Raw genomic sequence first — 108,778 nt, forward strand, 5'->3', positions numbered from 1 at the left:
GATTGTTTGAATATCGTTTATCGCTGTTACTTTTCATTATTCAGGATTAGATGGTGTCTTATCATAGCCTGATAACCAGTGCGGCACTGAAACCTCAAAAGCAATTATTTGAGGTATGTTTTTCTAGATATTTTTAACAAGTAAATAAATAAATGATATGATTCTCCCGATAGCCATAAGATCTATTTACACTCATTGCACAGCATCCGTTTTTTGTGGACCCTACCATATTACTACTTAGTATTTCAAAGTTTACTTTGTAAACTCGTGAAAAATTTCCAAACAATCACCCAGTTAACTTATCCGTACGTAAAATATCCTCTCGTCTTATGCATACCTCGTCTTATGCGTCTTATACAAATTATGATGTGTAAAAGTGTAAGTAAAGAATGTTATTGTGAGGTGTTGTCGATTTTGGTTAACTTGTTTAGCTGCAGTGTTCGTGGTGATAAATACTAAGAAATTTGGTTGGCAGAGACAATTGTCTCTGCCAACCAAATTTCTTAGTATTTATCACCACGAACACTGCAGCTAAACAAGTTAACCAAAATCGACAACACCTCACAATAACATTCTTTACTTACACTTTTACACATCATAATTTGTACATGTTCGTTACTGCTAAACTTAAACTGGACTGACAGAGTATATAGCTTTGACAAATGGGTAAACATAACAATTTTTATCAAAACATAAATTCTTTTGTTTGCCGAACAATTTTTTTGACAAACTATTTGATTTTTTTATAAAACCATGCCAACAAAAATGTCTGTCTGTCATGTTAGCCGAGTATTTGTTCAGTGTGGCCTGCGCCTTCATAGCAGACTCGGCAACACGACGTCGGAAGATCGTAGCTATTTGCAGTTAGGGAGATTACTGGCGCTATAGAAACTGCCGTTCTTTACGTTTAACTGTTTTCTTATGTTGTCCTATTACATCTCAACTACCACATTTTATAAAAGGGATATTTTATAAATGTCTATATCTCTTCCGGGTACAATAAGTTATTGTTTATAAACAAACAAGATGGCTTTAAGAATTAAGTAATTAAAATGAAATTAGTCGTGACTTTTAGACAAGCGGTTTAGCAGAAAATTCAATTTACAAGCAATATGAATTTGTTTTTTGGCTACCATTGACCTAAGGCTTTCTGCCACTAATTACTGGTTTATCAATATTTTTCTATCCCACAAGTCACTTTGATGATTTGTTAAACATATTTTAGAGAATAGTTTCTCCTCGGAGCTACTCCCCAACAATTTGATTTCCTGTAGATTCTGACTGGTTGTTGTTCTGTACTGTGTTTACAGTAGGTCGTTTTTCGTACATATTATGATGTCATTAATGTCTCTGTGCCTTTTAACAAGCCTGAACACGTATTATCGAAGCGCATGGTAAGCAGACATAGGCAGAATGGGTTTATCTCCTTCTGTGTGTAATTTTGTTGTTTTATAACGATCGTTTCTAACTTGATTCTATCTAATATTTGTGGGAACATGCTGTCTCATCTACAATTAAATATAATGTCTTCCCTAATATTCTTATTTTTCCTACATGCGAATCTAAATTAATAACAGAAATTTAAATCGTTTCAAGGGATGAACGGATTGACGATTACAACTACCGAAAATAGTCAGTTTAGTAAACATTTCTGAATTATTGATAATGCCTTGGATAGGGTAAAAAACTTCGAAATTGCACAAAACGGTTCTTCCAACACGAGATGGACCTTAGAGATATATTTCAATAATTGTCACTGTACATAAATGATTACTGTTACTTGAATAATTTTAGATATGCTGTAATCCATTAAATAAACGACAATTCTTACCTTCTCAGTGCACCCTTGGAAAAACACATTTTCTTTTTTTTAATGTAGGAAATACCGCTCTGGTTCTGAAAATGATAGTTTTTTCGCGCAAAACGTAGGAAAACTCCGGAAAACGGAAAACAGCATTTTTTCGGAAATAGGTCATGTGGGTTCTCCAATAAACCGGTAGAGCGAACAAGAATATGCAAATATGCAAAAATTTTCAAGATCCGATACATATTATCGGAGAAAAACGTCGGAAAACGGAAAAATAACTAAGCTACGACCGAAAAAGCGTTGGTTAGGTTAGGTTAGGTTGGGTTAGATTAGGTTGGATTAGGCTAGGTTATCAATAACATTGGTATTTCTAATAACCTAACCCAACGTAACCTAACGAGTGCTTTTCTGGCCGTATCTTCTTCTTTTCTTCGTATCCATCGGATCTTAAAAATTCTTCCATTTTCTTGTTCTGTACCCACATGACCAATTTCGCGTAAAACCCATTTTCCGTTTATCCGCTTTTCATGGTTTTCCGACCTCAGCGCTCGGTCGTAGCTTAGTTATTTTTCCGTTTTCCAACGCTTTTCTGGCCGTATCTCCATTAATATGTTTCGGATCTTGAAACTTCTTGCATATTTGCATATTCATGTTCGCTCTACCGGTTAATTTGAGAACCCACATGACCTATTTCCACAAAAATGCAGTTTTTCCGCTTTCCGGGGTTTTCCGACGTTTTGCGCGAAAAAAGACTATTATGTTCAAAATCAGGGCGTTATTACCTACGTTTTAAAAAGAGAGAATGTGATTTTCTTAGGGTGCACTGAGAAGGTAGGAATTACCAAATAAACATATACAGGGTGTCCATAAAAAACGTTTCAGGACTTTGGGAAATGAATCCTCATACTAAAAGGAAGAAAAAAGTTAATATGAAGGTATGTCCGAAAATGCATATTTACCCATTTATTCGCCATTTTGTTGTTATACAAAAATATTTTTATCTGTGAAGTTTTTCATTCGATGAATATGAAATTTGGCAACCAAGTTAACATACACAAGAACTGTTATAAAAAAAATAATAAAGTTGTTCCGATTGTAAATTTTAAAATGGCATGCGTTTGAATTTTTATAACTGAAATAACTCAAAAACGGCTGATTCTATGAAAGAATGTCAAGTATACTTTTTTTAGAATCCATAATTTCCTATCAAATGGTACCAGGATCAAAAAGATCGGACAAAAAATAACTGAAATATAACGTTTTTTGTGTAAAGATAAGGCAAAATTTAGGGTTCCCCGACTAACTTTGCCTAATTTTTACCCAAAAGCCTTATATTTCAGTTATATTTTGTCCGATCTTTTTGGTCTTGGTATCGTTTGATAGGGACATGTATCGTTTGTGTGTGTTAACATGGTTGCCAAATTTCATAATCATTGAATGAAAAACTTCACAGATAAAAATATGTTTGTATAAAAACAAAATGGCGGATAACTGGGTAAATATGCATTTTCGGACATACCTTCACATAAACATTTTTCTTCCTTTTAGTATGAGGATTCATTTCCCAAAGTCCTGAAACGTTTTTATGGACAACCTGTATATCAAATCTCCACAAAGCAGCCTGAAATTGTGCTTAGCTTACGGGTGTACAGAGGGACGTAAGCTAAGCACAATTTCAGGTGATTTTAGTTTTTATTTATTTCAAAATGAATACTTGCTGTAAATCTTTGCTGCTACAAAGGGCACAGAGAAACACGTTCATATTTCAAGCAATGCCATTTGTCTCAAGGTATTAAGATATATCATTAAATCAGTTACTTCAATCAATTTACCTTTATTTATGTATTCATACAAATTTGAATAAAAATTGTTTTAGGCCACTGTAAAAATTAAAACAAAACACCTAATTTCGTGCCTACGCTAGGAGGCCACTAGTTGATTTATCGAGTTACTACCCAAACAAGTGCTCATCATAGTCATTTGACCATTAGATCCATGCAAAAACACATTGAATGATTTAGGACTTAGGTTTCCTGCTACAAGTGACGCCAACAATATTGTTAATAGGATTCCCTTCAGGGCTAAAACTAACAGGAAAAATATGCAAATAATATGAAAGAGTTAAAAAGTTAATTCATTGGAAAAGATTATTCTTCGGTATTTAAGGCCGTCTATAAAACAAAAGCAAAAACACCGATCCGAAATTTATTTGGCTATTTTTTACATTACATTTATGATTTTATTGAATGTTTAAGGAATAGTCTACCAATTTAACACAAACTACATATTTGTTTGTAAATGTATAATAATTGGGGTTTAAACACTAATTGAGTCATCTCAAGGAACCAATTTAATCTAGATTATAAATTATGTCGAACTTCAGCTTCATTTAATTAAATCAACTTTTCATTCAAAGAGCTTTTTGTCTCTGTAATAGAAGTGTAATTAAACTTTAAACCTCCTTGTTTTAGCGACATTTAGAGGAAGTTTTGTAACAGATAATTAATACGTATTGCAATATATTTTAGTGATAGCTGAATATTGTTTTAGTTGACCGTTCTTAGTGTAAACTAAAATGTTAAGTACCAGTTTTCCTCTATTTGTATAAGTATGCAATAGATATGTAAAAGAACTATGATGTTATTTTTACGTGTTAACTACGTGTAGTGATACTATCAGCGTTACCCAGCGTCTCCTGGGTCAGATTGTAAACCACAATAATAGTTATAAAAACTATATTGAAATCAACAATTGCATGGAGGTGTCTGGCATCGTTCAGTTCATACAAGCTAATTTGACAAGCCCTATATTAGCCATATTAGTCAAACAAGCTCTATATCCACTAGGAAAAATACAGTTTTTAAAATAGTTCTCCATAGGAAGATATTGAGGACGAATACTGTCTTTAGCGGGGTAGCGGATTTCTCCCCCCGGATATTTACCCCCATGAAAAAATGCATACGTCATTTTGACGTCACGAGGGGCGGGGCCTATACACGGTCGAGAAACAGCCTGCGACTGGAAATCTACCCCCGGACATCTACCCCCGGACATCTACCCCCAGACATCTACCCCCGGATATCTACCCCCAGACATCTACCCCCGGACATCTACCCCCGGAAATCTACCCCCGGACATCTACCCCCGTGGTCAGCTCTGTCACGTATCGGCCAAGATGCATTGTTGTAATCGATTTTATTGACTGTTAGGAATGGCTGCAACAGCCCTTTTTCACCCGAACTACTTCACCGATTTTTATGATCGGGGTGTAATTTTAAATCTTAAGATCTAGCGCAACACAAAATGGTAATTAAAACGATATAAATAAATAAATAAAAACGTCTTTATTAAGTGTTTCTCTGGTACACCAGCTTTTCAGAACAACTTTCGTCACTACGCTAAATATCTTATTCAACAATCAATTAATTATATTATATTGAATATAATATTTTGATAAAGGCCTTCAAAAGTTTGACCCTTAAGCATTTGATTTATTTCTAGACAGTGATTTAAATGTTTGGCCAACTTTCACATACAGTAACAGCTAACGGCGCATGCACGAGCACAGATCGTGAAATTTAATACATATCATTGAAAGAGGCTATTTTCTGATTACTAGAGGTAAGAATACAGTGCAATCAAATGTTGATAAAAAGCCTGCCACTGGTTGATCAATAAATTAATTAATTATTTCATTATTAATTCCCCTCTAGTAATAGGAAGTAGCCTAATCGGTGAAGTAGTTCGGGTAAAAAAGCGCTGTTACAGCCTATTTCATTAGGAAGATAGATAATGTTAAACAAGACAATGACATATCACATTACTAACCGAAGAGCCGTTGATTTACATAAAACAGTCAATAAAATCAATTACAACAGTGAATATTGGCCGATACATGACAGAGCTGACCACGGGGGGCAGATGTCCGGGGGTAGATTTCCGGGGGTAGATGTCCGGGGGTAGATTTCCGGGGGTAGATGTCCGGGGGTAGATTTCCGGGGGTAGATGTCCGGGGGTAGATTTCCGGGGGTAGATGTCCGGGGGTAGATTTCCAGTCGCGGGCTGTTTCTTGACCGTGTATAGGCCCCGCCCCTCGTGACGTCAAAATGACGTAGGCATTTTTTCATGGGGGTAAATATCCGGCGGTAGAAATCCGCTACCCCTGTGAGAATAGCTACATTAAAAACTTATCTGTGTCAGAATTTTGTAACTTCTTCTTAAAGTGTTACTTTGAACAACAGCTTTATGTGTTGCCATCTTAAATTGTTGAGATTTCTATATTTTCCATTTTAAACACTGGATTGTGTAATATCCTTTAAACTGAAGTCACAAACTGACTAGAAATTTAATTTTTACATTTTAGTTATGCTTGCTGACATATTATTGACTATATGCCACATAATACAGTCATTTATTGCATAGAATAAGGTTCGTATTAAAAATATATTATGGTGGTTTCATTATCTAAATAGCATTTAATAATTACACATTAACACATATTAAAGATATATTCTTTGTGAAAAAAGGTGGCTTTCATATTGCGTTCTCAAATGGTTTTAATCATATCCTTGGAGGAATGTTGATTTGGCTAAACATACTTTTAAAACAATGTTAGCAATAAATGTATATTTTACAAGCCTATATCTTTACGATCTTTTGTAGTATATTAAACTTCTAAGGGTATTTTAATTCATAAATATTATTTTAGATTATAGTTTTAAGATTTGGGTTGGCATTTATTATGATGTTAGCGTTTCTCTTCATTTCTATTTCCATTTGCACCTCGTTTAAACGTACAGATAAGAGTAGCTTGTTTAAACAACAACAGACCTCATTAAATGATATCGTGAAATATTTTGCTGCGTCAATCAATATGAAACGTTTATTGACGGATCAGGAATTATTGACTTTAAAGTATTTTTTCTTACTAATAAACAATTAATTTTTGTTCTATGCTGGTTTCCCCAAATTCAAGGTTATTTTTAGAGAGTGATAGGATAAAATTCCATCTGAAATTTCAATTTATAATTAGCGGCAAATGTTTATACGGCGATATTAACTGTAAGGAGGATTGTTACATGTATTAAGTTACTAATTACTAAAATAACAAATATGATTCTACACTAGCGAATCCATCAGAAGTATACTCTGTAATGTACATTTCTCCAGTATGTTTCTGTAGTGATTTCTGCTTGCCGTGACAATGGCAGTGAATGGCACCTGTAGAGTGAGGGCTGCGGGGAAGCCAGGGATAGTACTGTAGTGGAGGAGTACAGCGGCAGTCGGCACTCGCCACTCGCCAATAAAAAGAGGTCTAAAAAGCAAAATAGGAATTCCAGGAGGGTTTATAGGAAGTCCGCTAGGCGGCACTGGCGTCGCGCCCAGGTGAGAGCGGTGCACCAGAATCGTCTGTGAGCACGATAATTGTACGCTCCACGCACGATTATTTCATCTCCATCGGTGAAAGAACTGACGAAAGATCTAAAAATGTTTCTCGGTATACGCAGACTGACGAAGACAATGTGTGCCGGTAAAACAATTGCGATAGTGGTTAAAAACGTTATCGGTGGTTAGTTAACTAATTCTCGTTGGACAGTTTTCTTTTTATCTTACTTCGTGATAAGGTAATCTTATTATAACCAGTTATATTTGCAGTACAAGCTTAGTCTTATTCCTTTTCCAGGCTGGAAAGACTTAAAATAAAGATTATCTTAAAGAAAATTCCCTTGAACCTAAGAAGTTAGCAGTAAGAACTTTTTTACTTTTCTACCAAAAAGATTATAGTTATCTTGAATGTTTATGTGAGTAATACATCGTTGTTGAATTTGAAAAATCAAGTTTTTTTTTTAATTAATATTATAATAATGATCATACTATTATTGTTAGCTGCAGCTCCATACCGTAGCAGTCTTACGACAATCCCACTGAGTGCACGATATTCCCCTGCGCCTGCACGATAATCCCAGCCGCGCGGTGAGCGGTGAGCGGCGAGGTGGTACTGAGGTAGAGGTAGTGAGTCGGCAATAGGTGTCCGAGGAGAGTGTCAGACGTCCGTGTACTGTGTAGTGTGCGTGAGTGTACTGGTGTACTAGTGTCCTGTGAGTGTCCTGCCATGATCCTGCTGGTGCTGGTGTCAGTGTCCTGTGTCCTGGCCCAGGAGACCACCACTGTACTAACATCCACATCTACCGCCTCCACAGCTACAGGTAAGAACTACATCAGTACCACCGTTCAAGTCTCCGGTCTACAGTCTACAACAACATCCGCGCTATGGTTCAAACGTATCTTAATATGAAACCAATGTGTTTTGAAGTTGCCAGTGTCTGACTCTACCAAAAGATTGCAAAATAGTTCAAAAACTTAAGTTGCGATTTTCTAGGATAGGTATTAAAATACATGGTCTGTATTGCGTTGTAATAGATTATCTTAGACAATGAATAAAATTACTCATAGTCAATTGCCCAGGCCCACTTGAGAAAATTTGTCATACACATCATTGTAAAGTTTAATGAACTAATTGTTTTGAATCAGCTTTTACAGCGAACCATGATTTCTTCTTAACTTGTAAGACGGCTGGCATACATAGGAGTGAGTTGGTAAAGTGTAAAAGGTTAAATTCTCTTGATGAACAGTGGATCCAACAGCAATACAATATTTAGCTCTTGAATGTAACTTGTAATGTTTGTTATGATATTTAACATTTTAACAATAATCTCACTACATTTCCACATCCTATATATTAATAGGCAATCATGTTTCTTTAAAACCTTTTTTCTCAGCTCGTGTGCATCGCAGGGAAAATACTGTTATAAAGATATTTTCCTGTAGATGTGCAGAATTCCTTCATAAATTAAAATAGGCTCAAAAATAGGCACACAAAATGAATTTAAAATGTCAAAAAAATTAACATGGGTCTTATGGATTGCCATGCTGGTGACAAAAAAAACAACAAAATATACACAGAAAATCAAAACAAATGGAAGAAATTCCAATCACATGTTTTATTTACAGCGAGGGGTGAAAATTAAGAATTCTTTACATTAGATATTTTTCGTCGAGTTTTCGACCACTGAATGACCTCTAGTTTATATTAAATAACTTATTAATGCTGGCATGCAGCTAATACATGGTATTTATGATGTTACTACTTGCTGGCAATAACCATACAACCAACTATTCCTCTGAAACTAGCCTAGTTGCACAAACTCACTTACCTGCATGCGCCCAGCGTAGGTAATGGAATTAACTGCGAGTATTGTGTACTTCAGCCAGCCACATAATATCATAGTTTAATTGATTGAGAATAGCAACGTGGTGTGAAAACAAGCATACTGTATTAGTGAAATTGTAATCAAACTTCACATTAGATGCTAATATTAAGTAAAAACTGCTAATAGAAAGTGACCTTAAACTATCTAGCTACAACTGTTGACCAAAAATGTTATCATACGACAGTTATCATTAACGGCCAATGGAAAGTTCGCTGCCTCATTAAGTTAAACAGGGTTATCGACATACTGCAAACATAGCCTTGGGATAGTTAGCAGTTAAATATTTATTGTGGCCAATTTTAAGACTTTTGGTGGTCAGCTGAAACAGTTCGGTTGTTTTGACAGTATGTAGAGCTCCACCTCCTCACTGGCTGGACCGCGGCTGATGAGCGGTCAACCTTGGAACTGGCGACACGATACTCCACCGCGCTGCTGACTCCTCAACAGGCTGTCTGTTGGCTTATGTTATATATATATTGAAAAATATTTAAATGTTTAAATTGTGTAAATTGTGTATTTAAATTCACAAGTGACAAGACATGTTATTATGATTATAGAAAGCGTTGCGCGTGTTACAGCTTTTACTTCTCCACGAATCATTAAATAAATTCCAAATACCTTTAGAACTGGCTGCTGAATAAAATGGTTATAGATCAGTGATTATTCATTTTACAGCTGAACAAATTATGAAACTTAATTAGACCAAGTTCCAAGGTTTGCCCGTGCTTCGCAACGGGACAAGAATACTTTAGAGAATCGTGTGGGTGTCTAAATATACTACAAAAACAATTACACACACTTACCATGAAATATACAGACAAATTTCAATTTTACTTATTTCTTATTTTAATGAAAATCTCTTGTGTGGTATTAGAATTAAACTGTAAGGCAGACTCAAAACTAATAACTTTATGTAAACATATAAAGTGAGAATCAAAATATTAAATCGGAAAAAAGTAAACAAACAAACTACAAATAAAAACAAAATTAAATATAACAGCTGATGGATCTTCAATATCTTTAATGAGATTGAACACAACCCTTTAATTTAGGCATATGCCCTTAGGAGAGGATTTATCGAACAAATTATCAAAAGTTCGTGATCCTTTAGCTTTAAATGCTAATTAATTTACCCGTGCTTCTGTTGCGAAGCAAGAATACTTAAGAGAATATATGGGTCTCTAATTCTACTGTAAAAAACAGTTACACGCACTTAGAATACACATTATGCAGGCAAATCTCAATCGTACGTATGTACATATTGCTTATTTTAATCAAAATCTCTTATGCATTTTGCAGTGTGTGGCAGAATCACAGCTAATAACTTTATCGTAACGTAAACATATTAAGGTGAGAATCAAAAGCGATAAAGTAAACAAACAAACTATAATTAAAAACACATCTAACAGCTGATGCATCAGTATTTTAAGGTGATAAATTAAGGCATGTAAAATAGGAGAAGATTTATAGAAAAAATAATATTTTTTCGAGGAAGTTGAACACATCAAATTTAATTTAAGATTAATACCAAATTTTACTCCTCAGAGTATTGTTAACCCAAATACATAATTATGAAATTACAGTAATTTAAAATATAACTTAAGCTTAACAAAATTACTACATTGAAAATTGAAAATCACTATGACTTCAAAAAGTTATGAAAATGACTTCAGGCCCTCCTTTATAATTGTTATTCATCAGTTTATATTTTTTTGTAGGATACCATAATGGGTAGTTGTATTTTGTTACTTTCAGTTTACATCCATATTTTGTTTCGTGTTTTTCTACGCCATTATCATTTTTGGGGATTTTTGTAAGGGAACAGTCCAAACCATAGTCATGTTACTTTCTAGCGTAGACCTTTTTTTAGATTGTATCATTAATTTATTGATAGTCCAATGACAAATGGCAACTGAGTCCAAAAACAATCTCGCTTGTACTCGAACCAGCGAACTTCAGATTTGATGGCAAGTACTTTGACCATTCACCTACTATTTATTTAATTTGATGAGTAAATATAGAAAGTAATGGACCGGTGGAAAACGTTTCGTAATATCAAACCGTACAGTATTTGCAAATAAGGATATTAAAAGATCTTAACCGTCATTGCCAATGGTCTACCGGTAAAACTCCAGTTTATATTAACAGTGTACAAGCTTGTTTTCAACCTGCCAATTTAGAATCCTAAAAAGGGGGATGAAAACTTGTTGAAAGTTTTAAAAATTAATTTAAGTGCCCTTGGTGAACAACTAACTGGTCAACTTTCTTCTGTCAACCAAACATTTTTCAACATAGTTTCCTCGAATATTAAGGTAATCTTCCTCCAAACACCTTGTGTAGATTGTGAGGAACTACTATTTTTTAAGTCAGTCAAAAGTTAACTAGGCAAATTTACTCAAAAAAATATTTCAAGTCTTAGCAGAAAACCGCATATTGTATTTAGTTTAGCTTTTTCAACAGTTGAATTATCAAACCTTAGTAATGTTTTCATAGAGCATTTGTTAATTTGACGTGTTTCAATCTGTCAATGTGTATAAGACACATTGAATTCTTCCATTTATTTATTTTATTTACGTCACAGTTTAGCTACAACTCCAAAGAATGATGACATCCGCGATGTATGTCACCGCAACCCACGGACATTGCCAAAGTCTTGATAGACTCGTCGGATTTTCCATCTGACTACACATGCTATGAGTAATGTGGAGGTATAACAGAGTGTGAATCATATACAGGTTTTCATTCATTCAATAACTGGCTTTCGTTCAAATAGAAAAGCTATGTATTTAGGAGCATATAGCATGGGACTGGTGAGTTATATTTTTTATTAAAATTCCATTTTTAGTCAGTATAAATAATTAAAAAATTTTTCATTATACAAATTTGCAAATCACAACCGGCGAGCGACTTCAGTAGTCGGCTAAGGACGGTGTATGAAAATTAGTAGTCTGTGTGATGGCTGTTGTGCAAAGTGTTATTGGATGTTTTACTATTCCACCCAGGGAGTGATTCCTTTAGTCAATTAGTTTTACTTGTCGATGTGGCACATCCCTGTAGTGTTGCCTGTAGAAGAGGTTCTCTCCACACCCAGGGAGTGATTCCTTTAGTCAATTAATTTCACTTGTCGATGTGGCACATCTCTGTATTGTAGTCTGTAGAGGAGGCCCTCTCTACACCCAGGGAGTGATTCCTTTAGTCGATTAATTTCACTTGTCGATGTGGCACATCCCTGTAGTGTAGTCTCTAGAGGAGGTCCTCTCTACACCCAGGGAGTGATTCCTTCAGTCGACTAGATTCACTTGTCGATATGGCACATCCCTGTAGTGTTGCCTGTAAGAGGTTCTCTCTACACCCAGGGAGTGTTTCCTTAAGTCGATTGGTTTCACTTGTCGATGTGGCACATACCTGTAGTGTTGCCTGTAGAAGAGGTTCTCTCTACACCCAGGGAGTGTTTCCTTAAGTCGATTGGTTTCACTTGTCGATGTGGCACATCCCTGTAGTCTGTAGCGGAGATACTCGCTCGTGATGTTGCCTCACCTCAACGCGCCGTGACTTGGCTAACCTTTGCACATCTTCCCACAACCAAGCACCATTCCCACTAACTGCTGCGCTGATACGTTCACACTCATTCTTCTTTCAGCGTAGTGTGTTGGTCTTCTTTTAAGTGTTTTGTGTGTTGAATATAGATAAAAGTAAAAGTAACTGCAAACAAAAAAATATACAGTCTAGTCTAATCAACTATTAAATATTAACATTAGTATTGAATCCGGTTATATTGGTTTACAAGATAAGGACAAAACGGTTGTACAAATGGTATTACAAATAGCGATAAAAACACTATTGTTTAGATACTCTCACACTAAAGTGTATTGTTCTTATTTCCAAATTGACCGACCATTTTGTTCAATTTATATTTTCAAACATATCTATATAACATATCTTTGACTAGTACAAATTACTGATGTCGTAACAATAATTGTTGTGAGTATCTTAAGCCAATTTGTACGTTGGCCCGGACTCCTCACAAACAAATGATTTTATGAATATTATTAACGAAGTAGTCATTTATACCTTACTTTATTGGTGAAAAAGACCGGTGTAAAAAAATATTAATCGGATACTTAAATACTTGGATACTTTAAAATATATTTTTATATAAAACGTATAAAACAGAACTTATATTTCATTGAATGTATCATTGCCATTAGGTAAACAAGAAGCCATCTACAATGTATGATAATGCTATTTCACATGAGCTGGCGTCGCAGTTTTCTCATCATTGTTTTACATTAAAACTCGACTTCCCCATGACACACTGCTGCTGCTTTCCTAACGGGAGGCCTACATTTGTGAAACTGGTAGGCTTAACCTCCACTTTCTATTTCATCAGTAAATCCTCCTTGGAATCGAAAGTAAAGTTTCTAATGACTTATTTGGCGTAGTTATATTTATGTAGTCTATGAGTTGCTTTGCTATTAGTGTTTTGACATTTTCAAGGTTGCCTTCAGTTTAAATATAAACTGTTTGGCAACACGTAAGTTTGCTGATATCAGTTTTAGACGGAATAAAATCTATTTGATCTTTTGTGGGAGAGCCTACGTGGAGTAAAAATTAGGACATGTCGTGAGCTTGGTAATAAATCTTATACCACGTGTTTGCTACTTTTTAAAAATGTTAACAGTATTGTTCTCGTATCTAAAGATCGTACGTTGTACGGGATGATGAACCAATTAGCAGCCCTTCGAATCAAGATTTCCTTTAAATAGATGGAATATGTTTTACGTTTTGCGAAAACTGTACTCTGGCCTATCGTCTATCTAATTAACACTTCTATCTTAATTCCCGTATATCACTTCATATTATGTCCCTGTTTCGTTTTTTATGCTTGCTGTGAGCAGTGGCAACTTTGCTGTTACAAAAATTCACTTTGGAGAAGAAGGATCATGGCTACGTTTATAGTAAACCTAGTACTGTATATACCATGACACCGACCATTACAACTATCGTTTGTGTATGTGTCGTTAAAAAGTGTCAATCAAATTCCACAAAACTAGTCCAAGTAGTTTTCATTCCAAATTGCAGCAAAGCAGCGCAACGACCCAATGCTCAGGAGGTCACACTGGCACCGACTGTTGCTAATTGGTCAGGTTAATTGTCGGATTCCACTTTCCCCAGAACCGCCATTGAGGCAGGGGTGGCCCATTAGACCCAGCAGCCTGCTCGGGCTGTTGTCTTTGTACACCGGAGTTCAACCTTGACTCAACTCCACTTTCTAAAGATTGGTCTATGGCCTGCCACTCCCACCTTTTTTCTAGGTCTTTTCTTAGAGGTTCATTCTTCTAAAAGTACGAACTTTCCGTAAATTTACTTGAAAAGGGCGGACAGTTTTACGGGTTTCGACATTATAACTTTATAGTAAACATGTACGAGTGTTAAGAGGTTTAGCTGGTCTAGCTGTCTGAGGTTCTGATTCAATTCCCACAAGTCATCAATGGATACGTTGTTGTTGTTGGATGCGTTGTTACCTATGCAATAACACTCCAAAGCTGTAGGTTCACTTACCTATATAAGAGAAAAAGGATGCTGTAGACCTTTTTAGACGGAGAAAACGCCATTTGTAGTTAATTATATAGGTTAAGAGTCTTCATCAGTGGATCTTATTATTGGATTTTAGTCCCATAATAGCAATTTGAACTTTGTAACAGAATTTCTAAAAACCTGTTGTGGTAAAATAATAGTTGTGGTTTTAAAATTAAGGTTCAGTGGTCCTCTAGGGAGTTATAATTTTAGTTTTGCCATTTTCCCTCCACTTAAAAGTTATGAAATGAAATGTAAACATCATTTATTTATACAGGCAAAGTTAGGGCCACATGGCCCTTTCTTACACTTAACCTATAATGAAAAGTTAATGATCTTTAACTAAATAATTTACTAAGAAAAGACAAAAACAAATATTTGAAATAGGATTTCTTGATTCCCTAGTACTCTGTTATAAACCTAATTATAATTGTCAAAACTATATCTTTATAAAAAAACACTGGCACCCTGCTCAAATGATGGCATGTTTTGTCAAATTAAACATTGCTCTTATGGGACTAAAATGCAATATGGCTACCACTGATGAAGACTCTTAAATATACATTGCATTCTATAACTTTTGACAAACCTTACTTTTAAGTCATGTGTTCTAAAAATTGTAATAATGTATACTCTACAAACATAAAAGTGTCAACCAATTGTTTAGGTTCAACCTATTGTCGACCTATTATTGTCTCAATTGTTAAGCTTTTAGCGAATTTCCCTATAGGGAAGTAGCTATTATTCCTTTATTTTGGGATTTGTCTCTGAGGTCTTTGGCAAACATCATAACGCCTTGTTGTAGTCTAGGTTTTATTAATAAAAACACTAGCTACAGTAAAATGGATTTAATAAGTGTAAGTAAGTACAGCTCAACATGGTCGATTCTTCAAATCAGGATGTCTCTATTTAGTCTCTACAGTTACCAGTGTTACCAACATGACACAATAGATTTACTTATATAAAATGCTATAGTCAGAACATACTACATTATATAAAACACGCCTTAAAACAGCAAATGCTATGTATTCTAAAAATACCAAGCAAAATAAACAACTAATTTAAGAAAATACCTGTTTCAAATTTGCTGTAATATAGGTAAATTTAAAAATAAGTACTTTCACAACCAATGGTCATTAAACGTCATCAACACTATAGATTATTATATATAATTCAATAAAATTATTTATCCTCAGGTCTGTAGGTAATATTTTACGTTATACCGCAGCTGCATGTTTGAAATGTTATGTTTGTTTGTGTTTTTTTGAATATTTTATTCAAAACTTTTTTTAGAATGGAATGAAACTCTTCGTATTTCATTTTTATGTATTAAAATAAAACATTTATACCATTGAGAGTAATCTCTAAGTGTTGTGGCTATCCTATATGCAGTAACGGTCGGTCGCCCACTCACCTACTCAGTAGCAACCGGAGATTCTCGGAGGAAACCTTCCACAGTAGTTAAAAGTTTAATTAGCCGACCACATGCAATCTCATTTGGGGCTTCTCGCCTTAATAAAATAAACTACTCCAACTTGGAGCAACATTTCCATTCATGTTACTTCGTTTCTTCAGGTAATTATTTTACCAACTCGGAAGCAGTATAAATGTTAAATGAGACTTTTCAAGGATATATTTCTTGATTTCTTTGAAAAATAAACGTACTGCAACAGAACTGTTTTATTTTTACTATCTGACTTCTGTTGAATTGGAAATCGGGGAATGTTTATAAATATAATAAACACCCACCCACTTCCCCTTGTATTATACACTAAAATAATAACGACTATGTTTATAATGTTTCAACATAAACTTTTCACGATCCTAGACTTGTATTATTTTTACTTAGCAAAATTTACCTGTTGACATGATACGGTTATAACCATTTTGCTTCCAAGCCAAAGTATGAGAAAGGTTTTGTTAAAAACACTGAGTATATATATATTTTTTTTTCTTTTTGCCAGGAAGATCAGAAAATATTTTAAATGTGTATGTAAAAAATAGCGGTCAATATTACCATTATTACATAGTTCATACTACAACTACTGTACTGATCTTCAATAGAATACATATTGTCACAATTGAGGTAAATATTGTTCTAATCTGTCCCCGTCCGTGGACCTAAAAATGTATGTAAAAATCTGCTTTACTTTTCGTAGGGGTTTTTACGATTAAAAGTTTAGTTTTGCTTGCTTTTTGGGATGTTAATAATCATTGTTTTATGGTTGGCATTTATGAAAATTAGAATATAGATAATAGAATTTTCAACATGAACTGTATTTACGAGCTCTATCAACGTAAATCATAAATTATGAATCTTATATTTTTTCTTGTCGGGTGATTTCAAACTAATATAGCCATTCACGCGGAAGTATAGTTTTCTGTTTCGAGTTAAATCTGTTTATCAGTTTAGAATCATACTGAAAATTAGATATTGTATATATTTAATACTTGTAAAGGATGTTTAGAAGTTTATCTGTAAAGAATCTATGGATACAACGCTGGAAAATCATCTCTGACACGATGATTAGCTTGTATAAAAAATTTTGAGTTTAATCTATGGATCTGTCGTAATTTAATCTACGGATAAAGAATCTATGGTTTACATACGCAACGGAAACTGTACAAGCATAAAACATTTATCAGATCGTGTTATTAATTAAAACTATAATTAGGCAGATTATACGCAACGCTGATTACACTAAAAGCATTATTGATAATCGCTAAGATAAAAATGGCTCTACAATGTAGGCTGGTAGAATGCCAGTATATTGATTGAATAGCCTATTTTTGATATATTTATTGACTAGCAGAGTACCCGTCCTTCGTACGGGGTTGGAATATAAGTATAAAATGCTTATTGCAGTTATACTCACGCTTTGCGTTTGCAATAAGGGAGGACACAGTTTGATAAAATTTGCTTTTTTAAATTTACAGTATTCTATAGTATTACACATCTACCATAGCCATAATGTTCTACCACTTCACCTAAACAATAGAGAAAAATAAATTATCAACAATTCGCAAAATATCCCAAATTATTCATGAAATGAAAAACATAAACATAACTGTAAACAATCCTACTTTGACAGTTCTCATTGCGAATCACAGTTTTTTGTTGCTGCTTAGTTCAAATTAGCTGTTTTCATAAATGCAAAAAAATATAGCGCTGCACCCTGTTGGTAAATCTTATAACTTTTTAATGCTTTTCCATATCATAGAACCAACTTTTTTAGTTGAAACAGCTGACTAAATTCTTGAATTCCCTTTAAATATGAATACTCATAAGGTTAACATGGGGAATTACAGAGCCACTAGGGCGGAGCCCGAAAGGATTTTTGAGATAAGAATATGCCTATATGTTAATCGGGAATGTAAGCTATCATCAGGCAAAATTTCAGCCCAATCCGTCCAGTGGTGTATGCGTGATTGAACTTCAAACACACAAACAAACACACAAACTTTCACATTTATAATATTAGTAAGATTACTGGCAAGAGGCGGACTCAACGCTTACACGTCAACCGTTACTTAGCCTCTTGTGCATAATATTACTCGGTAAACACTCACACAGGTACATGTAATACCTGAGGATGCTTCATTAATGACCTTTTGAAAATAATAAGAGTGAGCTACACAATCTAAACTACGCATTCTGATATATTGATTCCATATTTGTGTAAACAATATTTTAGTTGATATACTGTATGTGCCATCCTTCGATCATTAACAATCCTTTTTGCTGGTTTCACACATTTTTTTATTTGTAAATACAGTATAAACTAGTGATTTTATTTCTAAAAGAGACCATTTGTACTGTTTTAAGAGTCAACTTCCCATATCCCTGAAATATTTGTCGATATCCCGGGATCGACTCTGTCCCACAACACTGGTGCAAACCTCCAAGATAGAAACACAAGCGATTCCCCTATTCAGCATTAATAACCAAAGCTTGCAGACCTCGCTCGGGTTGCAGGATGTATTACAGAATTAATCGGGAATGCAATACAGCAATTATAAAGCCGGTGCTAGAGTTACATCCGCAGCATGTATCAGATGGCCAGGCTGCTAAATATAATACGCACTTTAATTCACTTACACATCTCCGTACTGGTGATACAGTACAGTCTTTGAGCAGCCAAGTGGGACGTTGTACCAAAAAGTCACGTGTTATTTTTACCTCATATAGGCTACAACAATGCAGAACATAAATATTATATTTCATCACTAGGGCGTAAAATGGCTCTTTTCGAGCCGCGCTCAAGTGTCACGACTGAGGCGAAGTTCTTGTTGATGTTCTTGCTTGATAATAATTGACTACAGCTGGTCCATATGACATTTTACTCGTGTGATGAACTATAGTTTTCATCATATTTACCATTTATTTAGCAAACTAAGTTAAAAATAAAAATACTTTTCATGTGCCTCTCAAAACAACTTCCAACTTGTTATCAATTTTGCAAATGCAAACCAGCAGCTGTTTAGTAAGCGATTCAGTTATGTTGTCTATTACGATTGTCTTAGTGTACATTATACTTTCGATATGTCGAACTATATTGACAACAATGCAATAATAAGCTACAAACCGATAAAACAACTTGATACATACTTTGTAATAAATAGAAAAATGTATCATTCAAATATACCGTGAAAAGCAATGTAATATTTACTATAGTTTCATAATTGGTATGAACTAGAGAAATGTACTGTTATTTACTTGGCTGTGTTTGATAAACAACTAATTTTGCTCTACTCTTAATTTCTGTCGTCAGAACTAATGTGATTCAAATTCCAATATTTATGAATAAGGCTCCCTAAAAAACCAAAGAGCATAACATGTGAAAAAGGCACACAAACTGTCAAGTTACGTATAAAATCTGGAAATGGGTTTGATAAAAAAATCTATAATGATTATTTTATAATTATTTTTATTTTTTATTTATTTATTTTATTTATTTATTTGACGGTAACAACCATTTACAATATTCAAGAATGACCTCTTTATTCAACTTCTTAAAACATAAAAACCATGAAATAAGTAAATCTAAAGTGTTTATTACATGCAAAAACGTGATGAACCGTTATTAAATATTCCGTTGTTATGTTCGGAGAGACAATTAACAGTGTAACAGCAGGAAGCTGTCATTAGCTGTTCTCTATTGTGATAATGTGATTGTTTCGGCAGAGCACTCCATTAATATGACCGTCTATGACACGCAATTTGGTGGATAAACAGGCCATAAAGTGCAAACAGACAAACACACAGTGTTATTAATCAACTCACAATGTCCCAATGTCGAAATGCAGATGACTTTTGTCATTCATTCGCTACCATTCTAGCAATATACTCAGTTATTACATGCTAGAGTAGTTTACAATTGAAAATAACCTATTGTCACGCCATCGTTTTATTTTGTAACTTAAATAGATTTTCCAGCAACCACAATTTAACAGAATCAGTTTCATAATCGTAATCAGAATTCTTTAGTGCCAAAAAATACTCAGAGGACAAGGGAAAGTCACTAAAACTAAATATATCAAACACGCTAGCTAAAACTACAAAGTTACAAGAATGGTAACTGGTAACACGCGTTTATTATTTAAAAGTGAACGATCCGAAGCCTGGCCGCTTTGATCGATATTTCAACGCGTTGTTAAAAATCATGTTTTACCATATCAGTAAGGAATGTTTAACCTTAACTTGGGGGTTTATCTTGGCCCTGTATATTGCTAGCTACAAGCCAGCATATATTACCAGTTATAGTTGATCTGGTAGGAGTAAAGACTAGACAACCAACACCTCGGTAGTCTAGCTGGAGTCTAGCGGTACGTTGATTGGTCACGGTGCACGGAGATCAGTCTGGAACTGGATGGATCATCTAGTAACAAGTCTGGAGTAACACGAAATACTCCACAAACTTTCACTCACTGCAGCCTTCAATGTCTTCTATGATTACAGATTAATATTGCAAGGTGCCTACATGTTGGCCTAACAATTTTAATGATTTAGATTAACAAATATACTGAACTAATTTCTGACCTCTTTTACCGTCGTAATTATTAACTAACTCACGCTGATTGTGAATTAAAATTAAAAGTAAAATAAAAAGTAAAAGGACATGCACTATATTAAAAGGACTACTTGTGTTTTACGTATCATACATGTTCTGGAGCTGACGTTTTAGACATCTACAGTACTAATGTTATGAATCAGACATCTCCGGTTGTAGCCTCTTCTCTTACCCCTGGTGGTTGTAGCCTCTTACTCCTCATGGTTGTAGCCTCTTGCCCCTCATGGTTGTAGCCTCTTGCCCCTCGTGGTTGGTGTCCCTTACTCTTCGTGGTTGTAGCCTCTTGCCCCTCATGGTTGGTGCCTCTTTCCCTTCATGGCTGGTGCCTCTTGCCCCTCGTGGTTGGTGCCCCTTACTCCTCTTGGTCGTAGCCTCTTGCCCCTCATTGTTGGTGCCTCTTTCCCCTCATGGTTGTAGCTTCTTGCCCCTCATGGTTGGTGCCCCTTACTCCTCTTGGTCGTAGCCTCTTGCCCCTCATGGTTGGTGCCTCTTTCCCCTCATGGGTGGAGCCTCTTTCCCCGTCATGATTAGTGCCTCTTGCCCCTCATGGTTGGAGCCCCGTACCCCTCATGGTTAGAGCATCGTACTTCTATTGCAGCAGATTTTTCGCTTTCATACTGGAGCGGATGCCTGGTCAGAACTTTGGGTCGCGATTTGTGTCATGTCCCGCTTTCATTCAATCCATTCACTTTCGCCGACCTCTCACCCCCCACAGACAGAGAATCCATGCACCAATCATTGCTGGAGAACTCTGAACAGTCTTACGTTTACATGTTTTACTCTCAATTTAAATTCGCAAATGGCAACAGTAGAAAGTTATTCTATTAAGCATGCTAATTTATTTTATAACTAAGAAGTTATAAGATACTTCTTTAATTACGACATTATAACACATTAAGAAATGAGTTAATGATTTAGTTGTACATATCATAATGAAATACCTACTCTGTATTATTTGTGAAATCTACTCACTGGTTTATGCAACGACTAGCCTAGCAACCGCAGACGATGACGCGACGTAACACTACACGGCCTCAACACAGATCATGCCTACATCTGCTTACAATAATGTGGAATCAAAAGTACTGCGTGTTGATGCAATTGGATCATTATAATGTATTCACTGCTCACAGTAAACAACGAAAATGTTATTTTTAATTATAGTATAAAAATTAAGGTGAGACCACTTAAATATTTATTATAATTGAGAGGCTACTGTAGCAAAACTAAAACTATAATTAAATGGTGTACGTTGAATTGGAGAGATTCTTTGTTGAATGCACGTTTGGTTAAAAATGCACATGTCCTTGTGGCTAAAACCCAGTTTCACCCCCTATGTTCGCTTGTTTTCTTTCAAGACAAGGGTATCATAATTGATTTTATACTCAGAAACGTGGTAAAAAATACTTAGTTTTATCTTTGACTATTAATACAACTTCAGAATCCAATAGTCAATGGTTTGATATAAACTTTCTGTACAATGTTTAATTTACTAGAAATGTGTTGGACAGAGTAATCACTTTTTGGAGAGGATAGTTAATGTTAAATCTTTAATAATTACTAACGCAATATACGTGCACTGTGCTACTTACGTTAAGAATTTCCATAAACTATTTATTGTAATATCATAATGTTTTTAACTTCGGAACTGAGAAGCTGGGCCCCCAGGAATCTCCGATACTGTGTCTATGTCGCGATACCGGTTCTTAAACTCACCGATTGTGGAGGCAATTAGAATCGTGACTCGACTTCGTCCTCCATAGTTTATGCATAAATAAATATGTAAACGAACGTTACTGTGTGGTTTTATGGATCTTCAATGCCAAGATTATCCCGAGGATGATGTCACTAGGTATACAGGAGGTCCGTGAAACGTCTACTATCAATAACACTGCAAATAATCTAACGCGATAGTGTTTAGTACATGACGCTTTAAAACATGGATGACAAGGAGCTATGGCATTGAACTAGCAGACTTCTTCGGCAAATTTAGTTGCCTGATTCTATATTTATAACTATGTATAGATTACCTCTGGACTACAAGAACTATTTAGTATTCTTATATATTATATATGTATATTTTATGGATCTCTTGGATATCTTACAAAAAGAAATTACAAAAAAGAGTAGTGAATTCGTTAAATTTCTTTAAAAGTTGTATTCCAAAAGAAAGTCTCGACCTCAGTGGTCCATTTGAATGTGAAGGCAGCCTAATTGGCCGATTGGCCGACACCAGGGAGGCTGTTGACTCTACTTTCCCTGGCCCCAAGGCCGTGACCCAAGCCCGAAGACCGAGGCAGGGCCCGAGGTCCGTCACAGTCACTATCAGCATAATACACTGTCCTCCACCTCTCTCACTTGACTGCATCTCTTAATCACTTTACTGACACAGCGTCCGTATCTTTAGCTGAATATAAATCCGGATGGGAGTAGAACTAGTTAGTTAGTTTCGTGATGTTTTAGTCCAGGGAGCCGAAACCCAACCGGACTGAGGCTGTTCGAGGATCATGTCCCCTTCAACCTCGTGTTTACTCTAGAGAATTTCAAAGGGAGGACAAATTCACGTTTCTCCCACTCATACATGGTAGAATCCTCGTGATTAGACTCAGTTTACAAAATTGCTAATTCGACCCTTAAAATCCACTCTAATGGCAGTGACAGTTCAACTATCCAGTGTCGGGCGCAAATCTAGAGGTGATCCAAACTTCCCCATACCAAGAAGAAGACATCTATAGAATGAGTGCTAAAAAAAATTAAATGCTAGTTTTGCTGCTAACTAAGATTAGCTTCTCCTTATAATCCCATTCATAAGGGATAGCTGGGTATACAGTTTCAAATCATAAAAAAAACACCTAATTAATTTTTCTAAGAATCAAACCAGTGTTCGTCAGATTACAAAAGATCACTACAAACCCACCCTAAAAACTTTACTACCAGCACAAGGGAGATCGTCCGTCGCACTCCTAATAACTATTACACATACAATAGTTTTCAACACTTGTTTATAAAAAAAAAACAGCCAAAACTAAAGAGTTTGTATTTTTTCTTGTCAAAGAATACATCATATTATAATTCAATATTCGTAATTATTGATCTTGTAACTGCATTTTTTAATAGTTTAAAGTGGATATTATGGCAGTTCCTAAAGTTCAAACCACTATGTAGGCCTACAAAAGAGAATCCGGGTGAGGAAACGTAACTTTCGTGTCGGCCAGGTCAACGTATACTGTACGACCTAGATCCCAGCAAAATAGTTTGCTAATAACATGGTAAACAGACATTTTAATATTTCTTTAAATGCAATGGCTTAGCTATCATAGTGTTATGTAGTTAACTATCATAAAAATCATACAATACCTTTAATATGAACAAATGGATAGTATATACCTTTAAATGCAACCGAGTATAAAATGAGACTAATCTCTTACAATGTTAAGGCGTAGGAAGATTTCATGAACTTGTTTGAGATCTTTGTCGCAATAGTAAGTAAAGTAAGACTTGTGCCTACGTTTTGTAAAACTACTCAGTTTATTTATGTTGCAAAGTTGATACTTGACAATAATACTAGGTATATTGCACCATAGTTTTTTGTAGTAAACCGTTGGTCGTATATCGCCACCCCGTGTTGATGTTTATGGTTATTTCTGTTTGCAGGTTAGTCGCAGACAGTCAGTAACGGCACTTCAGCAGTAAGTAGCTCAAGTCCGTAATGTTTAATCACTCAACTTCACTCGCTAGACTTGCTAGTATTCCAGAATAATGTCCCATAAATGGATAATGCAGCAAGTCTTATTACTTTCTGCAGGTATAACAGTCTGAATAGAGTAATATTCCACACTTAAGTTATCTGTTTTATCACCATTGAAATGTTTATTGCTTTTGTTTTACCAAAACATTAGACAACCGAGAAAATGTTCTATTAAGAATGGAGTAAATAACCGAATGAGTGCACAACAATTATAAATGTAAGCCATCCTCCTTCCCTAATCAACACCAACAAAAAAAATTACAATTTTGATTTCATGTGGAACAACTAAATATTTGACACTGATGTTGTGAGATACTGTACAGGGTGTCCATAAAAAACGTTTCAGGACTTTGGGGAAATATCGGACGACAAATTACTGAAATAGAAAGTTTTTTAGTTGTAAGATCAGGCAAAACTAAGTGTTCCCCGACTAACTTTGCCTAATTTTTACACCAAAAACATTGTATTTCGGTTATTTGCTGTCTGATCTTTATGATCTTGGTATTGTTTGATAGGAAACTAAAAATGCTAAAAAACATTATTCTTTACATTCTTTCATAGAATTAGCCGTTTTTGAGTTATTTAAGTTATAACAATTCAAACAGCCGCCATTTTGAAATTTACCATCGGACCAACTTTATTATCTTTTCTATAATATTTATTGTGTATGTTAACATGCTTACCAAATTTCATAATCATCGAATGAAAAACTTCACAGGTAAAAATAGTTTTGTATAAAAAAATTGCGGATATCTGGGTAATAAGCATTTTAGGACATACCATCACATATACTGTTTTCTTCCTTTTAGTGTGAGGATTCATTTCCCAAAGTCCGTAAAAGTCTTTTATAGACACACTGTAAACGGGTATGTAGCCGACATACGGAGTTGACCAATGGTAGAAAGTGCGAGGCAGGATAGTGACCAGGTCAAAGTTCATGTGAAACATCTAACTGACACTGAGGTTGTGAAATACTGTACTGTATATACGTCCTACTGTATGTAGCCTATACATACGGAGTTGACCAATGGTAGAAAGTGCGAGGCAGGATAGTGACCAGGTCAAAGTTCATGTGAAACATCTAACTGACCCCGGGGTTGTGAAATACTGTACTGTATATACTTCCTACTGTATGTAGCCTATACATACGGAGTTGACCAATGGTAGAAAGTGCGAGGCAGGATAGTGACTAGGTCAAAGTTCATGTGAAACTTCTAACTGACACTGAGGTTGTGAAATACTGTACTGTATATACGTCCTACTGTATGTAGCCTATACATACGGAGTTGACCAATGGTAGAAAGTGTGAGGCAGGATAGTGACCAGGTCAAAGTTCATGTGAAACATCTAACTGACACTGAGGTTGTGAAATACTGTACTGTATATACGTCCTACTGTATGTAGCCTATACATACGGAGTTGACCAATGGTAGAAAGTGTGAGGCAGGATAGTGACTAGGTCAAAGTTCATGTGAAACATCTAACTGACACTGAGGTTGTGAAATACTGTACTGTATATACTTCCTACTGTATGTAGCCTATACATACGGAGTTGACCAATGGTAGAAAGTGTGAGGCAGGATAGTGACCAGGTCAAAGTTCATGTGAAACATCTAACTGACACTGAGGTTGTGAAATACTGTACTGTATATACGTCCTACTGTATGTAGCCTATACATACGGAGTTGACCAATGGTAGAAAGTGCGAGGCAGGATAGTGACTAGGTCAAAGTTCATGTGAAACTTCTAACTGACACTGAGGTTGTGAAATACTGTACTGTATATACGTCCTACTGTATGTAGCCTATACATACGGAGTTGACCAATGGTAGAAAGTGTGAGGCAGGATAGTGACCAGGTCAAAGTTCATGTGAAACATCTAACTGACACTGAGGTTGTGAAATACTGTACTGTATATACGTCCTACTGTATGTAGCCTATACATACGGAGTTGACCAATGGTAGAAAGTGTGAGGCAGGATAGTGACCAGGTCAAAGTTCATGTGAAACATCTAACTGACACTGAGGTTGTGAAATACTGTACTGTATATACGTCCTACTGTATGTAGCCTATACATACGGAGTTGACCAATGGTAGAAAGTGCGAGGCAGGATAGTGACCAGGTCAAAGTTCATGTGAAACATCTAACTGACACTGAGGTTGTGAAATACTGTACTGTATATACTTCCTACTGTATGTAGCCTATACATACGGAGTTGACCAATGGTAGAAAGTGTGAGGCAGGATAGTGACTAGGTCAAAGTTCATGTGGAACAACTAACTGACACTGAGGTTGTGATATACTGTATATACGGTAGCAAATGGTTTGTATAGGTTTTACAGCACAATATTAGCCTAATGATAGTCTGGAGTGTGGGAGTGTGGTAGTGTGTGTTGTTGTCGTGGTATTTTTAATATCCCCTTTCCCACTTTGATGGTATACTCGATTAAACCGGCTGAATGGTTCCATTGAAACACATAAATAAATACGAGTCATTCTTCCAACACATGCACAACATAGTGTTAAATGTTATAACAATAGTTGAAATACTTGTATTAGTTAAATACTGAAACAAATAGAACGTTATTATAATAACACAGATAGATAAATAAACTTTTGTGTAAATAAATAAACCTTCATCCTCCCTACGGTTTTGGGGTTTTGCCACAATTATGCAAAGTAACATCATTTCCTATGTGTACGTCAGCATATTACTTGTTAAGATCAACAAACGCTGCTAAATAGAGAGGAAGGAATTCAAGATGATTTGCATTTTTACTGTTTGTTTTTCCTGGTAGCGTTTTTCTGTTTTACAGCTTTGTTTTATTTTCCGCTCACGCTCTTTATTTGTTTGTAAACTGTATAATTTCTAGTTCTCTTAAGATCATATTATTATGTCGATATACATATAGTTTTAGATTTCTGGGTTAGGCTATTTGGTGCTAATTACTTGTTTATTATTGTGCTAAAATACAGCATTGTGCATGATTTAACAATATAATGGAAAACGAATGATAAGAGTAAAGTGAAAGACGTGAAGCTTTGTTTCTTAAAGCAGTTAGTCCAAATGGGTTCAAATGCCAAATCTTCATCAACTCTGTTTAAAGTGGTAAAATATATTACTTCACACTTTATCAGGATAAAACAGGCTACACTTAGATTACTGATCGTAGGGGATCTCTCTAACACCTTGGGTACCAAACATTAAAACATGTCAACACTATACAAGCATAAATATTTTGTATTTAAACAGTAGGTCTGATCAAAACACAGTACAATAGTTTATACTTAATACATCATTATTGAAAGCTATGATTGCGTTATAACATTCAATATTTTATAAGACCGTGGAAAATTTTTTAAACATGATAAATGCATTTGAACTCAGGACACTGGTTTATTTGTTCTTCTTTTTCTTTTGGGTTTCTTGAGATGATCTTGAACTAAAATGATGATAAAATGACAGTTGCCCTCGGCTCTGGGTAGCTCAATGTTCAAGACAAAGCATTGAGAGATAGAAATAGAAGAACTGATTATATAATAAATTACCTGAATAGTGGCGAGGCCAGTTTAGCATCGTTGTTTTATTAGTCTTACTGTATTTAGGGCGCCACTCCACTATACTCATCTCCATTCTATTGGGGAGCGAGCTGGCGTAGTGGTTAGAGCGCGGGACTTCAGTCCCTGAGGTCCCGGGTTCGATCCCCGCCAAGTCCCCAATGGATTTTATCTAAGTGATAATGCCGCAACCCCTAGGTCTAGCCTGAAGTAATGTGAAAAACAATCCCAGGCTCGTGCCTAGCGTCCTCAGGACAAAAAAAAAAAAAATCATACTTGGCTTAAAATACATTGTATGGTCGCCAATTAATAAGAAAGTATTAAAGTTTGACGGAGGAAGACGGGACATACTTTTGATAAGTGTTTGCTTCCAAACACAACGTCATCAGGAAGGACACCTGTTACGTCATGGTGGAGTCATGCCGCTGCTGATCAGTGATCAATCAATGTTCAATATTGTGGATCTTCTGCGGTAGACAATGATGTCCTGAGGGAGCTCCCAAGCTCCCACCAATCAACTCTATTGACCAACAGTCCATTGTCCCGTGTTGCGGATTCTTTAGTTCAGGGAACAATAACACTATACAGACGGTTGTTGTCTTACTGTCGGGAATGCTTCCCTGTTGGCATCAACTGTGCATATATTTGTTCACTCTATCCTTCATTAAATATGATGCAAGGGATATTTCAGACATTTTACTTAACAATAATGATTTTTTTTTACTTTATTATTTGTGGATAGCATTGTACTTATGGCTGCTTTAGCTAGTTGAATACAATCATAATACAAAAAATCTGTATTCACCGCTGTGTTTCTCAGGAAATGTTGCATAGAGTGACGTACAAAGAAAGCGTATATTAATTGCTAAAACTGTAACATATTCTTTACAAATTTGTATCAATATTAGGCAAAATTTGTCATCTTTCACAGAATCTCTAATTTTTTGCCTCGCCATGGTTTTGTAATGGTGCATCAATTTCATTATGAAACGTGACAAGGGTTGTTATACTTGAAATGCGTGGTTAATGAGGACGTTTTAAATAATATTTTATACCTTCTGCGGAACTCTGTAACCTCTACTAGGTAAAACTGATTATGTTATCGTTATCTTAATTTCTTGGCCTTGGTTAGAATTTTAACTATAGAGATAAAGCATTAGTAAAATGGCATGACCAAACAAAACGCACCAATGAGTATAGCCATTTCAAATTGTGTGAACATTTAAAAGTCACTTAATCTTATGCTTCATACATATTTATTTTAATGCCAGTTTTATTTTTCAAACTACTAAATTTTATTTCTCTAAAACTTATGTTATCCTGTGACTGTTTGAGTTGGAAGCCTCAGATTGGCACTGCCAATCACGATTACCTTTGACTGCTATTAATTTGTGGTTTGAGTCTACATGTTCTTCAACACTTATGACCCAACACTCTTTATATTTAACAGTAAGGAATCCGCCAGAACAATCAATCAAAGTCTTGGTACATATCGGGTTGTATTCCCAGGCTCGGCCGTGTGATACTTGAACCCCGGCGATGCCTAGACGCTGATTAGTGAGGTTTATATTGCAACCAATGTCATTGACTTTAGGTACATCTGGCCATTCATCAGAACTGTAGTGTATTACTACAACAAGTGGTACAAGTAGAATACCGTACTTTGAAGATGGAGATTTAATAATAGTTTTAGTAATATGCTTCATATTGCATGCAAAGGTGATCACTAGAACATATTTATACGTTGGAACGATTTTCCGTGTGTTATACAAGTGTTGGGTTACGTCTGAAGTACGTTAATCATTAACATACTCACGCACGCTTACTCGAGTTACGTCAGGACAGGACTACCGAAAGTTTGCCTTACTTCCTCACGACGCGTTGTTTTTAGACGAACGTCCGATGAATAGGTGCTTCAACACGACCTCTTATTAGACCCAGTCATGCTCTCCTGGTCATGTTACTTCATGCCTCGAATGCAGGACAGCGTAACCTCCATCTGAGCTCAAGTAAATGCCCCACTCAGCTCTTCTGTCTGATGACCGATTGTCTTGATTTCTTCCGCTGCGGTGACTGTTGTTGATGGATCCTCACTTAATTTTTGTTTTCTCGAGTATATATGGAAACAATTAATGTACCAATATATTTCTTGATGCCTCGCGTTTATGAGTATCCTCTAAAAGCCTTACGCGTACGTAAAACAAGACAATTGCGTTTACCAACCTCATTACTTTAACAGTATTCTCAAAATATTGCCTCGAGTGGTGACAAACAGTCGTTAAGATCGGTCGTTTGAGTTAGTGAAAATAGCCATTTAACTGCTGAAAACGGTCGAGCATATCACTTAACTTATCAACAACAACTCGGGGCGATGCTAATTTGTGTAATACGGGTTATGGCTTGATTTTGTTAAAGCCTAATTTGCTACTACGAGTATTATTATGTTTGGTCACAGCCACAGCAATAAAAACTTGATCAAGTTGAGACCAAGTCGATAAAAGGAGACGAAGCCATATTTATTTCCTTGTCCATCTTTTACTTTACAGGTGGTTCTCAAATTCTCGAATAGTAGGTCTGTAGCTACTATTTATAGTATAAAAATGTAACTGCGAAAGATATTAGGTACCCTTTAATTGCGAATGTGTATGTAATACCAATGTATCGAGTCATGACTTTAGATACAATCAGAAGTACATTTGGCTGGAACTCATGTAGACTCATTTGTAATGCCGCCTCGGCCTTCGATCACTTTCACTAGACATTCTGGTCCGAATCATTTGGCATCAGGAGTGCCAACACTTTCCCCATGATGCGATCGGCCACTCACTCCTCTCTCCTCTACACTGCACTGCCACAAACGTATACTTTCTGCATACGTGTACTCTTCTGTACTTTCCTTCCATTGTTCTCTCGTCAGGTCTATGTAACAATGTGCTGTTAAACTGCGATATATGCCATCCTTCCTGATACAAAGTATCGCTTACTACTTATGAAACACCTCTGGAAATAGATTTATCGTGTAAAGCCATCTCTATATAAACACAAATTAAGAAGTAATTATAGATTGAATTATGTTATGTTATATACCATTGTGGCGATCTCCATGTTCGAATGATTTTAGAGAGGTTTGTAGTAGTAAGTTATGTAAGTGGCCGTCGCAGTGATAACCAACCGCGTGTTACTTTAAATCAAAAAGTAATATCACTATGATGTTCCGGAACTCCAGGACACCAATAAAAGAAACAGATTTTTAACACCCAGCCTGTTTGTTGCTAAAAGAAATATATTTTAAATACCCACCGAGTTAGTAAATAAAACTTGTCTACAAACAAACAATAGTTTTGCTCGTTCGTTCTTTGTACAATCCTCATATTTTACCGCCCACTCAACCTAACTGTTTTTGTCTCAAGTTTTAATTTATGTAGGCCTTACTTAGAAACATTTTTTTTAGATAAAAGCTTGTATTATATTAAGCTTATCAATGGAGCTATTCTTTTAATCTAAGTTGATTGGGAAGTTAAGTTTATTCACGGATTATCTATTTAGCTTTATAAGCTGGGAGATTATTCTATTAAAGTCTCGAACAACAGTTATTTGTGACATGTTCGTAAACTATTGTTCATATAGCTATAATGCGATTTCATCACAAGAACTCGACATAAATTCTGACAATGTTTCAGAAATATGAAGTACATAACACATGGTACTTAATTAATACTATTAACATGTGAACATTGTAACGGACAATTTAGACGCACCATTAATTAGGTAGGCTAATACATATAGCGCAAATAAATTAACATTACATATTTATCCTTTCCAAATGCTGTTATTTATGTCACTTATGATGGTTGTTTATAGCTGTTTTGTCAAAAATAAGTATTATACCAAAAACTAATTTAAAACGATAGCGTCGGCTGCTAGACTTTAATATAATTAAAGTAAATTTCTAAGTACTGGAAACTAAAATTAAAATCATGGCTTCGACATTCCATTTCTTTCCAAAATGATCCGTCCTCAGAAGAGCCATGAAAGTCCGTCATGTGGTATATTTAGAATCTTTGGAGAGGAAAAAACCTCCACATTTTAATGATAATACATAGGATCCTAGTAACATGTTGTGCAATATAATTGTTTTAACTAGGATGACAAATTATTGTTTGTCATTACTGTACTTTCAAACTCATTTTACAACTTAGAAAGGCTACCTATGTAAGGTGTGGGGTGTATTCTATAACATGTGTCATTTGGTTGGTCTTTGGTTTAAAAAAAGTATATAAATTAACCAATCACTGTGTGTGCTACTGCCAGAATTGTTTTCTCTCAGCATATGGTTCTGTAATAGTGTTAAAACTATACAAGCTCTTGGCCCGTCCTATGTACGGGAATCGAGTAGTCGACTAAACTGAATAATAATTCAGATTAGCTACTTTGCACGCATTAAGACAAATTCTGCCATTTAAATGGGTAAAATCATCTTGTAAACAAATGTCACGTGACCTATTCACTTCATTCGATTACAGGTCAATACGATATGCATGTTCAATCTGATAATTTTACAATAAAACAGCAATTGTGTCGATTTGAAAAGCCTTGAAGTGAGATTGGCGGCCGATTTACACACACACACACACACCCACACACTGGTTTTTAGTACAGTAGCTACATACCACCTTCCAGCGCATACTATCACTTACCGTATCTTATCTTACCTCCGTGGCCACTGAAACCTTAAGGGAATTCTGGCCTTCCATTCGCTTCTATTCCCTGACTCTTCTAATGTAGATCCCAGTCTGAAGATTGTCACCATTATACACAATTTTAAGTAAGTGTATTGTTGTCAATTGCAACAATAAGTAGACTTCTCAGTCTGACTTCGTTGGAAACATTTCTCTATTCGAGATACATTGGCGATTGTCGTCGGCACACTCTGCCCAGTGACTCAACTCACTACAACCATTTTCATTCTAAAACTTACAACAACAGTGAGGGAATGTCTAGTTCAATCCGTAATCAAAGTTCTGTTAATACTCAAGTTGGTTCATCCCATCAGTGTCGAGTGCCACTCTCCAGGTACTGCAGTGGGATTAGTTCCTGTTCCTTGCTCTGTTACATACACTTGTTCACTACGTCGTATCGCTAGCCTACCTATCTAGTAGTGTACCAACTGCTCAGCTGAGAGCTGCAGACGCATTGTAAATAGCTGCGCATCGCACACGTCCACGCGCCGCATCACGCATGTGTGACTCGCAACGTACGACCAACGACCCCGACATACCCGCCGCCGCCGCCGCACCGTTTACCATACTTGTGCCTAAAATGAAACATCACTACTATTCGTTGAAATAAACATTCCACCTAATGGGCAGACTTTATTGGCCTTCGCGTCTATCAATATGTATTATTACTTAAGGGGACTTATTGTAGCTACAGCTTCATTTTCAATGTATTTCCATTTATATTGTATATTTGTGTCGACGGATGGTGTATCATTAAGTTGTTTCCGTCGAAGGGTCAGAAATTCGAAAACGACAAAATTTGTCCACGTTGTAAAAATTGATGAGTTAATATGCTCGTTGTCTTATAACACAAGAATACAGCACAGCATAAAGCCGATGTAATCTATGAGGTTGTCCTGTTGGGCGATTGTTTTAATAGACTTATTTCGTAAGTAACGAGTGCGTAGGAGTAGTGTCTGGCCGGTATATGATTCTAACCATTATAACATGACAAGATGATCATGTAGAAACTCAAGGAAGTTCGTTACGTGTGACCAGGGCGCTCCTACCACGTAACCATACCTCCGTTCAAAAACCCATCTCTGCTTCATTTCAATCATTACCAAAGGTTCACCAGAACCAGTTCAGACACCATTAAATTCGATAACACTCGCCTGAACCTGAAAACGTCATGTACGTACCTCGAAGTCAAACCCAACGTATAAAACTCTCCCTTTTTGCCTCAGCTTCAAACCCCAAGAAGAGAGTCACCATCCATCTTCGTGTACCCCGTCAACCTTTGGCTTCCCTGTTTCACCTCTACCCTTGTCAGACTGTACTTTTCTGTTATCTGTACCTTCCTAAACTACGGACATCCATTCCTCCTCACAACCCTTGACACCTACATCTCTAGCCTAGAAGTTACTTATTGCGTTCCTACCGGTTAGGGCCCCATTTCCCCTCCTGGATCAGGAAAAGGGATGAGTACGCCTACCACTTCATACCAATTTCAGAGAATTCCAAAATCAACCCTCCCCCAGACTAAAGTACCTTGACTGTTCTCGCACCTCAGAGATCCTCCAACAGTTTCCCAACCCTATTTACCATAATCACAATCCCCAACCTCAACGGCCAAACAAATCTTACCAATAACACAACAACCAAACCAACCACACACTCAACCACTACCATAAACCATTAATGTCCACAGCACTAAACCACAAACTATATCCATCTCAACCAACTGTTGTGACAAATATCTACTCGTGGCACCCTAGGTCCGAAGCACACGCAGCGGTCAAATCACCTATGCTATCCAAGGCTGGAGAGAACCAAGTCCTGTAACAGTCATAGATATCATTTACCAAGCGTATTAACTACTGAAACTTCACGATCACGTCACGTTATATCTCCAACATCACATGAGGGTCAGAACTGTTTTAACTATCGACCTCAGTAAAGATGTGATCCTGTGCTGTGATGTAATAAAGTAGTACATGCGTGCTGGCTACTAGCTGCATCTGTGCACCTTTCGTGCTTACAGTAATCAGACTCAATGCTGGTGTAGTCCCAACCAAAGCTGCTGAAACTTTAGTATGAATATGGTAAAACCATTGACTATGGGTAAAACTCGAGCCAGACACCGGTTATGTGTGCCACTGCCACAAGATATCACTTCACTTCCCTTTCCTCGCTCTCTACTTCCTTTCCCCGCTCTCTACTTCCTTTCCCCACCTTGGATCAATTTTAGAGAAATTCTTTTCCCTCTTTTAGCTGCCGGTAGTTGTGATTGTTTCATTCCCATTATCTCTGTAAATTTGATGATACCAAAAAGATGTTTGATATGTTTCAACCACATTGAATGGAAAATAAAACTACTCATGTTCATGCTCCTTGACAACCTTAACATGATTCAATTCCAATGCATTGCAGTTCATGATTTAAAACAGTACTTTTCATTTTATCGATGATGTTTACTATTTGTTAATAATTGTAGTAAATTGCACAATTTTTTCGATCTAAGATTGTATTTTCATTAGTCGTTAGCGTTTAATTGTGAAGTCAGTAAGAATACTGAGGACTTACGGTGAAAGAGTTGGGTAAGCTTTTTTTTAGCAACCAAACAAAAAACGATAAATACGAGTCGAATACGATATTATATCTGAAACCTGTAATTTCTAGGCATAAAAGAAGGTATATTATATATATTTAACTTACAAGTGAAGTTATGTCCATTACTAGGTGTACAATGCAGTTGTCTGCTTGCAATATTGAGCGGAGCCTGCATATTAATTTAATGTCAATGATATATTTGGTTCCCATTTTAAATAGAATGCCTATTTGCAGTAGGTATCCAAAGTCAATCATAAGTCAGGATTAAGTGAATGAATTGTCTACTTGCAGTATCCAATGCTAATGATTTTTTTAGTTCGCACAAATGTTATGCCTATTTACAGATTCTAAAGTCAATGGTACGTCTGGTTCACGTAGACGGATTGTTTACTTGTAGTATCCAAACTCAATGGTACATGTAAATGAATAGTCTACTTGCAGTATCCTAAATCAATAGTCCATTTATTTCGTTCACTTGAATAAAATGCCGAATTGCAGTATCCGAAGTCAATGGTAGGCTTAGGCCTACTTCTGCTTCACTTATATGGGATGTCTATGTGCAGTATTCAAAGTCAATGATACGTCGGGTTCATGTCAACGAATTGTCTAATTGCAGTATCGAGACTATGAGTGTTATATTTGTTTCACCTTAATGAAATTCCTATTTGTAGACTGCAAATAGGAATTGCAGTACATATTCAAAGTCTACATTAATGGCACGTCTTGCTCACATAAAATACTGTAAAAGTTATTTACAGTATCCAAACGCAATATACTGTAATATGCTAATTCTGGCAACCCTTATGGTTATTCATTTTGTAGTAAATTATGCTCAATGCTATTAATCAAAAGCAGGAGTGTAGTATAAGAGAAGTTATAAAGTCAATGATAAGAGCTTCGCTCGCTTCGCTCGCTTCGCTACGCTCTGCTCAATAATTTCTATTTCCTGCAAATGAATCATGGTAAACCTATGCGATACCTGCATTATTAAAAGGCAATAACGATTATTATTTGAGATCCCAGGTTCGAATCTCCTCGGCGGCCTTAAAATTTTACTTCTGATAACTTCACTAATCAGTTTTTTTATCTGAGGCATTTATAGCTTAATTTTGTGATAAAAATGTTTTTTTATAAATATAAACTTCTCCTTCTCCACGCAACATAGGCTTATGCCTAATTAGTTGACTATTCATTGTTGTTAAAAAGAACAGAACGATTATACAATTAAATATAAACGTCATGATTTTAATCACTCAATATATAACTGATTGTTAATCAATTCGTATTACATGCAATTAACTAATATGCTCTTTAGTATTCATCACAATTTTTCTTTTGTACTGTATTTATAATGTGGTAGATTTGTTGACGAACATATGTCGAGGCTCTTGTTTACTTTTTAGTGTTGACTCGCAAATAATGTCATGGCAACCAATTAACCAATAAGGCTAAAACAAATAATTAACCAATTAACCAATAAGGTTAAATTTCTAAAAGTTTGCATTAATGTAGGGAAAATTCCTATGGTCCGATTTGTACCATTTCAGATTTATACCTTCCCATGGTTGGGTACTATGACTGTGTTAAATTTCGTGAAGATCGCTTCAGCCGTTCAGGAGGAGTATTTGTAAAACAAAAGCAGGAGTGTAAGTAGTGGTCTTTGGGGGACTTAAAGAGGGGAGTAAGGGGAGCAACACCACCGCCTCCACCTCCACCACCCGCCTCCTGCGGCCACACCTCCCCCCCCCCCCTGCACCCCCCCCCTTGCACCTCCCCCCCCCCCTTGCACCTCCCCCTCCCCTTGCACATCCCCCCCCCCTTGCACATCCCCCCCCCCCTTGCACCTCCCCCCCCCCTTGCACCTCCCCCCCCTTGCACATCCCCCTCCCCTTGCACATCCCCCTCCCCTTGCACATCCCCCCCCCCCCCTTGCACATCCCCCCCCCCCCCTTGCACCTCCCCCCCCCCCTTGCACCTCCCCCCCCCCCTGCACCACCCCCTCCCCCCTGCACCTCCGACTCCCCCCCCCCCCCCCCGCCAGTGGTCATCCTGCACCTCCGGATGTGTGAGACCTCCCACGGAGAGAGGTGTAGTCAGCTGTCCCTTTGATGTTTCAATACAATGGAAAGCAATTATCAGCGGCGCTCCCTTTGATCCTAGAATACAAAGAAATCCACTTAACGGATGATTGACGGATCCATTATTTGAGTTTCTAAAAGCTTTTACGAGACGCGGTCTCTTTCTTTAAGGTTTATTAGGCTAGGCGTCGGGGCGGCGGCGGCAAAGTCTGGCTCGGATTCTCAGAACTGTCAATTACGGATGATAAATAGTTCCATTAGTTGTTTACTAACAGCTTTTACAAGGCGCAATCTCTTTGTTAGAGCTTTATTAGACTTTATTAGGGGCTTTATTTATGCTCCTTTGTTAGAGCATTATGTGGTGGTGGCAACGTGTTTGTTGACAAAGCAACAGCTTTATTATCGACTTCCTAGAACCATCCAGGTCTCTATGGTGGATGCCTGACAGCACTTATAAGTCTGTTACTAGCCTGCAAACCGTCTACATCAGTATCTACTTCGCGATGGAGATCAGTGCTAGAGATATGATTAATCTATCACTGAATAAAGCTTGTGTTGGCCGTAAACGTAAAGACATGCGACGTTTGCTATTGATTAACAGTGTGTTACAGAAAGCGAGAAAAGTGTTTTTAAATGAGGCATTCTTCGGTGGTCATAGTTCTAATAGCGAAGAAACATCATCCACGTAGCTAGGTGGTAATGTCAGCTTGTAATTACATCATCTTGTGATTACTAACATCAGAGTAGTTGTTGATTTATCCGCAGCAACACGCTACTGGTGGGGTCAATATCACAATACATCCGAAAATTCAGTTAGTTCTGCGAGTGCAGTGAGTACAGTCGTTACGTGAGCGGTTTGTGTTTATTAATATTATGTCTACGAGTATTGCCGATGCAGAAGAAACTATTCGTTTGATTATGGAAGAGATACATGCGATGGAAAATAACACAATTAGTACTTTTCCTATGAATCATGCAGAGGAGGAGCAGCAGCTGCAACAAAATGAGAAAAAGAAAATTATCAAGAAACCTGTGAAGACGACTAGTGATGTGAAATATGTACAAACCGATAGTGGCAGCGAAATTAAAAAAAGAGAACCTGAACAAGACGCACAACATACAGGATGGATAGTTAAATCGACAAATGATTCGCCGGTTATAATGTGGATAGACGAAGATTTTCAATACACCGTACAGAATCCCGCTAATCGAGGTCGAGTTTTATTGAAATTGCAATTATTTGACGAAGGAGTGCAAACACACAGTTCCGGCATATATTTGAATGAAAAGAAAGGAGATAAAATATACAACAGTGTGAATAATTTACTGACACAGTTAGAAAATTTATGGGTTGATCGTTTGACGGGAGTTCCAAAAATACACGGTGTGATACAGTCGATGATGCCACTACCCGCATGGCGTAGACCAATCGATTGCGCAATCGAAAACGGTGGAAGAATTAAACAAAGGAAGAAACGTTCTGTGGCGCCAGTGACTATGATGCAATCGAATGAGACAAAAAATAATGTTAACAATAGCGATGATTCCAAGAAGCCACGTGTTGACGCGCAGCTGCAGCCGAGGGGACGAAACAAAAAGAAACAACTACAAAAAACCGGTCTGTGCTAGAAACTTCTACAGGAGTGGATTCTGAGAAATATTGCGAAACACCTGCATTCTTCTCTCCACCACTGCGCTGTCGCTGCTGCAACAATTCATTCCTCGACCAACCACTGTGTGGATCGAACGTGTGTACAGTTTCGCTTGACTTTAACTTTTTTTAATAACACATTTATTATGTCGAAATGCGAGTCAGTCAGTGTCAATGGTAGTGGAAGTAGCAGCAGTGGTGTGATGAACTTGAAAAATGAACTCAACACCGTGCAAGTAAACACGCCGTACACGAAGATCGTCGATCTCCGTGAAGAGTGTTCTTATCGTATTGTGAAATTCGAACGAGTGACCACGCCGTACGGAGAGACTGTCATGGCCGTGCTGGAGGGACTAGCCGGCGATGAACACTACATGCGTGTCTACCTACCACGACGCTACAACGAGGCGATCACAGATCAACGCATTGACCAGTACAACAGGGGATTCGAAGATAGACTTAACCTCGTCAGAAGAAGCGCTCCACCTGGCAGTAAATATACTCCATTGGAGTTTGTTTGAAACAAATTTAAATTTTAATTTTTACAAAAACTACATTCGTGTACATAAAATATTTTTTATTTTATTAACCTCAAAACTAATGAAAATTGTAATTTTCTTAAAATGATATTGTAACTTTGATAGGTTTTGTAAGTCAATACGTATAGTCACGTTGAGAGCATAATCAATTCGTCTTTTATTTACACTCCTTATTCCCTATTGTTATAAATTAGTTTGTAGTGTTGTCAGTGTAGTCAGTCAATCAGTAGGTGAGATGGACTTGAGGTGGAAGCATCCATTTTCGGCCTTAGTAGCCGGCCCTTCAGGGTCTGGAAAATCACAATTTGTCATGCGTTTTATAGACCATGCTAATGAAATATGTGATACAGATTTTGCTAACATATATTGGCATCATCCTCATTCAAATGATAATGTGCAGCAGAACAGCAGTAACAGTGGCAGAGGCAGTATTGTCCAGTATAAAAACTCTCTGCCAGACATGAACGATTTCGATGGTAGTGTACCTAATTTGATCATAGTGGACGACATGATGCGTGAAACAAACGACAGTGTAGTGGATTTATTTACAAAAGGCTCACACCATAGGAACTTGAGTGTTTTCTTTATAACGCAGAATCTATTTCATCAGGGCCGAGGTCAGAGAGACATCTCATTGAATGCTCATTACATAGTGTGTTTTAAAAACCCCAGAGATCGGGCTCAGATAAAACATTTAGCCCGTCAAATTTATCCGGATAGTACAAAATTTATAGAGGAAGCATATGCGGATGCTACACGTGATCCGCATGCGTATCTATTAATAGACTTGAAACAGTCCACACCGGATGAGATGCGCATTCGTTCGACTATCTTTCCGGACGATCCGATTAATTATGTGTACCTGCCGAAAACAAGCAATGTCAGCGGTCACAATAAATAGAAAACGTCTATAGCGGATCAGTATCAGTCGTCATGTCGCAGTGTGTGAGGAAAGACGCAGCTCTACTGACAGCACTGGTGCACGCTACACCGAAGGAACGTAAAGCGCTGTTAAAAGTGTGTGACCTCAGTCGTATACGATCAGTGTGCGAGTGTGCATACAACCTGTTGCGTGGTAACGTATCGGTGTCCGATAAACGCAAAAGACAATTGAAAAAGTATAAATCAACTCTCAGGCGATTGGTGAAACGAGGTGAGAGTTGGGCCAAGAAACGCAAGTATCTAGTACAAAAAGGAGGTGGATTCCTACTACCAATACTGTTGAGCACCGTACTACAAGCCGTACTTCATAAATCCATTACGTAATAATACGGTAATAACACAATGATGGAGTACGCAAAGAAAATGGTTGTTGTACCGCAAGAGTTAATCGAACGGTTAAAAAACAGCGATATCAATACCACAAACAACAAAAGCAACGTGGATAATAGGAAAGCGTCATCATCGTCACGTCGATTCGGTGGTGACAGCAGTGATAGTATCGATAACGAAATGCATCGTATATTGATGGATAAAACTTTGAGTGATTATGAAAAATGGAAACAGTATCAACAGGTGCTGCAGAGATTTTTACATTTTGCCTCCGTCAATAGACAACCGATCAATATACCGATCATGGAGACAGCATCGTCATCATCATCATCATCATTACTGCAAGCAGCAACAGCGTCGCCACCACCCGGTACAATGGAGGAGATTGTGGACACGTTTTCCAAATCGTACAAGCCGGACGTGCGTAATCTGTTACGATTTATCGTCCGCGAAGGTAGTGTGATAAATTGGGATAAGAACTTTGCGGTGTATGTGCGAAATGAAAAAATTCCCGATTCAAATATCGTGGACATATTACACTGCATAGTGAGAGTACGTATGGTGGATTACATGCCCGCCGGGTGGTACGAAGTCATGAACGCGTTACGCGACATGAATGTGCCCAAGGAGTATATCAACAATTCTACAGCATTACAGTATCTGGGTGCGGGATACAGATCGTTACGTGGTGACGCAACGTCAGCTGTAGCGAGTAGTTCGATCACATCATCGACTCCGAGAACACCTATGCGTGATCGTTTACGTTCGGCTTACAATCAGCAGCGTACGTTATCCCCTACGTCACCATTACCCTCGTTGGCGGCTCATCGAAGACAACGACAGCTTGATAGAGATCAATTACAATCGCCGTTGGACAGGTGGGAACCGTTTTCGCCGTAGTGCGGATAAATCATGAAACGAGTGTACTACAATCCCGAAGATCCTGCATCATACGGTGGTGTCACACGTCTATTACATGCGATACGCGAGAAGGAGGGGAAAGTTAAAAAGAAGAATAGGACAAAACGCCAAACAGTGCTGGACTGGTTACGGACACAAGACACTTACACGTTGCACAGACCGGTGCGTCAACGATTCGCCCGCAACCGTTACGTGGTATTCGGTCCTGACGAACTGTGGCAAGCGGATTTGAATGATATGCGCGGTCTGAGCTCGTTCAACGATGGAATCAACTATCTGCTGACAGTGATAGATGTGTTCAGTAAACGACTTTACGTGATAGCGTTGAAAACAAAAAGCGGCAAAGAAGTGGCCGACGCATTCGAGAAAATATTAAAAAACCCCTCTGTCACGGTACCGCGCTGTCTACAGACGGACAAGGGAACTGAGTTCACCGGCGTCAAGGTAAAACAGTTGTTCAGAAAATACGACGTTAGATATGTTACAACACAGAACCCTGACGTGAAAGCGGCGGTCGTGGAACGTGTGAACCGCACTTTGAAATCACGCATGTGGCGTTATCTTACGTATAAAAACACGTACCGTTACATCGATGTGCTACAACAACTGGTGAACGCCTACAATCACAGTGCGCACAGCAGTCTGGGTACTACTGCTGACGGCAGAGCCGTACGTCCGATTGATGTGAAAAAAGAAGATAAGAAACTCGTATATCGAGTGTGGCGACACATGTACAGTAGTGGCAGCGGCATCAAGACTAAATTACCTAAGCGTAGAAAGGCAAAATTTGTGGCGGGCGATACGGTACGTATTGCAAAAGAAAAAAATATTTTTGCCAAAGGATACGAGACGAATTGGAGTAAAGAAGTGTTCGTGGTGGACCGCGAGTACGGTCATCATCCGTTACCGTTGTACGTGTTGCACGATTTGAACGGGTCACCGTTGATTGGTCGTTTCTACGAAGAAGAATTGCAAAAAGTCACCGTGCCGCCAGACCGACTGTACGATATCGATAAAATATTGGACACCAAAGGCAGTGGCCGCAGTAAGCGTTATCTCGTCAAGTGGAAAGGTTACGGTGACGAGTTCAACTCTTGGATACCGGCGTCAGAAGTGAAACAATTATAAAGGACAACAACCGCGTATCAGTGACAATGAGTAAACATAATCAGTTCTATTTGACCTTGCCCAGTAACAGTTCAATGAATTACTATCCGAACAACACAGTGGCTGATTATATAACTCAACTACCTACGTCTATCCATCTGACGGATGGTGAATGGGAAGTGGCTCTAGTTGAAGCGCATTACCCCTGTTCATTTCTGACGGTGAGCGATGATGCGAAGATATTTATCTACCATGAAGATCGCAGCGCTATAGCCACTGGCGGTGCTGACAAAACCAATAAAGTCAAAGTGGACATTCTCAAAGTGGAGCCTGGCAACTATAGCGATATCACCGAGTTGATACAAGTGTTGAACGCCATGGAACGCTTGAGGTTTTACGCCACTTTCATGTACGATGAAAACACCAAAGTGGTGGAAATAGCGATTCGCAGTCACGTAGTACAAATGGAATTGAGCACCGGTCTCGCGCTGCAGTTGGGGTTCGATCCTGTCGAGACGGACATGAAGACCAACAAGAAAGCCAAACTGCCGGCCAACATACAAGCCGGACTGCCGGGTGACATGTATGTGTATTGTGATTTGGTGGAGCCTCAGTTGGTGGGTGACACGGTGGCACCGTTATTAAAGATCGTCAACATCGATACGACAAACTACATGTACGGCGCGCACAAGACCGTGCATTTCACCGATCCGCATTACGTGCCCGTCATCAAGAGCACATTTGAGAACGTGGAAATTGACTTAAGGGGCAGCACAGGCGATCATCTGCCATTCCACTTTGGGACTACGTGCATGAAACTACACCTGCGCAGATCGCTCACGCTGGCATAAATATACGAGCAGCAGCAACGTAAACGGCGTCGACGGCGAAAACGACGACGACAACTAAAACGACGACAACAGCGAATACGACGGCGAATTCGACGGCAAATACGACGGCGATTACGACGGCGATTACGACGGCGAATACGACGGCGAATACGACGGCGAATACGACGGCGAATACGACGGCGAATACGACGGCGACAACATCAACGAAGACGACAGCAACAGCATAAACATCAGTAGCAGCAACAGTAGTAGCAACAGCAGCAGCAGCAGCAACAACCACGATGAATACGAACGATCCGTATTTGGCCTACTATCGGCGACAGTTACAACAGTCGGGTAACGGTGTATCGTCCGTGTACAGAGGTGCACCGTACCAGCGCGGTCATGGCATCGGCAGTTTCCTCAGTGGACTCATGCGGTCTGTAGTGCCGTTACTAAAGTCTGGTGCAACCGCCATGGGCAAAGAGGCTTTGCGTTCAGGTGTTGGTTTCCTCGGCGACATAGTGTCCGCTGGTGGTACACAACATCCGAGGTACGCGGCCGCCACACGCCTCAAAGAATTCACCGGCTCGTTGAAACGCAGAGCCGATGACAAATTGGAACGCGTATTGAGTGGAGGTGGTCGTGCCGTCACATATAAGAAAAGACGTGTCCATCGCGTCACACCGCAGTCGTTAGCGACACTTCTCAGAGTAAGGACGTCCACCGCTGCCACAACAAAACAGAGAAGGAGTAGGAAGAGTATGAAAAGACCTGTTATCAATAAGGGACAGAAAAAGCGTAAACCTACAACAAAAAGACTACCTCGACGTTCCGGCGCCAGCAGCAGCAAAGTTAAAAGCGTCAATAAGAAGAGTAGAAACAGGAGGAATAGATCTACTAAAAGAAGAGTAGCAAGAGGAATACCGTCGATAGACGATATATTCAATTAGACTATATTTTCCTACAACAAGAAGAAGAAAAGAAAAGAAAATGTCATTCATTCATCAGAAATCGTGTGAATGCGTTAAAACCGAATTGGATTTATTCTCTTTACCACCTACTCAGACTAGTATAGAGAACGGCAAATGGATTCAGTACAAGCCGATCTCGTCTTTGACAGACGATTCGCCGATAGAGTTTGTCATACCGGCTAACGGAGAAGAATACACGGACTTGACGCAATCTCTGTTGCACATCGAAGCGACAATAGTGAAAGATGACGGCACAAAAGTGGAAGAGGCGTTAGTCGAAGAGATGGGTCCTGTTAACAATTGGCTCCATTCGCTGTTCAGTCAAGTAGATCTGTACATCAATCACAAACTGGTGTCACCACAAAACAACACTTACGCTTATCGCGCCTATTTGGAAAATCTACTGAACTATGGCGGTAGCGCAAAAAAGTCACATCTCACCAGCACAATGTTCTACGAAGACATAGCCAACAAAATGGACGATTGCGAGGCAAACAACGCAGGACTAGTGAAACGACGCGACTTCGTGAAGAAGAGCACGTACATCGATATGGTGGGAAATTTACATCTAGATTTGTGCAATCAAGCCAAGTTTATGTTGAATGGTGTGGAAATGCGATTGCGTCTCGTCAGATCGAGAAACTCATTTGCCATAATGTCGAAAACAGCAACGAACTACAAGGTGCACATTCGAGAGGCCAATCTGTTTGTGCGTCGTTGTAAGATCAACCCCGGCGTGTTGGTGGCGCACAGCAAGACGCTGGAAAGTGGTACGGCCAAGTATCCAATCACACGTGTGGACGTGAAATCCATCACGCTACCGAGTGGTATTCTGGGCAAGACATTGGACAGTGTGTTTCTCGGTCAGTTGCCGAAACGCATAATCGTGGGACTGGTGGATAATGTGGCGTTCAACGGTGATTTCAAGAAAAACCCGTTTAATTTTCAACACTTCAATTTGAACTATTTCGCTCTGTACATCGACGGTGAACAAGTGCCATGCAAGGCGTTGACACCGGCCTTCACGGGAGACTCGAAACTCTACGCACTCGCCTATCACACGCTGTTCACCGGCACCGGTATACAGTTCGCCGACAAGGGCAACGAGATTGGCAGATCGGCTTATCCGAACGGCTACTGTCTGATGGCGTTCGACCTGACGCCGGACATGTCGGCCGGCGAATCGAGTCACTGGAATCTGGTACGAAACGGCAATTTGCGCATCGAACTGCAATTCAAAGAAGCGTTGGCCTCGTCCATCAACTGTATAGTGTACGCCGAAATGGACAATGTAATCGAAGTGGACCGACATCGCAACGTGTCCGTGGATTTCAGCGGCTAAATACAAGAACCAACCCCCACCGCATAGCTCAGTATCGCACTGACCTTTGATCGTGATGGATCGTTGTTACCTTCAAGCTCCGTGGCACCGACAGAAACAGCAGCAGCAGCAGCAATGTAGGCACAGTGATTGCACAGCTGTGGTTTTGGACCTACAGTGTTTCAAGGACAACAACAACGATTTCATAGTGAAAGAAGCCAGTGTAGTTGACGTGTCGACTGGCACATTGTTATTACATCACATCGCACGTGCGCCGTTCGATCGTGACGCGTTGACTGCGGATAAACTCAGAGAGTCCTATTGGTTGACCAAACATTGTCACGGACTCGACTGGAATCGCGGTGACGTGTCATACTCCGTGTTGATCGATAAATTGCGCACTTGCCTCTCGCGTCGCAGCATCGTATATGTTAAGGGAGTGGAAAAGAAAGAATACATTATCAAGAATCTAATCACAGACGTGAACAACAAGTACAATAGATGGAGTGACAATATTACAACTGTGGTGGATTTGTGCGATATTGGCTGTGGTTCACTTGCTTCGATTGGCAATCTACTGTCCGCCAACGTGTTGCGATGTGGTCGACACAAAACCGTACAACACCGTTGCTCGCTCTCAAACTGTACTCTGTTACGTGGCTGGCTACTACTCACCGCCGAAGAGGCGAAAACGACACACTGCTGCCCATTGTACGATGATATATCGTCAACGACAGGAGGGCCGTCACCGTCACCATCACCACCACTGTCACTTATAACACAAGCATCGATGACAGTGACGACTACATCGATCAGTAGCAACGCCAGTCTCAATACTATTCCCGAAGAAGACGAAGAAGAAGAAGAAGACGTGACACAATGAACAGTACTGACATCAAAAGATATTTGTACCAATTACCAAGAGACAGAATCACGCACATCGGAGTGTACGCATCAGACCGTCTACCGACACGTATCGAGCCTTCGACGGCCATAGTGGTGAACACCATGCCACACACGGAGAGTGGTGAACATTGGGTAACCTTCTACATGGACAGTGACGCTACGCATATAGAATATTTCGACAGTTTCGGCCGTCAACCGTATCTGGCTGAATACCAACAGTTTTTAAGACGCAATTCACGTCGTTACATATCCAATAAATACCAACTCCAACGCTACGACACTTCCGTGTGCGGTCACTACTGTCTGACTTACCTGTACTGTCGCATAATGTACGACATGACGATGAATGATTTCATACAGCTGTTTGACGGTGATGCCACTTCCTTCGTCACACCCAGCAACGCTGTCAACAACGATGTTCTGGTTCGAAGACTCTTCGACATGTTTTACCACTGATTTTACTTACCTGTCTTTTATTTCTATTTGGATTGTATAAAAAGCTAATTTAAATTTGAATAAAAATAATAATATAGTTATCTAATGTACATTAGAATAAGTAAAGATTGGGAAAAAATAAAAACACAAGTGTATTTTGAAAACAATGTTGGTCTTTTTATTTTCCATCATGACTCTATATAAATCAAAACAAGAACAAGTGAGTGAATATATTTTCAAAATAGTTTCTGTACAATTCACAATTATGACCATAATATAAATAAGTATATATTGATTAATTTGTTTTTTTTTTCAGTTTTACAATTACAGTAATGTTACAGTTGAAATAATTTGATTCTAAATTAAATATCACAGTTTAAAAAAGTTATCAAATATCACAGTTGAAAAACATTGACTTATTAAAAATTTGATTCCCTAAATAAATTACTATTTATTATTAATAAATATTTGGTATTTTGTTATACATTTTACTAGTATTTGTCCGTCAATTGTCTTTGCCATCACCACCACGACGACGATCCGAGGCTTATGCACCGCAAACACGCGCACTATGTTGATGTTATTGTTGAACTGCTTCAATCTACTTCTTCGATGTCAACGTCGTTATCGCCCGCATCCATTGTCGCTGACGGTGACGATACAATGTTGCGCCGACGGTGGCATCTACTGGCGTTCCCGTTGCAGTCTTCTGGAGCCGATAGCATTGCCCGGTGCGCTGGAATTCTATAGTGGCCCCACGGTAACGTATTGACGCCGTCCTCTTCGATATAACGTTTGTCATCGTACGGCGCCATCGATCGTTTTGACACCACAACGGAGTATATTATGTGGTGCCGTGTCTGAAATCGATCGTTATCCGTGTATAAGACCCGCTGTTCTTGTAGACATCGTCTGTAATCGTCTACAGTCAGGCCTTTGGCCACTACGGCGCGATTCACCCCCTTGGCTCGTTTCACAGGTGGTGTATCGTCGCCGACACCGTCTTCGCTGCTACCGGTCCGCAGGAACATGAAGCAGTACAGTTTCGCCATCAGGCCGATGAATTCACTAATGATCACCCCGTTGGCTTCGTCCTTGAATTTCCCCAGGACCCGGGCGTTGGTCGGATCGTAGCAGATATGGTCCCGGGGATAGTTGCTGGTGTCGAAGTCGTCCAGGTGATTCACCATGTCCTCGTACACGTCTACGGTACGGATTAAATAGATCAGCCCGTCAGTGTCAATGTAGAGAAGTCTGAGCCGATCTATTCCATACCGCTCTTGCAGACGGTAGTGGAATCCGTACATCCACGTCTTACTGTGGTCCAGAATGCACATACCCGCGTACACCGGCTTGTCCAAGATGACGCGGACTTTATTCATGTGTAGTAGGGCCAAGTCTTTGTTGTACCACGTCCGGTCACTGAAATTAGACTTGGCCACGTACTTGGTGTACGTCTTCGGGTTTGTAGCCAATTTGATGTTGATATGTTTTCTTACATTCTGGAGGCTCATACCATAGACAGCGTTGACCATAAGCTTAAATAATTCTACCTCAAACTTGTTCTTGGCCTGCTGCCTTAGACTGGTATTCATCGCCACGTACGGTTGTAGCCACTTTCGCTGCTTGAAGCGCAGAACACGATGTATCCGACGCACACGCAATCCGTTGTCCATCACCTGCTGAAGTGCTCGATAATGGATTACGTATGCGTCTTTATCAAACAGGGTGACCATTAGTTTTGCAGATTTGCCTACGCTGTATGTTCGGAGGACGTCATCCGTATATGGCAATTGGTCTCGAGGTGCTTTACGCAGTTCCGGACAGAACGGTAGGTCTCGGTGTTTGTCATGGAGTCGAGGGTCTCGTGGATACTCCAAATCCACCTCCAAGACGTAGCCTACATCTCCGTCTGTCGGTATGTCCTCGATGACCAAATCGTCTATTTCCTGACGCGACAGCCACTCGAAATCTTTGTACGGGAGCGACTGGGACATGGCCCATCCGTATAGGTTGTTAGCGTCGTAGTACATAATATAATCTCCATATTCGCTGTTATTACTATTGTTGTTGTTGATGTTATCTACGGCACTAACACTAGTCGCAGGTGCGAACCGACCGTCTCGGCTGACGCCATCTTCCAATCGCCTCTTGTTGTTGCTGCTCCTACTACCACCTGCTGATGTTGAAGGATTGTTGACGGTGGTAGCTTTGGTATATTTATTATTGGCGACAGCGTGTCGGGTTGCGCACTGGGTCAAGCCGCCCCGGATCCCTTTCTCGAAGAACAGGTACATATCTACGTCCTGTAGGGTATCCAGGGTCACGTCAGTTTTAAAGAGCATCACGTCCCAAGCGTACGACGGTAAGGTCAACCAGTGGGCTGGATCGAGGTCGTAGTGTTCCAGACACTGGTCCCGAAAACCCTCGAAGACGTCCGCCAACAGCAACACGTCTGTTTTCAAATACAAGTCGGCGTAGTCTCCGAGGGTGTTGCAATTAAAATGTGACCATACGCGTCGGGCGTGAGCGTAATCCTCTTCTTTTACGTCCTCCTTGCGTAGGCTGTCTCTGAAGGATTCCGGTGGAGGTAACACGTTTTCGTCCAATACCGAGAGTGACGTTACGTACTCGTATGGGAAAACTCCTTTGCGATGTACAAGTGCAAAGTCAGCATCGTTAGGGAAAAATGATTTGGTGATTCGAAGATTTTCTATTGGCATTAGGGAAACTAAATTTGACAAGGCTCGGGACAAAAATCTATAAGAGTCTACAAATCGGAGTGTGAGTCGGTTGTGACGATTCGCACCGTCATGTACGAATCGTTTGCTAAAAGATATGTATTTTTCTTCTGTATTGGCGAGTACGTTTACGTCACCTCCGTCTATGGCCAGCTCCCTTACCACAAAATGAGCGTCGTAGTTACTCAAATTGTGGAAGTAGCAATGTATCGTGTCTTGCTCCTTGAATTTTAAATTGCAAGACCGATGAGCTGCACCTCGAAACGTGTAGGGGGGTGAGTGTTGGTGATCACGAACTTTCGGATCGTTTCGGCCGTCACCGTCATCGACGAATGGTTTCTTACAGATGTGACATCTGGTGGCGGCACGAAACTCCGCTTCTTGCTGCGCATCTAATCGTGGTTCGGTCCGGCGTGTTTTGTACAAAACATCTCCTATACGCCGGACGTCTTTCTTGATGGATTGCATGAAATGATGCGCAGCATTCTCACCCCTATACAGACGAAGTTCCGAAAACGTGTTACCGTGGTCCTCTTGATCGGCTCCTAACCTGTGGCTATCACGAACGTAGTAAGCGTACGCGTACGGTCTGTGAACCTTCCTTGTCCTGACATGTTCAGAATCCGGTCTATTGTTCTTGTGATGATGGTGATGTGGCTTTCCCCCTCGCTGTGTTGCTGGATCTTCATCCGGAGGGGGAACGGTTGGTGGATCTGTGAGAGGTCGGTTGTCTTCTCGATCGTATGGTACGAGCGCACACTCGAAGTCAGCATAGATAGTGAATCTTTGTCGCTGTGTACGCTCGTACCTATCAAATTTGATATGTTTCTTCGGAGCCAGATCGGTGCGCAATGGCGCGTGGTCTAAACAATACTTCTTGTGTTCTGCAAGTCGCTGCTCACCCCGTTTACCGTCGACTGTCGGTCTGTTGTCAAAATGAGCGAAACAGCGCTTGCAGACAAAGAGTCGTTCACGATGTCTGGTAATCTGACTCCGGACCAACCTCTCGAAGTCAGCAATGAATGCGTAATGAGTAGAATTGTCATCTGTCAGGTACAAGAGGTCGAAATGGTTATCGAGTTCTCGGTCTACTACACGGAGTGGATATACGATGTATTCATACTTTGTTGTAAATTGACCATCTCTCCGTGTAGTCCGGACCCGATCCAATCCGTACACGTTCACGCTTACACCAGCATTCCTCTTCTCGAATGTCGGGATCTGTTCAAGTTGTACAGGGAAAGTGATTTTTGTGAAATCTAAATTTATTCGCGCACGGAACTCAGGTGGAAAGTCCGTGGCGTCTAACTGACGATTAAACGAATTTTGAATGAATTTAGATAGAATAGCGTACATAAAACATTTTTGATCCCGATCATTCCGGACGTTGATCACGGCTCTTTTTGCGGCGACGCACTGGGGCAATGGAACGTATGAACTGCCTCCGAGAGGACGATAAACATTTATTCGGATTTCCATATCGATTATCCTCCCGAAGGTCCAGCCCGAGCCCTTCATTTCACACGTCTCCTTTTCATCCACTAACTTCTGAAACAACTGACCGCACAGGTCTTCAATGTCAGTGGACCGGAAGACGGTGACGTTCTTGGTTTTGAAAGCGCGTCGACACGTTTGGTCGTGAACGTTGGTAAATTCACAGTCCAGCCACAGGTTAGTCTTGATGGCAGTCACGTGTTCTAATATGCGGTGCATAAGCGTAACTACCTGATCAAACAAAGTCGTCAGAAATTCCGGGATAGTAAGCCAAGAGGGCGCTTCGTTACGTAGGCGATACGTCTTCAGACGCCCAAGAAACGCCGTCTCGACTTCCTCAAAGTCATCTGGTGAAATGTTTGTCGGAATTTCTGACGGTTCATCATCATCATCATTGTCCCTAATACTACTACTACTACTACTAGTGTTTAAGTTGTTACCATCACCACCTCCATATTGAATACTATTATCGTTTGAGTTATTGTTGCTGACCGAAGGACCAGCAGATGGAGGTGGTGATGGTGGAGAATCCGCAGTGCCCCATATCCGCACTTTCTCAGCAACGCAGTGGAAGCGGGAATGTCTGTTCAAATGGTAATGCGTTTTGAATACTCTATCACACTTAGGACACTGGAATCTCCGTAGTGGTGATAATAATGATGATGATGATGTGGTCACAATCACTACCGGACAATTGGTCTCCCTATGTCGATTCAGGTTAAATCTTCTTGTGAAGGAAAGACCACAGTCCGTACAATTGAAACTCACTGTTGGGTTACGTGGTGATGGCTGTGGGGGTGGGGATGTTGGCTGACGATGTTGATCCAAATGCTGCTGCTGCTGCTGCTGTTGCCACGGACGCCAGAGATGCTGCTGCTGCTGCTGTGGTGGCTGCTCCTGCTGCTGCGGTGGCTGCTCCTGCTGCTGCGGTGGCTGCTGCTGCTGCTGCGGCTGCTGTTGCTCTGCTGGTTCTGGCTGCGGCAATGTCGAAGCCGAAGTTGTCAGATCTATGATAAACAAATAAAAGAAAACAATTTGATTAGAATAAAATAAAAAGTTATACTTCTTGTAATTGATAATAAAAAAATATGACTTTAAAATTTTCATAATATTGAAATCTGACTTAAAAATTGTCTTAATATTGGAATATGTTTGATAAGTGAATGTAATAATTATTTATATTTATTTCCATTTGGTTCCATATTGATCTGGTCTCATCTTAATATGATGGTTCTGTCTTATATATTTTTTTTATTCACAATAATAAAAATTGCATTAAATTCGAACTTCTTTATTCTCCAATCAAGTTTTAATCTTGACGTATAAATTGTAAAAATAATATTTATATTACATACCAATATTATCCGGAATGGGTGGCGAGTTGTGGCCAACATCATCACCGTCGAAATTGACAGGCAACTCGTAGTCAAAATCCAATGATGGGCCAGCCGTCACGTTCTGCTCATGCATGGTAATGGTATCAGACCGTCTCTCTGCAAGCAAATGATAACTTTTGTCAAGGTGTCATAATTTATAAAATTTAATAAAATTGAATATGGATAGTAGCAATCTCTGAAAAAAATGTACAATCTGTTTTTCTTCTTCTTTTTCTTCAATGTGATCCGTTGTCAATTTTTACATTATTATTTATTCTCAACAAGTGATCTCTATTCCATTAAATTAAATTCCATTTAAATAAAAATGTTCTACTTCTTCATTATAATATAAGTATTTAAATTTTATTTTATACAGTAAATCAATTTTTTTTTCATCTACCTTGACTTGAAAATAACAAATAGTAAAGATTTTTTTTTTTTTTATTCAATTTATAATTGTATAATAAACAAACCTTCCGCTAATTCAACGATTGGTTCCGTCGTCAAGCGATTATCATCGTTGTCATTGACGTCGAAGACCTCTTCGATCCTCAAGACGTCGTTGACTTTGTCGTTGTTCTCGTTGTCATCGTCGCTGTTATTCTCCGGCGTCTCAAACCGTCGAGAGTGAGTCTGCGGCGGAGAATGTGGCTGCGGCGACGACTGTGGTGGTGGCGGATGTGGAGCTCGGCCAGATCCGTGAGTCACCGCATAGTGTCGTTGGAGATTGCTCCGACGGGAAAACGAAACGCCGCACCAGTCGCAAGCGTATCTCACCATTCGCAGGTGGACCGTGCGCAAGTGGCGCGTGACGCTATCCCGCCGTGAGAATTCCCGATGACACACGGGACACACGGTCGGACCCAGTTCCGCCGCCGCTGGTGGTGGACCTCCGAATAAATATCCATCCATCTGCGACAATATCATGCTCACGTTAACCGATTGAATAAATTAAATAATCAGTTGGTAACCGTAAATACTGAACTAAAACCACGCGTGTGTAGTATGAAATATGACCTGAGATTGTCCTGAACTGTCATCACGTATTTAAATAAAAAATTCCAATTTCAAAAAATTAAAATAAAGTAAATACTTATCAATTAAAACTTTGAATAAGGCGAATCAATTTTTTTTTATTTGTTCAATGTAGTGTACAGTTACAACTAAATTTTACTATTGTGTCAGATAGACTATACTAACGTTACAAACTATGCTAATCTCACTCACATATCGGCTTGTATTTAATTAATCATAAAAAGAAACTCTCCATCTATACTAACATTGGCTACAACTCTTCGTTTGAACGATATATGTTAGAGACTCCTAAATGTAAATGAATGATAAAAAAAGAATTCATATATTTATGGTAAAATTTGAAAAACATTATTAGAAGAAACGTTTAAAAAATAAATATATATATATATATATATGAAACTAATATGTTTAACTTAAAAATATTAAAAGTGTTGTACTCAATGTTTAAGTAGATATGTTTAAGACTCGTAAGAATAGTAAAAAAAAAAATCTTTAAACGAAATAAATATAGATTTAAGGTTAAATGGATTAATAATGTTACATAATATATATAATCTCTGTAAACCTCGTATATTACATCTGTTAAAAGTTCAAAAAAATTATAATAATACTATCACACACTTACTATATAAATATTATTTCGAGTACTTACGGCTTTTAATCACAATAATCCAATGTGCACAAACAGTGATGCAATAGTTGTAGCTGCTGCTCGAACACACAACCTATCACACTGAACACCAAACCATAACTGAGGGTCTGCTGTAGGGACGTGACGCACAAAGACGAATCTTCTACGTCGCAGTGTCAGGCACTGGCAGGTACGGTGTATTGGAATGGAAACTTCCAGGAATTTTAAACTAACAATAGAGAAATATCCAGTGGTAAACAACACGTGTTCCTTTGTAGGCATCTATCGACAATACGTTCCGGGAGGTTATCCTTTGTAAGTGGACTAAACAAAGCTCTTTAGATGCTTGTCACGATTTGCTCACCTTCGTCAAATGTAATGGCCTTACTAAAAGCTTTTAGAAACTCAACTAATGGATCTGTCAATCACCCGTTAAGTGGATTTCTTTGTATCCTAGGATCAAAGGGAGCGCCGCCGTTTATTGCTTTCCATTGTATCGAAAGATCAAAGAGACTGCCGACTACACCTCTCTCCGTGGGAGGTCTAGCACATCCCAGGATGTGCCGGTGTATCGAAAGATCAAAGGGAGCGCGGCCGCCGTTAATTGTTTTCCATTGTATTGAAAGATCAAAGGGATAGCCGCCAACACTTCGCTACGTGGGTGGTCTGGCACATCTCGGAGGTGCCAGATGGCAGGGAAGAGGAAAGGGGAGGTGCTGGATAGTGCTGGAAGGGGGGAGGATATGTGCAGGATTGAAGCAAATGAAACTATCGAATGAAACAACCGAATGAAAACAACCGAATGAAACAACCGAATGAAAACAATCGAATGAAAACAACCGAATGAAAACAACCGAATGAAAACAACCGAATGAAAACAATCGAATGGAAACAACCGAATGAAAACAATCGAATGAAAACAACCGAATGAAATATCGAATGAAACTATCGAATTTGTGTTGGGGGGGGAGGTGCTAGGGGGGGGGGGATGTGCAAGGGGAGGGGGATGTGCAAGGGGGGGGGGGGGAGGTGCAAGGGTGGGGGGGAGAGAGGTGCAAGGGGGGGGGGATGTGCAAGGGGAGGGGGATGTGCAAGGGGAGGGGGAGGTGCAAGGGGGGAGGTGCAAGGGGAGGGGGAGGTGCAAGGGGAGGGGGATGTGCAAGGGGAGGGGGAGGTGCAAGGGGAGGGGGATGTGCAAGGGGGGGGGGGAGGTGCAAGGGGGGAGGTGCAAGGGGAGGGGGAGGTGCAAGGGGAGGGGGATGTGCAAGGGGGGGGGGGGAGGTGCAAGGGGGGGGGATGTGCAAGGGGGGGGGGGGGATGTGCAAGGGGAGGGGGAGGTGCAAGGGGGGGGGGAGGTGCAAGGGGGGGGGTGCAGGGGGGGGGGGGGGAGGTGTGGCCGCAGGAGGCGGGTGGTGGAGGTGGAGGCGGTGGTGTTGCTCCCCTTACTCCCCTCTTTAAGTCCCCCAAAGACTACTACTAGTGTAGTATAAGAGCTTTGCTCGCTCCACTCGCTCCGCTCAATTATCCAGTTATCGTGTGCAAAAATCTTATGGACCAAAGAGAGCGCCTAATCGAGCCTCTTTACAATATACCATCATACAAAAGATTTGTAAAGAACTCTGAGCGGCAGTAGAGACGACCCTCATAGCCGAGACGAGCAATAACCATTAAGGTTTGTGTTCTGTATACTGCAGATGCATGCAGAATGGACTGAAGGATCAAGTAGTCCAGCTAATTTTAAAATTATTTTGTGTTTAATACCTAACCTATATTCGGTTCAACATATTGTACACATACGGTTACATTTATTAACTACCGTCAACTATTAGTGTTCTCCAATCAAGACTAAGTCCTTAAGTATCGTCCCACTGATGTGGTAGATTGTGATTTGTTAGATTGAAATACCTCTTAACGTATATGTTTTAAACCTGGTCACTTAATCTAGTAGAATTATTAACCAAATCCAAGCACAAAACAAACACTTAATTGAGCGCAGGGAACTTGTAGAGCGCCAGTCGCGTAGAATGTTGCGGGGAGAGTGACAGTGAAGGCTAGGAGCTAGGAGCCAGCTCTACAATAACAACAACATAGCCGTGCCTCGTAGTAGTTCTACCAACGAGTAACAGTTACCAACTAGCTGTACAACAACATAGCAGTGCCTCGTAGTAGTTCTACCAACGAGTAACAGTTACCAACTAGCTGTACAACAACATAGCAGTGCTCGTAGTAGTTCTACCAACGAGTACTGTTACCAACTAGCTGTACAACAACATAGCAGTGCCTCGTAGTAGTTCTACCAACGAGATAACAGTTACCAACTAGCTGTACAACAACAACATAGCAGTGCCTCGTAGTAGTTCTACCATCGAGTAACAGTTACCAACTACGTGTACAACAACAACTAGCAGTGCCTCGTAGTAGTTCTACCAACGAGTAACAGTTACCAACTAGCTGTACAACAACAAATAGCAGTGCCTCGTAGTAGTTCTACCAACGAGTAACAGTTACCAACTAGCTGTACAACAACAACATAGCAGTGCCTCGTAGTAGTTCTACCATCGAGTAACAGTTACCAACTAGCTGTATAACAACAACATAGCCGAGCCTCGTAGTAGTTATACCAACGAGTAACAGTTACCACCTAGATGTAAACAACAACAACATAGGAGTGCCTCGTAGTGTTTCTACCAACGAGCAACAGTTACCAACTAGCTGTATAACAACAACATAGCAGTGCCTCGTAGTAGTTCTACCACGAGTAACAGTTACCAACTAGCTGTACAACATCATCAACATAGCAGTAGCAGTGCCTCATAGTAGTTCTACCAACGAGCAACAGTTAGATGTACCACAATGTTGTACTATACTATAAAATCATGGCAGTGACCACCGTCCAACACGTTTGCAAACAGACCACCGCACAGAGGTGATGGACAATTCGGTGGGTATAAATTTTATTGGTACTTTTATTACATTGTGTACTGTAATATCCGATTTACTTGTTTTAAGACGATAAATTAAATTTTAGTGATAGATTGAGTATATCCTAGTCAATTTTGGTAAAAAAATACATAGTTACTTTTCAATAAAACTATATTTGACACGAGTCCATTATTTTTCGTATAACCATAGTTATTAATCGCGTGCCAAAGGGGTTACGTTTGCAATGTTTTATAATAAAGTTCCACGTTTTAAGTTCTAAATGTAACACATAATATGTTCTATTGGACGTTAAACCAGTGAACTCAGTTGGAACGAACCAAACAAGTCCCACTATTGTACAGTATAAACCTGGCAAACCATGGGAAATAAATACCGGAAATGTCAAGCTGCTAAATTATTACTGTCGCGTTTTATTTATTATACTGTACGCTCTTTTTGTTTGCAAACCCATTTAGTATATAAAGTTTATCGAGCGTTGCTTTCTCTTATAAATCGTAAACTTGCATAGTTTAGGATAAACTGTCTGAAATTAGATATACATTATACTGTTTCACAAAGTAATTATTTCCCCCCCTTATTAACATATTAATGTCATTGACAACACAACAGTTTCCAATAGTCAAGACACACAACCCAGCAGACGCACAGGCAGAGTTTGTCTTATGTGTGCTGATTCCAGATTCCACAGACCAATAAAAATTATACTAGCTACAAAGTTATAGACTTTATGTTTATTTGTTAGTTTTTGTAATCATGCAACATTCAAGTTCGGCATTTTCTCTTCTTTTTTCTATTGATTACTTTATGTTTGTAAAACCTTACAGTTTTTAATGTTAACTTTTGTATCGGCACTATGTAATTTTAGTGGAATAAATCATTCATTCATTCGTCAATAAAGTACTGTATAAGCAATCTTTGCAAAATTAGCTTATTTTATGCGGTCCTTTTTATGTTTATTTAAAGTAATTACTTCTTGACAATATGAAATGAGGCGTCATTTCCAAACTGCAGAGTTCCATAGTGCAAAAAAAAGAGGTCCCAATTGATTTGGCAGATCAACTACTCAAATCCGATACTGTTTGTCGTCAGTACTATGTTGTATCAATAGTCAAATGTACTAAATATTAATTACGTAATGCGATTCTTTGCATCAATTGTGAGCGACTGGGATGTAGTAGAACGATGGGAGAAGGCTCAAATTAAAGGTCTCTTCCCGTGACGGCGGGGAAAATAGTGGAACTCCCAAAATGTTAACCGAAATTGAAATATAACGTAAAATGTTCTCTATAGTGAGAATATCATTGGAAGCCATAAAGAGGTGATTTTTGTTTACTTTAATATAGTAGGTCGCGCTATATTTCCAAGCCAGTATTCAATACACGCAGTTGGTTACTTCCTAGCCAGTTAACTCTACAGTCTACAATGCACTGTATAGGCTACTATATTAAAACCAGGGATAACCCTTGAGTTTCATCACGATCGGATGGTCGTTTAGTAACACATAAAGGACAAACATTGGATTTATTCATAGATAACAACAACCAAAGCAAACAGAGCGACTTTTTAGACAAAGATGTGTACAGACAGACATCTATCTTGACAAATAAATAATTTGATTCTTAGTTTGTATATTGAAATAAGTTGTTTTACATTTTGAGATTTTTAGGGAATTATGTCACCCCCACACCTTAATTAACCAACCCATTGACTTAGTAATTGTCAATTCCTTGGAGAAAGCGAAGCACACTTGGGGAGAAGGGCACAAACAAAACCTATGATACCAATTTAAAAACTAAATAACGTTAATTTCGCCCTCGAGTTGCACCAAAGAAGACGCTCCAATTTGCATAACTGTTATCATAATTCTAAGTTGACCCAAATACACACCTACATCCTATTAAAACTATTGTATGAGATGTAGAGTCCCGGAACCTACTGCGGTAACTGTTGTAGCCTGATCTCCTTGATCCACATACAGCCGCAGCCGCCGGCCAGCCGCAGTAACAGCGTTGAGCAACGTGTATTGTCTCTGAGCATGCGTGGAGTGTGTTGCACCACCAACCCTCCTACATCCGCGACACGTAATCAATCATATCACTCGGCCTTTCCTATAGCAACCAGAATACCTCAGTCCTCAATCTGATACGGTTTCATGAAAAGATTATTAAATGATTACGTCATAGTTTTTAATCGTTGATCGAGATATCCAGAAAAATAATTGTGCTGGATAATACTTTGCTAGATCTAAGAGTGTTAATGATGATTAATTTAATTTGGAGTCTTGCAGATTGTCTATAATTCTCACAATCTTCTCTCAATGTAGAATTTTTATTGATGTTTGCTGGTTCGTAGATACAACTTAATGTCTTGATTACTTATTATTTTAAATACACTTTACCTTGAAAGATAACAAATCTGCGAAATCAGGCAGTACCGGTAGTAATGAATGGTGGTTCAAAGGAATGATATTGGTGATCAGGTATCAGGTGTAACTTTAGTTTCTGCCAGACTTGAAACAATCCCGTCACACACCACGCAGGATTATGATTTCATTGACATTACTGTGTTTGCAATATTATCATACCATACCACTTAGAGTGTACAGTATTAATGTTATGGCATGACCGAGGCTCAGCAATTGCTTTATCAGATCCTATCAGGCTTACGTTCACAGGGAAACACTGTTATCGTCTTGGTTGTTGGACGACTGCTTGTCAGAGTACGGTGATATCTGATATATTAATCTGTTAACGACTATCCTTCGAATTCTAATAGCTGAAAGGGTTATAAAATAACTGGTTGGTATAATATAAAAATTTCAACTTCATCCCAGTGGCGGATCCAGAGGGGGCGAAGGGGGCGACCGCCCCTCGGCATACATATATGTTTTTTTTACTGCATGTAATACTGTACATTGCGTAAAATACGTAAAATAATTTGTGACATTAACTTTGGACAAAGAAATGGTATAAAACTGCCATTTTGGAGACTTAGTTTACAGTACACAAATTTTCGGAGGGTACCCGAAACCCCGACCCCCCGGTCACCCCCCCCCCCCCCCCCCCCCCCCCCCCGATGACTGATCGCCCACTGCTTCATCCAGCCCCTATTAGTAGGTTAATTGGGGATTGAACGAATTCTTACTCGAGGGGTGAAAGATTGTCTGCTCACATAAAAGTTAGTGTGCTTAGTAATATAAGTTTGTTTTTTTAATACCTTTTGAATATCGATAATTTGGTACACTGGCTAGAAGTTTTAGATATTCAACACCTATAACAAGTAAATGTACAGGTCGTACAAGGTCACCTTGCCGGTTCCCGCCACGGTACAATTAAAAAATGCAGGCCTGTTTCCGTATTCTCCAAAGGGAACATTACATCTACTCGTAATTAATTTATGTATGCAATGTGTGTGTCGTGTGTACAGAACCCCCTTGACGACGTCCAGGTGACCGACTTCTGTGTAAATTTCACACTCTCGACAATGGCATCTGCGTGATAACGACGCAACCAGCGTAGTTAATAACAAATAGATTTGAACTGGGACGAAATTAAAGGTAAATAAACCAAATTGTATTTGTATATAAAAATTACACGTTCACAATAGGACTACACGTGAAAGATAAAAAACCCCTCTTTCTAAAAAGCCGTTGAAATAATAGTTGATGAATTATAATGAATTTTAATCAGGTAATTCTTTTTTTTTTACCCCTTTGGACAAAAAATTCCCTCTATACTCAAGAATAAAACATTGACCGAGACAATGTGTTTTAATTCATTTTGTGTCGAGTGCTACGTACACGAAAGTTAACTGGTAAAATATGCACATGTGAAAACATTATTTTCACCACACTATCATGTTTTTGGCTGTATTACATACGTTAATTGGTGGCCGAAAGTTACGTTTTGCTGGCGATACAGCTGTCCATAATTTGGGGACCGAGCAGGTTTTTACAGGCCGGGGCCGCAAAATCAGCTGTCCGCTTACTTACTTAAAACATGAATGCATTTTAAATACTTAATCAAAATCCATAGCATTTCATAGAATTGTGTTATTGTCACCGTTGCCTAGCAACTATATATTTTTATTTTTGCTGATTCCTCAATTATTTCTTCACATAACCTTAAAGTTGTAGTTGTGTTGACTATCAGTGTGCATTATTATTGTGGTGAATAGTGGTAATAGGGTATAGTGTGGTGAAAAATAGCGTTCGTACACGGACAGAAATGGTTTTGCGGCTCTCGATCGATTTAAGTTCTCGACTTCGTCTCGAACTTAAAAACTATCTCGAGCCGGCAAAACCTCATTTTCGCCTAGGTACGAAATATACTATTTAGGGAAATATACTTCCATACAACATTTTACACACTGAGTCACAGTTTACATTTATAGTGTTGATTCACACAATATTTAAGTATTATTTGGTTACCTTTCACCGCACTAACCTTGGTTGATTAGGCTTCCAAGTCACAACTATTCTACGAGTGTTGTTATTTTTGTAATTTATAAATCCCAAATAACTTCGAGTGTAATTCTTGATTAACTCAATAGTATCCTGTATCAAAAATGAGCGTGACTTTGTTAGAAACTAGTCTCTGGTCTTCCTAGGCTGGTTTTTTTTTCAGCGAACACTGGAAATCGGCCAATCCTGGATCTATGAATCGACGAATTTGCAGTCATCTTGTCGATTTGAGGGCCTCGCGGCGGCATCTTGGAAAAACCCGACTTCGGTTGTCTGATTTTGGTAGACTTTTTTCTGGTACTTTCTACACCTATTACTACCAAAAACCATCGAAAAACCATTTGTTGGAATTTGTTCTATCTTTGAGGTTTTTTTGGCTAAATCGACTCGTCTAAATGATAGCCACTTTGAATGCGAGAAGCTGTGTTAGGCCTCATAATTGAACTTAAAAGATTTTTCAATGGCATTTGTTTCATTTCAAGCATGTAGCTACCCATGCATGTAATTATGCTTTAACATGTTTCAAAACTGTTTTATTACCAGTTCAAACTGTTTTCTTGCTACTTGGGTGATGTGAATAGGTCAATACAATTGATTTTTATTGATTTCTAGAAATAAGGAATTCAATGATGAATTTGGTGAGTGATTTTTATCCCTAAAAATAACCCATTAAAAGAAATTGTTAAAAGTTGTCAAAAGCTGTATTACAATTGTTGTATAACAATTTTAAAACATTTTGATTTACACTTCATATTACAACAATGTTGATATAAGATTGAAACAATTTAAAAAATGTTTTAAAAATAAGTTTTTTGAAGTTTAAAAAATTAGTTTTAATACAAGTTGTAAACTGATTTACAACAATTTTAAATTGTTTAGCAATCAGTTTTTGGCAGTTTAAAAATAAGATTTAATACAAGCTGTAACTGTTTTACAACAATTTTAAAATGATATATTTTTAAATTATATTGAGTTTTAGGTACCTCAGCTAACGTCTATGACCTAAAACTAGAGTTTTTCCTTTTTTCAAAAAATAACATTCTTATTACTGTTTATTTAACCACTTTACATTGATTTGTATAATCCATAATGCTCATATGTGATTCATTTTAGAGATATTTTTAATTTTATTTACCCGTATTGATGTCTATTGATTTATATTTACATCTAACATATTTAAAAAATATTCTCTATAGATATCAATGAACAATTTGTTTGCTCTAATGATCTATATTGATATATTTTATGTTTATAGATGTCTAGTGATATGTATTGACTAAGTTTTCAGTGATGTCTATTTGATTGTATTTACTTGTAATGATATCCATGAACATCTATTGATATCACTAAGCATCTAGTGATATCAATAGATTTTTTCTATTGATTTCTATTGATGTCTTCCACTAGGGCTGCGTGGCCTACCATCTCAAGAATCGTGTCGTGACCCGGGCCACGTATGTTTCTCACCTAACAGTACCCAGTACGTCTCCCTGGTAGAACATCACACCTCCAGATTGTTCAATACAACCCATGTAGCCTTTGTAAACAGTACGACGACGACGACGACGACGACGTCATGGCCATTCACTCGCACGAGCCAAGATGAAGCGCTGAATCCTCCAGTCCTCAGTCAAGGCTGCAGACCTACATCAGCAAAACCAGTTTCGTGAAAGTATACATCTCCCTTCCCTCGATCTCTCCGGCTAGCCACCTCCAAGTACCACATCATCCACGCGTTTTTCAGCACAACCAGTTGACACTTTGTTATTCTCAATATAGGCTATAGGCAAATACATTCAAACGTACATAGTCTATTACTTTAGTACAATGTAATTGCTACCCATGATAAATTTTTCAAAAAAAATTGTTTATAACAAATGTACATTTAATTCTTAATTGTATTTTGAAATCAACGCTCCGGCAAAACTTGCTGTATACTATTAGATTACTTTTAAGCATTAAAACTTTTAATGCTATAAACCCAACATTAAGATTGAGAATATTCAATTTTTGCTTTGATAACAAATTTATAGTAAAGTTTTTGCCAAGCTGCCTGACTGACGTGAGTTGGATCGTACACAAAACCACTAACTATTTCTTGTCCCCAAGTTCAGTGGTTTGAGAATAATCTGGTTTCGATAAACTCTCAAAAGACTCAACTTCTCAATTTTCATATCTCTGATAGATCTTCTAAGTATTTTAGTTTTCACCTGGATGAAGTTCCAGTACACCCAATAGAGAAGACACAGTTTTTTGGGCTGATCTTAGATGAGAAGATTAATTTCCATGACCACATTCAATACGTCATCAATAGGGTAAGTTCAGGGATATTTGCCATCCGCACTCTTGCAAAGTTATCTAAGCCCAATGTCCTTCTTTCTGCTTATTATGGTCTTCTTATCTTCTCTAATCTCGTGTACGCCTTGCCTATCTGGGGGTGTGAGAACAAAAGAACTCGCTGTTTTTATTCCACCTTCAAAAGAGGGCAATCAGAGCCATCTTTTCAATGAATAGACGTCATACTTGTAAACCAGTTTTTCTATCATCCAAAATATTAACGTTCCCATGTCTCTACATCTACAAGACATTATCCTTTCTGCACCAAAACACTGGCAAGTTTAACACTCCAACAGACCATCATTATAGTTCGAGATCCACAAATACCCTCCCAGTTCCTAGACACCACACTTCCTTCTTTCAAAACCATCTCCGATATAATGCAATAAAAATGTTCAACCATCTTCCTTCTCACCTCAAAGCAGTATCAAACAATCTGAAATTTAAAAAAACCTAAAATCTTTTCTTTAAAAAAAGCTTATAACAGCGTCCTTAAGTTCCTGGCTGACGGCTAAAAAACTATCAAACTTGTTTGATCGCATAGGTACTCTTAGTGTAAGTAAAAGAAAAAAAAAAACAGTTATTATTTCTAAGTCAAGAAATTATGTTTTGTTAAATGACATGACCAATGCATGTATATGTTATTTTGGTTAAATAAATGACTTATTGACTTAATTTGCTAGATAATAAGAAATCCAAGACATTTATTTATATTTACCTCTAACCATGAGTTTAAATGTAATGCCAACACTAGCTTTAAAAGAGGTAAACCTGACTGAAGCTGATCGCTACGCTGAGCAGAGTGAGCAAAAGAAGTAGTCATTGTATAGCGCATGCGTGAATCCGTGACATGACATCACCGCCTCGACCTTGAAGGAAATTACATGTTATACGTGGAAGTCGATGACCGCGTCTCGGCCCCGGCTTCTCCGTGGTTCTGTAGTCTGTAGGTGCGTAACCGAACTGTAAACTAAATTATTGTATGTTTTTCGTGGAAGGATATCTCTTATACTTAGTTCTGACACCTAATAAACCCTAATCTTTTACTTGATGAGTGGAAATATAGCTGCAAGCCACTAGGACTGCGTTATCACACGTTGGCCTTATCACTCACCGGACTATTCTAGCATTGGATTGGCGGGATTTGGACGCGGCAACAGGACGTGTCCCACGCTGAAAGCAAACCGCTTGACCTGCCCCATCGAGCATATAACTAAATATTGATTAGGCTCCGGCCGAAAACGCAAGTTTACATTAGCTTATTGCTTATAGTGTTAGCAAAACGGGAGTGCCGATAGACCTGTGGGGGTGCGTGCGTTTGAAGGGACTTGACCTGGTCTCCATAGCACAGAAAAAGGATAGCCGCTCTTAATTAAGTCACATTCATTATTTGACTTACTTCTTATTTTTGACTGTTAAGTTTATCAGAGACGGAAAGAATGTCCTTACTTTTCTGATCCAAACATCACTAAATCAAATCAAACAATAAATAATTATTCATTTCTAACAGTTAAGCACGATTTCCTTATGACTTCAAGAAGAATACATATCAATTGAAAAAATTATAGATTCTTTTATATGAGGGTCATTCAACGAACAAATTAATTATTACTTCTCAAAACCAGTTTATTGAATCAGTACGAAACTTTCAGAACATAAAGTTGGCAACCCTGCGATGTCAATTAAGATCAGCTGTTCAACCACAACCATTCATTCATATTATATGTTGTAAACAATCAAAAGTAAACATAACCTCATAATTTACTAGTTAAAGTGTTAAAGTTAACGTCGTCGTTCCGTCGTTCATTAACGGTGGCTGGCAAGTGGCAAGGCAAGTGGCAAGTCCACTCGTGACGTGATCAGATTGTTAGTTGTGGAAGGTGAGAAAAGAAGTGAAATCTACTAAAGAATGTTAAAAGTGTATGGAGACAATTAATTGTTCTAATCATTTGAACGTTTGGGTACACTTCCATATCTTTTGGCACAAACAACCGAATGAGTAATGTAAGGAATATCGTTTGGTTAGTTAGGTAAGGTTACCTAACCTAAACCAAACGATATATCAAATTAAACAATCGAACAATCAATGTTACTCATTCGGTTGTTTGTGCTAACAGATATGGAAGCGTACCCGAACGTTTACAAATGCGTAGATCAGTTTCAATGTAACCGTACAAGTTAAGAGTGACGCAGTAATTTAGACAACCGATAGAATTTGGGACTTCCTCTCTCGAATCTCGGATTGGTGTTAATTCGTGACAATAGGCGTATCACCGTTGAACTGATAAGTGAAAAATAAACGCGAGTGTTTGGAGCGGAATTGTTATATATTCCATATGATCAATATTAAATAAAAGATAGATTATTTGGAATATATAACAGGACAGCTCCAAACACTCGCGTTTATTTTTCACTTATCAGTTCAACGGTGATACGCCTATTGTCCCGAATTAACACCAATCCGAGATTCGAGAGAGGAAGTCCCAAATTCTATCGGTTGTCTAAATTACTGCGTCACTCTTAACTTGTACGGTTACATTGAAACTGATCTACGCATTTGTAAACGTTCGGGTACGCTTCCATATCTGTTGGCCAATATTTCTGGTAGACCATGGTGACTGAATATTTCTCTGAGGTAATGAATAGTACTGGCAGTTGTTGGCGCACTTTTAATCGGATATATTTCTGGCCACTTTGACCTGGCATCTACAACATGTCCATAACACTACAATTCATAAGCTGTACAAGAAAACCTATGCGAGATGGATGCCCAGACAGCTCACGGACACTCACAAAGAAACCCGGCTTCAAATCAACAGTGAAATAGTTAAAAATTGGTATTCGACTGAAGGAGAGGTTTTTTTTTCAAAAGAAGTGTAAGTAACGTGTGATGAAACTATCACTACCTATCAGTCATTCTGGGATTTTCAGGGGCCAATTTATTGTGATTTTCTTGAAGGTCAAAAACAACAACCAGTACTATAGGCGGGGGTTACACACACATGCATCTCGCACGGAGCAACTAGCATTTTTGATGCCAGTAGAACTGTGCAAGATGCATGCACGCTGCTAGTCGTGGCACTTGCTATAGTAGCAAGATGAGAGAGGTGAGGCTTTTTGCCGCTCAGTTCATTGGAAAATGTCAATGTCGTCATCGGTTGATGAAATGCTGTAAGGTGAATAAAATATTGGGTACCCCCTCATTGATGCCAAAATGTTGGAAGTTTAGACAATAAAGGGCAAGCTCTTGAAGCATCCAGGGAAGTTCCGCATGAATCCAGGCACATTTATAAAATACGTGACCTTAAAGACCACTGTGACAAAAAATAGTACCGGTAAAAATAGCTTGATTCTGTCCGTGTTAGGAGCGACTCTATTTTATCACAGTTCACAGTATGTGGTATGTGAATTTAAGAGTTTTGCAATAGCCATGTGACTTGGAAAGATATGTTCTGCGCTTGCGCCAACTCAAGATGTACGCTGCATGCAGCACCAAAACATCGAGCCGATCGGTTCCAAATGGCGCTGCACGCTGCACGCTAGCTGCACGATGCCAGTCGCATATGTGCAAGCTTCGATTTATTAACACAGTTGGTCTTCAAGCTGCATGCTAGTAGGAAGAAAAATGCTAGTCGCACCGTGCGAGATGCATATTTGTGTAACCGGCCTAGGTTACAGTGACATGCTGGAAAACAAGACCTGCAATTGGAACAATATGCGGTAGGCTCTTAACTGAAGGCACGATTTTGCTTCATAATGCCCGTCCACATTTAAGTTACAACACAGCTGACGAAAGATAAACTTCAGAAACTGGGATGGATGGGAGATATTTCCATTCCCCCTACAGCCCCAACCTCACCCCATCTGACTTCCATCTGTTTGGGTCCCATAAAGATGGTCTACGATGTCGATGGATACATTTTTGATCCAATGAAGATGAGGTAAAAAATTTAGAGAAAAAGTAGCTTTGACATCAATCTTAAGAGTACCAAGGGCATAACAATTAGCAGAAAGATGGGACAAGTGTAGGCTATAATTGTTGCTGGGGACAAACCTGCCGTCTAAGCGAATTTCCATTTGGCTGAATTGATTTACAATTGATCTATTTAAATAACATTAGGTTTAACGAGTATCTGGGTTTGCTGCTACAAGGAAACTAATAAAGTAGTGTGTTTTTAGTAAAATATTGATAGCTTACCGTACTATAAAATAAATAAATTTGCCAAGTTTGATCAAAATATATCCATAAACAAGCAAACTACAACATTTTACAATATCCTACTAATATTATAAATGAGAAAGTTTAGATGTATGGATGTATGGATGTATGGATGTATGTTTGTGACAAGTGAACGCGAAAAATACTGGTCGGATTGGGCTGAAATTTGGCATGATGATAGCTCACATTCCCGATTAACATATAGGCATATTCTTATTTCAAAAATCCTTTCGGGCTCCGCCCCAGTGGCTCTGGAGTTTCCCATGTTAACCTTATGAGAAATGAAATTATTGAATCTTAACAGCTGTTTCAATTAAACAAGTTGGTTCTGTTCTGTGATGTTCAATAGCTTTAAAGTTACAAAAATTACTAACAGGGTGCAGCACTATTATTTCTTTTACATTTATGACAACAGCTAATTTGCAACCAAAAGGTGAGTGAGCGTAGCGAACGAACTTCAACCTGGAGGCGAGTTAGCGTAGCGAACGAGCTAACCTGAAGGCAAGTGAGCGCAGCGAACGAGCTCAAACTAAATGTGCGTGAGCGTAGCGAACAAGCTCCAACCTAAAGGTGAGTGAGCGTAGCGAACGAGCTCCAACCTAAAGGTGAGTGAGCGTAGCGAACAAACTTCAACCAGGACGTGATTGAGCCATGCGAACGAGATAATCTTGAAAATTAAGAAGTTAAACGGGGCAAAGCCCGCGGGTTACAGCTAGTTCTCCATAAGAATAACATGGGAATTTTAAATTTACCATTTTTTTAGTTTTCTCCGTAACCAATAACCGTACAAAAACACTTTGATATACTGAATTGTTTGTTTTTTTAAGCTCTTTAAGAAGGTTTAGAGAAAAATTGGGAAATTTTGTGTTTTGAGGGTAAGAAGTGAGAAAAACAAATTTTTACCCCATAAAACCCCCCATAAAACCCTGTTCCCATGGTCCGATCATGCTGGATCGCGAACTCATTCAAGTTTATCCCGCCTTACACCTTCAAACCAAATTTCATCAAAATCGGATAAAAATTACTCAAGTTATCGTGTTCACGGACACATATATATATATATATATATATATATATATATATATATATATATATATATATATATATATATACATATATAAAAATTTGAACGAATGGTGTTTTTGGCCTCTGGGGACATTAAAATGAAAAAGTAAATCGGTCCCGGGCCTAAGTCTTACCATGAGACCTACGGTAATAGCTACTTCCCTATAGGGAAATTCGCTAAAAGTAACCAAAAGCCTAAAAACCGTTTTTGAGCAATAATAATTTGTCTCGTTAGACCTCCTACTTATTGAACGACCCCTCGTATAAATTGTTATTAGTAGCCTAAGTTATTAAAGTTTAATAATTGTACAATTTACAAAATGTATTGTTGTAAATTATAAAACAAGTACGCAAACGAATACCGACATTACTGAAGAAAAACTCTACATTAACACAACATCCTTATATTACAAAATATGTACCGGTAGGCATACTGAGAGGGTAGCAAGCTGGTCTAGTGGTAGAGTACAAGGCTTATTTCTTGGGCTCAAATCCCGCCAAATCACCAACGGATTTGATCTAAGGTATAATGCCGCTATCCCTAGGTCTAGCATGAAGTAATGTGAGAAACAATCCTGGGCTCATGCCTATCATCCTAGGATAGAAAAAAAACTGTACATAATGTTCTCTGAATAGATAATAACTATACCTCATTCATCTGACTAAATAATTCTAGCCTACATTTTACTCCTATTCTGAAAGAAAATGTAATCCTTTAACCCAATTTGGAACCATAATTTTAATAGATAGTTGGTCTTTTTAGATAATGTTTCAACAAATTCCACGTCAGAGACGACGACGACACCGCCGCACCCACCTCCTGAGCCACCCAACACGGAGAAGGAAGGTAGAGCTGTCAGTCTCAACTCCACCTCTGCCCCTGGGCTGCCTCCTCTGGACGACGTGACCATGGATGATGAGGACACAAGCTGTGACCAGTGTCCACCTCCTCTAGTCCGCAGAGGCACCAACACTGACCCACTGTGTCAGGAGAAGCCACAGGCCGACCACTGTTGTGTACAGCTGGTCTGCGCCCACCAGGCACAAGGTGTGTATCCCCCGACACAAATTATGTCTTAATATCTGGGTTTATTTTCCGATTTCATAATAAAATTATGTTGTTTGGCTAAAATATATATTTTTTTAATAATCTTTTCCTCATACAGTACTGCAGTAAAAATACTTAGCCGTTTTAACACATGCCTTGCAGTCTAAAGTACCATAGCATTTTTACTCCCTGGGGCGTAAAAAGCCGTTTTAGTCCCTAGGGAGTAAAACTCAGCTGTTTTAAACTCAATTGTAAATTTCAATTGTAAGCAATCGCAGGTATCAAAATGATGTATCGATTGTTTCCATTGAGTGTACCTTGTTGTTCCATTCTTGTCATCTGGCTTACCGTATGTTATAATAGTAAAATGTACATTACACATTTGTAATAGATGCAATGATTTAACCACATACTAAGCAGCTGCTTATTTGCATTTGCAAAATTGAAAACATGTAGAAAGTTGTTTTAAGAGGTTATTGTCCATTCAAGGGTATTTGCAGTTATAGGTCGGCCGCTTAGAAAACGACCTCCTCCAGCATTGGTTTAGCATTAGCGCGCAGGTCGTTTTCTAAGCGGCCGAACTATAGTTACTTACCTGGTGAGTTACAAAGGCTGAGGATGTTTTATTTGACTTTTTATCTAGACATGGTGACAATTTTAGCTTTAGTTCATTCACAATATACAGTTTGTTTACTAACTGTTTAATGGGTTTTTTTTCCTGCATAGTAGGCCTTTGGTCAAAAGAAAAGCATGTGCATTTGTTCTCAAAGACCCATTTAAAAATTTACTTGAAGTTGCTTAGATAAGATCTATTATAAAAACTATTGGGTCCTAGTTCAAAGTTTAACTTTACCATTAAAAGTCATATCTAATTTTGTATTCTAATTTATTGATCATCGATGAATATCAAAGTTTTAGACATCTCATGAAAGTTAATATTAACCACTAGGTACTAAGTTTGCCACTGTATATTTTAGATGTGGATTCTGTCATTTTACAGATTACTAAGGCTTTATTGTTTTTCATTCTAGACAAGCCAAATGGAGCTTGTGTGTACAAAAATGAAACTTACCAGAAAGGAGACACATTCAATGATGCATGTGAGGCAGTTTGTTCATGTGAAGAAGGTGGATTTGTATCCTGCAAACCAAGGTAAACAGAAATGTGAACTACAACTAAAATAAACCTAATATTTTAGCTATCCAATAAAACGGCAGCTCATATAATTAAATCAAACAAAAATTAGGATGTTACTTTTAATAGGACAATTTTAATGGGAATGAATAAAAGCACAAAATTGTTGGCGAAGATAACATGAAATCATAGAGTAAAAAACTTCCCACCCTTTAAAACCTATCATGGAAATATTAAAACATCTTTATGGAGGCATACCAAAGACGAGTGTGTTAGTGTGTTTTTATGTTTTCATTATTTCATTTCCTACTAAAAATTCTAGAGGGATTCATCTAAGGTAGACACATCATAGTTAAGTGCATCCCACGATAACTTCTACTTAACTTTCTCATTAGAAACATGACATCTGTATATTTTGGCTAACTAACAGTGTTGTGCAAACCTGATGCTTTCAGACTTTTCCAATTCATAACTTCAAGTTTCCTCTAAGTTAAAATAATTGTCAAGGGGAAAAGATAGACCATGAAAGTGTTTTCCAATAAAAGTTATTTAGAATGAGGCAATCAAATTTATAAAACTACAAAACGTTTGTTGATCCCATATAATGTGTATTTCTTCAAATATTAAAAATCTATGTTTATTACTTCTAGTGTATTATTGAAAATATAATACTAACCTGACCTTTTCTATGTTTATTTTTTAACAAAGATATTTATGTCTTCTTGGTATGCATTAGGTACAGTATGCTTTACAAACCATTCCATTGTCTATTCTTAAGACAAGTTCAGACATCACTTACCATACTCAAACTCTTAGAAAGTTTAAATCTAGTTATTATTATTTGCTGTCTAGACTATTGGTACCAAACTATTTATAGGTACTTGCATCAATAGAGAATGTTCCCAAACAATGTTTGTTACAGATGCCCAGCAGTCAACAACACAAAGTCAGAAAAGTGCCTCACTCTGCCAGACACCAAGGACCCCTGCTGCACTCTGGTGTTGTGTGACGTATCTCTGGACGGCCATGATGCTTCCAAACCAGGTGAATAACAATATACTCAGAAATTTTATAACTTAAGTACAAGTTCTCTATAAAGTTAAGAAGTTTTTAATGCATGAGAATGAGAATAATGACTTGTATTTGACTAATTTATATAAAATGTAAATTACATTAGTCAGTTGAAAAGGTTGAATTTGATAAAACAACAAGTATTTGAGAATGAGAATAGTCAGTTAATTGTATTTTAGAAAGTATCATCATTGACTTTATATCTACACAGTGTGTAGATAAAAACTACAACAGATTTGCTATCAAGCATCGGCATATATTTATCTATAATACCGCTCGGCTTATACGTAAACGGAATTTGCTCCCCATATATTTCTTACGGGAGTGTAATTTTGTTTTTCTTTTTCGAGTTCGTTTGGCTCTTCCACCCAACTGATGTTCATGATTGAGGTCTCAAATTGAAGGTATGCATGCACAGATTTGTCATCAAGCATCGGCATATATTTATCATTAATCCCACTCGGTGTATAAGTAAACAAAATTTGCTCCCCATGTATTTGTTATGGGAGTTAAATTTTTCTTTTCTTTTCCGAGTTTGTCTTCTACCTAACCGATTTTCATGGTTGAGGTCTCAAATTGAAGGTATGCACGCACAGATTTGCTTATCAAGCATCGGCATCTATTTATCTATAATCCCACTCGGTGTATACATAAACGAAATTTGCTCCCCATGTATTTCTTATGGGAGTTAAATTTGGTTTCTCTTTTCCGAGTTCGTTTGGCAATTCTACACGACCAATTTTCATGATTGAGGTCTCAGTCAAATTGAAGGTATGCATGCTCGGTTTTGCCATCAAGCACTGGCATATATTTATCTACTATCTCACTCTGCCTACACGTAAACAAAATTTTCTCCCCATGTATTTCTTAAGGGAGTTAAATTTGGTATTTCTTTTCCGAGTTCGCTTGGCTCTTCTACCCGACTGATTTTCATGGTTGAGGTCTCAAATTGAAGGCATGCTCACCAAGTTTTCAGATCAATCATATGCAAATATTTACCTACTGTATTACTCGACCAAAACACATACTGTAATTTGATTTATTTTTGAAAATCTGAACTGAGCTATTGAATTTTTAAAAATCAATAGCTTCAATATTGTTCATGTTTTTCTTTATGTTTAAACTCAAAATAATCAGTAAATGATAGGCTTTAATTTGAGCTATTATGAATGTTTGAATCAGTTAAGCTCAAGATAAACTGTATTACTCAATCAAAAATCATAAATTTGATTATTTCTCTAAGATTATATCTATTTTAACGCTGCGAAGCAGCATGGGTCCTCTATTATACTTTATTGTTTAGATGATTCCGACGAACCTGTGTCACTGAGACTAGTGGCGATCACTCCGTTAAACAGCTCAGCAGTCATGATAGAACTTGCCCAGCCTGTCAACAGTTCTATGGCTGAGGTGGAGACTTCTCTTGATGGGAGCATTTGGAGTCCAGCAACAGGGAAAGGTTTGTTGGTGGGGGAACTACAAGCAGGAAAGACGTACAGCTTCAGGGTGAGGATGGGAGCAACCCTCAGCAATGTAATGCAAGCCACTCTCCCAGCTTCTAAACTGACTGGCAACATGTGCGAGTACAAAGGGAAAAACTACACCAGGGGTGAGTTTGTAGCCAAGACTGTTGTTTGGTTAGAAAAATATGGTGTACCTGAATAGAGTTTTCTGAGGGTATCATGAAAATCAGATTCATACAATGTAGACAGGGTGCCTTGTGAGTAAACAGCCAAACACCAGGAAATGGTTCATAGGGGGAAAATAAAGAGAAAATCAAATAGGCTATAATATTTTCCCAAAAATCCTTATTTAACCAGATGTTTGTCATTTTTTCACATACACATTTTTATCTTAAAATTTTTCCAACTGATCTTTCATCCTTATGATACCTATTATTTGTGTACATTCTGCTTGATGAAAACATCGTAAATACTGTATGCAACTTTTAGCCTTTGAGGGTTTTAAGAACCTCAATAAAACATCGTGCAATGTTTTTGTGCTACTTAATGTTACTTTGGACTGTATAATACTTTTCAATTAAAGTTATTGTAGAACTGACTGTACAACTAGAAAATTAGTTTTAAGCATGTAACCTAAGAGAAAAGAAATACAGGGAAGGTAGTATTTTCACCAAAGACATTATGTATAGGCGATTTCTGACTGAGTATACCAAAGCTCCTGGTGGAAGGGCAGTTAGTGATGTAAATGAAGAATTTCTGCCTTAGTTTAGCTTCAGTAGTCACATAACTTTAAAAAAGTGTTGTGATTATACAGCGAGTTTTTTTTTACGCAATTAAATGATAAATTTTATCGCAGACAAAATAAAGACCAATACCATTAATCACTCTGCCTCTCGTGAGCCGTAACTTATCTAACAATAGTGTCTGTTAGGTGAGGAGTTCCATGATGGTTGTGCTGCGTACTGCGTGTGTGGCAAGTCAGGCGTGGAGTGTGCCTCTATTGACTGTCCGACACACTTCGGCCTAGACGTGCTAGATCCTCATTGTCTCTCCTGGGAGACTCAGCCTGCAGACTTTGTACCTGTTCCTCCCAAGTGCTGCCCTGATACTGTCAAGTGCAAGGACAATGGATCGTGCATCTACATGGGTGAAACGTAATTTCTCTTTCTGATTAAAAATAAAATATTGATCGATCTAGTGTAGTAAAAGTTTTTAGATATTTGATTTCTACAACATAGTTGGTAAAGAGGATTTCGTAAAGAATATAAAAACTGCGATGATTAGGATCTTTTATAAGGCTTACCTAAATAATACAGAGTCCAATCTGGTACAAAAAAAAAACACAAAACTTACAACACTATATAAAAAAAACCTAAAATATCATTGTCACTGACAGCAATTTTCAACTAAGGAAGGTATGAGTTGTAGAACTTTTAACTTATATGACAACTCTCTTTTCAAGTCATACCTCCCTTGGTTGAGAATTCTGTAAATGACAATAGCATTCTAGTTTTGTTGACTAAATAGTGTAAAGTTTAGTTTTTCTTGTGCCAGATTGGACTCACCCTCATTCAGAAGCCTACTACCCTCACAAAAACTCCTAAAGCCTAGTCCTTGGGCTCCTATGTTAAATATCCTTAATTGTGATGATTTTTGTTCATTTTCCAGTTATATTGAAACTGTTACCTACACAATTCCAAGTAATATTTTCTCATTTTGACAACCTTTTAAAAAAAGTGTGAGGAAAATGTGGCACAAAACTTTTAGGTAGTTAGTTAGTGGGATGATGATTTTTCTTTTAAATTATTACATCAAGCTTAAGTTCTTAACAACAATTTTTAAAAGCGGTTGCTATGTTTAATAAAAGTGTTTGATGATCTGAGCAGGTTCCCCAACTGGGCAGACATCCCTAGCAAGCTGTCTGGCTGTGAGCAGAGATGTTACTGTGAGATGGGCAATATCACGTGTCATGCAGCTTGTCCTCCTGTACCTGCTACGCCTCCCCCCACCCTGCCTTGTGACTCCAAGGAGGCGATTCTCTCTCACCAACCAGACGACGAGTGTTGTCTGTTCTGGATGTGTCCTCCCCACTCTGGTAAACCAACACCACTTTGTGCATGCTTTGTGCCACTTTGTTTTACTGTGTTGTGTTTGTGTGTGCATTTTGTGCTTGAACAAATTGTTGTGTTTGCTAAAGATTAACTACATGCATTATCATATTGTTTATTGTCACTACTGATAATATGTTTACACTTTCTATTAGGGGTTTCATTTCTTCTACCTCTATTTGGCAATTTAACGCTTTCAGTGTCGTAGGACTGACGTAGTATTCATTCTCAAAATGTGAGTATTGAATAGAATCTGAGCAAATATTGTAACATTTTTATTGAAAGTACCAGTGGTATTCAATCATACAAATTTAATTTTGCTACTTTCTGGAACCATTTTAGCTCATGTTCATATTAACAAAATAATGCTTTTGAAATGTCATCGGAATCTTCAACTTTTTCTGCTTTAAATCTGTACACATTATTGCCAAACCTATAATAATGCTCCATTAACAATAAAAAAAGTTGCAATAAATAATCCTATATGAAGCCACACTGAACAGTGGTTTTATAGGTTTTTCAGCATGAATGGCATAAAACATTGAATTATTTCAAATTTATTTCAGGCATACAATTGGACATGAGACCAACTAAAACAGTTATGACTGATGACACTAATCACAAAACAATTAACGAGACTACTACATCAAGCACATTACTTCTCGGGCCTTTCAATCCCAACTTAAACACGACTCAACCACTGAAAAATAAAAATTACAAAAACCAAACAAACAACAAAAAAGACTACTTTCCTGGTCCTTTTAGTCCACAACACTTAGAAGAAGAGACTAGAAAAGGTCCAACTAAGCAAAAATCTGAAACATCAACTAAAGTCAAGTCCCATAAAGAAAATCCTTTGGTTGATATTTTGGCACCTTTTAACTTACCACCATCAGAAATCCCTGATGTACACATTTCTGAGAGTCCTGCAACAAACATTTCTGGCCACAAGGGTAAAGAAACTCATGTGCCAGATTCAAAATTCGAAGACGATCTTCCTAACACAAATGAGGGAATATTTACCCATTTTCCATTCTTGTCCCCTCCTTTAGCCAAACCATCAAAGTATGATAAATCTAAGCCAGGTGTAATTCCAAACCAGGTTAGTAACCCAATACACCAAAACTTTAATGAGGATCAAGGAAATGAATTTCCTGGATTATTCCAGCCTAGCAAGTCTGAACTCTACCATCAAAGCATAAACAACACAGGCTTTACTCAAAAGACCAATGATAATGATCCCAAGCATGGCCTCACTCCGCCTGGCCAAGAGAATGATCATGAGTTTCAGTATGAAGGTGAGAAAGTTCCACCGTCTATTTTACATCAAAATGGAGGTCACCCTATTAATCCCAATCAAGTTTATTATATTCACGATCAAGGTTTCCCTCCTCAACAAATACCCCACAATGGTCAACCTGCACCAGACATGTTTCATGTTCAGCACTTCCAGATCCCTTACGACCCTAACGTGCAGCCACCGCCCCCGAGATACAACAAAAAAAAGCCAGTGGACAAATACCATGGACAAAATCCTCAAAGACTTCCCCAAGAAATACTGACACATTTGCACAATCTAGCACCTCATCTTCCAAAGGGTGGACAAATCCCATCTAATTTTCATCCAGAAGAAATAATACAATATGTACAACCAAACCCTCAGTTGAATGCACAACATCCCCATCCACCAGGTCACTTCCTTACTCCTGAAGAAGTATACTTGTATCAAAACCCAGATAAATTACCCAATGGAGGAAATATTCAGCCTCAGACAGCCCAAAATCAAAACAGTGCTCCTCCTGGGAGAGGAACTATACATATCCATAGTCCAAATATTCCTACATCTCCCAGCCAAAGGGTGGAGGAGATATTGGCTCACCTTAGAAATCGAAATCCTAACCAATACCAGGGACCTTTTCCCCCACCACCATACCAGGAATCACTGTTGACTCAACACTCGTCTCATGCGGCCGTCCCTCTCGGTCTACCCAACAACAGTACTCGCCCAGGTTTGTTCCTAAGTATTGCACCCTTCTTGCCATATGGGTTGTTATGGGGTTTGGATGCATGCACTTTCTTAACTCTGGTTATTTACTCCATGACAATTGATAGGATGATTTCAAAATTTTGTAACGGCTAACTATACAAAACCGATTTGATGAAATTCTGCTTGAATTTGGGTTTTGAATATTGGTATTACATTAGTATGCCAGCCCACCTTTGCCATCTTGTTTCAGTGTTCACTACTAGCTTTCCCATATGTAACTTATAACGTGATGGTACTTCAATGTCTCTAGTTACTAAATATACTAGAATGAGAATGTATAAGGTGACAAGCACTGGAAATATTTAACTTATACTTATACATATTTTTCTGGGATTTTCGTGAACAAATAATATCACACACATAGCCTATTACAGCTTAAATGGTGAATGATTGTGCTTAAAATCATTGGGTTTTGCAGCAGGTAGATTTTAACCAGATGACTAACCATTTTGATCATGATTTTATTTTGTGCATGATGTTTGTGATTATTTTAGAGTAAAGAATCTTTCTAGAACTTAGAGATAGACCACAGCCTAATGTCTCTAAATAAATACTTAGTTAGAAATTTCCCAACAGCTAAATCGTACAAAATATTGTGGTGTTTAAGGGGGTTTCAGAAGCAACGGGTGTAGAACAATATAAAATATTTAGTATAACCGATGGTGCGCTTATCAGTTGAAATGTTTTCTGAATAAAACTGAAATAATTCAGTCGACTTTCTTTTTGAGAGGTTTTTTACAGCAATGGTTGTTTATAAAAAGAAATCAAATCTTTTAAATCTTAAAGAATCTATGCGATAAGCTTTACACCATGATGTAGTATCAAATGTGTTTTGGTTAGTTCCACAATCTGATTCTCAGCATTCCCTTTGAAGATTCTTAGCTCTGATTTAAACAATGGACCCTATACAATATAATTTTTTTAAACAGTACTGTACATCAAATTTCTACAATATCGTCCTCTAAAAATAATACACCTATTACAAAGTATTTTGCATGCAGAACAAAGCATGGGAAGTGCAAACAATTACATGATTATTAAACATTAAAACAGTTTTTTTTACATGATTTGGTTAAAACTAAATTAGTTAATTAGTTATAAAATAATCTACCTGAAAATGTTAAGTTTTGATTTTTTCTGCAGGGAGGAAGACTGTATACCTTCAAGCTGTTATATATAAAATAATTTTGATTTTTCAGGTTTTACTAATACGTTGCCAATCCACGGATTCCCTCAACATCCTGGAACTCAAGATCCAAGTAAGTAATTTTAATGTTACTTTAGCACTAGCAGTGAAATCTGGCTTGCCTGGTTCTAAATACAATGCAAAATATGGTTATAAAACCACTTTTGAAAGCAATAATTTTATCGACCGATATTTTGTTTGAAGATGTTTTGAGTCTAGTATTGTGTCGTTGTTCTATAGTCGTTCATATAAGCTGGGGGTGGTGGTACTCAGATCGCACAGTTGGGGATGCTTTCGCCACTAACGCCAGAGATGTCCCTAAAGATCCACTGTTGCAGAAAACGATGATGATATCCTCCATGGGAGATATTCACAATTTTATCACTCAATTTTTTTATAGATTGTGTTAAGTAATAGCGGTTGAAGGGGATCATAAATCTTTTTACTGTGGAAAAGTTTATAGCATTACAACAATAGTGTATTATAATGTCCTACTTCTTTCAAGTGTTTACCGGTACCATCTAGTTCTCTCTATTTATCTAAATACTTAATACAAATAAAGGTATTCTCTGTAAGATCCATTTTTTGCCAGTCAACCCTTCAGTTAAATGTTCAACTAGCCAGATAGTAAACAAGAAATTAAATAGTTCATGAAAATGGATTTTAAATAACCTAGGCTGTAACCTGATTGAGGTAGGTTAGTCACTCTTTAAGGTATAAATAAACAATCAACAAATTGTAATGGTTACAATACCAAGTGTTCGATTAGTATTTTTACTAACCTAATACAGTAGAACCTCGGTTAACCGAGGTAATTGGGACCGAGGGTACCTCGGATACGGCGAACCTCGGATAACACGGAACGTAACCTAAAAATCGTTACCGGGGCTAAAAATAGCTCAAGATATACTAAAACATGAACAAAAGTTATTAACTGAACTGTTGTTTAGTTTATTAGTACAAGAAATGTTATTAGTACGCAATAAAACGTGAGAGGAAACGGTAACACTCACAATACTAAAGACTGTTTTAATATAACACTCAATTTATTGCACAACTGAATACGTATGATATAGGCTACACAATGTACAGAAGTTTAGTTACAGTACAGTATTCCTGTTTACAAAATTAAATCAAAGAAATGAAAATTAATTTACTGTACATTGTACAAAAATAAACAAAGTAAGCTAATCTTTTTTCCCAAAGAAATCAGTTATTGTTTTTTGACTTAGATTAGAGGATCTTAGGCTAGCCGCCCTGTTGCGCCAGCGTCGCAGCCAAACTAAATCGTTTGTTGTTGCGGTTTCTTGTTGTTCAATGTATGCCAGTGCTCCCTCGATCATTCTTAGACCTTCTGTATGTGATATTTTCTCAGTCACCCCATCAGGTTCATCGCTGTAAAAAAAACCTTTGTTTTACGTAACCGTAACGCAATCAAAAGGCAGCAGTTGGAATTGGTATGAAATTAGTTTTGGATTGATGAATGGGCAACATTTAACTAAAGTGTAACAAATATAGTTGTGTTAAAAAATTGATGTTGGATTATGTTTTTATGTTAAAATTTTGCATAAATAAAAAATCAAAAACTTACTTGTCATCATCTTCTGGTTGGTTGAGCATCTGGATAATCACGTCATCAGTTAGGGCCTGATCCTCATCTCCATTGATCCATACACTGATGTCCTCTGCACTGATGGGCTCAGCCACTGGAAGATGGTTACAAAGATCCACAAGCTCTTCATTTTCAGGAGGACATGCTCTTGGCTGGTTTTCAGGAGCAGCTGTCTCTTGGCGGCTTGCCTTTTCAATTCCGAAAAGTTTGCGCCATGACCTTCTTATAGTGTCCTCCCTAACGTTATCCCAAGCTTCTGACACCCAGTAGACAACATCTTTCATTGTGATTAACTTGAGAGCATCAGTGACACCCAGCCCGTCCTCTAGCTTCTCAGTAGATTTCTAAGCAGCCTCTTTTTGTAGTTTCGCTTAATAAAAGTTTCTAGAACTCCCTGGTCTAGAGGCTGGATGAGGGCAGTAACGTTTGGAGGCAAAAATAAGGCTCCAATGCCATCGCTGACTAGCTCATCAGCATCTGGATGGGACGAAGCGTTGTCAAGAATAAGAACGGCCTTGCGAGGGAGTTTTTTGTTCTCCAAGAAAGCTTCAACGACTGGAACGAATTCCTCAAAAAACCATTGGTTGAAAATCCGCGAGTCCATCCATGCGTTTTTCTGGTTTGTGTATGTGCTGGGAAATGCGTCCACATTAGTATTTTTAAAAGCACGTGGCTTTTTATACTTGCCTATTACAACTGGTTTGAGTTTCAAACTTCCTGCAGCATTGGCACATCCTAAAACTGTAACTCGATCTTTAGATTTCTTATACCCAGGAGCTGATGTTTCCTGCTGACTGGCTAAAGTTTTTGAGGGCAACATTCTGAAGTTAAGGCCTGTCTCATCACAGTTGAATATTTGATCGGATGTAAGACCCTCACTCAAAATCAATTTTCTTATTTTTTCTTCAAAAACTGTCACATCAGTTTCATTACCTGAAAGTTTTTCCCCAGATATATTAAGTTGCCGCACTCCATAACGGTTCTTCCATCGCATTAACCACCCGGAACTAGCGGTAAAAGGTTCATCACCATCGCCAAAAGATTTATGGAAATCTAGCGCTTTTGCCTGCAAAATAGGCCCACTTATTGGACTTCCCCTTGCTCTCATTTCCGAAAACCATAAGAATAAAGCCTCGGAAGTTTTTTCATACTCACACTTTTTAAACGTTTTTCTCTCTGAATTGCAATTGGAATTTAAGCTCTGAGCACCCCATTTTTCCAACTCAGCCCTCTTCCTCCTCCAATCTCCGACGGTAACCTCACCAACATCCAAGTCTTTAGCGACTGTTCTTATTGACTCACCATTGTCCAGACGACAAATCGCATTTAGTTTAGTCTCTAAGGACACAACGACACGTTTGCGTTTAGCACTCATTTACACCTACTGTAACTGCACTTAAACACACAATTAAAAAACAGTGATAGACACTTGACTTGTAGAAGTAAACAAAGGACTGCCACTGAGACGAAATGGCGTCTTCGGGCAGACCGATGATGCACGAACACATCCGAGCTGAAGCTGTACACCAGGACAGCCCACTAGATGCGCAATAAGCTACGGAGTCGAATCGGGGTGGTGGGGAGAGCGAGTGGCTCAGTCGCGTCTCGGCATTGGTGAAACAGTTCGCATTGGTCCGGCGGCGAGCGTTGTCGGGTTACAACACCTGCAGCTGCTCTGGCGAGCGGTGTCGGTTGACAGTGCCGTATGCAATCGGCAAAGATAAGCGCTAAGCTACGCAAATATTTGGCCGAGGAAACACAACAGTTGCCAACATTTTACTGTACAGTAGTTTTAACGCATTGCAGGCTAGCGTGCGTATTGCGATAAAAGGAGCACCCAAACGCTCATTACTGTACGTAGTTTGTGCGTGTTTCTTTTGCTTTTTAAATAAAAAAAATCATTTGCCTCTAAAAAGAAGTTTTGAACTCTATTAAAAAAGTGCAATCTGTGCACGAGTCCATTTGTATAATATCTTATGACTCAAGCAATGTCACTGATCACCAAACAGCTGTTTATCCTTAATGTAATTAAGTTACTGGTACCCTAATCAGCTGTTTCTATGTTCAGATGAAATCAAGGTGCATACCCTGGAGGCCATCGATGACTCGTCTGTTAGACTCATATTCTCCGTCCCCAGTGTGTTGGTAGGACTACATGGTAGAGTCGAGTTGCGCTACACTTCAGATAGAAAGTGAGTGTGCAAAAAAGAATGACTACCTGTGTTTAACAAATATTAGGAAATTATCACCGTTCTTAATACTAAATGATAAAGTAGAACTAGCTTGGAGCGGACATGAACGTTTCAAATTGTCAACCAATAGGGAATTTTTTTAGCATGGCTATGTAGAAGCAATACAGCCTACAACGGCTAGCAACCTTAAAGCTAGTGTGAATACTAGATATTTTGTCGGAATAATTCAACACACGCCTTTGTAAGGGACCAAACATTTTCATCCGACAGTTTAAATACATCAACAAAATTATGGAACCAAATACTTTTGATGTGTGATGCATGAGGACTACAATGACAATGTTTGAGTGTCGGTTTCATTCCATGTAGTCAGTGACAACCAAGTGTTACTATAACTTAAATAGCATTTTACGAAACAAAGCTGTGTACTTCACAGCCACACATTTCTGACTTAGCTATGTATGCATTTTTTGTCTTTTTCAAAAAACCTGTCAAGATAAAGTGAAGTCCGTATTAACATGTCCAAATTCATGAGGGAACAATGTATGATGAATAATATAAACAAACTTTAAAGCAAAGATTAGGGAAAAATTATCATAGCCATTTCCTATGAATTTTCTGAACCATCTCTATGAATGATACGCTAAAATGTGAATGTACATTATTTACAATATTGTAATTTACACTTTTTGTCTTCCGGTGTTATCTAAATATGGTACTATATCTTATGGTATGATGAAACAGGAATAGTGATCCTTCGACATGGGAGCAACAAGTCCTTGCTCCTCCTGATGATCTCATCGCTACTCCCGAACTCGAGTTTGAGCTCGGAAACCTCGAACCAAACACAACTTACAAGATAAAGATCTCTATAGTTCTGCGAGATTTACAGAACTCACCAGTGAGTGACATACTTACTGTGAAAACACTTCCAAAAAGTGAGTTGGTCAGAGATATTATATTGCTATAAAATCAGAGATATTATATTGCTTTGACACAAGAGTCTTTTGTTGTTTTTCTTAAAGATGTTACTATAAGTACGTCTCAATTTTTTTACACTATTTATTGATGTTGGAATAAAGAGGGCTTTATTCATATCACTCTTTGCTGCACTCTATTTTATAAGTAATTTATTATACCTACTGAATATTTATGACTATATTATCAGTCACTTTAATGAAAGTTTTAAGCACTTTTGTCTAGAAAATATGGATCCAAGCAAACATTATTTCGGTTACAATCTAAATATAATAAATGTAAACACTTTTTCAGCAACTTCTGCTACTTTGTATCCTCCAGAAATCCCTGTAGACCCGGAGTTGAGGGTGGCAGAACTGAATGCTACCTGGGTGAAACTGGTCTGGAGAACATTTAACGAGTTTGAGCTTCAATTCATTGATGGAGTGCAAATCCGGTACAAGGAGCCTCATGCTCAGGTCAGTTTTATGTTTGAAAACACATTTTTGCTCCAAGTCTGAAAGCTGCTTGTTTGATTGCTAACAGGGCTGTAAAATCGTAAAACATAGCAATGGTAATAAAGTAAAATAAAACAACTAAAGAGCTGTATTGGTATCCCATCATGAAAATGTTTGTGTTGCAGGTGTTCTCAGCCACCCCTCTGATCCACCGAGCTGTTACGAGCTACACCATCGAGGACCTCAAGCCAGACACCCTCTACCAGGTCGGCATCTACTTCATACCTTTCCCTGACCAGACTACAGAACTACGGGCTCATGAAAACATTGAGATCACCACAGCCATTGAAAATGGTATGTCATTTAACCTAGGATGGTAGAGTCTAGTTAGTTTGAGTTACCTATACAACTAGAATACAAACATTACTATTTTTATTTTTGTATAGTTTTAATTTTTGACTTCATTGGAGTAGAGTAGGAAATAGAAAGCAACTGAAGTATTTTACTTTGAAATGTAAGTCAGATGGCTCAAAGTGTCCATCACCTGTAGACGGTTATGTAGGGTAAGTGCACCAGTGAGTGACTGTTTCAAATAGAAAAACATCATATTAAGCTTTTTTTTGCCTAGTCTATCACAAACAGACTTAAAAGTAACTTTGGAGCCTGATTGGAATCTACCCTTTCAGGGGTTCAAAAATAAATTATCAATCCTTTCCTTTTGTAACAAAAACAAAAATAAGAGTTCCAACCAGTTCATCTTCAAGTTTCCCACTAGCATCTCGTACAAATTACTAGTGCACATGTTGCTCGAATTCGAGCAATTTCAAAATATTAAAGGTTTTTTTTTTTTACGAATTACAGTCAACATTTCCGTTGACTTAAAAGAGTCAACTCAAAGATAATGTAATCAATCACTCCACTCCAGTTATCGAAACTGGAAACGAACTCGATCTGAAAACTAACGCTCACTCCACTCCATCTATCGAAACTGAGAACGAACTCACTCTTAAAACGAACACTCTTGTTTGTATCATGTGTTCACTATGAACAGCTGTAATTAATACAAATTATTCGTCTGTTTAAGTAAACAAAATCTTTTCTTTATAAGAAATACATTGGGATTTTGATGGCCTGTGGGGCAAAGTCCAAGGACTTTTATTCCAGTAATTTGTAAAAGGGGGCGTCTACACAAAAAATACTTAATTTTGACACCTCGTTTGTAATAATCCGTCAATTATTAACGGAGGAGTAGTGTTTCGTAGAAATCGCCTTCAGGTATTATATATAAGGATGCTGGTTGTGTTTTGTCATGGTTCTTTGATTATTGATGGAATGGAAATTGCAATATATTATATCATGTAATTCACAGTTAACATTTTAAGATACAATTCTGTACTCTTTTAAGATCAAAAGCCTAACCAACAATTATAATTATTAAAACAGTCAGTAATTTACTGTATTCTTACTTTGGGTAGAGCCAGCAGTTAATGACCATTTCAGTCACTAAATTTATTTTGAATAGTTTAATTTATTTTGATGTTTTGTAAATTGTATACAATGTTTCTGCCAGGTCAAGTGGTAGGAAACAAAAAGTCTCATCAGAAATCATGTGGATACACTTTAGCCTATAACCACTAATCAGGATTTGATTGGGTTAAAAGTTATGGTAATTTACTAGATAAAAAGGGGTCACTCACTAGAAACAATAAAAAAATCTAAATAATATTCTCATAAAACTAATTTTAGATAAATAAATTCACTTTTTCTTGCAATATTGAAACTAAAGTTCAGATACAAAACCATCTTTTTAATTTCTAATGGTGTTGAATGTTTGTTTCTCATAAAAGATTCTGGCTAACTATTAACACTCGAAAATTCAATAATCTTTAATCTGTTACAGATCCTTACAGCTTTGACCTTGTGGTTGATGTTCACCATGTCAAGACTTCAACAGTAGAGTTGACATGGTCTGGAGTTCCTTACCCGGAAGATAAGTACATAAACATCTTCCGTGCTATCTACCAGAGTGAAGGGGAGAGAGAAGACTTCAGCAGTTTCAAGGTGGCCAAGAGAGACTCACCCCCTAACACCCTCATCACTGGGCTCAAGCCCAACACCAGGTAGAGGGGCTAATCAAATTGTTATGGCTAGGGTAATTTAATGTACAGTACTGTCAATGTCGCAACAAGCTGGACCCTCAGTAAAACTTTCTTCCTTCGTAGATTTTGCTAGAAGAAGTAAACACTTAGTAAGGAAATAAAAACTTTGATTTTTTTATTGAATATAAAAAACTAATTCAATACCAGGGTACAGACCCAATGCTACTGCTAAATTAATAAGTCACTCTAAAAACAGGAAGTAAAAAAATTGTTTGTTAAGTTTAAAAATATGTTTGCTGTAAGGGTAAAGACCCAGTGTTATATCTTATCTTATCTTATCTTACAGGGGCAGGTCGAGACCTTTAAGCACTTCATCCGTAATAGAATTATGGCGCACCCCAGACAATTGTTTTCTTGTTGACGTCCAATGAATGCCTGTAGCTTCCCTCCCATTAAGTTCATCCTTGGGAAGATATCTTCCTCTAGCCAGGTTCCCAAGAGTTATCATTCTAGCATCTGAGAGCTTGTTACAATAGACCCAGTGCTATTGCCAATAAATAAGTTATATAGACCCACTGCTATTGTCAAAAGCTGACACATGAAATGATAAATATCTTGGTATAAGACCAGCAGTACTTGATTTGAGTCAAAACATGGTTGACTATTGTTTCAGGACACCTCTCTCTCTCTCTCTCTCTCTCTCTCTCTCTCTCTCTCTCCCCCCCCCCCCCAGAAAGAAATACTTAATTGTTCCATCCAAGTTTATTAAATAAATCTAATAATTTTGATACTCCATTAGTGAGGATGAATGATGAAAGGTGGGCAAGGACAATGACACAACTTTTAGTAAGCAAGCTTTGTTTATTTACTCTGTTATGTACTGCATCTTGATCAGGTTTAATCCTTTAATCAATGTACAAAAGATTTATTACAGACTCACGATTTAAAGTCAAAATATTGATTAAGTCAATTGCATGTAGGTATCACCTGTGGCTGGAAGCATATTTGACTAATGGCAAGATCAAGAAGAGCAATGTTAAAGACTTCACTACAAAAGCTGGAGTGGTGCCAGCAAGTGATAGCTTACAAGGTATGTATTTATTAAATAAATTAGTCACAAGCGATATTTTGTGGGCCATTGTTTCCAAATTAAATAGAGTTTGAGATTGAAGGTTTCTTACCCCTTGGCAGTCAGAAGGCCACTCACTACGTGTGGCCACGAGATCCATAACCTGACAAGTTGTAATATACATACGAAGCGATGCGCCTATAGCTCAGCACTACTCTTGTTTACTTTTTACACTTGGATTTAAATGCCGTGTTGCGAGCCAAGTCCAAAACACTCATCTTTAACCTAACATATGTAAACTTGGGGTCATCATTAGGATTCAATTATTCTCATTCGTATTTAATAAGAACTTTATTACTCAAACATGAGAACATTTATAACAACAAGGCCTATAAATTATTTAATACCTACTAAATATAAAAAAAACATAGTATCTTTTATGGTTAAAGCTGATTCAAAAGCAATGAAAATGGTTCATTAAAAAAAATATATTTAAAAAACTACAAATCCAAATATATTTTACAAGTTATATGATTATTGTTAAGTACTATGCAAATTACCAGCTTTGTATAAGCCGGTGGTGCAGTAAGTAGAAAGAACATATAGCTGATATATAATATTAATTTCAAAGCTTAGTAGTTAAAACAAAATAATATAAAGAAGTATTGTATATAAATACCATTAAAATACATTTTTTTTAATGCTAATCTTCCCCCTACAACCTTCAAACTCGAATTAAATAGAATGATTGTCATATTCGTCGACTTAATAATTCCCGTATAGTATCGGATGTTAGGTCTCTATTTGAGGCCATTTAAAATCATAAATATATATTTATTAAAAATTAAAAGGCTTTAAGGACTATTGCACAATACAACTAATAAAAACGTGTTAAGCTCATAAAAACAACGGCTTGTTGTTGTCTCCAGATAGTGTAGAGGGCCACTATGGGTGGCCGGCCCGAGCTGCAGGGCCACCTTTAGCGCTGACAATGTCGTGACATTAAACAAAATGAGAGGGGCACAACGTGTGGCCTTCCCGATCCATAGGGGAAGGATAAAAGATCATTATATACGACTGCAAAGGGTTAAAATTAGGAATTAAAAAACATTTTTATAATTTAGTAGAACCTTGTTAATTCGGACCAGCCTGGACAAATTTATACTTTAAACTCTGTTTTGGGTCAATTTGTTTAGATTATTATTGATGTTTAGGTAAACTAGAAGCCACTCCACTGGTGGAGAGCAGTGACTACTACGGACCTTTAGTGGCTGTCAGTATACTGGCCACCCTGGCGATCGCAGCAGTCATCATCCTATCTCTCATACTGATGAGGAAACATGGCCACAACAAGGCCCCCATCACAGCAGCCAATCACCGCAAGGCGACCTCCGCCGCCTACGACAACCCTTCCTACAAGGTGGAGATCCAGCAAGAGACCATGGGTAAGCCTCAGTCATAAATACTAAATGAAAAATTCCATTAAGGTATCAGACTAAATCACAGGTACATAAAAAAAAAAAACATCCATTACCATACTATCACCTGCAATTATCTTTACGCCACACTACACTATTTTGATGAACTTCCCACGTAAGGATTTAGTCCAGAAAACAGCTGTTTGCCGCCAGCTTAATCAAATGGGGTTTCATTGCGTACTACTGTACTGTCGGACACCAATCAGCTGATTATACTGTATTTGGGTGGCAATGAGTAGTTATAAACTAAAACATAACCTCTCTTAGAGGTTATGACTAGCTTAAGGCGATCTTTAGTTGGTGGTAATAGCCTATATAAGGATTAGTACAGATTTAGTAGTATGGTGTAAACAATCGTACGTCACTCGTCCAAAATGTGTTTACCGGACTCGTATGGTAATCCCGTACTCGACTTTGTCTCGCACGGGAACGACCACACTCTTTCGGCAAACACTTATTTTCAGGACTAGTAACGTAATATACTCTTGTATGTCCAACTCAACAAAAACAGCTGAAAGCGCTTTTGTTTGAGATAGTGTGTTGTTATTGCGATAGACTGTTTAAAGTGATCAATGAAAGAGTGATCTTAACCATTGTCTCTCTGGTCAGGAGATTGTCCCAAGACTAGGGTTTCAATTCCAGCTCATTCAGGCTTAGTGTGTGAAACTCATCAGGAGGTGGCCTGTTTGTGAAGAGCATTTAAGCTACAATAAACAGTGGACATCTCGGAGTGAAATTGAAATTGACATGATAGTGGAATTCTTCCTGTGTTGTGCAACTTAAATCATTAAATTTGCTCTTGTCTGCTTATCCTTAATGTTGGTGTGTCAGTGTATCTACTGAAAACTTGTTTTAGAACAATATTTTGATTGTTTTGTCCATAAGATGGGGAATACAGTAAAACGCCGATTATCCAAATTAATTGGTACCGAGGTCGATTTGGATAATCTAAAATTTGGATTATCGGACACAGAATCGTAATGAAGAAAAACAAAGTGTTACACAACTAATGAACTTCATTGAGTTGATAACTAAGACATAATAGAGCTGTTAAATTGAATTGAAGTATTGTAGAGGAACAAATACTGATATTTATAAAAACAAAACTACAGTACAATATAAAGTTCTTTTCAATAAGTTCTTTAACAACGCTTACTTGTACATCTCGATCAGCGTAAGTTGCCGTGACCTTGTAGCTCGTTTCCACGCAGCTAGATCACGCAGGCACCGGACGGCAAGAAGCTGTACACCATCGCACTCTGGTTGCAGCTCCATCCATTTGAGGGCGTTGTCAAAGAACATAAATGCCTCACTATGTGATGGTACATTTTCGTCTCCTGCATCTTCGTCTCCCGTGGTCTCATTGTTTTCATCTTCATTTTACTGTTCATCCATGACACTCACTGCGATTTCATCCTCAGTCATTATCTGGTATCCTTGATCGTTCTTATCACATTCCAACCACGTACTATTCCATATCATCGACATCACACTCCAAACAACCCGCAATTTCCTTAGCCATGTTTACTAACTCCTCAACTGACGGCAATTCCGGTTCGTTTTCATTAACGCCAGCAGCTTCAGCAGTTAGTTCTCGCTCTTTAGCTTGCTTTTCTAACTTGAGTTGCTCTTTTGTCGATGTACTGTTTATTTTGTTCCAAGCCCGTTTAAGTGAAACACTCTTAACGATGGTCCCATGGTCCAGGAGTCTGCAATCATGTAGCAACAGTCTTTCAAGTTGATTTTTTTGTAAGAATCCAAAACTTGTTCTTCGTTGTTCTCTTCAGCTAGGAGCAATTTACGAAGCATCTGTTGTCTCTAAAGACGTTTTGTGCACTCAATTACATCCTGATCCATGGGCAGACTTGTCACGATAGGAGGTAAAAAGAGACACTTAAATCTCCCCTTTTCTCTCACGAGAAGCTCCAGCTGATGTGTCGGCGCATTGTCCATAATAAGTAAAACCTTTCCCTTTTTTCCTGTTTCCTGTTTTAAATTTTTTTACTTGAGAAACAAAGGTTTTATCGTACCATTCCAAAAAAATAGTGCTCTCCATCCAAGCATTTTTCTGATTAGTGTAGGTCATTGGTAAGTTGGCTACGTTCTTAAAAGCCCGCGGCTTCTTTGCTTTGCTGATTAATAATAAAAGAAGGCGATGGGTACCGGTAGAGTTAGCACAGACCATTATAGTGACGCGATCTTTACTGACTTTGTGTCCAGGAGCACGATGCTAGTGTTTTTCTTGGCAATGCTTTCCAATTCAAACCAGTCTCGTCAGCATTATACACAAGATCAGGGTCGTACATTTCAGTTTCTTTTTTAAATGTTAACAAATTTATTAGCAGCTTCACTATCAGCAGAAAGTTTTTCACGGGCAATATCCAATTCCCAAATTCTGTGCCGATTCTTGAAATTGCGTATCCATCCCGTGCTTGCATTAAAATCAGCTACACCCATTTTTTCACTGAACATTCGTGCCTTTTCACATAAAATAGGTCCTGAAATAGGTTGTCCAAAAGATCTTTGTTGCAAAAACCAAGTAAAAAATGCATTTTCAAGCTGTTTGTCTTTTGCCTTTTTTATCACTTTTCGTGACAAACATCCATCATCAATTTCCAACGTAGTCACAAAACTTAAAATCTTTTCCCTGTTATTTTTAATGTCAGTAATCGTAGCCGCCCCGACACCAAATCTCTCTGCCAATACCTTTCCTGCCACTCTACGCGGCAGTCGGTTGAATTTTTGCACTTAGTTTTATTCAGGTAATTGGCGATTCGGTTAATCGGCGTTCGGATGGTCGTTGTTTTACTGTAGGCCTATTGAAAATAGGCATAACTAAATTACTGAAGAGCATAGTTAAATATTTATTCCAGTTCAAAAGGGTTTACATTTTATTAGGGAAGGTTTCAAACCATAGTTATGCCTATTGGCTATTGTAGTGATGATTGCCATGACATAACCTACTATGGCAAAATCAAGGGAATTTGTTATAACTTGTTTTAGATGTTTATTATTTCAAGGTCTAACTGACTGATCATTTTTTCAATCAACGCCTACAACTATTTTTGACATTTTCCAGATCTATGAGGCTGGTGCTGCCTGGGAAGCCATTGCCACCTAGTCTACTTTGTGCTTAAGACTAACTAACCGACATTCCTCGCCAAAGACTTAAAATGTTTAAATGGAACCTGGACACTCCACTGTGAGGATTTGGGACTTAAGTAAATCAATGCAGCATTTGTATATTTATAGGATGAGTTTTGCTTTTTTAAGGCAAATATGTATACAATTTAGTTTGTTAAAATGAAGAACTAAACTAGTTCTTGTTTTCTGGTTCCCTGTTGAGTTAACACAAAAAGAAACTGATTTCAAGTTTAAAGGCTATTTCTATGGAATTTCCGGTTAGGGAACTGTTCATCTTATTAAAGATTGATTTTTTTATTCTTAAAATACTGATTGTTTGGTTTAGAAATATAACACTAATCACTAATTAAAATTAAGTAAAAGTACTTAATTAAGTAAAAGTAAAATTACTAAGTAAAATTGGACAATTAATTTTACTGATCAAAATATTTTATACTAAATCAAAGTTTTATCAGGTTTTATTTGGATTATCAGTTATTTTTGTCTCATTGAGACCTTGTATTAGAGGTGCTATGATAACAGATCAACAGAAAACATTGTTGCATAATCTGTGTTAACTCCCATGGCACAAAAAAACTAAGCGAGTTCTGTATGATTTGATTGGGGAATCCCATCAGCTGTAAATTATTTAAATAAATATTGTTGTAAATAGTTATAAATATATAAATATTATACACTTTATTGTAATAATAGATTTACCTTTTATGGTAATTTATAACATTTATTTTGTAAGGTGTGATCAAAAGGTTAACCTTGAACTTCAGTTATCAAAGCACTGTCAACCAAGTTAATCATGATGAAGTTTAACCTTAAAGTTATATATTTATTAGTGCATTCTTTCACTACCATGAACTGGCTTGATAAGAATTGGCATATTACTATCGTGGGTAAAGCTATAATATTTAATTATATTATAGCTATTCCAGAACTATACCTGTAATACACTGGGTGTTACCACGATTGAGAATTTAATATACCATTTATTGTTGACTGAAAAATTATTTAAATAATATTTAAATTTTGAGGTACCGTACTGTAATTTATTTATACTGAATGCAATTAGAGAAGAGAGTCCTGCTAATCCAAACTACTGTAATACTGGGTCTGTCATTTTGTTACTCTATAAAACTGTTTGTCAGACCAATGATAATACTCTTGTAGGTGTCACACAATTTGAGAGAGCGCAAAAGAGAAAAGGACGGAGAAGCTACTGTACTTTTTTTCTCTTGGTGCACTTAAGCTACCGTATGCCAAAAAAATAACCAATTGCTTGTAAACATATCTCTAAAACAGCTAATTGCCAACATTAAAGTGGCATTTAATTTGTATAATTTGTTGTTCAACCATAAAATATTAAAAGTATATCATTTTGTGATACATACAAATTTTGTGCTCTCATAACCCCATCCTATGACAATCATTTACATCACAGATAGTTTATAAGTCGGTAGTATGCAGTGACTATTTTATATATAAGTGTAAAAAGTATTTTGTAATAAATAATTATTTTATAAATTTGATTTTCATTCAAAACCTTTCTCAACAATTTGTCTAACGAATTATGTACAAATTGTACTGTATGTTGTGCCTTAGAGATTTTGGTAACCACCAATAAGTAAAATATAATGACAGTTTGCTAAACATAACATAGCTTGCTTTTTTTGGATACTGACTCCATCTACAGAGTGTCACTGCATGAACTCTCTAATGGTATCGTCCTTTTAAGGTATCATTCCTGGACTATAGACAAACTATAATATCAACTTAATAATACTACTAAAACTAGTCAAGGCGGGGCTTTCTCCAACACGAGCAAAGGGTATACTTCAGTTAAAGTATTAAGTAAAGTATGGAAGAAAATGTGTTATGCATCGCCTGAGTACCCGGGTGGCCGGGTAGTAGATGATGCAATAGGATGACACGACTTTGCCCATCCTGAACAGGTACGACTACAAAAATCTTTGAACTGTCAGAAACTGGGTGAGGTAATAATCCACCTATTGAATCCATCACTTGTGTGAAGTGGTGCACAATACCACCAATCAACCCATTGCTGGACATTCTGAATCAGTCCAGCGTCCCTGCATCTCCTGTTTCTAGCTCTTCTGCCTCTTCCGTCCGGGTACATGCGGGTGCGCTCCTCTGTTCTTGCATGGTCCTCCACCTGTCGCTGATAAATTTGCCTTATCCTCCTATTTGCCCCCTAAAGTTTAACAAGATTACTGCAGCAACCACCAGGATATTCCGTGGATATCCAGTGTTATAGACACCAGTGGCAGATCTAGAACAGTCACAAGGGGGGGGGGGCAAAAAATTGATTGGTGTAAACTAAGTCTCCCAAATGGTAGTTTTATACCATTTCTTTGTCCAAAGTTAGTGTGACAAATTATTTTACGCAATATACTGTATTACATGCGGTAAAAAAATATATATATGTGGTCGCCCCCCATGCCTCTGGATCCGCCACTGTTAGACACTGTTCGGTACAGTTGCTACCCTGAGTGCTGCCTGACGCTGCACACGCCAAGCTGCATCCTATACCTCCTTATTGAGCGTGTCAGCCCACATTTCTGTACCGTACAGGAGTACTGCGGGCATCAACAGCCTTTTTGCAACTGACTGAGGATCTCCAACATGGGCCATTAACCGGCAAGGAGATGAAATTATTAATCACCTTAGCGGAATATCTGGTCCCGCCAGCTAAGCTTAGCTTAGTTTCCATCATGACTCCAAGATACTTGGCAGCACAAACGGTTTGGATCTCGATGCCCCCCCACCTCATTGGCACGATGGTGTCAATCTGCTTTTCAGCCGGAATCATGACCTCAGTAAAGTCACAACACTATTTTTTTTTTCTAGTCGGGCCTTGAATGGATCAGGGTAGGTATCATAGCAACGGGAATTTATTTTCCATTCACTGCGGATGCAACTGAGACTCAACTGTGACTGTGACTGGTCTGTGGCGGAACTGATATGCGTGAATCGAATCGATCGATTAAAACTGCATAAACCACGCATCAAAACAGGCTACAAAACGAGATCAAATGCATTTTTTTATAAATCTATGCTACAAATTTTACCATGAGATGAGAACCCTATTTGCAGTATCTAAAGTCAATGGTTTTGCATGAGTTACGCTAAATCAAGACATAAGACGTTTATTTGTCATTTTTACATGCATGGACAAGTCAAGTTGTTTTCATACAATTGTATGCGTCACATATTCAAAACTTCTCAAAGCCCAAGTCTAGGCTAAATGTTTGTTGTTTCTGTCAAATCTCCTTACGCACTGAGAGATTAAACACTCGCATTTAAACACTCACATTTATTAAACACTCAACATTTTGTAAGAAGCTGAATACAAATATGCTGATAGCTATACAAATAAACGTATTTCATTTCACTTAACCCTTAATTTGATAGCGTGCCATTATCGGCACATGAGGATTCAAAAAAATGTGACGTTCGCCTGTTAACTTGTTAATTCCAACAAACGGCGTCCAAAGGTTCTTTGCCTATTGCTATTATGGTTTAGTGCACTATAGTGGATGTTTTGTAAATTACTATCACTTTAGACCAACATATAGAAAAGGAAGTATGGAGGCTTAGTGTAGAGGTTAGTAAATTATTTATTATTTCAATATTTTAGGCTGTTTACTTATATATCTAGGTGATTTGCACAGATAAAAGATGAGAAAACATAGCCCAGGTCAGTAATTACCTTAAATATGAATATTGATTTTTTTATAAACCAAACAATTTGAGTGTGACAAAAATGGCACATTGCCAAAGATCCAGGGAACAATGAACATTTTTGGGCGTGCCAAAAATGGCACATTACCAAAGATGCAGATTTTTTTTAGTTTATTGAGCGCACCTAAAGTGGCACACTGTTTATAAAACAATGAAAGGTATTTATATTTGTAAATGTATGTCTCTTATTTTTACAAATTGTAAAATAAAAATGTTTTTGTGAGGTAAGATTTTTCACTAGGCTGTTTAGAAAAGACTTTGGCTTTACAAAAAATCCCGACCATCCATGGCAACAAATATCTACTATAAATATCTAATATAAATATAAATATATTGTATAAATATCTAATACAAATATCTAATATAAAAAGAGTTTTATTTCCTGCTGAAAGTGAATCTTCTCATATGAAAGTTGATTGTGCATTCCGATAAAGACTTTGGTACCTACAAATATTTGCTCACCGTATCGACATATCGTTGAATAACGCATTGCTGCTACGTTAACTAAAAACCAGGAAGACAATATGTCACTAACAAATTTTAGCTATGGGATTTTTGAATCCTTACCAAAGAAAGGAGTAAAAGTCAAGTTCTAAAAGACAAGGATTTACTTCTTTCTCACACCAGCTGCTCTGATAATTGTTGAAGATGTACGCTTTGATGGTGTTGGACACTACCCTTTCTTTGTATACATCAAGAGGTCGATGCAGATTTTGCAAAAATAAAAAATCGTCGATAGAGTGTTGAAAGTGCAATGCGAGGCTGTAACTGAAAGGAAGTAGCAATTGTTTTGTGGGGTTTCACCAAAAGTAGATGACGTTTCTTGATGGACATACTCTAATGAAATTTCAAACGATTTTCCTGATGGGCATGACTGATGAAATATCAATAAATTATATAATAATGTATTTTCTATCGGTGCGCCACACGGTAGATTTCTAAGGTGCCGTTTGACGTCACTATTTGCTGACGTCACTAACTGCTGCGTCGGAAGAGGCAGAAGAACAAGAACGAGACCGAGACGTTAGGAATCGCTATTAGCGAGCGACTCCAATAGCGACTCCTCCGAGACGAGACACAGTTTGACTTGACTCTGACATTCCTCCTAGACTCTGACTGACAGCTACCTTACCTACATTTTGACTGTTTATCATTGTGGCTTTACTTTTCGCGACCGATGCTACAGTATAAAAACATAAACACCTGTTTATTCAAGTATTTTATAATCTTCCTACAGTTAAAGTAGCTTTTCTTTCTAAGCCATTGTGTTTGTGTTTGCGTTTGCCACACCGGCGAGTAAAATCCTTCATCCTTCCTTCCTTAGTGGTAAGTACCTATTATTTAGAAGAAGCCAAGCGTAAGAAATTAGTGCTCTGTTTCAGTAAAGTTTGATGTAATAATTAAACTAAACTTAGTTTAATTATTGACATTTCCTTGTCAATTATTAAATTGCAAATTAGTAAACGGCCAAGTAAAAGTTTAAGGGTGACTCAGTAATTAGGCCTAAGGGGTACAGTTTCTTAACTGGGCTACGCTAATATCGATTGAAACAATCGATTCGATTAGTAAGTTTTCATGCGATTTTTTCACCATCAACAAGTTTGGTTGGTTAGGTTATGATAGATTAATTTTATAATAGATATACTGTGTTTTGAAATATCGATTATTCATCAATATTTCAATTCGATAGTTCCAATCGATATTAGCATAGCCCAGTTAAGAAACTGTACCCGGCCTGGGTACTGTAAAATAATGTAGGCCTCTACATAGTTTTTTATTACCTATTAATTATTATTTAACCCTCCAAGTGTCCATAGTTTAGGCCTTAATGTCCACCTATTTTTGGCGCATTTGCAAGGTTTTATTAAAACGGATCTGAGAAGCTTAAAACGATGTTAATTCTAATGTTCTATATACCATTTTGTTTGGAAAATCATGGGCTTCAATATTATATATAAAACATAAGGAACATTTTTTCCAAAAAAAAAATTTTTAGGTAAAAAAAATATAATTTCGAAAATTAAAAAAAAAAAATAAGTTCGCGCTCAATGAAATTGTATAAATTATAGGCCTATAAATATTTGAAAATAGCCACTTTGTTCTAAATTTTATGAGGATTACAAATATATAATAATATAAGGAAGTATATTTGCAAATAAATAAGTTATGGGCAAAAAACTGATTTCAGTACATAGCGTTTAGCTAAGAATGCATAGCCTAACCATAGCTAGGAATCTGGCTGATAATTTACATCAATATCACTACCTACTTCTTCAGGATCATCAACCAGCACTTCAAAACCACTTAAATCTTCTTATAATGCACCACGTATATCACTACTTTTGATTTTTAACACTAAAACAATGATAAACGTAATAAAACACATCAGTCATCGGTCCGGGGGAACCTAGCTGTTTACAAATACACGCACGTCAGCTGTCTGCTACAATATTTTCGGAACTAAAATGAATAGCGCTTAGAGACAGACCTCTGCAGAAAGCTTAGAATATTAAGTACGGAAAGAACGATACCTAACTCGATCCAGTTCAATCCGATTCAGTCAGTTATAGAGCCTTCGCCGTAAACGATGTCTGCTTGTCGAAAAATCGGCAAGTAACACTATACAAAGTGTGGTGCTTGCCGAATTTTCGTCAAGTAACACTGGGAGGGTTAAACGCAATCCATCAGACTAGTTCTGTCAAAGATGAAGAACTCGAGTACGGTATTCAAGTAAGTAAGTTAAGTACCTAAGTATTCAGTCTTAGCTTAAAATGGAAAGGAATAGGCTAGGCGAAAGCTAACTGTAACTTACTTCTTCATCTGAGGCACACTCCTTAACCTCCCTCATTTACAGTAGCCTAGGCCGCATTAACTTAATGTAAAAAAAGTTATATAAGGCATTAAAAAGTTAGCCTATGTGACTACGCTACCTTTCCCCTTTTTATTTTTGGAGAACTAAGTTATTTAAGTTATCAACAATATTGGAGAGTTAACGAAGAACAGGAAACAAAGAATGGAGCGATTGCTATTTAGATGTAACTTAGGCATTTTTCATCATAAAACGTTCTGCGCTAGAAACTGGAAGTGTGAAGTTAAGTTAGCGTACTCATTTATTATCATCTATTATAAGTTAAATTAACTTATTTATTTAATGAGGACTAGTGTAATAAAAATATTGGGGAACTATCTAGAACTAACAATTCCTAACTTATGAACCAAAGTGGATACGCTAACTTCACGGACCTTAAAAGCTACTGGTTTTTTTGTACCGACCTATTAACTGACATGGGTAAATTTAATAAGACTGACTTTATCTTATTTATGTTAGGTTTAAATTGATTGTTTACTGTATTTAGGCATATCTACGAAACTGTTCATGTTGTATATGTAGTCTTAAGCTTTAATTCAATTTATGTGTGGTTGCAGGATATCAGTAGGCCTATCAATCAGCATTCATCATTTTCCTCAGATAATAAGTAGGTAGGCCTACTGTAGGCTTAGGCGTATATTGGATCAAGAGTGGTCAGGCTATTGTGATGGGAAACTAATACTGTACAGTTTTTCTTAACTAAAAGATTTCTGATTTCTTATCCTAACTAGAATACCATACTTCATTTGTCTCCAAAAGATATTCAAATTGAAGACCACTTAGACATACGTATTTAATTTTAAAATTAAATTAGTGGGTGAAAACATTGTTGGTTGAATTTACAAACTGAAATAAAAAAAGGCCTATTTTTAGTAGGCCAAAAATATTTTTTTGAAACTTTTTTTATTGCTAATGCAAGCAAGTTAAACAAATTACTATGCATATTTGCAAGATCTGTCTCGCATATTGAGTATATGGATGCGCCAATATAGTAGGGCCAGTCGCTTGTTATTTGACCAGCGCTACATCATGATGAAAAATTATTATTTACTGTACGGAAAAAAATGCCAGGATCATCATAATGGTTTCTTGAAAACCTGTCTACCAGCATATTTTATTGAAGCAATATCAACATTTGACTGTTTATCATTGTGGTTTTACTTTTCGCGACCGATGCTACAGTATAAAAACATAAACACTTGTTTATTCAAGTATTTTATAAATTATTACTTATCAGTAGCCTAAGTAAGTTAGATGAATTCTGAGCACACGCACAGTGGACTCACTGGCATCCCACTCACAACTGACATGGAACTGGTGCTACAGTGTGGAGAACAAATTTAAAGGCGTTATACATAAGTTTTTTTGAGTGAACCAAGACCGTACTGGGGACATGTTACCGGCGTTACAATTCCAATAAATAATGTCTTGTTAAGGATATTTTGTCTTTAACAACATAATATATTGTAAATATATTATTACTGTATGTAGCCTAACTATTAATATCATATGTTTTTTGCAGGGTCTGAGTATCCAAGATACGTGCCTGATGCCACCAACTGAGGTTCGAAGAGATTTCTATTGTCTAACTTGAGACTTGGGCTTGAATTAAGTGGTTGTATGGCGGTTCTTGCATGTACTTCTTTCTTCTGTTCAGTATTTATCTTTTTTCTGCATGGTATTTAGTGTTTTCTGCATGGTGTTTGTGCATGTTTTTCTTTTTATTTACTTGGACTGTATTGTAAGTCAAGATGACCCAAGAGGATCGTTGTTAATTTGTTATTTTTTGACGTGCTACGTATATCATATTCAACAATGGATGCTATTGACAAGTCTATTGAAATTCAAAATGAAGGAAAAGTTAAGTGTAGTTTTTGTAGTAAACACTTTTCTCAGAAGAAAAGTTGTAATCGCCATGAAAAGATTTGCAAGAACAATATAAATAGAACTGAAAATAAATTTTCATGTCCCATCTGCCTAGTGACCTTCAGTCGAAAAGATAATTTAAAAGTTCACGTTACATCTTGTTCAAATGTCGAAAACAAGGAAGAACCTTCAAAAAAACTGAAAACTCCTTGTATGATCCCAGAATGTAACAAACAATTTTTTCATAAACTAAGATTAATTGAACATCTTCAAACTGCTCATAGTGACCTAATAAAAGTAAAGCCCCCAATTAAACTTGAGTTTAGCAGTGAAGAAGAATTTTTAAAATGGAAAGACAATGAAGAAGAAAGAACTTTTTCTTTTTTTAGCAAAAAAAATTGCCTATCGGGGTTCACAACAACTTTTTACTGCCAGCATGATGGGGCAGCCAAAGTCCACACCCCTAGGAAAACAAGTAGGAGAAACTCAAAAGGAAGAGTAAAGATTGGACACTTTTGCATTGCCCAGATGAAGGTTTGCAGGAATAATTTAACGGATCTAGTTAGTGTAATTTATCATCCGACACATAGCCACGTGTGCAGTCCCCAGGACTACCTTCACCATCCCTTACCTCAAGATTTAAGCTCATTTATAAATTGTCAGCTAGGAGAAGAAGTTTCTCCTTCCAAGATCTTTAATAAAGTCAAAAACATAAATATTGACAAGAGTAGAGATGTGCAGACACAAAAAGTGAACATTCTCACCAAGAAAAGAATCAGGGAGAGAGCACGAAGGCAACGGATGGCACAAAGACTCCATGAAGATGACGCAAAATCTGTCTACTTAATGGCCAGTGAAATGGTATCTAAAGAAAACTCGGTCGTCATTTATAAGCCTTATGGAGCAGATGTGGTGTATGGCCCAGAAGATGTCAACAACCTCCCTTACTCAATGGAAATTTTCATGTTTGGCTTCCAAACTCCCAGACAATTACAGTTGATGAAAGACCATTGCAACAACATTTTAATCGTAGACGAAACTCATGGAACCAACCAGTATTCCTATAAGTTGCTGACATGCATGGTAGTTGATGACAACAGAAGAGGCTGGCCAGTAGCCCATTTGGTTACAAACAAATCAGATGCTGCCACACTAAAATTTTTCTTTAAGGGTCTTAGTGAAAGAATTGAAGATCCAAGTCGCATCAATTGTGTCATTACTGATGATGACAGTGCCATTATCAATGGCATTGAAGCAGGTTTTTCTTCTCCTATGCGCCACCTACTATGCCGTTGGCATGTAATTAAAAACTTAAAGGATAATGTAAGAACCAAAGTCCCTAAAGATCTGTTTGAGGATGTATTTAGTGAAATAAGAGTTCTAATGAACATTGAAGACCTCAATATGTTTGAAGATTTGTGTGAAGGGTTCTTAAAAAAGTACGAAGAAAAAGATAAAACTGAAAAGTTCATAACTTATTTCAGACAGCATTATCTGAACCGAACAGAAAAATGGGCAATGTGCCACCGGAACTTCCCCCATGCTCAGGTAAACACAACAGGTCATGTAGAGTCCTTCCATAATAAGTTTAAAAAAATGTACCTCAAAAGGAGAGTTAACAAAAGGTTGGATGACCTCATAACAATGCTGCGCAACCTAGAATGGGAAGACCATTGTAACCGCCAACGAGAAGCTTTGGTGGGATTTTCACCAATCCCACAACATATTGGGGAACGCCACCAGAAGTCACTGGCTATACCTGATGAAGCCTTGGTGGAAATCTTGGCCAATACATGGGAAATAAAATCCCAGACAAAAGAAAGCGAAGTGTATGTGATAGTATGTTACAGTAATACATGCTATGAAGACTACTGTTTTGTCAAGTGCACTCAAGTACAGTGTGATGGCCTCTGCTCACATTTATATACTTGTACTTGCCCTGACCAGCATTCACTGTGCAAACATATACACAAATTGCATTCCTATCTTCGTAGAGGAAAAGCCTTCTCCACAACTTTTTGTAGCTTTGAAGAGAGTCTTCAACCAATTGAAGATCAGGCTGATCTAGATAAAAGATCAACTACTGAGAACATGGCTGCTAGGAAGTCAAGCTCTCTACTGGCCAAAATAGAGCAGAACTTATCTACTCTTTCACAGTTCCAGATGTCTGCAATAGACAATAAAGTCAGTGAACAAACATTGAGGCATGTAAATTATACACTGACCAACTTAGTTAATCACATTCAGATGTCGGATGGTAAAAGTCAACTTGTAAACGTAAATGAGATGAAAGCTGCGGTTAAGTTCAATTCGCAAGAGAAACTCAAGACCCAAGTATCCCAACTTTTATCATTTAAGAGGCCAGTTAGTAAAAGGAAAAGGAAACCTGCAGACTGTAAAGAGAAGAAAGAAACTGTCATAAAAAATCTTCTTGATTTTTTGCCCTAGTCCCATTGTCCCCAAGAAGATTTTGAGGGTTGAAGCTAAGTTTAAGGGTAAGTTGACGAATTACTAATTTAAATATACTTACTAATTGTGACATAACACAGTAGGCCTAATATCCTGAATAATTTATATGGACACATCTGTCAAATGCCGAGCTCTCATTGGTCTAGATCCAATAATCTAAAGTGACCCCCGTAATGTAATGTTAACATTACCTAACTGGTTTGTTTTTGGTTTTGTAATGTTCTTTGTGATCTTACTTGCAATATCATTATTAGTCTGGTCGTAGATAAAATAATTTTTAATTATAGGCCAACATTAAGAAATGGCAACCTAGATTTTCGTGGACATTTACCATAAAGGATTAGTAAAAACAAAATTTACCGTACTACACTCTGTTTTTACTACATTGTGATGGCAAATGTCCGCAAAAATCCTAATTGGCCTATAATATCCTTGATTTGTTTGTAAATTAGGCCTTAATTATTTTCATTTTGTAAGCAAACATGTCCTGTGTTTTTTAATGTAATTTTAAGAACAGTCCTTTAGTTAGGTGACAATATAACTTATCTTTAACAAGTTCAGGGCTGATACAGTCATACAGTAATACTATACTTATGGCAACAAAATGATAAAGGCTTTGTAATACCATACTCTTGTCTGCCAGATATTTAAGGCTTGCCAGATTTTGACTGTATGTAATGTATTTTTATTTCAGTGTCTTTTAGCGATTACATCAATTGAGCATGTTTATACTCACAGCTCAGATGTGTTCAACTATTCCACTAGATATTGTGGCAATCTGCATGTACCTATCTAGATGCAGGGTTGACAAAGTAGCCTACTGGACGGCTGCCAAGTCCAAAAATTGTTAAATTGTTAAAACCTGGCTTCTAGAAAATCCTTTCTAGGCTATAGCCTGAGTGAGTACAGTATAATGAAACTGATTTCTCACTGATGACAATTGGACTTGTATAAAGTAATTATATAGCAGCCTGTTCTTGCATGTTAGGTATCAATTTTTTTTTTACTTATTTTTTTATATGTTTTAATGTTTTTCTGCATGGTGTTTGTGCATGATTTCTTTTTTAGCAAATTTCCCATATAGGGAATAAGCTATTACCGTAGTACTCATGGTAAGACCTGGACCCGGGACCGATTTACTTTTTTGTTTTGAGGTCCCAGAGGCCAAAAAACACCATTAGATCAAATTCATTTCCATGTTATTCTTATGGAATAAAATTAAAATGTTGTAGTTTACTTGTTTATGGATATATGTTATAAAATTTGGCAAATTTATTTCTTTCATCCTATAATAATGACGTGTGGTCAAAAAACACTTTTTACCTTCCCAGTAGCAGCAAACCTAAGCACTCATTAAATCTAGGGGATAAATGTGTCTTATTTATGGAAACTTTTTGTACAAACGTTATCAGACAAGTTGAAATTCGCTTAGTCTGCAGGTTTGCTGCGGCGGGGGTATTATTAACTTGGACTGATTAGTGTACATCAAGAGTGCCAAAGAGGATTATTATTTGTAAATTTTTGACCTAGCCTAATTACTTGCATGTTGAATGGCCTAATAAAATTTTGATTTTGAACATGTCTGTTGTGTAGGCTAATATGAGCGAAGTCAGTCAGTCAGTCAATTTGCTACACTTAACACGTTCCCTCCCAAGCTACAGGTCACTGTGCCTGCTGGTAGTCAATGTGTTAAAGAATATTTTTTCTCAGTTTTTACTGAAATGTATATAAAATCATTAAAGATGTATATGTCTGACAAGGGGACTATTAATTCTTTTTTGTTTCAGGTCATGGCCTAATTTTCGTTTGACACATATGCTTGGATACTTGGATTATGCTTGGTTCCACTGAAATTGTAACTACGACGTGGTAGATAGCTTTTCCTTTTTGGCGGGTTTTAGCCGCAATGAAGAGGTTCATCATATCATGCGCTTCATAAAAAAATTAATCCTTTTATTTGTAATTTCACCATATTCAGTTCTTGAGTTATACTTCTTGGTTAAAGGATGTACAATTTGACACTGCAATAGTATGGTAATTTACTGGAAGTTATATGTATGTATAATTTATAATGCACATGTTGTGTATTCTATTAATTCATGTTTTTGAATTATAAACTAACTGTAGTATAAAGGACTGCTATACTTGTGTTTATTTTTTCCTTGAAAAGGTATCATATTGCGATCCAGTCCAATTTAGGGCCGAATTTACTGATGTTGAGGCCCAAAGCCAAGCTTTGTGTGTGACTCCATCTAATGTTTGTATTTAATTACTTAATTATATTTACTTCAGTATTGACATGATAATAATACTATAATAAACTTTTCAAGTTTAGAAGATGTTTTCATTCCCAGTTTGATATTTTTGTCAACTGGTTACTAAAGAAATACTGAATTTGAACCTTATATCACTTGCTCTCAATCGAAAGTAATTTAATCTGGTACTGAGTTTAATTATTCTTGCCTCGAATCAGTTTTTAAATCAAATTCTTTAAGCAGAAAATTGGTACCTGTGTTAGAATGCAAAAAGGATTTAGAAAATCACAAGATAAGCTCATTTATGATAGAATGTTTTTTATCTCTTTTCTACCAAAATATGAAATTCTTGAGCTCTCTAAAGAAGGGAAATACTTTATAGTTTTTATACTTTTCAATGAAATTGTGAACATACAAAATAGGTATTTTTAGCCAAGTATGAATGGAGATGAGTGTAGAATGATTGACACAATCTTGTAGTCTTGTTAGTGACTTAAGGCCGACATTCTTAGACACAGCTATTAACTAATAGCCCATACAGCTAATGGCAACTAAGGGACGGCCTACAGTTTATAGTGGAATCCGAACCAAATTTTTGCCTTGGTATATACAAATTGGCGTAATTATCAGGATAGTACTGCGGATAGTCGTAGTACTCACTCGTGCGGATGTTAATCCACACCAGGGAGTATCGCATCCACGGTGCTTGCCTATTAATATCCAAAGGACGTCACCAACCGTCCCATAATGTAAATTTTTTTTAACCAAAAAAGCTCCTCTTCCTCCAATTCAAAGGTATCAAAAGAGATGTTTGCACAATTTTGTTTTTATTTCCTTTTGAGTCAATCTGGTATGTAATAGAGTGATAGGCATAGGCTTTTGATGTTGACAAATAGAATTACAACAGAAGCAGCAACATAAATGTTTCTTATCTTAACAATGTTGCAGACAACTATAAGAAGAAGGCAACCAAGGACATAGCTGTTGCTTGAAAGTTTTTTTAATTGTTTAGTTTAAGGTATAAGGTGATAACCTGGATAAGGTGCGGGACATGAACATCACCTCTTTTAAAGCAGCCATCAGAAATAGCTTGGTAGATAGGCTACTGTACTCGGGTGAAGAGCCCCTAAAAGTTATATAAAAGCCCTTCCTTAAAAAATGGGGAACACGTTTTATTTACCGCCACAGCCTGATTAAGTTTATATGTATGTAAATAGTAGTGTTTATTTTTAAACGTATATATAATAACGCAGTCTATCCGACATTGTCCAGCACACAAGTATCAAGTAAGTTTAAAAAGGTTGACGATTCAACTTGCTCATGAAATATGTAGGCTTTCAGTGGTGGATAGTTGTACTAAAATCTTACCATTAAAATCTGACAAACAGCCAGCTTATTTACCTAAAACATGGGATATGGCAATGAATTTATCCATGAATCTATCCACTAGTGTGACGTCATGGGTCCTGCCTTTGCTTTATGTCAACGACCGTCCAATATAAAAATCAGAGTGGTTGAGGCTGATTCGCTGGTAATAATTTGATGGTTAACTTAGATATTTTTATTTCTCAATCCAGAAACCCAGGTAGGCCTATGTTTACAACTGCATGATCTAAATAATTTTTAGTTACTCTTAGATGGGATAACCGAATGGTTTCCATGACCGAATAATCAATCAGTTATTTTTAGTTGAATGAATCACCGAATCAATTTTAGTCATTATTCACTGTCACAAAGCACAACTACCGGTAATTTTTATCTTATGGGAAACTGAATGCCATTTAGTCTTTTAGCGTCAATCGGTGATTTTTAGTTGAACGAATCGCCGAATAAATTTTAGTTTCCTGATGATGTGACAAACTGAATAACTAAATCACCGAATCGCTCGGTAAGACTAATTTAACCGAACCAGGATAAAATAACCGAATTAGTCTATTCAGCATCAATAACCGATTGATTCGGTTATTTTCATTCGGTGATTCCCACCACTAGCCTATAGTGACTTTATAGCAAAGAACGATGGGGATTCTAGCTAAAACTTAGAGAGCCTAATTTGAAATTTGTAGGTGAACTGATGGAACAATGAAATCTTGATAAGAAATTGTTAAGATGTTATTGGAACATTTAAGTATAATTAGATGCTTGCTTCAATGATGTTAGTGTATTATCTTGAAGTAAAATTTTCGTTAAACCGTTTAGCAAATTTCTCTTATAGGGAATAAGCTATTACCGTCACAGGTCTCATGGTAAGACCCAGGACCGATTTACGTAAAATTCATATATATGTGTGCCCGTTAGTGCGATGACTATCAAGCCAAAATCCCATTTTGATTGAATTTGGTACAAACATGTAAACCTACACCAACATGAGGGGACTATGGGAATGGGGTTTTATACAGTAAAAATTGGTTTGGTTTTTCCATTTTTTAGCCTAAACGCAAAAAAATTCATTATTTCTTTCCAAACCATTTTGTATAGCTTAAAAAAATAATTAATTTTGTATATTGGAGCGTACAAAGATAATTTTAAAAAACTGTAGAAATTAAAACTTCCATGTTATTCTTATAGAGAATATAATTTAAGTTGTAGGCCTAGTTTGTTTGTTCTTATTACATTTTTGTCAATTTATTGTTTATTTCATACTAGCCTATATCAACATTTTAATATAAAAAAAACACCTCAATACCTTCCCTGTAGCAGCAAATCTAACTACTCACTAATTACAATGAATTAGGCTGATGTTATTTTAATAGGAAATAAGTCTGACAATTTTAAGTAAAAATCAAGGCAAATGGAGT

The 108,778-nt window shown here is 37.7% G+C and overlaps 1 protein-coding gene and 1 long non-coding RNA gene across 3 annotated transcripts; both read left to right on the forward strand.

Annotated features, from left to right (window-relative positions):
• The first annotated feature begins 7,832 nt into the window (after positions 1-7,832).
• LOC128985788 (putative epidermal cell surface receptor) lies at positions 7,833-94,276 on the forward strand. 2 transcript variants are annotated; one of them, XM_054405665.1, is made up of 17 exons: positions 7,833-8,013; positions 70,466-70,750; positions 71,782-71,902; positions 72,807-72,928; positions 74,259-74,564; positions 75,350-75,572; positions 76,305-76,513; positions 77,093-78,535; positions 79,773-79,832; positions 83,440-83,563; positions 84,308-84,501; positions 84,836-84,999; positions 85,164-85,332; positions 86,879-87,098; positions 88,058-88,167; positions 89,361-89,591; positions 92,704-94,276. In XM_054405665.1, exons 1-17 carry the CDS (start codon positions 7,920-7,922, stop codon positions 92,709-92,711), a joined length of 4,083 nt encoding a protein of 1,360 aa, XP_054261640.1. In that variant the 5' UTR covers positions 7,833-7,919; the 3' UTR covers positions 92,712-94,276. The 2 variants fall into 2 exon arrangements, with proteins under 2 accessions (XP_054261640.1, XP_054261648.1); XM_054405673.1 differs by lacking the exon at positions 77,093-78,535 and having other exon boundaries at positions 92,704-93,204.
• Positions 94,277-103,019: 8,743 nt separating this feature from the next.
• LOC128985801 (uncharacterized) lies at positions 103,020-105,861 on the forward strand. Its single transcript, XR_008490075.1, has 2 exons — positions 103,020-103,751; positions 105,513-105,861. It is a non-coding gene; the product is annotated as an uncharacterized LOC128985801 (long non-coding RNA).
• The last annotated feature ends 2,917 nt before the right edge of the window (positions 105,862-108,778 follow it).

This window comes from Macrosteles quadrilineatus, unplaced genomic scaffold (assembly GCF_028750875.1).
Source record: "Macrosteles quadrilineatus isolate MER2022 unplaced genomic scaffold, UCM_ALF_1.0 Scaffold_1__1_contigs__length_201487025, whole genome shotgun sequence".
NCBI classification, from domain to species: domain Eukaryota; kingdom Metazoa; phylum Arthropoda; class Insecta; order Hemiptera; family Cicadellidae; genus Macrosteles; species Macrosteles quadrilineatus.

Coding starts and splice junctions, on each gene's coding strand:
- LOC128985788 (XM_054405665.1), top strand. CDS start 7,920: ATGATCCTGCTGGTGCTGGTGTCAGTGTCCTGTGTCCTGGCCCAGGAG. Junction 8,014..70,465: donor TACCGCCTCCACAGCTACAG/GTAAGAACTACA, acceptor TGGTCTTTTTAG/ATAATGTTTCAACAAATTCC. Junction 76,514..77,092: donor GATGTGTCCTCCCCACTCTG/GTAAACCAACAC, acceptor AATTTATTTCAG/GCATACAATTGGACATGAGA.